This window comes from Lynx rufus, unplaced genomic scaffold (assembly GCF_022079265.1).
Source record: "Lynx rufus isolate CCGP_SWC_20201006 ecotype Redwood Valley unplaced genomic scaffold, mLynRuf1.p SCAF_8, whole genome shotgun sequence".
In the NCBI taxonomy this organism is placed as follows: domain Eukaryota; kingdom Metazoa; phylum Chordata; class Mammalia; order Carnivora; family Felidae; genus Lynx; species Lynx rufus.
In genome coordinates this window covers 96,928,449-97,072,627 of record NW_025814896.1, presented here as the reverse complement: position 1 = coordinate 97,072,627, position 144,179 = coordinate 96,928,449, and positions in this window count along the sequence as shown.

The window sequence follows — 144,179 nt, the reverse complement described above, 5'->3', positions numbered from 1 at the left end:
GATACAAAAGTGTTACATACTTTCTCCTGTTATTCCGTCATTAAGGCAAATGGACAAAAGGAGGAACACTGAAAAGAGGCATGAGTGAGAGAAAAATGTGGGTTTAATGGAAGAGAAGGAATGAAATTAGAAACAACAACAAAATCAGTAATTAGTCGTGACCTGGCCCACTAGAGCAGAACTAATATAAAATATTGGCATGTAACATAATGTGTGTTTTCCAGGTCTGATTTAAATTATTAGTGCCTAAAAGAAAATGAAAATGAACATTAATCTGCTTTGCACAGAAAAGAAGTGTCAATAAATTTACAAATGGTAGCATGTGACATTTATTTTTTTTAATATATGAAATTTATTGTCAACTTGGTTTCCATACAACACCCGGTGCTCATCCCAAAAGATGCCCTCTTCAATGCCCATCACCTACCCTTCCCTCCCCCCCACCCCCCCCCCCATCAACCCTCAGTTTGTTCTCAGTTTTTAAGAGTCTCTTATGCTTTGGCTCTCTCCCACTCTAACCTCATTTTTTTTCCTTCCTCTCCCCCCATGGGTTTCTGTTAAGTTTCTCAGGATCCACATAAGAGTGAAAACATATGGTATCTGTCTTTCTCTGTATGGCTTATTTCACTTAGCATCACACTCTCCAGTTCCATCCACGTTGCTACAAAGGGCCATATTTCATTCTTTCTCATTGCCACGTAGTACTCCATTGTGTATATAAACCAGCATGTGACATGTAAATGAACGTTTGCTTAAAAAGTGTTTCTCAAAAATTTTTTAAAAGCCTTTCTTATGACATATGGTTAAACAGAATGCTTTTAAAATCTAAATCCAGGGGACCTGGCTGACTCAGTCGGTTGAGCGTCCGACTTCGGCTCAGGTCATGATCTGGCGGTTTGTGAGTTTGAGCCCTGCGTCAGGCTCTGTGCTGACAGCTCAGAGCCTGGAGCCTGCTTTGGATTCTGTGTCTCCCTCTCTCTTTGCCCCTCCCACTCATGCTCTGTCTCTCAAAAATAAGTAAATGTTAATTTTTTTAAATCTAAATCCCTCTACCACTACTGCATTGTTTTCTAGTGCAGAAATGACCCGTTATCAGGGAAGTGTGTGTGTGTGCATGTGTGTGTGCATGCACACACACAGATGGGGTGCACAGCACCTGGGGTGCACAGTTTATTGTGGCTAGTTAGTACTATTTAAATTCAGAAGTATCACACACCACTTAATAATTTACAGTCAGTGTGGAAGACAAGCATGTATTATTTATGATAGCAAATGCTCAGGGATATAACAATACATAATATATTTCTCAAGCTCCCATCATTGCCTTTCAGGTCACTTTAGAGTGAAAAGTTCTTGAGCTATCACTTAGGGAAGTCATGGTTCACACCAGCCACTGAAAGAAACATCACTGATTGATTGCAATCTCTAAAATGGGGTAAGGAACAAAAGTACTGGACTTGTGGTGGGGAGAGCCAATCATCTCACTAGCACTACTCTTGAGTTAGTTGTTCACATCTGAAAAATTATCTTCAAGCAGGGCTGAGCGTAAGCCATCAAGGAAAAAAGGTATATGCCTAGAGGCCAAGAAACCACCCTTCCCCTGCCAAAATATTTCCTCCATCTAGTTCACTGAAAATGCAAGGAAAGATCTACAATCTCATCTTCATTCCTTGGTTTAAGCAGTATAATGGATGCTGTGGGGTACCATAGAGATGCCACTTCCCTCTTTAGGACTGAGACACTCATTCCCTCAGTTTCTGGAAATGTTGGCATCATAAAGTTTCAAAAGATACCCTCTCTGGAAATTGTACTCTTTAGAAGATTCTGACTTGCCCAAAGTTAGGCCCTCTTGTTCAGGAGCAGCCTGTATCCAATGACAGGTCATTTGAGGGAATTAAGGGCTTGGCCTCTTTGTTTTAAGTAACAACTCTGTAAGATTCTTCCAATAGGAGAATTCCCCATGGGACCAGCTGTAGGCTTTGTGGTATCCACGTAACAGTTCAGTGCTTCCCTTGCCTTGTCCTGTCTCCTTCACTCTCTTACTTTTTTTGATCCCAGAGGCACTCCTCAGTTAACCTTTTGCTCACAAATCTCAGCTTCGGAATCTTTCCTGGGGAACCTGACCTAAGATAGTTGGTGCCAAGAATGCCTGAGGAAGAGGACTTTGGATCAATTAGCCACCATTCAGCTGGCAAAGAGAACTGACTGGTAGCATGTGGAACATTGTTAGTGCCTTGCATTTTGTTAGCAGTGCAATTGTTGAGACTTTCACTCTGTAAGTACTGAAGGACCATAAGCACTAGTGGGTGGCATATCTCAAGTATTCACGAAATTCTGTGTAACTAATAATCATCACGAGATTAGAATAGAATGGTTCTCACTGATGCAGGCAGGTTGGGTTTGAGGATCCAGAGGAGGTCCCACAGAACCAGCCAAGAGGGTCCTTGCTTTTACACACGATAGAAATCAAACCCAAGTCAGCAGGAAGTGAGAGCAGAGTTTATTGAATATATACAGACAGTGCAGGTACACACAAAAGTGTCTGGGAGACTTGGAAAGGAATAGGAGAATGAATCTCATCTTTGCTTGGAGTCTGGAGATTTTATTGAGGATGTTGGTCTGGTTTACGTGTTCTCTCGGGCATCCAGGAACTGGTTGAATAAGGACAAGTACTCAGATGTCCTCCATATGTCACTTATGCACCAGAGCCAAGGGTCTTGGCACCAATGTGTCTGGAGTCAGTGGTCTTGGAAAACATACATGACAACCTCATCTGGTCACTCCTTAGATGTTATCTATTGTACTGGAAGACTCCAGAGATATCATTAACCCCTTGACCTCTGTAAGGAGGATATACATTAAGGTGTATGTAATGAAGGGGTCCAGGTCCTAGCAGGTACAGAAGCAAGAAAAGGAGCAAAGAAAATAAAAACTTTTTTTCATGGAGTCTCTAATTTCCTTGTCTCATTACTAGGAGCTATTGACACATTGGATAAAAATTAAAAGGTATAGAAAGAGTAATCACCAACTAAAAGCTAAGAGTAAAAGCTAGAGAGCCTCCTTAGTAGCATATACTAAGATTCTCTTTTTCTACAACTAGAGGACAGAAAAAAGCTTATGATAAAGCCCAAGACTTGAGTATAATAATAGCAAAGCTATAGAGAAGTTTAAATTCTCAAATGTGGAATATCTACCTTGCTAAGATCAGGATCCTAATTAAGAAGGAGTGGGATTTAGAAGTATAGAGTTATCTGGATAAATGCAGTCTAAAATATGAATTACTAAAACACTTCTGAAGTCTCAGAGTCCATTTAAGAGACCTACAAGTCCCTGTTAAATGCCAGAGTTCCTCCCTTGCTTGAAATCAATGTAGGTATCACTACCTTGCAAGAAAGCATGCAACCCAGTATAGGATCTATCCACCTCTGCAGTTCACAAGATCAAAAATTAGGATTAAGTTACAACATAACGAAGCTAGGGAAGTCAAGACTACATCCTGAGGCGACTACATCCTGAACTGCCTGCTGGGCTCAGCCAATGTTCAGTTAGGGGTCAGGGGAGTCTTCATAGGATTTGCTTTGGAGGATGCTGGACTAAGGAAAGAACATAAAGTTGAAAGAAGAAAAGTTTATGGATATGGGAGCACCCTCCCATAATAAAGGATTAGACATTCTGGCAAAATACTTGGAAATAGTGCTGACATGCTAAGATTGTTTTTAGAAGCTTGGAGAAGGTGATGGTCCATGCTAAGTGATGTAGAAATACAAACAACATAAGACTGGAAGACTCAACCAGTGGAGGAACTAGAGGATGCTTGGTTTATACAAATGATGAGGTGAACTGGTGATAAGAGCACAAGCATTATTGAGCACCTCAGTGGTTATCTTCTGCGGACCAGTACTAGCAGTAAGAGATGCTCATACATCATGTGCTTGTAAGTGGCAATACAGATAATTAAGATTGTGAAAAAATAGGAAACAGGTAGTGGACAGGAGATGCAGTCATCATCACGGTAAGTAAGGTTATTCTGACAGGTAGCTGGAGAATATCTGATACAATCTAAGGAAGATCAGACAAACCTATCAAGACTTTTAAAAATACTTGGAGGTTATGGGGAAGTGGTTTTCGACCAGGAGTAATTTTGGCTCTCAGGGAACATTTGGCAATGTCCAGGGATATTTTTGGTTGTCTCAAATGGAAGAGCGATGGTACTGGCACCAAGGTTGTAGAGGCCAGACATGCTGCCAAACATTCTACAATGAACAGGACAGTACCCCACAAGAAATAATTACCCAAACCACAAGCAATGTCCATATTTCTGAGATTGAGAAACCCTGCTATAGGAATAAGGCAGATAGAAACAGAATAAACCAAGCATGGATCAAGAGGTCCATGAAGGCAGCCATTTGCAAACAAGCCATAATTCCTGGAGTAGTATACAGACTGAGACCAGTTTTCCAGATCCAGAACCCAGTGACTGAGGGAACATTGCATATCCTAGGGGAAAGATATCACAATGCCACAGGCAATGTATAATGTAATGATTCCCATAGTTCTTCCCCATATAGACCTATACCCATTTACTCAGGTAACTACGTACTGGGAAAGGGAACACACAAACATTTTGAAGATTGCTAGGCCCAAAAATCAAGATGATATTACTATCTACGGATCAAAAGTCATTAGGACCCCTGGTAGAAGCATATGGTGGGCAAGATAATGCATGAATTGTTGGCACATATTGGGGTCTCAGTGTTTCTACTGTCTCCACAGGCCCACCCAGTAATTATCTTCCATGTGCCCAAAGGTACATTTGAAATGATCATATGTAAGAGTTGGTAGAACTCAAAAAATGATTACTTAGCCTACGTAAGAGCTATTATAAATGTGAAAGTCTCATAACTATCTACCTCCATTGCCAGTCAAATAGTAAATCAGAAACAATATCCTGTCGCAGAGACAATGGTAGAAATTATTTTCACCTTTAAACGATAAGGGAGGCTTCTGGCCAAGATGGTGTACCAGCGACTGCTGTATGAAACAAAGAAAAAAATGAGAATATTTATATGAAACAACAATCTTCAAAGAAAATATACTTGAAAGAAAGGTCAGTGTTCTCTGAGATATAAGAAGCAAACAAGGAGAGCCCTAGAATTCTCCAAGCCCACTGTCTTGAGAGACTTTGGGGTCACAAGAAAATGGAACTCAAGAAGAGTCTGGCAAGATCCACAGAATTGAGGATATAGAATTCAGAATCCAGGGAGACTAAAGAAGATGGATTTTGAAGGACAATGCAAGAGAAAATAAAGAGTACTGTAGAGAGATAATTCTGGAAATCTGAGAGAGAAATCCAGAGATGTGCAGAGGGTTCTCTTTGAGAATTCAGGGTAGTTATCACCATATGCATATTAGAAAACTACCTGAGACCAAGAAAAGAGACTTTTGAAAGGATAGAGGAAACAGTATATACTACTCAGAGTAGAAAATATTGCTTATTCCTGCCAGTCAGAATGACAAACCTCATAATCCATGCGGCACAGAGTAGACTAATCAGAAGACTTTGCCTCAGTAATGACCCAGCTCTGACTCCACCTAACATATCTTAGGAGCTAGACCCAAAAAGATTAACCATTTTCCAAATAACACCATCCTAAAACAGACCCCAAGAATATTTTTAGGAGCATAAAAATATCCAGCACCCAAAAAAGGTGAACTTTACATCATATCAAACATTACTGAAAGTAATGAAAGTCAAAGAAGCAGGGAAACATGATACCCATAAACAGTAGAAAACCCATCAATTGACATTGATTTAAAACAGATACACAGGACCTAGAATTAGTGGACACCTAGAGGAAGACCTTGTGAACTTTGTTCTTCTTTGCCCTAAGGTGAAAGAAAGAATGAAAGAGAGAAAGAAGGAGAAAGAAAAAGAATGAAAAAAAGAGAAAGAAACAAAGAAGAAAGAAAGAAAGAGAAAGAAAGAAAGAAAGAAAGAGAAAGAAAGAGAAAGAAAAGGAAGAAAGAAAGAAAGAAAGAAAGAAAGAAAGAAAGAAAAAGAAAGAAGAAGAAAGAAAGAAGAAAGAAAGAAAGAAAGAAAGAAAGAAAGAAAGAAAGAAAGAAAGAAAGAAAAGAAAAGAAAAAGGTCTGAGGAAGTCTAAATAGGACTGTTCCGTCTTATCATCAAGGCAGGTATTAGATGGTCCCATTAGGTCTTTTCATTGGCTCACATATCTGTCCTCATAAAAAGAAGCAAGATCCAGGATTTCAGTTTAGGATTAACCCAGAAGCAAGCAGATCAGGCTTTTGATCTGCTTTTGTTGTGGTCTACTTCGGAATAACTAGTCCAGGAAAAAAGTAATACTGTATAATTTTTCCTAAGTTATCTGTCACTGCTGTCTGTATATTAGCCTTGGATATCTCATAGAGAAGAATTCTTTATTTGTAAAAGTCTTCTAGATTTTTTTAGAATCTGTTATGAAAATACATATTTATTTTATTTTTTTAATTTTTCTAGAAAAATTTATTTATTCATTTTAATATGAAATTTATTGTCAAATTGGTTTCCATACAATACCCAGTGCTCATGCCAACAGGTGCCCACCTCAATGCCCATCACCCACTTTCCCCTCCCTCCCACCCCCCATCAACCCTCAGTTTATTCTCAGTTTTTAAGTGTCTCTTATGATTTGGCTCCCTCCCTCTCTAACTTTATTTTTTTGTCCTTCCCCTCCCCCATGATCTTCTCTTAAGTTTCTCAGGATCCACATAAGAGTGAAAACATGTAGTATCTGTCTTTCTCTGTATGACTTATTTCACTTAGCATAACACTCTCCAGTTCCATCCACGTTGCTACAAAAGGCCATATTTCATTCCTTGTCATTGCCAAGTAGTATTCCATTGTGTATATAAACCACAATTTCTTTATCCATTCATCTGTTGATGGACATTTAGGCTCTCAGAGTGGCTAAAATGAACAAATCAGGAGACTATAGATGCTGGAGAGGATGTGGAGAAACAGGAACCGTCTTGCACTGTTGGTGGGAATGCAAACTGGGCAGCCACTCTGGAAAACAGTGTGGAGGTTCCTCAAAAAATTAAAAATAGATCTACCCTATGACCCAGCAATAGCACTGCTAGGAGTTTACCCAAGGAATACAGGAGTGCTGATGCATAGGGGCACCTGTACCCCAATGTTCATAGCAGCACTTTCAACAGTAGCCAAACTATGGAAAGAGCCTAAATATCCATCAATATGTATTTATTTTAACACGACTGGTAGTCTAATAATATTACTACCTTAAAGTTAGAGTCTGCTTACTAGAAACTTCTGTTCTATCTTGAACTAGACTGAAATTTGTCTCTTTGTCTATTCTAGAGCTATGAGTGGTAACCAGAATAAGACTTGGAGTTGGTTCTAATTACAGAGCCTGAAATTCTGCCTAAAAGTACCTGTATTTGTTGTCTTCTCTAGGTTGGGACAGATATCTAAATAAGAACACAGTTCTTAACAAAAGGAAAATAAATGTAGAAAAATATTGTCAAATAATTTTCTGTGTTTGGAATCAGCTAAATGACCAACATGGCATCTGTACATTTGGACTTTTTTGGATACCATCAGACTATGACATTCTAGATATGACAAGCAACTTTCTAAGAAGAAATGTGAGGTTCTTTAGACGTAAAATACAAAAAAAAAAAAAATGGAGAGTAAAAAAAAGTAAGAGTTTAACACTTTGACTTTCAGACAAACGAAATAACATGACTAAGTTAAAATGTACTCCTAGATAGCAAAGGCTGGACATAAGCAACCATCTGCTTGATCTAGTTTACTTTCATCCTTACCTGTCTGCCCTTACCTGTTGCTTATTCCATCATGGTTCCCAGCTTTCGTTCATGCTATGCAACCTACCTGTAGTACCTTTTCTTTTTTCAGTTAACTATTTGAAGATATTTTAAATATGTAGATACGATATTTTAAATGTTTGTTTATTGATGCAGTATAATGTGGAAATTAAGATTTGGGGCTCTGAGATCAGACACACTAGGTTTGAATGTCTGTTCTACTAATTCTGCGTAGCTTAGAGCAAATAACTTGTAAATTACCTTATTTAAATTTCCCTTGAATGTTTCCCTCTTCTGGGAAAGTCATTCATCATCATTCCAAGCCAGTCCCATAATTGTTCTCTAATTGTGACATCTAGCTCCATCTATTTCCGTATCTGAAGGAGAGCTCTTTGAAGTCAGGCCCAGTGTGTTGTGTTACTGTTACCTCTTTAGCCTTTACCATTTTCAGTTTCTATCTTTATACTGACTCAGTCCCCTGGGTTCCTGAGTATATGACACTTTTCCATCTATTGAACCAATGATATTTTTTTTCTGGGTCTCTTTTTCATTTCTGCCTATTTTTATTTTACTGCTTTCTTTCATCCACCTTAACTATTTAAGATTCTTCTTCCTCCTGTTCTGCCTAAAATGAATTCATTCCTGAATATAAATAATACACAACAATTTGGAATGCTATGTTACTGCATCATAACCCAGCTTTCCAGATTAATGCGAAAGTTATGAACATTTCATTCAGTAATAAGACTGTAGGAGTTGATGTGTATTATAGAGAGCACAGAAGGGTATCTCTAATAACTGTTATTGGAATAAAAAGAATAAGTCAACAGAATTTAACAGACTGTTGTGTTAAAAAAAAAGTCGCTGGCATGTAGATGGGGTAGGATTGGTTAAAGCAGGTCTTTCTCAGTTATTGGAAAAACAGTTCCTTTCAGATGATAATACCTTTCATCTGCTATTTGATGAATGAGAAATCTTAAGCATCAATAGTCAAGTGTATCTTTACAGTTTACTGACCATTGTTGGCATAGTGAAATGTGGATGAAATTGCTTCCATACTTTTTGGGGCAAATGTATGGACAAATTTACCATGAGGGTAGAAATATTAGAGAAACTAAAGAAGAAGTTATTATACTTTGAAATCTTCAAAGCACAGAACAAACCTATTTTTACTCCACTTTCATCTCTAGGACTTCACATACTCTAAGGGAATCTTCAAAGTGATGGTATGGTTTACGCAGTGGATTTATTGTTACCATCTCAGAGGAAGTTACAAATCGTATCTGTAAAACCTAGGTAAGGTATTCTAAATTTTTAATTATTTATTGATGCATTGTAATGTGGAAGTTAAGATTTGGGGTTCTGAGATCAGACATCCTAGGTTTGAATGTCTGTTCTACTATTTCCGTGTAGCTTAGAGCAAGTTACTTGCCCCAAACTCAATTTTCTCAGTTGCAAAATTAGAATTTTAAATGGACCTGGGCCACAGGGCTGTGGTGAACTTTGAATGAGCATGAGAAATATATGGCATTCAAGAAGTGTGCAATAATTGTTTCTCATTATCTATAATTAGATAACTTACCGCCCACTCCCTTGGCTTTCCCTAAGGGGCTTAGATTTAAAGCCTTCAAAATAGAAAATGTCCATGTATTGTCCTAGGGGATTAAGAAAAGTGATAACTAAGAATACTTTTAACTCTGCCACTAGACGTTTTTTGTTTTTTGTTTTTTTTTTTTTTTTCAGAAGCAGAAAGAGGGCTGAAGATGTGATGGTGTGTACCATAAGAAAGTAAGGGAAGCAAACGTTCACTGAGATGAAACAGAACAAGATATTAGGAGCTATGTAAAACTGAGAGAGAGACTTGTGGCATCGTAAGAAGGTCCAGGCAGTAACTGTTGGTAGTCCTAGAGATGCAGTACCATGAGGAATGCGTAAACACTTAAAAAATAGTAAAACTGATGCATGCAGTGAAAACTGAAGCTAAGTGGCCAAGCTGTAGCTTTATTTTTATGCCAAATTAATCTAAATCTTAGGTTTCCTTATTTTAATTAGCACATATTTTAAACTATAGCTGGATAGCCAGGATTAAAACTGCGTCTTCATACTTAAAAAAATGCAAATAACTATCAAATCACACAAAACATACCTAGTTCTAAAGCATTTTTGTCATTTTTCCCCCTTATCAAGCCAAATTTTCAGCCCTACCATGCAATATTTGCGAAAATAATGCTTGCATTTTTATGTTAATATACAGCTGGAAGAGAGTACATAGCAATTATGTGATGACTAAAAGGCTCAAAAGCAAACTAGCGATGTTTTGGAAAATTTAATCCATTAAAAGCTCAGTTAAGCGAATAAAGAAAATACTTTTAACATATGGTTGTAGTAAAGGAAGGACTGGTAAACATTTTAGTATAATGTGATATTTTTGAATAATTTTACCTCTTAAACCAATATTTTCAGAAAATGGAATAAAAGACTTTTTAATCATCAGAACTCTATTTTTTCCAGAACTCTAATTTTTAACATCATTTCATCGCATCTCCTTCATATAATTTCTAAAGTTTTCTGTAGTCTTGCTTCCCCTGACAAGGAGATAGTTATTGTCTCTTGCTCTCTGAAAGCAGTAAAGCAGACTTTCACTGTCTTCCAAATCGAACAGTCTCATCTCTACTTCCCCATCTTTGTCTCAGAATTGCCCTCTGGATGTGTCTTCCAGACTCAAGTTCAGCTTACTCCTGCTGTCCAATACCACAGTCACCCTATCTTGCTACCAGTGCACATTTATTAATTAGTCTGTTGCACATGCCACCTTATCTATGCCTAGCTTTGGACTCATCTCCTTTATCATGACTCATTATGATTTTGTCACGCAATCTCAAAATAATAGCACATTTTACTCTTCCTTTTCTCTTCAACCTGATTCTCTCTCACTCTTTTAAATAGACTGCTTATACTAGCTGTGCCTTTACCTTTCACATTGCCAATCTTTTGGGCATCTTCAACACACATTTCTGATAATCACCACCTTTGACATTTCTTATTCCCTCCACTTTTATGGTTTGCTCTGTTAGTCCTCCTATCTTTCTAACCATTCCTACCTTTCTTGCTGACTGTTCTTTGCGGGTTTTCTTTTTAAACTTGATCCCCCACCTGTGCACACAATTTTTTTTTCAGTTTATTTATTTTGAGAGAGCATGTGTGCACAGGGAAGAGGAGCAGAGAGAGAGGGAGAGAGAGAATCCCAAGCACGCTCTGCACTGTCAGTGCAGAGCCCAACACGGCACTCGATTGCATGAACCATGAGACCATGCCCTAAGCCAAAATCAAGAGTTGGACACTCCACCTGCTGAGCCACACAGGTGCCCCTTGTGTGCACAATTGTTGTGTGTCCTCATATACAGCACCATTTTGATGAAACACGAATACAAATTATTTCTAAACTTATAAATAATTACAGAGTTCTCTCTCTTAATATTTTGCTGCATTTTAAATATCTTCAACTGAATCACTTGCAGGTACCTTCAACACAATGTATTCAACTCATTGTCTTGACCCCAAACATACCTCTCTTTTCTATTCCCTTGATACAGTGAAAGACACCAATACCTGCTGGGTTACGGAGCCAATTTAGGACAGCTAAGGTGGGTCCTCAATTGTTCACTGTTACTTATCTGATATCTTCAGTCTTTACTAAGTTCAGTAAGTTCTACTTCCTTGCTATTTCCCAAAACATTGCACCTTTACCCTTCCCACTGTCACAGCTTAGTTGAGAGTTACTACTTTTCAGTCAAATTACTATCTTCTAATTGTTCTTTTCTGTCTTTAGTTTGGACAATTCCTTTATCATAGCTCCCAGTAATCTTTCTAAAATATGCATCTGCGGTTTTCCTCCACACACCTCCATTAACCACACACCCCCTCCCGCCAGCACTCTTCAGTCCTTATGCCCCAACACCTGAGTACAAAGTTGAACAAATGCAATTGACATTTGAGTAAGAACCAGGTGTTTTTTCACTCCTGCCAATTCCCCTCTTTCAATGGCTTAATAAAACTTTTTATACATCTTATGTGTGGTCATCCAAAACCAATTTAGTTATCAGTACTCTGTGGGAGGAATATTATGTTTTTGTTTGTTTTAGGTAAGTGAATGTGCAAAAGAAAAGAGTGACCATTTTGACTTTGGACCTTGAGATATAACCAAATGACTTTGAATGCATGTTGCTGAATTAGTTGCTAGCTTCTATCTGGGAAGAAAGTTTTCAGTGTTTTGGGTTTTTCTTTTTTCTTTGTTTTTATGATTCTCATGGTACCAGTGGTAGGTAGGACTACTCCTGATATTTACACACGAACAAGTGCATGTTTAGCTGTAAATCATATCCAAGTGTTTGATGGCTGAAAGAGTTTTGGAGTAAGCAGCGGGAGTTGTACCTGAAAAAAAAAAATTCTGTAAATGATAAAAATGAAGTTTGTAGCTGCAGGATGGGGGAGTAAAAAAGAACAAGTCAAAGTGGGATCAGAATGCCAAGGTGATGAAAAAAATATAGTGGCCAATGTGAATTACTTGACATTCTTTTGTTAAGCTCTGTAGCTAATGAGAGAAATTAACAATCAAGCTAGTATTTTCTTTTTACTTGATATAAATTCCTACAAACCCAAATAAAATTGCAGATCTAGGCGTTTTAGAAGCTCATTATTTTGGGGGAACTTTAAATAGCTTGTCAAAATAAATGGGAGCACTGAAACAAAATCAGAAAAGCAAAGCTTTTAAAGTAGACTACTGAAGACTTTCCAAAAATGAATTAAAACTGTAGGCGAGTTTCATATTTCTTCCTTTCTTTATAGAGCATCTTTCCACAGGCATCTTTGTGGGGCAACCCAGTTGGGTGGATGCCCAAGAGAGAACAAAAGAGATAAAAGTTTACTGAATACACTTCAAGGGAGCAGTGGGTAGAACAGCAAAGGAAAGCCTGTCTGGATGAGGTGGTGGTGAGGAGCCAGGAGCCATGTTATAGGGCAGAGTGATGGAGTATGGGGCATATGGAGTTTTCCCTTTTTTGGTCATCTCAGGAACTATACCTAGATTGTAACTGGTCAGTTAGGGCCTATGGCTATTTCAAGGTGGGTTGCTTAATGGGCCTGTTTTCTTGCCCTCAGTGGTCAAAGTGGGCCCTTTGCCTGGCACACGTTTCCATTGCTTCGGCCTGTTGCCTGAAAGTAGCATCTACCATCTTCACCAGCTGAAGTTTCCCATTTTCCAGTGAATCCTACATATATTTCCCAGACTGATTTTCCTTCAGTACATAGCTAATTATTCCTAAAAGGAAAAATAAAGTTCCACTCTGCAACTTGTCCAGTTTTACCTTTCTATAGTCGTTAAAGTTCTATATCTATATATTGATTTTTTTTCTAGGTTTTCTCCATGCATCAGTAAACATATTATGTGCATACTATTTAAACCACGTACTAGTTCCCAGTCAACTTTTATTGATTAAAAAGGACGAAATACTGGAGCACCTGGGTGGCTCAGTTGGCTTAGTGTCCAGCTTCAGCTCAGGTCATGATCTGGCAGTTTCTGGGTTCGAGCTCCGCGTCGGGCTCTGTCCTGACAGCTCGGAGCCTGGAGCCTGCTTCCGATTCTGTGTCTCCCTCTCTCTCTGCCCCTCTCCTACTCATGCTCCATCTCTCCCTCTCTCAAACATAAATAAACATTAAAATTTTTTTTTAAAAAAAAGGACTAAATACAAAAGGAATCATTAATTATAATATATTCTCAAAATAAATGCTTTGAATTTTATTATGAAGATGCATCATATTTAAATAGTCATTTTCTGATTGTACTTTTCAGTCTTTTCTAACTAATTCTTAATTTAAATACTATATCTTTTCCCTTACACATAAATAAGTATATGCATATAAAATATCGATAAACATCGGGGCACCTGGGTGGCTCAGTTGGTTAAGCGTCCGACTTAGGCTCAGGTCATGATTTCACAGTGGGTGAGTTCGAGCCCTGTTTAGGGCTCTGTTCTGACAGCTGGAGCCTGGAGCCCACTTGCAGTTCTGTGTGTCTCTCTCCCTTCCCCTCCTCTGCGCTCTCTCTCTCTCTCTCTCAAAAATAAATAAACATTAAAAAAATTAAATATTGATAAGCATTAACAAATTGCATCAAAAATATTAAGCCAATTTATCTTCTTATCACCACTGTATGGGAGTGCCTGTTTCTCCCCACCATTTTCTAAAAGATAATATTCTGTAATTTTGACTTACATTTTCTTATTTATTAAAAAACTTTGACATATTTTCTTCTGCTAATTTGTCATTCATAGTCATTTATTGTAACGTTTCATTTTCTACTAGGCAAATATTTTCTTGTAGCATTTTTTGTAAAAATTCTGTACATTAAATAACTTAACCCTCTGTTTTATTTGCACTGCATTTTTCATTTTTTAAAAATCTCTGGGGTTTTATTTTTGTAATTTTTTGTTGTAATTAATATTGTTATTTTCAGGGAAGAAATATATGTAATTAATCAGTCTTTTGTGGATTTTTTGCCATCATTTCTCAATTTTAAAAAATCTTTTACACTCTAAAAACTCACACATATTTCTTTTTTTATGTGCAAATTGATTCTTTTTATATTACAGTTATTTTTTCATATAGAATTCATTTTGGATATGGAATGAAACCAGAAACTGGGTTTACCTTCTCTGAATGGATGGACAGGTGGTTTTAAAAAACATTAATGGAGGGGCACCTGGGTGGCTCAGTCGGCTAAGCGTCTGACTTCAGCTCAGGTCACAATCTCAGTTCGTGGGTTCAAGCCCCGCGTCGGGCTCTGTGCTGACAGCTCAGAGCCTGGAGCCTGTTTCAGATTCTGTGTCTCCCTCTCTCTCTGACCCTCCCCCGTTCATGCTCTATCTCTCGCTGTCTCAAAAATAAATAAACGTTAAAAAAAAACATTAATGGAGTAATTCATTTATTTATTTATTCATATTTATTGAGCACTCGTGTCAGTTGCTGACAGAAGATGGTTAAATAGATAGATTGAAGGCAGGAAAGTTTTATCTTTCTGGTATTGATGGGAATGCTTTGCATGTTCACAACTAAGTCCGAATCATTCCTTTATGATTATTTTGCAGGAAATATATGTGTATCCTGACATAAACTACTATTTTTTAAAAATCAGGAATAGGTCTTATATATTCAAACTTTAGTGTATGTTAAGGCAACTGTTTTCAGGTTTGAATTATATTAATAGACTTCATCAGGTTCTATACTTGTTTTGGCAAAATAGACAACACAGTAGGTTATTCTTCTAATGTGTGTTCTCTATCAGATTTTATGTTAATATTCAGTAAATGATAGGTTAAACTTTCCTTTTTGCAGTTACTGTCTTTTTTTTTTTTTACATATGGCATGCTGGTTTACAAAACAGAAAATGTAACTCTTTTTAAGGATGAATGGAATTGAAATTATTAGTTTCTTAATAGCAGACAGTAATTCACCTGTGAATCAGTATGGGCCTGGTGCATATGGAGAAGTCTTATGTTTAGAAAATTGCCTCAAGGATATTTAGTAGATTTGGGTTTTCTACCTCTTTTTTATAATTTGTGTTTTAAGTTTTTTACATTTATTTATTTTTGAGAGACAGAGTGAGACAGAGCATAAGTGGGGTGTGGAGGCAGAGCGAGAGAAAGAGCCACAGAATCGGAAGCAGGCTCCAGGCTCTGAGCAAGCATTCAGCACAGAGCTTGATGTGGGGCTCGAACCCACAAACTATGAGATCATGATCTGAGCTGAAGTTGGTCACTTAACTGACTGAGCCACCCAGGCGCCCAGAGGGAAAGAGAATCCTAAGCAGGCTTGCACCACCAGTGCAGAGCCCATTGTGGGGCTGAGTTCGCCAACCCTGAGATCATGACCTGAGCCGAAACCAAGAGTCAGACGCTCAACCGACTGAGCCACGCAGACACCCTGGGTTTTCTACCTCTTAATGATGCATAATTAATGACTTAATGACAAAGGGAAATTATTTGTATGTCCTTTGAATCTTCAGATGATTTAATCTTAGGAATCTGGTATTTTTCCTTTTCATGATTTCTTAGGCTACTTAGTGGTTGGTTAATTTGTGCATTTTCAAATACCAGCTATTGCATTAGATTGCCAATTTATCACATTCTTTTTAAAAAAAAATTAACATTTATTTATTATTTTGAGAGAGAGAGAGAGCATGAGCAGGGGAGGAGCAGAGAGACAGGGAGACACAGAATCTGAAGCAGGCTCCAGGCTCTGAGCAATCATTCAGCACAGAGCTTGATGTGGGGCTTGAACCCACAAACCATGAGATCATGACCTGAGCCGAAGTCAGACGTTTAAGAAACTGAGCCACCCAGGCACCTCAATTTATCACATTCTTTTCCTGCATTCTTGATATCTCTTGGGAACTTCATTCTTTTGCTTGTCTTCATATTCATTTTATTTTCATTGTCTTTGTTTCTTGAATACAAATGTGGTAAACAAAAATGGTCTCCAGTAGGATTAAGGCAAAGAGTAAAAAAAAAAAAAAAGAAGGAAAACAAGGTAAAAATTTGAAGACATTTTAAAGTTACTTTAAAAGAAGTAAAGGATGTGAAGACTTATGCAGATGATTCTCCAATGGAAGAAACCACATAGCACAAACCTAGGCAGAGATAAAGGTCCCTATGAACCTAAAGTCCATTGCAGAGACACGTGAGAGCTGGCGCTGCCAGCAGCTGGGAGAATTATACCCAATGCCAGCCTTTCTGACATTTGCTCAAAACTCTTTTCTTTTTCTTTACTCAGTTAAGTCCCCTCCCAATACAATCACCCTAGAGGCTATGACTACTTGGTTCTGAGCTCATTAGGAAAACCTAACTTTGTGAAGAATTCCCAAAATGTATTTCAAAACTAGATGAATCAAAAAGCAATATTCCCAGGGCACCTTGGTGGCTCAGTCGGTTAAGTGTCCATCTCTTGTTTTCGGCTCAGTTCTTGATCTCACGAATCAAGATCTCACAGCTCGTGAGTTCAAGCCCTGTGTTGGGCTCTGCACTGACAGTGTGGAGCCTCCTTGGGATTGTCCCTCTCCCTCTTTGCCTCTCCCACATGCTCTCTCTCTCTCTCTCTCTCTCTCTCTCGCTCAAAAATAAATAAATAAATAAACTTAAAAAAAAAAGCAGTATTCCCTGTATAGCATTGTCCAGCAGGCTCAATTTGGTTGGTTTGTATTCTGTGGTTAATTTCCTTAATTATGATTCATTTTAATTGGCATATAAACTGACTAGGTCTACATATTTCAGGCAAAATGACAGAATCTAGTGTTAATTACTATCACTGTAGCAAGTAATTGAACAATTTGCTGTGGAATATGGGATATATAAATTCAAAACCCATTCAACAACCCATTTGCTGGTAAGAAGTAACCATGAATAATTTCACTTCCATTGGTCAGTATGATTTTTCTTCAGTATATTTAATCGTATTTGTTCATTTTAAGCACCATCATGACCTAATGGTTCCCTATAAACTTCACTGATTCTAATGTATGAAAATGTTTTTAAATTTAATGTGTAAATCTTTACTGTTTGGTCTTTCAGGGTAACCTCCTAATAAATATGTGTAGATACATACATACATACATACATACATACATATATTTTAATGTTATCCCAGATGTTTTAAAGTATCTTTTCTTTATTAAAAAAAAAAACATCTCAGGCTTATTTGGAGATTTTTCTGAGTAAATATTGGAATTCATGGACAAAACACATTTTGTTGAGTGGAAGAAGCCAAACTCAAAAGACCACACATTATATAATTTCAGTCATCTAACATTCTAAAGAGACAAAACTGAGCAATGGAAAACAGAGGAATGTTTTCCAGTTGTGGAGGGAAGGATGGATCACTATGAAACGATGCATAGAATAAGTTTTAAGGTAATGGAAGTGTTCTTTTTGGTACTTCAGTAGTAGATACACGGCTTTATGTATTTATCAAAACCCATAGAGCTGTACATCAAAAAGGGTAAGCTTCAATGTATGCAAACTAAAAAAATTATATCAGGTGCCTAGGATCCCAGAATGTAATATAAACTGTGACAAAATGAATATAACTGTATGAAAAATTTTTGACACAACCTTACTACAGGGAGTGGAGATTAAAAGTTGATCTAAGTAATACCAACAAATGGCATTTAGACTGAACACTGTAGAGCTGAAGGACATGACGGTATAGCATGGTGTAACTGTTCTGAATCTGCATTATATGTCTGTTCAGGTTAAACAAGTCAGTGGATGGTGAGTTATTTGGTCAAGTTTGTCACTATTGGGCAGTAAAAATATAGAAAAGCAAGAGAGAATAAATAACCAGCACTTGTTTGGAGTATGAGACATCAGTATGAATTTAACATTTAGTTTAATATAGGTAAATGTGGATAGATACAGAAATAACGATAGGTGTGTGTATATACATATGTTCGTTGTATACGTGCATGTATGCCCTAGATAATTTGCTAAGAAGCAATAACAATTTGTAGAAGCAATAACAATCCAATAGCTAAGAGCACACCCAGCACCTAGTTTTTGGTTTCTAAATGCCATTATTCAATGAAAAGGAAAAGGGCTTGTAGAAATGGCTGTGCTAGGGCTGAGTTAGGTAAGGTGCCTAATGAACCCAGAGCACCTTTTAGTATCAGAAAGCAAATAAGTACTCAAAAAGCTAAGGAGGGGTATGTCAAAAGAAATAAAAGCCAAAGTGGAAGAGCTACTAAGAGTCAAACAAAGCTGGAATAATGTTAACAATAAAATACATGGTGTGGTATTGAGTTAAAAAAAAACAATGTATAAAACAAATATACATGATTCCATACTTATATAAATAAATGATTGAACAAATAAATAAATGGGGAGAAAGGACACATCCTCCTAAGAGAAGAATTATAAATAATATAAGTAAATACTGCCCCCTCCAGGAGATGGGACTGAATTCCATACTTATTGATGTTAAAATTCTTTGAAAACTAGATTAAAAGAAAACCTCCTTAATCTGACTAAGAGTATATCCATAAATCTACAAAGATCATATTTAGTGGTTAATATTAAAATGTTTCTACTTGTGAGTAGGAATGAGACACATAGGAATTCTAGCCAGTGCTATAAGTTTCCAGCAAGAGAAAAAAAAATGTATACACAATGGAAAATAGAGAAAAACATGACTTTTTAAACAGATGACATGATTGTATACATGGAAACTTCAAAATAATCGAATGAATGTTATTATAATTTGGTATTTCAAGGTTTCTGGATTTAAGACCTATATATAAAAACCACTATATTTCTACACATTAGTGACAAAAATAGAATGTGAAACTTACAATGATATAATTTATAACAGTGTTAAAGCATATCCAATGCAGAGAAATAAGTTTTATAAAAGATGTACAACCTTTTTACACAGAGCATTAGTTGGCATTAGAGAAATTAAAGAAAATCTAAATAACTAAAAGGTTCTGTCATTACTGATACTAAAAGAGTCAAAGTTATAAAGACATAATTCTTAAAACAATAAATTCAATGCAATAACAATAAAAACCACTCAGGATCTTGAAAGGTTTGTTGTGGAGTGTGAATTGGTAACTTTATTTGAAAATTTGTATGGGGGTGCCAGGGTGGCTCAGTCAGTTAAACGTCTGACTTTGGCTCAGGTCATGATTTCACAGTTTGTGAGGTCAGGCCCCACATCGGGCTCCGTGCTGACAGCTTGGAGTATGGAGCCTGCTTCAGATTCTATATCTCCCTCTCTCTCTGCCCCTTCCCCACTCATGCTCTCTCTCTCTCTCAAAAATGAAAAGTAAAAACAAACAAACAAAAAGACAAAAGGAAAAACATTAAAAAATTATTAAAAAATAAGAAGAAAAAAATGAAAATTTGTATGGAAGCATATGGGAAAATAGCCAAGACAAACATTGACGGACAATAAAGGTGGAGGCATCTACTGAATACCAGGAGTTATTTTTAAACTTCAAGACAATATACAGTATGTTGGTGCAAGGATATACAAATAGAGCAATGGAGCAGAATAGAGGCTCCAGAACCAAACACAAACATAGTCATTTGGTCAAGGATGATGGTGTCTTTGTAGTGCTGTAGAGAAAAGATGATTGTCAGTAAACTGTTTATCTCTTCCTCTACCCTCTTACCAATAAGCCTTTTATGTTTCACTTAAGTAATTTCACTTATCCATGTTTTTGTATAATACAGTTAATTCAGGGTTTCTGATTTCTAAAAAAAACAGATAGGAGATACTTGACTTCCACTGCTTCACAAAGAACTTTTTATTCTTCTCCTTCCCTAGTGTGCAACTCTTCAGGACACTCTGGCTTTGTGCTTGCCTGCTCATCAGGTCCTGTTAACTGGTGCAAACAAAGATGAGTACAATTTCCTGAGAGTTGATTGCAAACCTGGATTCATTGAAGGCAAACTTTCCAAAGGTATTGTCAGTCACCATGACAAGTTAGTTTCTGCTAGGCTTAACTGCTTACCTATATCAATTTTTGCCTAATAACGTGAGTATTTAAGGTTGTGAATGTTGCTTTCATTATAACTTTAGACATTTCTCCCAGGGTAGGATTTTTAGAGCTTTAAATAATTTGTTTTCTAAATATTCTGTGATGTGAGTTTTACTTTCTTGTTTTACCCATTAGTTAAGAGGGAAATTTTTGTGTGATGAGAGACTTTGCATATGTTTCTGTGTTTTAAAGTATCTTGGTTCCACGGGGCGCCTGGGTGGCGCAGTCGGTTAAGTGTCCGACTTCAGCCAGGTCACGATCTCGCGGTCCGTGAGTTCGAGCCCCGCGTCGGGCTCTGGGCTGATGGCTCAGAGCCTGGAGCCTGTTTCCGATTCTGTGTCTCCCTCTCTCTCTGCCCCTCCCCCACTCATGCTCTGTCTCTCTCTGTCCCAAAAATAAATAAAACGTTGAAAAAAATAAAAAAAGTATCTTGGTTCCAGATTCAGTGATTTGAGTTCTGAGATTTTGGTCTTTAATATTATTCCACTTTAAATTATTGTTTTGCTTATCGTCTTTTTGTCTATTTTCCGTAAATATTCAACTGCTTCAAATTATTATATGCTCTTTTTATTGGAGTTTTTCTTCAAAGCCAAAATTATGCCTTGCCCTAACTCTACTTCTAAATTAGTTCACTGATACTTTAAAAGAATGAAATTTCTGAAACATTACAGTATGGTCTGGTATTTGAGTCTGTCTTGTCACAGTTTTTATCTGAAGAAATTGAACAGTGAGTTCCTTTTTTTTCATGGTATAGATCATTACTGGCCTTCCACATTTTTTCTTGGTTAACTGTTTCCTCAGAGTTTTTTGTTTGTTTGTTTGTTTTTTGTTTTCTTTTTTTACTGAAAAGATGAGAGTGATGGTAGTGTACCGAGGCCATATTCACTACCCATAGTGTATACAGCAGGCTAGTTAATTTTCAGGGTGCAGGAGATTCTGGGTCTCAAAGTGAGAAGACAACATATAGATGAAGTCGTACAAAGAGCCTCTGATGCTGTTACTGTCTGTTTGTGAGACAGTTTGACCTTGCCCTGATGTGCTGGCTGAACAAGTCCACATTAGTTATCACTGATGCAAACTGCTTTCATTGTCTGTGTATTCTGGGGTGTTTTAGAAGGTTCCATGTCAGGTGATATTTTAAAGGGAATAATGTCTTTATTTCAGTTTATTCAATGGAAAGAATCTTTCTGCTTTTTTTTTAATCTTCAGGAATTACTTTTACTTTTTATTTTGAAATATATCACACTCTATGTGGTTTTATGTACTGAAAATCCCTAGGTTAATCACACAGGTCTTGAAGGCCATTTGCAATACTTTTCTTGGATGTAATCTAGTAGTAGATGCCTCCGTATGGATCTGCATTTAGGCTTTTCATGTGCACACAATTCAAACCTGAATCTGCCAGCCTACTCCGCTGAAATCTAAACTTTTAAACTTTTCCCACCTATGCCATCTTTTCAAAACAATAAATAAATAAATAAATAAATAAATAAATAAATAAATAAGAGACAGAGAGAGAGAGAAAGGAATTATCTGCAGGACAGAGGTCTCATCATTCTCGTCAGTCTATTTTGCAGGTATGACTCACCTGGATGTTTTAGTTGTTGTTGTTTTATTTTGTTTTAAGGTTTATTTATTTTTGAGAGAGAGAGAGAGACAAAGCATGAGTGGGAGAGGGGCAGAGAGAGAGGGAGACGACACAGAATCCGAAGCAGGCTCCAGGCTCTGAGATGTCACCACAGAGCCTGACTTGTGGCTCAAACTCACAGACTGTGAGATAATGACCTGAGCTGAAGTCGGATGTTCAACTGACTGAGCCACCCAGGCGCCCCATCACCTGGATGTTTGTTAATTTTACTTTGCCACTGCATCTCAAAGCTAATCTTGAACAGCAGCAAGACTGGATTCTTCTACTGTTTACAAATATGCTAATGAAGACTCATTGTTAATCCTCCCTTAGTAGTCCTAATCTATAAATTTAGGGAAAAAACAATGTGAGCCAGTATTATGGAGGTCCAAATTCAATTGACATATCCCACAATTATAACTTCATCATAAGATCTTCCCATCTTTTACTTATATAAAAAAAATCTGAGAAGTGTTCTCCAAAGAATAAGTTTGCTGAGATTCTAAATCATAAGCAAGGAATTGTCAAAACACGGAAACTAAACTGAGAGGAAGAACTTGGGTAAGGCAGATAGATTAAAGGCTAAGAGCCAGCTATGAGAAATATTTACAAATGGAGAACAGAACCTAGAGATTGAGCAATTTCTGAAGTGACAATGGAGGCATTCTGTAGATTGCTTGTGACCTTAGAAGTGGATAGAAAGGAAGCATTAAAGTAAAGTGAACCCCATATTTCCATAGTTGTGGAAAACTGAAACTGCAAATCCATATTAAACTTTTTTTGAAAAATGTCACTCACTCAAGTCATGAATTCAGTGAGAAATGTGCAGAAAACAAAGCCTTATATCTTTTCACAACTCACCTGAAAAATAAAGCACCATAGAGATTTTTGTCTGACACCTCACAATCAAAAATAAATGATTATAAAGAAGATACCCAGAATCTCAAAGAAACATCCGTATATTGCTTCAGGAGATAACCACAGTTGCTTCCATTGAATGCTGATTCAGGAAAATCTGAATATTATTTACAGAATGTGTGAAAATGAGTTATACTTTCCAGCCATGAAACACCCACTTCCACAATTTATTACCAACTCTTATTAATACTACCTCCTAAATGCCTCTTACTATTACTGTTGTCACCTGAAACTCTGACAAAGGAGCAAAGGCAATAATGGAACAAAGATAGTCTCTTCAACAAATGGAGCTGGAACAGCTGAATACCCACAAGCAAAAAAATTAATCTTAACACAAACCTTTAATCACTTCACAAAAATTAACTCAAAATGGATCACAGACCTAAATATTGCATACAAAACTATAAAACTCCTAGAAGATAATGTTGGAAACAACCTCGATAACCTTGGGTATAGTGATGCCATTTTGGATACAACATCAAAGCCACAACAATCCATGAAAGAAATAATTGATAAGCTGGACTTCATTAAAATTAAAAACTTTCTCTCTGTGAAAAACAATGTCAAGAGAATGAGAAGACAAGCCACACCCTGGGAGAATGTATTTACTAGAGACATATCTGATAAAGGAATATTATTCAAATTATACAAAGAACCCTTAAAGCTCACAATAAGAAAAAAATTTGGTTTAAAAAAGTGGGCTGAAGACCTTAGCATATCTCACTAAAGAAAATATACAGATGACAAATAAGTATATGAAAAGATGTTCCACATATGTCACTGGAGCAAACCAAATTAAAACAACAGTAAGATACACACCTATTAGAATGGCCAAAATCTGAAACATTGACAACACCAAATGCTGGTGAGAATGTAGTAGGAATGTATTTATTGCTGGCAGGAATGCAAAATGGTACAACCACTTTAGAAGACAGGTTTATGGTTTCTTGTAGAACTAAGCATATTCTTACATACAATTCAGTAGTCATGCTCTTTGGTATTTACCCAGAGGAGCTCTAAACTAACATTCACACAAAAACCTGCATAGGGTTGTTTATAACAACTAATTTATTAATAGTTGACAAAACTTAGAAGGAACCAACATGTCCATTAGTAGGGGGATGGATGAATAAAGTATAGTACATCTAGACAATGGAATATTATTCATTCCTACAAAAAAGTGAGCTATCGAGCCATGAAAAAACATGGAGGAAACTTAAATGCCTATTACTAAGTGGAAGAAGCCAGTCTGTAAAGGCTCTATACTGTATGAGTCCAACTATATAATATTCTGGAAAAGACCAAACCATGTAGACAATAAAAAGATTAGTGGTTGCCTGGGAGGTGGGGAAGGGGATTTTGAAGAGATAAAGCACAGTGGATATTAGGGAAGTGAAAATAATTTGTATGGTACTATAATGATGGGTACATATCATTATGCATTTATCCAAATCATAGAATGTACAGTTCCAAGGGTGAATCCTCATATTAACTATGGACTTTGGGTAACTATGATGTGTCAATGTAGGCTCATCCTTGGTAACAAAATGCACCACTGTTGTGAGTAATGTTGATATAGGGTAGGCTATGCATGTGTAGGATCAAGGATATGTGGTAAATCTCTGTACCTTTCTCTCAAACTGTGGCTATGCCACAGCTAATGGGGAGTTTTTGTTTGTTTGTTTGTTTGTTTGTTTGTTTGTTTGTTTAACTTACATCCAAGTTAGTTAGCATATAATGCAACAATGATTTCAGGAGTAGATTCCTTAATGCCCCCTACCCATTTAACCCATCCCCATTCCCACAACCCCTCCAGTAACTCTCTGTTGTTCTCCAAATTTAAGAGTCTCTTATGTTTTGTCCCCCTCCCTGTTTTTATATTATTTTGGCTTTCCTTCCCTTGTATTCATCTGTTCTGTGTCTTAAAGTCCTCATATGAGTGAAGTCATATGATATTTGTACTTGGATGGGGAGTTTTTAATAAGAAAGTGATGTAATGCCATTTGTTATTTGAAGATAATTCAAGTAACACTGTAGAAGACCCTTTAGACTGAGGGATGTTTCAAAGAGACAGGAATGTTGATGAAGTGTCTTCATTCAACTTAAGTCTTGTCAAGGCAAAATTGTGTAAGAGCTACAGATTAGAAGGTTTTGGCCTTTGTTTCACTCTGTGAGAGGGGGTGTAGCATAATCCTTACAGCCTGTTAGGCCTACGTTCAAGTTTTGGCTCTAAAAAATGCCAGCTGTAAGACCTTAGGCCAATTGTTTTAACCTCTTTTGCCCTTCTTTTTCACCCATTAAACAGGGATAATAATAGCAATTTCATAAGTTTTGTGAAGATTATGGGAAATAGTAGATGTTAAGCTCTGAAACTAAGATGACTGACAAAAAATAGACACATAATAATTTATATTTGCTGTAATTATTATGCTTAGGGATAATGTTTTTAATGTTTAATTTCTAAAAATTGCTTAATTCTGTATATAATCAATAAGACACTGTTGGCCCATTTTGCCTAATGACATGCCTGCAATATTTGTCCTCTAATACAACTTCCCGATTGTGTGTCTGGGTTCTTTCTGGCCCTCAAGTATTCTTTACCACAATGAAATGGTGGAGAAAAGAAGTGTAAACCACTCTGAAAGAAATCTGTTTCTACCTGGGATTCAGGATGGAAACTGGCCCTCCTTGGTATGGCATGACACTCCTTGTATGTCACTGGTTGCCATGCTTGAAAGCAGTAACTCACTTTATGCTCAGTACCAAAAAGGTTAGCATAAAATATCACAGTAGCCGTGGTGAAGAGATGATGATATTCTATATCATGACTATGGCTGTGGAATAGATTTGAACATTTATAACGATGTATCAAGGATCTTGCTGGATAGGGAAGATGAAGTGGCAAAGACAAAGGAATTAATTTCAGGCTTTTGGCCTGTTTGGATGAATTTTAATATTACACAACTGAGAAGTCATCATATTTCCCTTTATTCCCTATTTTTCTGGTTCTTTCTGAGCTATATCACTTTCTCCTAACACCCATTTGAACATAATTCAGTATTTCTTAAAATTATCTCTGAAAGATACACCTGCAGAATCATTCTTGGAAAGTATAGGATTTACTGAAGACCAAGGAGAGATATTGAAAAATTTTTAGAAATTCTTTAAAAGTATTTAGCGGGGTGAACCATGTTTCATTTCATTTTTGCCCATGATTCTTACCCCCATAGAATTTCCAGTCTTTAAAAAAAAAGATTTATAGACTTGCCAGAGGCTCTTCTCTTTTCCATATTTCCTCTGTGTGTTTCTAGTCACTCATTGTTCGGTATGAAGTAGTGAATTCATTTCTACTCCCACCTTCCATTTCCAGAGTCACGTATGAAATTCACAAGCTGTACAGGACAAAATCTCCCTCTTCCTGTGGTTCATTTGATATGCTTTACTGAAATACCAGTACAAACAGTACAAGAGTGAGTCATATCCTAAGAAGAATAATAGAAGCTCTGTTTAATCTTTTTATAATATTAACTATGAGAGAGAAAATAGTGTAAAAAATAATAACTGCCAATATGCATGAGAGGTAGGATTTGTGTATGTTCAATTTTAATATGTTTGTAGGCTTTTGTAACATCTAGGTTTGATGCCTAGGACACTGTTAGAAATAGGGTTCTGGAATATGGCAGTGAATGGATCTGCAACAGATTAGGGTTAAGATAGCTGAGTTGGGTAAGAAATGATCAGAATATATAGATTCAAATATAGTAGGGCTGGGATGAAGTGCCAAAAAAGGGAGAAAAATTCTTCCTGAACTTTCATATCAGAATGTTCTTGGGAATGACTATTCAGCCACTGTATTTACTTTCAGGTTACCAATCTTCCAAATCTCTCAATATATTATGAGAAATCAATATATATGTCTTTCATTTACTTAATACATAATAAATAGAAAATTTCTTTTAACTATAAAATTTAGATAAACTTAAAGGCAAATTAAGATTTTTCTTAATGTTCGTATCCCTCATCATGCACTGAATTCCACATGATTCTAACTTAGACTCTGATATTCACAAAGGAAGCCATTATTTTGAATTTTGAATTTTTCTCAAAAAAACCATATTGGGTTTTTATTTCTTACTAATAGGATATTTGTATTAAATATTACGATTTAAATAAAGGTTGTATTTATATAAATTGCCTAATTCTGTGCTTAGAGTATAGTACTAATACTAATAAATAGCAATATTAACTAACATTTATAGATCTGTGAGCAATCCTAAGGGTTTTGTATATGTTAGGGTGTTTAGTCCTATAAATAATTTTAGAAAATAGATAACTTATGAAGTAAATAATAGAATGTATTAACTTCTATTCTTATCCTTATTTCAGAGATGAGGAAAATGAATCAGAGAAGGGTAAGTAACCTGATCAAACTTATACAGCTGGTCACTTTGAACCAATGCAGTTAGGTTTCCAACATTGACACTTTAAAAACTACATAATACTGTAGTCTTGTTTTCTCCCTGCCTTTTGCAACAATGAAATTTCAAAAATTTAAAGTGGCTACTACTTGCCCAAATATACAATTCATAAATGGAATGAATTTTAAAAATTCATGACTTCTAACTATAAGCTAAGGCTTTTGTTTGTTTCTTTATTTGCTTGGTGGTTATTTTTCCTTGCTTTCTTTTTATTTTCTACCCTACTGCCATATAAGCTATGGAAAAATGTAGAAAGAAAAAGTCAGATGGTCATAACAAGTTATTTACTCCACATAAATTAATCAACACTATGCCTGATAACATGCTGGGTATATAGAAATAGACAAAACAAAACAAAATCAAAAAACAAAAGGTTTTGTTACTGAGAGATGGAAAAGGAAAAAAGCCTCACTTCTTTTCCCTGCCACAGTAAAAAATTACAGGACAGTGAAACAAAATTATTAGCAGAGCAAAGTTTTATTAAAGTACATTCCAAGGGAGGAGGGGGGTCAGTCAAGAGAGAGGATGGCCCCAGAAACTCCAGGGTGTGGGCTTATATCATTTTTTTTCCTTAGGACTGGTCCTAGGGTGTCATCATTAGAGTGACAGGCTAGATTCTATAATAATTAGCCAACTACTCATGTCCTTTCCCAAGATGCACTGGAAATGCCTGCCTGGAGTGGGAAACTGCAACATTATTTCTATTCTAAGGACATAGGTCAAATAAGGACGAGCAGCTGCCTTCTGCACAAGTGCAACAAGCAGGACAAACTTAACTCTTCCTCTGCCAGGATGTTATAACCTCAAGCCCACTGCTAGATGGGAGGAATGAGGTGGTCCCTGGGTGGTCCTCTGTTGGGGCTCTCCATCAGGACGTCTAAGGTCCATCCTCCTGTCACTCATGCCTAGTTTCCCACCTAACAGTTTCTGCTCTTTAAATTCAGTAGTGGAGTCAAATAACAAAATGTATAATTCCCATTCTCTTAAGAGTGGGCTGCTGATTGAAACTTAGTGGCTTGCTTTTGAAGGATAAAGGACGAAAATGGAAAAATAGGGGCTTTATATAGGATAAACCTGACAGTCACTACGTTAGCCAAGTGATCATGCCAACATCTCAGGAATAAGCCGTCTTAATTTCGTGTACCTCCTGATATGAAGTAAGGGGGAAATTAATTTCACCTCTGTGGTATTCTTCCTAAAAATCCATAAGCACATCTAATCATGAGAAACATCAGGGGAAAAAAAAGTCTAATTGAAAGACATCAAAATAGGACTATTGTTCTTGAAAACTATCAAAGTTATAAAAAAATAAAGGTAAGGGAAATGTAACAAATTAGAAAATACAAAAGAAACAATAGCTAAATGCAGGGATAGATTTATTCTTTATTGATAGATCCTAGAACCACACACACACATATACAAAAGACATTAGTGGACAAACTACTTGCTGGTGAAATCCAAATAAAGTTTTTTACTTAGTTACCAATGTTCTAATTTAAATGTCCTAGTTTTAATAAATGTACTATGGTTATATGTTAATATAAGGATAAGCTAGGTGAAGGGTATATGGTACTAAACTCTTCTATAAACTTAAAATCACTTAAAAATGAAAATTTGGGGCACCTGGGTTGATCTCAGCTCAGGTCATGATCTCACGGTTTGTGAGTTCAAGCTCCGGATCAGGCTCTGTGCTGACAGTGTGGAGCCTGCTTGGAATTCTCTCTCCTTCTCTTTCTATTCCTGCCCCACTTGTGCACTTGCTTGCTCACCACCTCCCCTCAAAATAATTAATTAATTAATTAAATTTTTAAAACAATTTTCAATTATTACAATATTAGTACATGCTCTTAAGAACACATCTAAAGAAATATCTAGAGTAGGGGGTGGCAAATTATAGTCTCATAGGCAAAATGCTGCCTTGGCCTATTTTGGATGGCCTGAGAGCTAAGAATACTTTTACAATTTAAAGGATTAGAAACAAAACAAAACAACAACAAAGAGTATACGACAGGGACCTGATGTGGTCTGCAAAACTAAAATATTTTCTATTGGCCCTTTGCAGGAAAATGTCGCTGTTCCCAGGTTGAGAGAATCAAGAAATAACACTTGGAAGGAAGATCTTCTAAACTAAAAACTGAAAAGTGGGAAGGCATCAGCCTAAGGAAGCAGCACATGAGTATAATGAAAGGGTAAGGTGCTAAAATGCGAGGCAATGTTCCAGGCCAAAGAGAGACATGTGGGAAGACAGAAGGAATGTGAGATTATGACCCATTTAGAAACTAAGAGTGGAAATAATGGCCACATGGCTAGAGATCTGGATGGCACCGTGCAAGAGGAATTGATGCTGGTGAGTTAAGCAAGGGCTGGAACTTGCATGCATGCCACATGGCTACATTCAGAATTCATGAAAGTGATTGGATAGCTTATAAACTGCTGTATGCCATGATACATTGTGTATTTCTAAAACAGGTCACTCTGGAGAAGGGAGTGGAGGAGGAATAAGACTGGTGACTGACAGACCAGTTAGGCATTTGTACTGTTCCGTTAAAAAAAATAATAATGTTGGGAGCAATTGGGTGGCTCAGTCAGTTAAGCATCTGACCTCAGCTCAGGTCAAGATCTCATGATTCATGGGTTCAAGCCCTGCGTCGGGTTCTGTGCTGACAGCTCAGAGCCTGGAGCCTGCTTCTGATTCTGTCTCTCCCTCTCTCTCTCTGCCTCTCAAAAAATGAATAAACGTTAAAAAATTTAAAAAAAATAATGTTGGCTTGTTCTGAAGTAATGACCATGATGTGAAGAGAACTGAAGATATTCAAATTCATTTTATGGGGTAGAATTGGTAGCATTGGATATACATATAGAGGGAGACAGATGACAAAAATGACAGCACTCATTGGTGTTACCTACCAACACTGTGAATGTATATGTTTGAGCAACTTTTGGAGGAAGTGATGTGACATGATTCTGGAGCATCGACTATATCCCAAGGTTTAGGTTTTTAGTCATATGGGCTTTGATGCCTCAATTGGGAAACTGGCTAATGGTACCCAAACTCACCAAGTCATGAAACCTAAGGATGTCTTGTAACTCTAAAGACTGCGTAGCCAGATATTCTAATCCTTGCTTGAATGTATTCTACAAACTTTTCTACCAGAAAGCCGACCTCCTGATCTGAAATAACTTCCCACCCTTGCCCGGAGTAAACAAAACTCCCTGAAGAGTTGACCTGAAAAATAAAAGTGCAACCTGGTGGAAAATCTAATAAGCAAGGGCTTTCTAATTGCTCTATTGTTCTCAAATTGCTGCAGGCAAGAATTGTTGGAAGTGAGCTGCCTGCTGGCTGTGCCTCTATTCTAACCTTGAAATCTGGCTACTTCAAGTGAGGAGCACTTGAAGGTGAGGTGGCTGCTGCAGGAGGCATACCACTGGGTTTGCTGATCTGCTTTTCCCTGCCTCAGAGTGCTCATCTCAGACATAGGTAATGGCTGTTTCCTGGGATGGCTGTTCCATGGCCCTTCACCCATTACTCACGACAGGCATTCACCTGTAAACTGAAACTGCCAGTCAAGAATGTATTGGAAAGTGGAGGAAAGGTGTCAGTTTAGTTCAACTTTATACTTTATTTATGTTTTTTTGCATCTTTGTAGTGAAATAAGTATATTATACCTAAGAAAAAAATAAGATACATACTGCTTGTAAGGGGTCTTCAGAGGTATTCTTTCAAGTAAGAGTTTGGTATCACTCCAACTAAATTCAAATATTCTTGAACATAAATAATTTTTAAAATTTGTTTTAGACCTCTTTTCTAAACTATTGAGTGTAACATAGTTTATTCTCAGCTAATCAACTGTGAAAAGCCTCACTCTTTGACATTAAAAATCCTGAACAAGTTGCTACCACTCACCTGGTTGACTTTTATCCAGAACAACAAAATCTAATGTCATAAGGGCTCAGTAGGAAGGAAAGAAAATAAGACACTGGTGAGAGCTAGCCTTTCAGCCTCAAATTTAAGAAGAGAAGCCAACACTAAAATTCTTTGCATTTGAAGATTTGCATATGAAGCGATGTTTTTGAAATGTCTTTTACTAAGGGATAAATAGAAAATGTGAAAGGTTAAATAATTTACTGTGGTAATTTAATTTATAAACACAGCTCTGTAGTTGATTCAGTTTCCCTGAACTTTAATGCCTCAAAACAGATTATATGTGTGTGTATCAGCACACCCTAAAGCTCATGTGTATGTAATTATCATATGTAATAATGATGAACTGATGCTTTTTCAAAATTCCTAGAAACACACACACACACACACACACACACACACACACACAAAATGCCTAGGAAATCCAAGTAGCCAGGAAAATAAATTCTCTGAGGTGAGAGGTGACTGCAAAAACAAAAACACAAAAATCTGAAGCAAAAGTCACACAAAAAAACCAAACCAACAAACAAAAACAAATTCAAGCTTTCTTTTACAAAATTTTCCTATATTTTAGGAATATTTCCTACATTTTAGGAAAATTCCTAAAATTTCCTGAAAGTCATGGTAGCAGATCAGTGGCTTCTGTGTACTAAAATCACTTATCAAACTCAGGTCTTCCAAGTTCTCAGTGTCATTATTCTGAACACTAAGGACTTTTACCACACAACTGGAAGTGTAGCAAGAAGGGTTATAAAATATTGGTCTTAGTGGCTTAGAATATCTTTGATCAAATCCCTCAATTTGCATTAGTTTAAATTCAATATTAATGATATTTATCAAACATCTACTCTTTTCTAAATGTTCTGTCACAGAGAAAATATTAGATAGTTTGGAGAGTTTGGGTGATCCCAATGGTTTTTGAAAGTATCATTTTGCTTATATAATACTTTCTGATATATTTAATTACATGGAACTATAAGGGAAAAATAAAATATCAACAAGAATAACATATTCATGATGTAGATGTAACTGGGCCATTTTCAAGCTTATGGTGATAAAGAAATGTTCAGCATGGTTTGATAAGTCTCACAAACTTATGGAAAGCAAAATTTTACATTTAAATTATAACAATGATCCAATGATCAGAAACCCTATAAAGCAATACAACGAAATTAACTGGCACCTAAAAAAATAACATTCTAGTCACATTCCTGCAAATAGCCTACAAGAGAAAATTCAATGAGAACCATATAAGATGCATAGCAAGCAAGCCCAAAGACCTTTTGCGAAATTCTAGATGTTAGTTCTTCCTTCCTTCCTTCCTTCCTTCCTTCCTTCCTTCCTTCCTTGTAAGAGGTAAGAAGAAATATATACAACCAAGGAAGAATATCAGAATGTGATAAAAATATAGAAGAGTCAGGAAGACCTGAACTCAAAATGAGCTGTGGCTTGTGAGAATGTTGAATGTAAGTGGTTCTTCAGTCAGTGTTTGCAGTGGGGGGATAAGCAGAAAGGAAGTCAACCTGCTTAAGGCAGGTGCTATCATTTCAATAAAGTCAAAGACAAAGGAGACTGTCCTATTCTAATTTTTCTTCTATTACCATCATCAAATACAAAGCTCTTCAAACTTCAGAGTGGGATAAATATAGAAAAGAAAGAATTAAATACTTCAATCAGATATTTCAGGCTTTAATTTCTTTAGGCATCAGAAAGACAACATAAGGAGGCATGCGGTATGTAAAATAATTGGGAGAGTGTCAAACTGTAGAGGACTGAAGAGCACATCCTTTATCTACAGAAATTTATACTCCACTATAAAAAATATATTTTTAAATACGTTGTGTAGGGAAAATGGTGCCCAACAACTGCTTTTTTTTTTTTTTTTTTTTTACTATCCTTTGTATCAAAACTAGAAATACTTGTCTGGACTTTTGTTTCTAGTATTGCAGTGTATAAGATGCCCTGGGGGTGGGGATCTCCTAGTACACAATACCCATGAATACTGAATATATTAAATTTGTTTTGTAAATTTGTTTGGTTGGTTGATTTGGCTTCTCTTTATTTTTTTGTTTTGTTTTGTTTTCAGCCACTCCTTAATGCTCAAGAAAATAAAAGAAATCTTAGTGGTCACAGATGAAAAAGGGTACAGATGAAAGAGGTCACAGATGAAACCACTGTGGATTTGAAGTTATTCTGGAACCTATGCAGACACTGATAACTAAGAGAATATTTTAGTGGTTGTTCAGGCAGCAGCAAACATGGTTGTGTCCCCTGCAAAGAAGAAAGTTGGACACTCACCTAAAACTAGAACTCATCCAATGATATTCTCAATGAAATGGGCTATGTGTTCAAAAAAGTATCATTTGAGAATTAAGAAGCATTTACCTGCCCTCACACAGATTTTTGATTTGCATTAATCTTTCTGTCATCACAGATAGCCCCAGAAAAATGTTAACTTAGTGTGGTCCACAGAATAAAAGTGATGCTCAGCTAAACCAATGAACTGAAATAACAAAATAAGGGTCTTAAAAATAGACATTCTGTTTAGGTGTCTGATATTGCAAACCACTGTGAGAAGGATGAACAATAGGCCAGTAAATGCTGCTGGGATGATAATACAATGTGGTTGGATTCTTGCCTCATACCCTGCAGACCATTCAAATACATGTGAATGAGATATGAGCTGTTACAAGGAAACTTGAAACTTTTAGAATAAAACATGCAATACCATATTGTTAATTTCTGAAAAGAGAAGGATTTATTAACACAGAAGACTCAGTTATAATTGAAAGTTGGTAAGTTGACTATATTGAAAAATATTTTGTGTGATGGCAGTTAGAAAAATTAAAATAAAACTATTTCCCCTAAAGAGATAGTTATAATACCTTGAATCAGCTTTAATTAGTATAAATTATATAATATATAAATAAAAATTAAAAACCATTATGTAAACATAAACATTTATAAGAAATATATGCAAAAGAAAATAACAGACAAACCACAAAAGAGGATAGCTGAATTTCCAATAAATGTTTGTAAAGATGATCAGCTTTGCTATTAAACGGTTGTCAGCTAGAAAACATAAAAATATATTCTTTCATACCCATTAAACAAACATATTTTTAAGTTGTAAAAATAACAAGAATTGCCAATAATGTTCAACAATGCAACTGCTATACTATACAAGAAGAAATGTAAATTGCTACAATCAACCTAGTCTACAATTGGGAAGAAACTAGAAAATGTGAAGATTTGTATACCCTAGGACCCAATAATCAGAACATATAACCTAGAGAAAATTTCATATATGTGCACATGCTGACATTTACAAAAAAAATATCTTTAGGATATTAAAAAAAATCAAACAAAAATATCAATCAACAAAACAAAAACTATGGTACACTCATACAGTAGCAATTAACATTGATAAAATAGAAGCACACATGTCAACTTCGTTGCATTATATATATATATATATATATATATATATATATAGAATAGAATATATTTAGAAGAAAATCCCCAAGAATATATGCACTATATTTACTTCGCACAAAGTTTACAAGCATCCCTAAAAGAGTTTGATTTTTTTTAAAGTTATATTTGTCACAAAGTATAAGCCAAAACACAGGAGCAGGTAAGTCATGAATTATGCCAAGCATGTAAGATGTTGGAAAATGCAAACAATGAAGGATATTGAGTTCAGTTAAATTTTAATATTATTAAATTTGGTTTACTATGTGTCACATTTTTTAGTGTCATTTTGTAAATTTGCTTGTAAAATTTTTTGCATTGTTTTTAGATCTAGGTACTTCTTTAGGTTTCTTTTAATAATTTCTATTTATTTTTCCTTTTTAAATTTTAAATAGGCTCCATGCCCAACATGGGGTTTGAACTCATGACCCTGAGATCAGGAGCTAGATGCTCTACTGACTGAGCCATCAGATGCCCCTCCATTTTTTTATATGATGTTCATGTTTTTCTTTAAACATTATATTTGTAATGGATTTTAAGTCTTTTTCTTTTAATTTCATCTAATAAGGCATGGCTGTTTTGGAGATAATACTGAATGCCACAGATGTTTCATGGGATCTTTCCACTCTGGCTGACAACACAATGTCTCTATATCATACTCATCAGACACATATCTATTTTTTAAGTTGTCAGAATAACAAATATTGTCAAAAATATGCAGCAACACAAATGTTAAATCCTCTCAGTGGAAATGTAAATCAGTGAGCTCTAAAACGTCATCAGTTTATAGCTACCTGGTAGTTGTTCTTTCCCCAGTTACTGTTATTTGCCTGGCCCTGAGTAGCTGACCTGAAAGATTACAATTTGAAATTCAACCAAAAACTTATGGGGGACTAACTCTAAACAGACTTCTGAAGCCCTGATAATCTGCATTGTAACTTTATTCAACTTTATTATCTGTCTCCTCAGTTCAGCAAAACCTCCTTTCTTGCTTCTCCATGGTCTTGAAAGAAAGGGCAAGTCAGAAACCAGAGGGATAAAAGGGCTCACTTAATTTGTTTTCCATGTCTCGAGGATCAGAGGCTGTGCTGCCTGGTATACATTGTCTGAAAACAATCATTTCATATATTTTGAGTTGTGGTTTAGAGTAGGAGGACAAGTCTAATACCATTCACTCCATCATGGCTGCTCATTGCTTTTAAAATAAATATCCTGACATCATCTGAACACCTACTGAATAAAAAGAATGCACTCCAAAGAATACAGACATTTTAGAATTGGCTTAGTATTCAATGCAAGATATATATCTATCCCCAATTGCATGGAAAGCAGAAAGTAAGACAGCAAAAACTCCACAAAGGAATTTGTAGGTAATTAGAAAGGATTAGATAATAATAAAGTATATTAAGTACACTATATAATCCCCAAATAGATAAAATTACACTAAATCATATGTGTAAATATGTTTGTTGACCTAGATTTTCTTAATTAAAAAAAGACTGTACTGTCTGCTGCTTCTGAAGCAAATAAATTTGTAAACCTCTTGAGCAAGAGTTTCATTTGATTTTTATCTATGTCAGCTTCACATTTGCCAAAAATCATAATAAACTTCTCATCTTAATGGGATTAAGCTGAAAGAATTCTGATACCTTTGAGAAACCCGTATGATTTTAATAACAATATACATATGAAACCTATTTTTGAGTTTTCTTTAAAAGTTTCAAGAATGGTTACTTTTTTAAAGATCATTTCTAAAATTTCATTAGGAACTCTGGCTATTGATCCTAATTGATACTATTATTTTAACTGGATAAGACTAGTAGACTAGAGATGAGCAAGAAACAGCATAGACTCAAAGTTTGAATCAGGGCACAAAGGTACCTACCATGATGACAATCACAACTAATATTTATTTATTTTTTTTTTAATTTTTTTTCAACATTTTTTATTTATTTTTGGGACAGAGAGAGACAGAGCATGAACAGGGGAGGGGCAGAGAGAGAGGGAGACACAGAATCGGAAACAGGCTCCAGGCTCCGAGCCATCAGCCCAGAGCCTGACGCGGGGCTCGAACTCCCGGACCGCGAGATCGTGACCTGGCTGAAGTCGGACGCTTAACTGACTGCGCCACCCAGGCGCCCCACAACTAATATTTATTAAATGCTTAGAATATCAGGGACTCTTCTGAGTTCTTTTTGAATTTTCTTTAATCCTTGCTCTCCACCTTTGAGGCAATCTCTATTTATATCCCTATTTTATTGGTGAAATAACAGAGACTCAGAAAGGTGAATATTTTTGTCCAAAGATACAAGACAAGGCAAAATTTGGATTCAAACCCTGATGGGCTAATTTCAGATGCCATCTTTTGAATAAACTAGATGTCACCACCCAGTTTGCCACCCACCCCCCCCCAAAAAAAGTCTGGTAACATTTACCATGGTAAATGTAGCTACAGGACTCTGTAACAAAGCAAAGATTGGAGTGAACAGGTTATTTAGTCTTTTGGAAATGAATGTGCAAACTAATTATCATTTTTATGCTTCTTCCCCCTGATTTCAAAGATAAAATCTTCTCCAATGCGGTTGCCTATTTATGAATTTATACCAACTCTCCAGCATACTTGGGATTTTTTTCCATCTATCTTAGAGAAAAGGGATCCATTAAAATATCTTCAACTAATATGGCATTAGAGCATAGTTATTTGACTATATGTACTTTGCTCACACACATAATAATTTGATGATGTAGATTAAGTTTTTAACAAATATATCTATCGTTCCATTTGTAAGCATATTTTAAAGAGACCCTTTGGAAAGAAAATACAATTACTAAACAAAATAAGTGAATTTCAACAATGACAGTGCACATTTAGATGTGTGAAATAATCTCAATTACATTTTCATCTATGTGATAAATATTTGAAATCTTTTAAAATGTTAAAGCTTTCCATACTTATTCTACCTATTATTGGAGATGCTGTGCAGCCATCAAAACCACATTTTTTTTAAAAAAGCTTAGTACTTTTATATTTCTATTTTAATAGATTAGTGTTTGAGGTGGTCATTCAGGGGATAGTGACCACTGGTTGACCCGGGAGCTGGGCGCAGACAATCAGAGGCTCTGTAGCTGCTGCCCTGTCTTTGGAATGTATGTTTAGCCCACCAATCCCACAGCCAGAGTCATTTTTAATGTCGCAGCCTTGAGAAAGCAATATGTTATTGAGACCATATGGATACATACATGACTGAACCCTGTTTAAACCTCTGTATAAACTCTTTTAAGATTCTGGCCACAGGGTATGTGTATCTATTCATCATGTAGCCATCCAAGACAAGCCTCACAGGGGTAAGTTCCCTTGCTTATTAAATCATCCATCTCCCAATCTCAAGTGGCCTTCTTTCTTTGTTCTCTCCCTGCCCTCTGTGTGGGGGCTGGGTTCAGATTTCACCCAGGAAACTTCCAAGTTTGCTAACCAACAATTAGTATTTTAACATTTAGTTATTTTTAGTTTTTTCTTCTTTAATTTTTTGTTAGAAAAAAATGAAGCCATCTGGGTCTAGAATTTTCTTTCTGGGAAGTTGTTTACACATTATTTAATACATATAAGGTGTTCAGGTTATTTGTTTATCATGGAGTGTGCTTTGATATTAGTTCTCTCATTTGTCATGTAGGTATTTTCTCAGTATCACTCTGGTAAGTCTTGCTAGGGTCCTACTGATCTTTTGAGAAAACCAACTTTTGGTTGTTTTGATTTTATTTATTTCCTATGTTTTTGTTTCATTAATTCATAATCTTATGTTCATTTTTAATTTATTCTGTTCATTTTGTGTTTTATTTGCCCTTTTAATCTATTTTTTTAATGTGGGAATTTAGGTAATTAAAGATTTTTCTTATATGTGTCCTTATGTCCATTCATACATACCTTATATGAATGGCTACCCATTTCCCACAAAGTTCTCACAAATTTTGATATGTTTTTGTGTTATTTAGCATTTGGTTCATAACAGATTTTAATTTCTCTTTGGTTTCTGTTTTTGTCTAATTTGTTTTAGAAGTATGTTATTTAGTTTCCAAATATTAAGAGATTTTTCCAGAAATCTTTTTGTTATTACCTTCTCATTTAACTCCATTGTGATGAGAAAAGATTCTGTGTATGGATTTAATCCTTTTGACTAAGGACTGTTTTACCGTTGAGTGTTGTTCATGTCTTCTATACCTTACTTTATTTTTTCTATTTGTATTAATTATTGACAGAAAGATAGAAAATGCTCAAATAAAACTGGATTTGTGTATTTCTTTTCATTTATTTGCTCTAGTAAACTCTGCTTTAGGTATTTATAAGTGCGATTATTAGGTACATAAATATGTAAGATTGTTATCTTTTTGAGTAATTAATTATATTACCAAGAAGAATTATTCCTCTTCATTCCTGGTAATATTTTTAGCTATTAAAATGCATTTGACAAGTAAATAAGTACTCCATCTATTTTTTATGTGTTAACATGGTGTATATTTTCCAATCCTTCTACTTTTATCTAGTTATAATGTTATATCTAAAGTAGATTTTTCTTGGGATGCCTGGGTGGCTCAGTCGGTTAAGCGTCCAACTTCAGCTCAGGTCATGATCTCACAGTCCGTGAGTTCGAGCCCCGCATCAGGCTCTGTGCTGACAGCTCAGAGCCTGGAGCCTGCTTTGGATTCTGTGTCTCCCTCTCTCTCTGCCCCTCCCCTGCTCATCCTCTGTCTCTCTCTGTCTCAAAAATAATAAAAACATTAAAAAAAATTTTAAGTAGATTTTTCTTTGGTGTATTTCTGACATTTAATTAGAGTGTTTGAACTGTTTCAACTGTTTCAAGGTGGCTATTGATTTACTTGGGTTTAAATATACTATATCGGTATTTATTTCTTTTAGTTTTATATCTTCACTTTCCCCCATTTCTTCTTTTCTGCCATGTGTTATATTGTATATATTTTAATAATTCTATTTTATCTCTTTAGTTATTTATTAGCTATAGCTCTCTTTTTCTTTAATGTTTGCTTTAGAGGTTAAGTGTATGTCTATAATTTATCACAGTCAGCCTTAAAGTAATAAGGTTCTACTTCATGAATATATAAACTCACATCAGTGCAATTCCAGTTTTTCCTCCTGGAGAATTTTATAATATTGTAATGCACTTTAATAAACTTTATATTGCATCATTATTGTTTCTGTTTGAAACAGTATCTTTAGAGAGATTTCAAAATCAAGATAAAAACATTCTGCTTTTTATTTACCCACCTTTGGGTACATAGATGTTTGTTTGGTGCTCATAATTTGTTTGGCTAGATGTGGATTTCCAATTGATATCATTTTCATTATTTCTGCAAGAATTGCTCTTGCATTTCCTTAGTACAGCGATGCTGGTGAAGAATTCTTCAGCTTTATTATGTCTGGAAAAGTTTTTATTTGCTTTTGAAAGGTATTTTTGCTAAGTTGACTTTTTTCTAATACTTTAAAGATACTGCATTATTGTCTCCTGACTCCTACTTTTCCAGTGAACTCTACTGTCATTCCTACGTTTCTTTTGCTGTGTGTAAAATATCTTTTGTTTCCCCTCTAGCTGATTCTAAAATATTTACTTTTTCTCTGGTTTTAAGGAGTTCGACATCATGTTCTTCTTCTGTAATTTTTTCTTCAAAAATATGCATAGGATTCTTTGAACTTCTTGGATCTGTGAGTTTATAGTTTTAATAAAATTTCAGAAATTCTTTATTCAATATCATTTTAAATGTTTTATTTGACTACTCCTCCTGCTCTCCCCTAGTGACTCCTATTATACATGTATTATATTCCTTGAGATTATTCAACATTTCATCCATGCTCTCTTCATCCCTTTAATGTCTCTTTTTTTTATTTTTCAGTGTGTTTGGTTTTGTTAGTTCTACTATTGCATTTTCATGTTCACTAATCTTTTCTTCTGTATTATCTGATCTGACATTCATATGGCCAAGCATATTTTTCTATCAGATATTGGGGTTTTTATATGTAGAAGTTCAATTTGAGCCTTGTTTTAAATTCCTTTAATGTCCTACTTTATATGCTTACTCCCCCCCATCCTCTTTAAAAGATGGAATAGAATTACAACTGTTTTAATGTCTTTGTTTTCTAATTATAAAATGTGTGTCATTACTGTGTCATTTTGTAATGATTTATTTATCTTGTGAAAGATCACATTTTCCCGCCTCTTCATTTTTTTTGGTAATATTTTATCATGTTCTAGATATTGTGAATTTTTCTTGTTAGGTCTTAGATATTTTCACATTTCTATAAAAATTATTGAGCTTTGTTTTGGGATGCAGTTAAGTTACTTTAAAACAATATAATTTTTTTCAAGATTTTCTTTTTAAGATTTATTAGGCAAGGCCAGAACTCATGTAATCTAGGACTACCTTTGTTCTACTACTAAGGCAGTTCCCTTCTAATTATTACTCAACCCAGTGCCCAGTGAATTTTAAGACCTTTCCTTTACTTGATGGGAACATGAAAAACTTCCAGCACTGTGTGATCCCTGGGAATTGTTTTATCTGTTCTTTTTGGGTAGGTCTTTTCAGGGCCTGGGTAGTTTCCTAATGTGTATGTGCTGATCAATGTTCAGCTTTAACATCAAGGGGGACCTTATGCAGATCTCCAAAGCCTTCATTCTCTCTTTACTGCACCCTCTTCTTTAGTACTGTGCCCTATAAGCTCTGACTGCTTTGATCTAGTGGGACTCCCAGATCTGTCTTCTTAACTTAGGGAGACTGCCAGACTTCAAGTGTTTTCTTCTTCCTGCACTGCAGTCTAGAAACTTCTTCTAGTCAGTGAACTATAGCAATCAGATGGCTCATTTGTTTCCTCTCTTTCAGTGTTCACTATTATTTGCTGCTTGATGTTCACTGTCTAAAATCTGTTCTTTTGCTTTCTTTTTTCTTTTTATAATTGTTAAGAGCAGGAGAGAAATTTAAGTCCTGTTATTCCATCTCGGTCACAAACAGCAGTTTGTAACTAACTATACTTTTGATTTCTCATAGAAAATACTTTTTCAGAGTCATGTCAAATATGAAGAGTAGCTTTTATACTATCTTGGGCAGCAAGAAGGGTAATTTCTTTCTTATCTCCTTTTAATGTGGAGAGAGTAATTTTAGCATGTGATAATTGGCTCAGTTCTACTTTTCCTTTTACCATGGGGCAAGAACTGATTTCTTTACTCATGTTGGCAGTATATCCATTGCCCCAGATATACTCTAAGGCTATTAGTCCTGTAAGTTAGCCTACTGTAAAGCAGTCTGTTTACCTCTCTGGTTATGGTTGTCTTCTTTATTTTAATACATGGAGATTTTCTTGTCTTTGTTTAAAGTTCATCGACTTAAAAATTGTCTTATTTTATCCAGAATTATATGGGATTGTAGTGGTGGAGAAAGAGGAGTACAAATTAGCTCTGTTATAGAACTAAAATTTTTCACTTCATTTTATTTCATTGCATTACTTTTTATATATGTTAGTTATTTTTACATAACATTTTATTTGAAGGTTAATAACCATAGGCTTGAACCTTAGGCTACATAAAAAATATAAGGCAACAAGACAACTCACAAATTTAAAAATTTGTCGATATGCCTGAGAATTTTTTATATATGGATTAAAAGAACACATTAGAAGAGGTGAGAGCAGTTTCATAGAGTTACTTTTGGGAATATGATATTATTGAAGAACTTGAAGTAGAAGAGAGAAAGTAGACAGTAATCCAGGCACAGTGAAATCAACAGAGAGAGATAGGAATAGGAGTGGTAGTAAACGTGTGACTCTAACAAAACTAAAGTTTTTGTAGTAGAGTAACCACATTAGGTAAAAGTAGGAGATGATGCTTGACATGATTGGTTCTATTTTATGCAGATGTGAGCTAAGAGGCAGAAAACCAAAGACCGTGAAATCAGATTATTCAGATTCTAATTCCTTAAGGATCTGAAACTAGCTTAATTAGTACATTTTAAAGCAATAATAATGTGTCTATCCCAAATGGGAAACAAAGCTTAATGATCTTATTATCTTCCTCTTTTTAGCAAGTTGGGTTTCAGATACTTCAAAATGTCTATGAATCTAAGACAGTTGTTTTTTTCTTTTTAAAGTCAGAGTAATTATAAAATAATTGGGCAAAGATAAATCTTCCAGAAAAAACACATAATTTGATGAAAGAATTTATTAAAAACAGAAAAGAATAGGAAAAAATTAATTGGAGCTTAACAAGAACAAATAAAACCTGTAATTGTGACACATTTCACCTCTAGGTAGACACAGACTTGATAGTTGGTTTACTGTACAAGAACTTCAACATAATTATTTGCACTCCTTCATAAATAGACTTGGAATTTTTACACAGTTAATGTTTTACGTGCACAAAGACAAATGCATTAATGTATAAATATCACATAAAAAGAATTAAATGCATTTGTGTATAAAAAGACTACCTTTTTTGTTTTTACTTTTATAAGTTTAATAATTCAGGTATTTATTTATTCAATATGGTAGGTTGTGAGATATAAAAGATAAGCTTTTTAACTCAAAACAAACACAAGTATGATTGATTCAAGCCTCCAGTAGGTTCATCCTTTCAGTGATTCCCTAATAAAAAAGAATACCTAAAATTTACCTTCAATATATTCTGACCACACTTTACCCATATAACATAATCTCCCCCAATCCCAAAACTAAATCTTTCTCTAATTTAAGCCAATTTTATCTTTATCCTGAAGTTCTTTCTTCACTCACTGCTTGTCTCCCACTCTGCTCCCCATGAAAATAGCATCCATCCTTGAAAGACCAATTTAAATTGTATCTCCCTGCTGAAAGACTCAAACCTTTACATGTATTCTCCTTTTTGCTCAATTCCTCCTATAATGTTAGACCACACAGTGAAACATTTAATATTATTTCCTCTATTTTTATTTTATATTTTAAAAATGTTCAAATCTTCAAATAATTTGTAATTTCTCTGAAATGAATCACCAAGCTCATTCATTTTTTCCCTACTTTCCAACGTGCATAACAGGAATAAACAAAAAGTACCTATCCCAAACATAATAGTTTTTTGATTGATTGATGGATTGATTGCCGATTGTTGGCTGAGATATTATGTACAGTGTCAGTGAACAAGACACTCTTAGGTCTTTCCTAGATAATCCCGTCTCCATTTTCTGCTATTGAGATGGCTGAGGGGATCCATGAATCACATGCCTAATATCTTCAAAGAGTCCTCTGAATGACTGAATAAGTTTTTGATCTTTCAAAGTTCCTGGCAATATTTGTGCTCCATCCTTGGTTTTCTTTCCAGAAAATGCTTTCGTGACAATATATTTCTTAATTTTAGCATCTTTTGCAGTCTTGCTATGCTGGTAATTTCCCAAATCATCAGGTCATGATTTGTATTTACTTAAGTTGTTCCTTCAATTTACTCCATTTTAGTACAAGTATTATAGAAAAAAGACTCTGCTGTCAACATTGCTTGGAAGTCTCTTCAGCTAAATATTCAAGTTCATTGCTTTCAGTTGTGCTGTCCACATAACTATAGGACACATTTTACTAAACTTCTGCATTTAGATAACAAGTATCTTTTTTCCTCTCTTTTTCAATAACATATGCTTCACTTCCTTCTAAATCTTCACAGTGTCTTTAGTGATATTTCTACCAATATTGTCTTTGTGATGATTTAATTATTCTCTAGGACAATATAGAGTTTCTCTATTTTGCTCCTCGTTTTTTCAAATCCTCACTAGCACAGCCATTAACATCCATATTTCTGCTAACAGGCTGTTATATTGCTGTTTAAGACAAACAACACAGTTTCAATCATGCTCCTCAAGATTCTTTCAGCCTTTATCCATTACCCAGTTCAGTGCCATTTTCACATTTTTAGATATGTGTTATAGAAGCATCCCATTTCTAGGTACTAAAATCTGCATTAGCTTCCTAGTATGCCTGTAACAGATTACCATAAAATTAGTAGCTTAAAACACCCCAGATCTGTTATCATACAGTTTTGGAGGTCAGAAGTCCAAAAGGGGTTGGAAAGCCTGTGTCCCATCTGGAAGCTCTAGAGAAAATCCATTTCCTTGCCTTTTCTACCTTCTAGAGAATGTTGGCATTGCTTGGCTCATGGTCCATGTTACTAACTTCTGCTTCTAGCTTCATATTGTCTCTGGCTCTGACCTTACTGCCTCCTTCTTATAAGGACCCTTACATAGAACCCTTTCAAATAATTGAGGATAGAATCCTAATATCAAGATCCTTAATTTAATCACATAAACAAATTTTTTTTTTTTCCCCCATGTAAGGGAACATATTTACAGGTTCCTGGGATCAGGACATGTATGTCAATGGAGAACCACTAATTCATCCCAGCACAGACTTCTAGAAAATATTTAATTTATTATTTATAAAATTGTTTTCAAGAATTAAAATGAATTAATATATCTGAAGCATGTAAAAAACTGCTGACATTTTTATGGGCTAAATAGATTTTAAAAAATGTTTGTAACAATGGAATACTACGTGGCAATGAGAAAAAATGAAATATGGCCCTTTGTAGCAACGTGGATGGAACTGGAGAGTGTGATGCTAAGTGAAATAAGCCATACAGAGAAAGACAGATACCATATGGTTTCACTCTTATGTGGATCCTGAGAAACTTAACAGGAACCCATGGGGGAGGGGAAGGAAAAAAAAAAAAAAAAAAGAGAGGTTAGAGTGGGAGAGAGCCAAAGCATAAGAGACTGTTAAAAACTGAGAACAAACTGAGGGTTGATGGGGGGTGGGAGGGAGGGGAGGGTGGGTGATGGGTATTGAGGAGGGCACCTTTTGGGATGAGCACTGGGTGTTGTATGGAAACCAATCTGTCAATAAATTTCATATATATAAAAAAAAAAAGATAAAAAAAAATAAAAATAAAAAATGTTTGTATAAGCAAGATTTTTGTAGAAAAACTTGAAAAACCAATAAATATATCATAGCATGTATTGTATATATACCTACATATCTGCACTCTTGACTGGAGTGTTGGAAAATGAATGTGCTGCCATGCTGCCTATGGGGTGTAAGATGATTACAATTTTATGGGGTAGGCTAGTGATATAGGGAAATCAATACCTCTAATTATATTTTTTTCTTACATCCATTTCATATTTATGTACTATCTTGAGAAAATGACTGATTTTCACTGAATATGTAATTAATGCTCTGCTTTCGGTTAAATAAGAAAAAAATGGACAACCTCTTTAATTTCTAATGATAATAGATTAAACAAATTAGCATAGGTTCATATGGGTAATTGCTCTGTACTCATTAAATATGTCCTTGAAAAGTATTTAATTATAAGAGGAAATGTTCATGATACATTTTTCAGTGAAAAAACCTAATCATTGAAGAAAATATACAAATGATTTCACATCTACAGGATCTCAAATTTTTTTTCTTTGCATTTTCTAAAATTTTCTAGACAATGCATCTATTATTTGGGGGGAAAGGAGATCATTAAAAAAATCCATGAATGATCCAGAAAGTTTTTTCTATTTTTTAAAAGTATAAATAGAAAAATGAATAAGTGTGAGTTCAGAATATATTCCAAATAAAACAAGTAAGACTTGGGATCTACAGTAATGATTAATAGCATGGGCTTGGGATTCAAGACGCAGATTAAAGCTCAGCTCTGATAATTGAGCTGAGTGAATTGGAGTTGGGTGAATTATGTTGCCTCTCTTTACCATATTTTCCTAATCTTTAAAGTTGGAGTAGCATTAGGTATCTCACAGAATTTTTGTGGCTATTATATGAAATTACCCATGTAAAGTAATTTAGTACTGTTTGTCAAATAATAAAAGCTGAAGAAAGTTTAGTTGTTAACATCATCATCACCAAACAAAACTTATATTTTCCAAATTCCAATTTTAGTAAATGCAAGTAGTCTAAAATCAATACAGGAATCATCCAACAAATATAAGGATCTCTGAAATGAAGTAGGTGAAGTTTTTTCTTATTAACCTACCATATTTCCTACCCTCTCCTTTTGAACTCCAGATTCTCTTTTCCTTGCTTGACTTTTTCTTTTTTCCTATGCACATATTGCCTTTTAAAATAAAAATTTAGTTATTAAGTATGTTTAATGTTTATTACCTGCAGTAAGATTCCCTAGGGCGCTATATTTAGTTTGTTTGCCTCATTACCATGCTCTCAATAAATATTTGCTGAATGAATGAATAAATGAATGGGTTTTATCCTGGTTTACTCCTGCAAAATTTGTATGTGTTAAGTTCTTATACAGCTGTGAACCTCCAAATTCAGACCTTACCAAGGACTGCTTCATGTGATGGATATGTACTTATGGATCAGATTTGTGTAGTGTAAATTACACATATTTTGTGTCTTATTGTTTCAGACCTTAGTTATCTGTGAAATAATTCCGAAGTCCTTTGGAATAAGTTAATGTATTTGTTATGGTGAATGGAGAGGTAATCATTAGCTGTCAGTTTTTTCTCTCTGGATTGAGGCTCAGATTACCTGGACAGAGGTATTCTTGGTGCATTCACTGGCTAGATATGGCTGGGTCTGTGTGCGTGATGTATTACATAAGTGACTAAATGCAGGAAGGAGGGAGTGGGTGTGCGAATGATTTAAATATGCCAGAAAAGATGGAATATAAGTTCTTATATTTTCTTTCTTACCTTCATCACACATATAGCATGATGGTCTTCCACTCTCACCCTTATCCATTTCAATAAAGAAAATATTATTTTCTTCAGATTTGGGCTAAATTTGTTAGGATTCCAGCTGGCACCGTAAGAATATTTCTTTTTGGTTATTAATAACATTTTTATAGTTATTAGCATCCTTATCATCATTCCTTATATATTTTTTTCTTCATTTGTAAACGTGGTTTGTTTTGTGGAAGAATATTTCAAATTTAAAGAGTACTAAAGAGAGTGAAGTGCCCTAAAAACAACTGAGGTTTTATGTTGAAAGCATTTCTCTGAACACCTGTGAACTGTTGAATTTAATTGGGCTACAGCTGGTACAGGCTGTGGAGAGGAGGGAGCAGGCTGGCATTTCTAAGCAAGCATACATTAACATCACCCTGACTTTCCTCTAACAGGAGAGAGGGCAGAGTGGTCACGTATGACTCAGACTACATTAGGACATTCATACTCTCTTCTTTACCCTTTTATCTACATCTGTTTCCAAGATAGGGTCAGGAAAATGTTTAAGTGACTGACAGTGTTTAATAGGTTAACTCTACCAGTGGTATTACCATTTTATTACAACCCCTGCCCTAAACTGAAGTAATGAGAAAGAAATTGTGGAATTCCAGCAAGCAGTGTAGAGTAGTCAGGAAAGTATGATAGATAGTTATAAAATATACTCAGTGCAGATGTCTGAATGCTCAGTAATTATGGGCTATTGTTCTGCATGAGGATGTCCTTTTTTGGAAGAGGTGAATTTTTTCCAGTGTTGGAAAGTAGTGAGAGAAGAAGAACCATTACTTAATCCCATTGAGAGGGTTGGCCAGCCTGGTAGAAAGGGTCATTTCTTGAGGTTTCAAATGTCACAAGCTAGTCTCTGCATCTTATATCCTTCCTCTGCAAATGGGGAATGAAGTTTTCTTCTATTCTTATTTTCTAACAGAGTTTTAAGCATCAAATCAGATTCAGAAACTGAAAACACTTTGTAAAAAGTAAAGCTGTAATATGCAGGTTCTGCAATTATTGAAGAGTGTGGTGTTGAAATTAGACAAAGGATCCATAGCAGTCAGGATTAGTTCTGTCTCACAGAAACCAAAATAGTACTGACATTTTTGCCCATAAAAAAGATGTTCACATTTCTTAAAAAGAAGTAAAACTTTTCAAAGTCATTTTTTCTTATATGGGTTCTTTGCTCCAGTCAAGTTAGTCTTCCTGTATTTTTTAAATGCTTTATTTCTTCCTTCTTTCATATTTTATTCAACCTATTTCTTCTTTTTCTGCACTGTCCATATCCTTTACTTTATGTTAAGCAAAATAGATCACAAAATGAAGGATTTATTCTGGTTTTCTTAAACAGAGATTAATTCCTAATTGTCTAAAAGATATTTGAGTATTTACTACACTCTAATATATATATATATATATATAAAATATGTATTATATATATGAATATATATGAATATTAATTATGAGTAATTGATGGTGCTAATTTTATGGTAAGTAGTCAAAATGTTACTTAGCCAAGTAATTTAAACTTGCTAGCATAGGAGGTAGTATGCAAACAGAAAAATATGCCCTGAAATGTTCTGAAAGATGGCAGTTTTCTTTTTTCTTTTTTTTAAACTTTATTTTGAGAGAGAGAGAGAGGGAACAAGAATGGGGGAGGGGTAGAGGGAGAGGGGAGAGAGATCCCAAGCAGGCTCCACACTGTCAGTGCAAAGACTGATAGGGGGCTCAAAGCCACGCACCACGAGATCATGACCTGAGCCAAAATCAAGAGTCCGATGCTTAACCAACTGAGCCACGCAGGTGCCCCATGAAAGATGGTAGCTTTCTAAGAGCTGATCTTTTAAGGCAGGATTCTCAGATACTGTGCTAAGATCTCCACAAAAATCATTCCAGGTGAGTTACTTACTGCTTAGAACATTATCCCAATCCCATTTAATGATATAGCAATGATATTAACTATAGTATAAAGTCTTTAGAGGACTAAACAAGGGGAGTCATTCTGTGGTAGAACAATGAGTTACAGATGGGATTAGGCCAGATGGACAATGGATGTCTAGGGAGGTGAAACATAAGAGCATTGACCTCATCCCCAGAGCTCTCAAGCTTTCAGTTTTATCTATTACAAGTATGGAGCTTTGAGCCTTCTAACATATGACTCATTCTGTTGAAGATATACAAAGGATTCAGGAGCCAATATTGTCCAAATTATCACTAAGTCGTTGCTGAATGAAAAGGACAGACATTTGCAGTAGGTAATCATGCCAAAAGGTTAACACTTAGGTACAGAGAGCAGCTAAAAAACAACATAAATATGTATGGACAATCATGAAAAGTGGAATTTAATCATGAAAATAAGGGCAATAATTTCAGAAATGTGAAATTAATAAAACAATAACCATTAAAACAAAGAATGTTTTAAGTGAAATATGGTAAATATTTCAGTACTGACTTGAGATTAGTAACTGAAGTTTGATACTTTATGGTAAATAAGGTGTGAAGCATATGTTACATAGTAATAATAAAATTGAAATTCTCTGAAATAATGAAGGAAAGAGATCTGAATTTTGGAAGGATAAAGGTAAAAATTGATATATAAATGGCCAGTAAGACATACTGTGGTTAAGATATTTATCGAAAAAGATGAGAAGTATGTGTCAGGGGTGTCTGTGAAAATAAAGCAACACACAAGTGATATGATTTCACCTGACCTCAGACACCCCATGGCAATATTCAAACTGTATGACAAGTATAGGAACTAATCTCACTGAGGGGAGATAGGGAAAAAGTTGCTTACCTAAGCAATGTGAAAAGTAAGTTTAGACTGTGAGACTAAAGACAATCGGTACTTAAATTTTTTTTTTAACGTTTATTTATTTTTGAGACAGAGAGAGACAGAGCATGAACGGGGGAGGGGCAGAGAGAGAGGGAGACACAGAACTGGAAACAGGCTCCAGGCTCTGAGCCATCAGCCCAGAGCCCGATGCGGGGCTCGAACTCACGGACCGCGAGATCGTGACCTGAGCTGAAGTCGGACGCTTAACCGACTGCGCCACTCAGGTGCCCCAAGACAATCGGTACTTAAATTGGTGTGGGTGTTGCCCAGTAGGGTGTAGGTTAATAAATATGAAGCCACTATACATTTATACTGGAATTGTGTATTAAGCAAATTAATGATGGATGGTAAGATCTAGGTTTTTCATTCTTAGACTCAGCTTACAAATAAACAATGCAGGAAGGCTAGAATGACCCATGTGGTACTGGATTATAGTTATAGACATCAGTCTAAATTGAAGTTTTACATATATCTACAAATATATATATATATATAGTTATGTGTACATATAGAGTTTGGTTTACACAAATACATTTCTTTATCACTTGAAAGATTCAATAATCAATGACACCTCAGGAGTAATGAGAACAAATGGTATCTATTTCTTGATTTTTAATAGTATTCTCCAATAAATGGACCATGGCTTCTTGGAGAGATGGCTGGTTATAGGACTGGGTCAGAGAATATACAAGATGTGTTTATGATACGTTGCAGAACCAGAAAGTAAAGGAGCGCTTAAAGCAAAACAAGACACACATTGATGGAGGTATGTCAAGTCAACTGAAAGAGCTCCCAAGCTACAACAATTTGAGCAACAAATTAAAATAGTATTGTATTAAAACTCAGACATATAAAACAATTTGCATGATTACATACTGATATAAGTAAGAAAATGGAAACAAAAATCTCCCATGTAGTATTCCAAATAATTTATGTAGAAACTTCACTTTTTTTTTTTTTAATTTTTTTTTCCACGTTTATTTATTTTTGGGACAGAGAGAGACAGAGCATGAACGGGCGAGGGGCAGAGAGAGAGGGAGACACAGAATCGGAAACAGGCTCCAGGCTCTGAGCCATCAGCCCAGAGCCCGACGCGGGGCTCGAACTCAGGGACCGTGAGATCGTGACCTGGCTGAAGTCGGACGCTTAACCGACTGCGCCACCCAGGCGCCCCGAAACTTCACTTTTAAAGAGGTAGACTAACTTCCAACTCCTCACTTGAGGGCTGCATATGGTGACTTTCTTTCAAAAGGACCGGTATGGAAATGGAGGGGAAAAACTGTAATTATACAGTGGGGAAACCTGACAAACACTACCTCAGCTATCAAGATTAAAGTAAAAAGGTATATTGACAGTGTCTATCCTTGATATGATGTAATGAAAATGGCACTTGACCTCTGTAGTTTTCCTTCCAGAAACATGTTACCCATTCTCATCATGAGAAAAATAGCCAAATCCCCATCGGCAAAACCATCAACATTGGGTTAAGTTCTTCTCATGCTGCCATCTCTGTAACTTTCTCTTCTGCCTCCCTTTTCCAATTTTAACCATCCCATCATTAGATTGGGCTTATCTGCATACGCCCAAATAATTTTCTATTTTAAGGTCAACTAATTAGCAAACTTTATTTCATCTACTTACTTTCATTCCTTCTTGCCTTGTGAGGTAACATAGTCACAGGTTCCAGGATTTAGGACATGGGTTATCTTTGGGACACCATTCTACTACCTACTATGCAAGGTAGCAGTCAATTCTACTCAAAATTAAAACACATATTAGCTATTTTCTTCAGTATTTTCCTTAAACTTAGAAATAGGATTTATAATACAATATACCCTGAGAAGAAATATTTATCTGAAGTCCATCAATCACTTCAGTTTTTCCTCTATTCTATAAACTTAAATAAAATTAATTTAACATTTTAAACATTCTGTGTTGGTATATTTTTCATTATTTGTATGAGTCACTATATCTATTTATCTTATATGTATCTATCTACCTATCTATCTATATGTGTGTGTATATATATATATATATATATATAAAATAAGACATGACTACAATATGATATGCATGATGAAAAACCCCTGTATAATTTGATTCATGTGATACTGTTTATTTTATTTTTTATTAATTTTTTAGTTTAGGTGCAGTTAATGTAATTAATAAAAATTTATTTTATTGATTTATTTACCTTTTTTATAAGTTGTTTAATTCCAGTATAGTTAACATTCAGTGTTTTATTAGTTTCAGGTGTACAATATAGTGATTCAACACATCTATACATAACTCACTGTTCATCATGATAAGTGCTCTTTTTAATCCCCATCATCTGTTTCACCCATCCTTCCACCCATCTGCCCTCTGGTAACCATCAGTTTGTGCTCCATAGTTAAGACTCTTTTCTTTGGTTGGTCTCTGTCTCTCTCTTATTTTTTCCTCTTTGCTCATTTGTATTGTCTCTTAAATTCCATGTATGAGTGCTATCATATGGTGTTTGTCTTTCTCTGACTTATTCCACTTAGCATTATACTCTCTAGTTTCATCCATGTGTTACAAATGGTAAGATTTCATTATTTTTAATGGCTGAATAATATTCCTGTGTGTGTGTGTGTGTGTGTGTGTGTGTGTGTGTACCATCATCACATCTTCTTTATCCATTCATCTGTCAGTGGACACTTGGGCTACTTCAATAATTTGGCTATTGTAAATAGTGAAATAGACATAGATGTGCATGTGTCCCTTTGAATTCATGCTTTTGCATGTTTTGGGTAAAATACATTTAATTAATGAAATTTTATTTTATTGATTATAATTTTCAAGATTGTATTAGTTTCTGAGAGTGCTTTAAAAAATAATATTCATATAAAATATTTAATTTTTAACCATGAAAAAAATCCTTTAAAAAACTGAATCCAGAACTGTAATTTATTAGAGGCCAAGAGGGATGTAATAGAATATAGTCCTATGGTTGATAGTCAGGGTATGCCTATTAACTTGAATTTGTAGAAGATAAGCCAGGGGATGTTTGACCAAGGGTCTGATCATCTATTTGAATTAAACTATAAAAGTAATTAGAATACAAAATAAAGTTGAGATGATACCTCATCTGTACACAAAATTATTTACTTTTGAATTTCCAAATTGTAGTATTCAGTTTTTTGTTTTAGGGGTAGGTTGTGGGAAAGGATGACATATACACAGGGTGATTCTGACTATTAAGATTTTACAGACTATGCGGATGTAGAGGAGAGGTAGACAGGGACCCAGAGCCTATCCTCTAATATCTACACATTTTCCTATATCTGAAAAACATAACTTGATGGCTTGGCTAAGCAAGGCTAAGCAAGGCATACATTTGGAGGGCAATGTGGACTGATGTCCATTAAAAAATATGTTATCTCTCCATTATTTCTTCTCTAATGTTTCCCCTCCATTATTTCTTCCTTGAAGATCAGGAAATTGATTCAAAAAGAGGAAGTGGCTGGTTGAAATTACCTAGCCTCGTGGTCAAGCTGGGAATAAAGTCAAATCTCTTGACTTTGTATTGTGCATATTTTCCTTGAAGAGTGCTGCTGGAGGTACATTTAAGGTAATGTGCGATTCTCTGCCATTAATGTCTTTTGCCCCAAACCAGGCTTGAGAGAGCTAAAAAAGTAATAATAAGGCAGATATATGACAAATAATGGAAGATTAAAAGAAAAAACATAATAATTAGAGAAAAAAGTACTTGTGTAGAGGGCTTAATGCAGTTTTGCTTAGAAATGCATTTGGGAGCAAGAAGCCTGTAAACAGGGTTCAGGAACTTTTAGAATTTTTTGAAAAGTGATATTATGTGTAAGTATTCACTAGTCAGGAGTGGGGAACCTCTTGAACCAAAGTGATATCATTTTTGTGTTTGTCAGAAAAGAAACATAGAATAAGAAAGCACATGCTCATTTTGCACAGTTTCTTCATGAAAGGCACAGGAAAAAAAAAACAGAGAGACAGAAACAGGGACAGAGAGGAAGGGAAAGAACATCCTATTCACTTCAAGAAGAGAGGCTCCAAGAGACCTAAGAGATGCAGCCACCACAGTGCCTAGCATGTAGAAGACACTCATTCTCACTTCTGAGACAGGATTGAGGAAAAACAATTTAGATTTAAAATGAGTCTGGAACGTAATTGCTACACAAGTATCATCACATCAAATCCGCCATAGAGATCCAGTGCGAGTGTAGTATGATGACCACTATGGGAGAGAAGCCTGGGTCTAACCATTAAAGAGACTAATGCGAAGGTCATGTAACCACTCAGTTTAAGCTCTGATATGGGAACTCCTACTGCTTGCTCCAATAGTATGCCTCTTGTCTAAGCACTGCTGCATGGTGCTGTATGATGGCTCAAGCTAGTCCTGTACTTGGGAAGGTTATCTCTTCTTATTTATTTATTTATTTATTCATCCATCCATCCATCCATTCATTCTTAAGAGAGATAAAGAGAGAGAGAGTGAGAGTGTGAGCAGTAGAGGGGCAGAGAGAGAGGGAGGGAGAGTGAGATTCCCAAGCAGGCTCTGCACTGTCAGTGTAGAGCCCTCATGAACTGTAAGATCATGACCTAAGCCGAAACCAAGAGTCAGACACTTAACCAACCAAGCCACCCAGGCTTAGTAAGGTTATTTCTATGATAAATTATTTAGGAACGACCAGAGACCTTTATAGGTGATTATTGCTAAAATTGAGTATTTTTTGTGTGTTGTCATCTTTTTGAATATTTCACATGTTCAACTTTTTAAGATTCCAAATATAAGTGAGATCATGAAGTATTTGTCTTTCTCTGTCTGGCTTATTTCACTTAGCATAATGTCCTTTATATATATCTATGTTGTTTCAAATGACAGGATCTCCTTTTTTAAGGCTGAATAATATACCATTGTATGTGTATGTACGATAGTCTCTTCATCCATTCATTCATCAGTGGACGCTTAGGTTGTTTCTGAATCTTGGCTATCATGAAAAATGCTTCAGCGCATAAGAGAGCATACATATTTCTTCAAGATACTAATTTCCGGGGCACCTGGGTGGCTAAGTCAGTTAAGTGTCAGACTTCAGCTCAGGTCATGATCTCGCAGTCTATGAATTCGAGTCCTGCATCAGGCTCTGTGCTGACAGCTCACAGCCTGGAGTCTGCTTCAGATTCTGTGTCTCCCTCTCCCTCTGCCCTTCCCCCACTTGCTCTCTCTCTCTCTCTCTCTCTCTCTCAAAAATAAGTAAACATTAAAAAAATAAATAATAAAATATACTGATTTTATTTCCATGGATTATATCCAGAATTTCCATGGATTATTTCCATGGATTATATCCAGTACTATATCATATGGTAATTCTATTTTAATTTTTTGTGGGATTTTCATACTGTTTTCCATAATGGCTATACCAGTTTACAGTCCCACCAACAGTGGATAAGGGTTGCCTAAAAAAGTCAAACTCATAGAAGCAGAAAGTAGAATGGTAGGTGCCAAGGTCTGAATGATGGGGAAAATGGGGTGATGCTGGTCAAAGGGTACAAGGTTTCATTTACAGAGGATGAATAAGTTCGGGAGATCTAATTACAGCATGATGACTAAAGTTAATAATACTCTATCAGATAATTGAAATTTGCTAAAAGCATAGATCTTATGTGTTCTCAACACATAGAAATGTGAGCTGATGGATATGTTAATTAGCTTGATTATGGTAATTGTATAAGGTAATATACATTGGTATACATATATCAAAACTTAACATTGTATACCTTAAATGTATACAATTTTTATTTGTCAATTATACTTCCAGAAATCTGAATTAATTAATTAATGCAAGCAGATCACAGCTCCAAGAAAAACAAAAAAATCACATGTATTAACTTCTTTAATGCTTGCAAAAAGTAAACTAAATGATAATATTGTCTCAGTGTTATACAAAGGTAAATTGAGGCTGATGCATTAAATGTATTGGACATGTTTTCACCTTAGTTAAGGCAGAGCTGGGAGTTGAAGAAGTTGTTTGACTGCAGAACTCATGTTACTAGAATAGCCTGGCCTAGAACTCGAAACTTCTGCAGTACTGATTCCTTTGAGTGATGTCAAGGAAGACCAGTGTTGATAAACCTATTTATCTCACTGGAGAAGTTTTGGTTCTTGCACCATGTCATGGATTCTGTACAAACTCAGTTCTGAGTACCTACTCTGAGCCAGCCTGTGAGTACGCAAGTTTAGCATATACAATTATAGCAATGACAATGCCTTCACTCTAAAGGAGTATACAATCATTAAAGCAAATTTCTTAGGATGGGACACAAGTTAGAAGATTTAAAGAGTGGGGCGCCCGGGTGGCTCAGTTAGTTGAGCATCTGACTTCGACTCAGGTTGAAGGTCTTGCAGTTTGTGAGTTCCAGCCCTGCGTAGGGCTCTGTGCTGACAGCTCAGAGCCTGGAGCCTGCTTCATATTCTGTGTCTCCTCTCTCTGCCCCTCCCATGCTCATGCTCTGTCTCTCTCTGTCTCTCAGTAAGAAATAAACATAAAAAAAAAATTTAAAGAGTCAGGAAGAGAGAAGCTATTATTTAACAAAATAAATGCAAAAATCAGAGGTAATTTGTTGCAGTGTCAGTATAGAATCATAGGCTTTCAGTCTCTCAACCCTTAATACAGTTTTCTACCCCTAAAATCTTCATTCACTAGAAAATTGTGTTGTTATATATTTTGCATTACCTACTCCCTTGAAATATGATTGCAAACAAAAGATTCAAAGCAAATTTCTTTTCCTCAAAAGTAGACAAATATGCAAACTTCCATATAAAATATAAGGATGTTTCCTGACCCCAAGTTAGAGCAAAATATTTAGAGTCAAGTATGGCAAGATGAGCCATTAGTAATAAGAATACATTTGATAATAAAGAAACATCTCTAAAGTCTTAGAAACTGGAATTATCAGCAGTACACCCATTGCCTATTACATACAGTTGGTCAAATTTTATTTAGCACTTATTTACTCCCCAGAGTGAGATTAAGGCTGATGGAACACACAGGAAGAAGAATGTTCTCCCTTCAAGGATGTCACAACATTCTTGGATATATAAGATATATATATCTTAAAAAGTCATAAAATATTTGCTGTAAGAGTGAGAATCTTCATCAGAAAAATTATGCAATCATAAACTTTTAGATCGATCTAAATTTCTCTGTCTTAAAAATAGAGTATCTCTAAGGGCACTCCAACTTACCATTATATGATTATATCAATAGCAGTGAGATGCAGGCAGTATGGAATTCAGAAAAGAAATAGCTTCTGTCCAAAGTTCTAAGTTCCTACACCAGTTTTTCTTTTTCTTTACCTTCTACTTTTGAATCTCTCAGCCTGCAGATCTTTCCTTCTTATCTCTAGAAGTGTGGCTTCTCACAGTGTTCTTCTTTCCTGATGCCTAAAAATTGTACCTGAACAAGGATGCCATTCCTTGTATCTTGAATGAATTGGATCACCAGCAAGGGAGGGGCATCACTTTCAGTGTTCCAATTTAGAAATATGTACTCCATCATCCATGCCACCCCCATTGCCCCTTGGTTCATGCCTGGGCAGCATTCAGAAATCAAATAGTTTGTGGGATGTGCTTGCAGATTTCTAGAGAAAAGTTACTCCTTTTATTACACCCCCTTTGGGAGAGAAAATTGCAGGGCTTGTCTTCCCCCAATAGCAGGACAGAATCACTCTCAGTGTATGGAAATAAACCAAGGTCTTTTAAGTGTCCTTCTCTGAAAATCATTGCACCTCTGGGTTTTCAGAGAACCTTGGGCTCCTGAGGTAGAGAGATGGAGGAGTTAAGAAACAGGACACACACATTGCTCTCTGTGCTCTCAGATGTGGCTTATCTATGGATTTCCCCAAGTTAATTGGACAGCATCAGAAGTAGCTGAACTTGAACCATCTGACTTTAATGTTTTTATTATTAGTTTTGAGAGAGTGAGCTGGGAAGTAGCAGAGAGAGGGGGGCAAATAGAAGATCTGAAGTAGGCTCTGTGCTGACAGCAGAGAGCCCGATGTGGGTCTCAAACTCATGAACCGTGAGATCATGACCTGGGCTGAGCCATCTTACTTTGATTTACCAAGTAAGCCACTCACGGAATGAATAAGACAAGAAGAGAGTTGAGATGTGTATTTTGTTTACCTCTCCAGATACATTTTTTATTCTTCTCTGCTCTAGCATATGACATAATGCATCAAACAGGTTCCCTTATCTTCTGGTATCCAAGCGAGTTCCCCCCCATGAGAGGCATCTGTGGGACATAAGAAGGCGGAAAGAATTAAAATAAGGAAAATTTATCCCCTAGCACCATGCCTGTCACATCTGGTTTGGCAGTGACTGTGTTCTTCTACTTAAACCATAGCTCCTATTAAGAGGTCTCTTCCAGGGACTAAAGCCATAGCCCCTGCCAGATGAATTTCATCTGCACAACTCCAACTCTCACTGAAATTCAGTAACACTGTTTCTTTATTTTGCTCTTCAGGACTGGGGGTGGTAACAGCTTTCAGATCCCTGGGTGCATCAATATCCTTGTTGGCTCCCTGAATCCAGTGCACAGGTGTGTAAATAGTTAATTCATTATACTTTTTCACTACTCCTTTTGAGACTATTCTATGCTGGGAATCTGACTGATACAGATGATAGTGTTTTGGATTGGATTTATCTTTAGAGCACGAACAAAGAGCTGAAATGGAATGGTAACAAACTGGATCCTCAGATCAGAAACCTGGAACATTAGGGTTCTTGAAACAACTCACAAGCATTTGGCCAAACAGACAATATGTTCAGCCATCCATTTTACAAAGGAAGAAATGTGCCCATTCATCTATACCTGTTTCCCTCTTCCCTCTCCTTCCCCAATTACAGAGAGGGTGCATGGGAGACAGAAAAATAGATCAGGAAAGTGAAGAAATTATCCTACCCCACTTCATCCTCACCTCAAGACTCCAAGCAGCTAAAACCACAGACAGATCTTGCCTAAAATACAGGTAGAGGAACAGAAGTATCTTAAATGAAATTTAAAAATGAACAGAACTGGATTTTGAAACTGAAATAAGATGGTTTGAATCAATTGAAGTGACTGGCATTATGGAATTTAGTCACAAGTTATAAAGGAATCAATAGGAAGGGGGTTTATATAGAATTGCCAAGCAGTTATTGGAAAAATAAAATGGTTTCTCATTTAAACCTGTGAAGAGTTGTGAGTCTTCAATAAATCAATTGTACCAAGTGGTATGCTGTGGTCAGCCTGCTTTAGACTTACTGATGCAGTAATAAATATGTAGCCATTACATTTAACCAGCTCAATCTATGGGATATACTTATTAAGGAGTATATTCCTGCTCTCCATTTGAATATAGTCAGAAGCACTAGATTGTCCTCATTCCCTGGATATAAACCAGATAAGATGCTGTGAAATAATAGAAAAAAATATGTATTCGTCTCTATCGCTGGTTCCTGGTAGAGAGCTCCTAAAACTCCAGTAATTTCCTAATAAGACCGTATAAGTTTCTTTTGTTCTAACATTTGGTCTTTAACCCAGGTTCCTTACATGGGTATGGGTGTGTGTGTGTGTGTGTGTGTGTCTGTGTGTGTGTGTGTGTGCGCACGCATTCGCGCGAACGCTCGCCCTAAATCCCTTGGGATTTCCTGGGTGACCAGAATGAATGCCTATTGTACTAATGAGGTGACTCTTCATGGGCTCCTACATGGGGGCTGGTCAACAGGAAGACCAAGTTGTAAAGCAGACACTTGGCACTTTCAGCCCCATCCCTCATCCTCCAGAGAGGGGAGTGGGGCTAGAAATGGAGCTAATGATCCACCATCCCTATGTGATGAAACTTCCATAAAAATCCCCAAAGTGTGGAGTTCAGAAATCTTCTGGGATGGTGAACATATTGAGGTTCTGGGAGAGTCATACACCCAGAGAGGGCATGGAGGCTCCACTCCCTTCCCACATAACTTGTCCCAAACATCCCTTCCATCTGGATGCTCATCTGTATCCTTTATTATGTCCTTGTATAATAACCAGTAAACAGTAAACTGTTTCCCTAAATTCTCTGTGCTGCTCTACCAAAATATTCAAACTGAAGAGGGGATTATGAGAATCTCCAATTTATAGCCAGTTGTTCAGAAGCAACAGGTGACAACCTGGATTTGCAATTGGCATCTGAAGTGGGGGACAGTGCATTGGGGCTAAGCCCTAAACCTGTGGAATCCAATGCTATATCCCACAGGTAGTATCAGCATTGGATAAAATTGTAAGACACCCAGTTGTTATTACAGGATTGCTTGATAGGGAAACACTCCACACACCTGGTATCAGAAGTGCTATGAGTGTGGTAGTCGTGTCAGAGTAAAGGAGACACAGGAGGAAGAGTGAATTTTTTTCCTACTAAGGAGCCATACATTTCTACTTATTCTTAGATAATAAAAGTTTCATAGTCACTTTAAGTACAAATAACAGTCTCAACTCATTAAATAAAATGTCTTCTCAGAATATTCCAAAATCATACCTTGATTTAAAGTTGAAACTTCTCCATTGCCGCAATAACGTCTAATGCTAAAGGTTCAGGTGATTAGCTGAAGGTTCAGTTCAGCAAAAGATCAGGTGATTAGCTTTTTACTTTTCTCACCTAGTACTTCTGTTCCTCCTTCTACATCTTGCTAACTATGGCTGTGACTTCTTCAAGAAAGCAGGAATACTCTTATTTAAGAAAGTTTTTAGGGGTGCTTGGGTGGCTCAGTCGGTTGAGCATCTGACTCTTGATTTTGGCTCAGGTCATGATCCCAGGGCTGTGGGATTGAGCCCTGAGTTAGGCTCCACCCTGAGCATGGAGCCTATTTGATATTCACTCTCTCCTCTCTCTCTCTCCCCCTCTCCCCTACTCATATTCTCTCTCTCAAATGCATATGTGTGTGTGTGTGTGTGTGTGTGTGAGTGTGTGTGTGTATATGTGTGTGTATATATGTGTATATATATATATATATACATGTATATATATACATATATATGTATATATATAAATAATATTTATATATAAATATTAATATTTATTATATATTATATATTTATATTATATTTAATTTATAAATTAATTTAATTTATATTAAATTAATTTAATTTATATTAAATTAATTTAATTATTTTAAATTATAATTATAAATTATAAAATTATAAATTAAAATTTATATTAAATTATTTTAAATAAAATAATTTAATTATATTAAATTAATTTATATTAAATTATTTTAATTTATAAATTAATTTAATTTATAAATTATATTTAATTTATAATATATTTAAAATATATTATATATTTATATTACATATAAATATATAAATAATATTTATATATATATACATATATATGTATATATATACATGTATATATATATACACAATATATATATATATAAAGAAAGTTTTAATAAAATGATTTTAGTTATCTAGGTGTGGAGCACTCTATGGATTTTGTAGACATTTAAACCAGCTCTTTCTCACTCACTCCCAACTTGTGCTTTTGTACATTCTTCAGAAAAATATCCCTTTATATTGCTGCAATTTCCTTGAAATGATCAAATGCATCTCTATACACCATAGTTGTTAAAGCTGTCTTCCTAAGTTTTATTGAAGGGGGCAGGATAAGTTCCCTCCAAATTTTCAAATTTCAAGCATTTGATACTCTCAACCTCAGTATGGATATAGGGGTTGAGAAGGATAAGTTTGTAAATTTTCTTTGTGTTACATTTCAATTGCCTTTGAATCTCAGCAGAAACATAATTTCCATATGAAACTGGTGTGGCTCCGTAGGGATTGCCTTATATTGTTGTAAGTAAACCCTTGTGTTATTAATTGAATATTTATTATCAAATATTATTTAATATTTAAAATAATAATAATAAAATAATAATTATTATTAAAGGTACCCTTTATTATTATAAAACCAGATAGCCTCCCAAACTGAGGACACTCTTAACATGAATGAATTCTATTCAAATTTCTTTCCACTCACAATGTCTATATTAAATTCATACCAGAGATCAGATACTATAATGGAAACCAAGGCTACGAGAGATTAAAAAAATTCAGCGCCTTCTCTCAAACTTTACAGCCTACTTGGTTGCCCAAATATGCAAAATGTTGGGCACACTCTCCAAAACCTTGGAGAAGGGAAAAGTGCATTTTCTGACTCCCCACAGTGGGGCAATTAAATTCTGTGTTCCGTATAGCCCATCGAGAATAGAAACTTACCCTTGTGGAGAAGCAGAGAAACAAGTCTGTCTTTGACACAATGAGTTCGAATGGAGGTTTGGAGACATATCAACTCTCAGGGTGTCTTAGTCTTCTCAGGATGCTAGAAGAAAATACCATAAACTGGGTGAATTAAACAACAGACACTTATTTCTCCCAATTCTGGAGGCTGGGAAGTCCAATATCAAGGTGCCAGTGGTTTCAGGTCTTGATGAGGGCCCTCTTCTAGGCAGGTGGTCACCTTTTCGCAGTATCCTTACATGGGTGGGGGCGTAGAAGGGAGGGAGAGGGAGAGTTAGATGGGGAGGAATGGAGAGGAGGAAGGAGGGGGAGAGGGAGAGGGGGAGGGAGAGGACGATGCTTTGGTCTCTTTTTCTTCTTACAAGGACACAAATCCCATTATGGAGGCTTCACTGTCCATGACCTCATCTAAACCTAGTACTTCTAAATGGCCCCAAATCCAAATACTATCACTTTGAGAATTAGGGCTTCAACATATAATTTTGGATTGACATCCATTTTCTTTTGTCAAAGATAGTTGTCCTCTCACTCATATATGCTCATATATTTCAATGATCCTTGAAGGCTCACCTATATGCAAATGCAGTTAAATAATTAATGCTTATGAATTTTAACTTACTTATGAAGAGATTATGATCAGTGAGATATGCTTTAAGGGGAAAAGTTAGAGGTAATTTTTGGGGGGAAAAGGGTTAAAATAACAAAGTTTTAATTCTTTAGGTTATAGCATAGATTACATGTTATATTTAACCCTTGACAAGTGTTACACACACAGAGGCCCACACTGACCCGGAATTATTAGTGATTGTCTTGGTCAGTTTGGGCTGCTATAACAAAGTACCATAGACTGGGTGGCTTATAATCAACAGAAATTTATTTCTCACAGTTTTTTGAGATGAAGTCATTTATGTGATGTCCTAAAGTCTTTACAAACCAGATACCACAAGATGGGAATCATGATTTACTTGAGTTGTGCCATTTTGAAATATTTAAGAATTTCCTAGAATCCGTTATAATACTGAATGCATTCTGGGAGACTAGCCCAGAAGTTATGACAGACTACTAGGATTTAGATCACATGTCTGCTGTTTATTAGACTGACAACTTTGGTGAGTTACTTAAGCACACTAAGCCTGTTTCCTCATTTATCAATCAGATTATAATATAGGATTGTGGGACATCATAAATGCTTAGCAAATGTTAACTATCTTTTTTTTTCATATATATATGCTGCAGTCAGATCTTCTTAGTACAAAAAAGTTAATATAGTATTTATAGTATGGGACCCATGTAGAAAAAATGAAAGGATATTAATTATATATGTGTTTGACATGATCAATAAGACAGCCATTTGGGTTGGGATGGCCGGGTGGCTCAGTCTGTTAAGTGTCCAACTTCAGCTCAAGTTGTGATCTCATGGCTCATGAGTTTAAGCCCCACGTCCGATCCGTGCTGACACCTCAGAGCCTGGGGCCTGCTTTGGATTCTGTGTTTCCATCTCTCTCTGCCCCTCCCCTGCTCATGCTGTCTCTCTCTCTCTCTCAAAAATAAATAAACATTAAAAAAAATAACACCATTTGAGTTGATTTTCTAGGCCAATTTTGCCCAATAGAATTATAATGCGAGCCATATACATAGTTTTAATTTTTCTAGTAGTCACATTAAAAAAACATTTTAACCTGTAATCACTATAAAAATTGTTAGATATTTTACATGTTTTGAGTACTAGGTCTGAAATCCAGTGAGAATTTTATACACATAGCTTGTCTCAATTTGGACTAGCCATATGACAGGTACTCGATAGCCACATGTGATTAGTGGCTACTCTTTTGGAGAATGCAGTGCTAGAACAGATCACAAATACCTGGGACATATGGTACAATTCTCTTTCTTATGCCCATGGAAGACTTGTCAGCCATTTCTTCTGTGTTTGTCCTTGACCTCAGTCTCTCTCCCAATTCAACTCTCAGTCAGCTACTATCTACAATTGAGAGCATATATGATGAAACTTATTTGTAAACCTGTGTCTATATAAATGTCTATATAGGTTTCTAGCCTAATGCTGAAAATTTTTCTTTGGTCACAAAATTTTCTTCTAACTATGGTGATAGTGAATCATTAATCTGTGAACTGATTCTCAGCATTCGTTTTGGCAAAAAAAAAAAAAAATAGGTAAGGCTAAATAGTTGGTTTATAGAAAAGATGTCTTTAAGAAGTACCTTCCTACATTTCATTGTGTGTTGGAAGGGTAAACATGTATTAAAAGATATTATTTGACAGTTGCCAGAGGGGATGGGATGGGGGGTGGGCAAATGGGGAAAGCAGAATGGGTGGTACAGTCTTCCGGTTATGGAAGGAATAAGTCATAGGAATGAAAGGTACAGCATAGGAAATATAATCAATGGTATTGTAATAGTGTTGTATGGTGACAGATGATAGCTACACTTGTGGTGAGCATACCATAACATATAAACTTGTCAAATCACTGTGTTGTACACCTGATACAAATACACTGTTTTATGTCAACTATACTTCAATTTAAAAAGATATTATTACTTAAGCTTAAATATAAGATGAGTATATTAAAATCCCTAGGTTAACAAAAGCTTGAATTAGTAATTTGATAAAGGGGTGATTCCTTTTTCCTAGACTTTTCCCTGTATCTTCTACTTCCTATTTTTATTTCTATCCTCCCTTCTATTTTTTTTTTTACTTTTTCTCTCGACACCCTTCCTTGTCCCTCTCTCTCACACACTTTCTCTCAGTAATATATCAATAACTCTTTGCAGAACCCTCATACACAAAACCTGAAGGACAATTTCTCCACCATACACCTGCTTCCTGTGCATCATAAATTTATATCAGTAAGCAGAATCTCACCACTTGTGAAGATGCCTTGTATGACATATTTTTCATAACTGTCAGAGAAGGCAGCTTCTACAATGAAATGGAGGATCCTGTCTCAAGACTGTGTTAATTTTTTTCTTAAATTGGTAAATTTGGAAATGCCATGAAGAGAACACCCATTTGCTGAACCGAACAAATCTACTTTTCTCACACTTGTTTTGACACTGACCCTTTTACAGTATAAAAAGCACATATTTTTGTGTTTTCTCTATGCTCCAGTAGTTTCAGGCTTTTTAACTGCACAAGGTATTGTCCTTGAGGAAGAAATTTTACTGAAACCACTGAGCAACTCATTAACTGAGAAATTTGTAGGTGGGTGTGCTCCAGGGCACCAACAGATGGTTTAATTGGGTACAAAATTCCAGAAGGCTATGTGCAGATTGACAGCATTTTAATCCAAAAACCAGAGTTACTCTAGCCTTATTGAAAGAAGAAATGTGGTACCTGAATAAGACACGTGATTACAGGGAAAGTGGCCAGGCCTTGTGTAGCCCCAGTTCCTCCTTGACTTGTTCACTGATGCCTCCACTTGTAACATCATAGATTCACTTCTGTGATGTAAGTCTTATCCCCTGTTGAAATGCAAATTCCCCTGGATGTTTTAGCAAGGTAAATATGAATAACTATTTAAGTCCTTTTCAATTAGCCAAAGTTGTAGCTGGTCTTCCATTGACCACATACTGATAGATCTTTTATTAAAAGCACACTAAAAAAGATGGTTATGGGAAAATAACTAGAGGTTAACACATATTCTAAAATGAAATACTACCTTTTTCTCAACCACGAGGTCAGGACAACTTTCTGGGTTGTTTGTACATTTGTGGTAATGATGGCTTAAGTCTTCTGACTCAACATTTTCTCATTTATGTCCATAAACAAGAGGTGGGATTGAGGGAGACCACATTGACAGACAGGACAGTGCTCTTGCTGCATGCTTCGGTGAGTTTACAGACAGGAATGTTTACATGCAAATTGACCAATACACTTTGTTCATATAGAGAAGTTATGATCTTTTTAAAATGATTCATATATTTTGCCATGACTTAAGTTATACAGGGAATATCTGAGGAGTTTCCAATTCTGACACGTTCAATTCAAAGTCTCAGGGCCAAACCATTGCTGAAATATTATTTATCTCTTTATAATTTATTATTCTTCAGTACCTTCTAATGGGTTTCATTGATTTGTTCATTGTGCTTATCACAAGGCAGGTTGGCCATTTGTCTAAGGGTGTTGACATTCACATTGATTTTGAATAGCCTTCAATGTCTCTCTTCATTTGGGCGGGGTTGATGAGCCCATTCTCGAATAAATAAGTAATTAAGAGAGGATATTTCCTATTTGCACCTAGTGAGTTTAACACACATACATGCATGCACACACATGCTGTATAGAGACGAGTGGCTACAACTGGGGAAGAGGACCTCTTAGGAAGTATGCTAAGCTGGGTCATAATAATAATTAATTACACTTCCGTATTGCTTACTAGATTCTAAACATTATTTTAAATGTTGTAAGTGTATGAGGAAATTGAAACACAGACAAGTTAAATAACTTGCTCAAGGTCATACAGTTTTTCTGCCTTTTTAATCATAAACTGAAGGGTTTAGGAAACACAAAATGAATAAATAATTGAAGACTAAGGAATACTTCCTCTTTTCCATCCAGCTAATTTTGTTGGAGAAAGAAGGTGAAGGAAACCTAATAGAACTTGATTTGATTTTATAAAACATTCATTCAGAAAAATGAAGGGTCTGTGCAACTCTTGATTGGCTGGAGCTGGGGGAGTTGGCATCAAGCAGGAGAGAGGTACAGATTGATCTAAGGAGACGGTATGTGTACCTAAGAGACCGAAGTGATTTCGCTATCATTAGTGGCAGTTAAGCTATGACTACTGAAAATGGAGAGCAAAAAGCAGTGTTGAGCTGAAACAGTAATATCCAAGCAAAAAGAAACATGGTGGAAGATTGAGGCATCTCTGAGGGAGCCCATCGATACAAAGGGTGCCTAAATAATCAGGACACAGTTCTTGCTATACTGATCCCTGAACAAATTCCAAAGCATACGTCTTGAAAATTGACGATGCATGCATGGAATAAATGTATAAAAAAATCACCTCAAGTCACAAATATCAGCATATGTGCTCAGGTTTTGTCTATGTCTTATATTCTTCCCCAAACACTAAAATCTATTGATAATATTTGCCCTTTTAGACTCCTACTCACAAGTTATTGTATTATTGATTCATTCATTTTATGACATGAATATGGTAGGCACTGAAAAGTGAGAGTTACCATTTTTGAATGTTAAGATACTGTAACATGCTTTCATGTAGATTATGTCATCTTTACCATCGCAACAGTTAAAGGAGCTATTATATTCCTGATTTTGTAGATAGAGATTCAGAAGACAACTGAATCTCATGCTTGCTCTCTGCCAGTAACTAAGCAGGTCTTTTACAGCTTTTATCCCTCATAGCAAATTTATTAAGAGTGGGATGTAAGCTCCAAGGACTGAAGCCCAGTGTTTCAGTAATTGCCTAATACACAATAGCTGATCACACAATAGCTGGTGAAATCAGAAAGCATTATAAAAGGGGTTGATTCTAGCTTGCATTCTTAATTACCTTATTCTTAGAAAATTTATATTCCAAGATCAAAAATAAAGTTAGGCTTCTGCTTAATTTATAACAGTTCTCCTGGGAATCAAACACATCAAAAGCATTAACAGCATACATTTCACAGATGTTCCAAATCACTGAGGCAGACATCAGCCAAAATTAACCTTTCCAATCATCAAATATGGTTCAGCTATTTTTCCATTTTTGTACTGAATCTTGAGTTTGCCATATGACATGTGAAAATCCACTTGAGATTTACATAGTCTGTTGATAAATTGGGTAAGATTGTGTCAATGCAATTACAACTACAAGCTATATTGTTTCTTTTCTTACAGGTGCTTTTAGGGTCATATTTAAAATATGTTGCTAAATCTAAAATCATGAAGATTGCCCCTAAGTTTTCTTCTAGAATTTTAGTTTACATACTCAGGTCATTGATCCATTTTGAGTTAACTTTTGTTTATGGTGTGAGGTAAGGATGCATGTGAAACTCTTTTGCATGTGAAAATCCATTTGCACCCACCCATTTGTTGAAGAGACTATATTTTCCCTTTAAATGGATTATCATCCTTGTTTAAATTTAATTGACCATAATAATGTGGGTTTATTTCTGAATTCTCAGTTCTAACCTGAGTATTATGTTAGCTGCAGGTTTTGCATAATGCCTTTATCCTGTTAGGAAACCCCCATTCTATTCTTCATTTTTATCATGAAAGGCTGTTTTTTATCATAAAAGGGTATTCAGTTTGTCAAATAGCATTTCTATATCAATTAAGATGATTATTTTTTCTGTAATATTTTCTATTAATGTGGTGGATTACATTGATTGATTTTCTTTATGTTAAACCACCCTTGCATGCCTGTGATAAATCTCACTTGTTAATCGTATATAATTCTTTCAATATGCTATTGCCTTGGTATTTTGTTGAGTATTACTTAATCTTTATTCATAACGATTCTATATTCTGCAATTCTCTGTATCATAAATGTTCTTTATTCTCTAATTTCTTTTATTGTCTCTACCTCACTTCAGTATCAGGGTACAGCTGGCCTTACAGAAAAAGTTAGGAGGTGTTTCTCCTTCTATTTTTTTGTAACAGTTAGATAAGCATTGTCAATTCTTTTTTTTTTAATGTTTATAAACGTTCATTTATTATTTTTGAGAGAGAGAGAAAGAGAGTGAGCACAAGTGGGGGGAGGGGCAGAGAGAGAGGGAGACAGAATCTGAAGCAGGCTACAGGCTATGAGCTGTCAGCATAGAGCCTGGTGTGGGGCTCAAACCCGTGAACCGTGATATCAGGACCTGAGCCCAAGTCCGACATTAAATGGACTGAGACACCCAGGCACCCTGAGAATTATTAATTCTTCTTTAAATGTTTAGTAGAATACACTAAAGAAGCCATCTGGTTCTGGGCTTTTCTCCTCCAGAAAGTTTTGATTACAGATCGATCTCCTTACTTGTTATAAATTTGTTGAAATTTTCTATTTCTTCTTGAACAATTTTGATAAATTCTATTATTTACAATATCTAATTTTCTGGCATACAATTTTTTTTAAAAAAATCCTGATTTTTTAAAAAAAATCTTTTTTAATGTTTATTTATTTTTGAGACAATGTGAGAGACAGAGTGCAAGCAGCGGAGGGGCAGACAGAGGGAGACACAGAATCTGAAGCAGGCTCCAGGCTCTGAGCTGTCAGCCCAGAGCCCGACATGGGGCTCGAACTCACGAACCATGAGATCATGACCTGAGCCGAAGTCGGACACTTAACCGACTGAGCCATTGAGGCGCCCCTTCACTCCTGATTTTGGTCATTTGTGTCTTCTCTCTCTCTCTCTCTCTCTTTTTTTTTTTTTTTTAGCCTATCAATCTAGCTATTTTTTTTTTTCCAGTTTGGTTCTCTCTCCAAGGAACAAGTTTAGGTATTATGAATTTTATTGTTTTTCTATCCTCTTTTTAGTTCATATCCATTCTGGTCTTTATTATTTTCTTCCTTCTGCTATATTTGGATTTAGTTTGCTCTCTTATAGTAAACTATAGCTTCTCAAGGTGTAAAGTTTGGTTATTAATGAGATTTTTATTTTTGTAATGTAGACATTTATAGCCATAAATGTCATTCTGAGGACTTCTTTCACTGCATCCTATAAGTTTTGGTATGTTGTGTTTTCATTTGCATTTTTGTATGCATTTTTTAATTCCACTTGTAATTTCTTCTTTGACACATTGGTTAATTAAGAGTGTGTTAGTAAGCCACTAAGGGTGGCTTAGTTGGTTGAGTATCTGACTCTTGATTTTGGCTCAGATCATTATCCCACAGCTGTGACATCAAGAGATTCTCAATCTCTCTCTCTCTCTCTCTCTCTCTCTCTCTCTTTCTCTCTCTATCTCTTCCTGCCCCTCCCCTGCTTCTTCTCTCTCTGTCTAAAATAAAATTTAAAAAGAGGATTGTGTTGTTTATTTGCACATATGTGTCACTTTCTAATTTTCCTCTGTTATGCATTTCAAGCTTCATTCCATTGTGGTCAGAGAATGTACTTTGTATCATTTCAAACCTTTTACGTTTATTGAGGCTGATTTCTGAACTAACAAATAATCTATTATGGTAATGATCTATTTTCACTTGAGAAAAATATGATTGTTTTGTGAGGTACGGTGCTCTGTGTAAGTCTTTTATGTCTGTTTGGTTTACGGTGTTTGTGCAACTTCTCTATTTCCTCAAGATCTTCAGCCTAGGTATTCTATCCATTATTCAAAGTGGTATATTGAAGTCTTCAAACTATTAGTATAGAACTATTTATTTCTCCTTTTACTTCTGTCAATTTTTAAACATATTTTGGCTCTGTTTTATGCATATATATTCATAATTAATATATCTTCATGATTTATTGACCCATATGATTCATATTGTCTCATATAACAGTTTTTACATAAAGCCTATGTTTCCTAATATTAGTATAGCTAACCAGATCTCTTTTGGTTACTGTTTGCATAGACTGTCTTTGTTCACCTTTTCACTTTCAAGTTACTTGTGGATTTGGATCTAAAGTGAGTCTCCTTCTTGGCACCTGGGTGACTTAGCGGGTTAAGAGTCTGACTCTTGATTTCAGCCCAGGTCATGATCTCAGGATTTGTGAAATTGAGCCCTGTGTCAGACTCAGCTGTTTCTCTCCCTTCCACTCCCTTCCTACTATCACCTCTTCTCCTTCTGGGACCTCTATAAAAATTATCTTGGTTACCTGATGGTGTCCCACATGATCCTTAGGTCCTGTTCATTTTTCTTTCTTCTCTCTGCTTCTTAGACACAATGATTTCATTTCTTATCTACTTAGTTTGATGACTCTGTCTTCTGCCTGCTTAATATGCTCTTGAACCCCTGTACTGAATTTTTCATGTCAGTTTTTGTTCCTTTCAATCCAGATTTCCAGTTGACTTTGTATAATTTCTATCTCTTTATTGATATACTCCTTTTGTTCATACTTATTTTCCTAATTGCATGTGGGGGTTTTTGCTCATATTTTCCCTTAACTCTTTAAGTCTATTTAAGGCAATTTAAAAAAAATTTTTCCTTGAAGTTTAATGCCTGGGTTTCCTCAGGATAGTTCCTGATAATTTAATTTACTTCTTTAAATGGTCATACTTTCTTCTTTTTTATGGTTTATATTTTTTGGTTGAAAACTAGACATTTAAACAATATATTGTGGAAACTCTGGAAGTCATATTTCCCTTTACCGGGATTTGCTGGGGTTTTTGATTGTTGAGGACAGTAGTAATCCATTTGTTTAGTGAATTTCTTAACTAGTGTAGAAGAGATTGTATGGAAACCACTTTTTAAAGGATATATTTCTTCCTTCTATATTTTAAGTCAAACATATTTATTGAAGACAATTATAAATGCCAAAAAAATAAAGTTTTAAAACATACATAATCTAACATACTCAGGCAAAATAATATTCAGCAGTTTAATGTGGTCCATTATTATGTTTGCCTGTATGTGTATGTGTGCAACAAAGTTTGGATTTGACTGTTTATAGTACCCTCACCTAACTTTATTATGTGAACATAGGCACCATGGTAACAGTTATGATAATTGTGATTTAATTTTTTTAAATTTTTATTTATTTATTTTTTAGAGACAAAGACAAAGAGAGAGCATGTGTATGTGTATGTGCGTGTATGCGAGTCGAGGCAGGTGCAGAGAGAAAGAATCTTCAGTAAGCTGTAACGCTGAACACAAATCCCCACACTGGGCTCGATCTCATGACCCTGAGACCATGACCTGAGCCAAAATCAAGAGTCAGACGCTTAACCAAATGAGCCACCCACGTGCCCCGATAATTGTGAACGTAAATTACTGCATATTTTTCTGTCATATAGACGTGCCATGACTTATTTTTATATGTTTTCATTGTTTCCTCTGATAAGTATAGTTTTCATAAATCTTTTAGTGTAGTCTTGTGATATCTGTAAAATAAATTCTTATTACTAAAATGATGAGGCCAAAAAGGGAAGTATCAAATATTCCTCCATGAAGTTTTTACCAGTGTACATGTTTCCCCAGAAGTATAAATGTGCCTAGAAGCTCATTTTTATATTAGTAGTAATTTGCATTTGTAGAGCACTTTGTAATTTGTAAATTATTATCATGTATTGATCCTCTTATATATGCTAAGAGGTAGCATAAAAGTATCATTATCCTAATTTCACAGTGAAGAAACTGAAAATCATAGGTATTATATGATTTGCACAAATACAGACTATAAATTAGCAGTTTAGTAGTCAAAACCTTCCAAAGTCTAGTTTAAATGTTTTCTGACATATTTTTTTGTTTCTTATGGTGCACAAGTTCTGGATGCTTTAAGCATGGAGAGGATGTAAATGGAGAGCTGAGTAAGAAAGGATGACACATTTAGCAACCTCAGTGTCACGGAACTAAAATATGTGAAAGTGATGGTCCTATTTTAGACAAAGTAGTCACTGATTACAAAGAGCTGAGGTTTCTGAATGCTTTCATCAAAAAAAGAATTAGATGCAAAGCTTTCCCTGTAGTTACATAACACATGAATTCAAAATATTTTTTGAATTGGAAGGAAGTAACTATTTTCATGACTTGCAGAACACCTTTTTACTAAACAGAACACGTGGATTTACTAAAACTCAGGTGTGTCACCATGGGCTGGTGGGCAAAGAGTGTGTTTAGCAAATACTGCTTTAGGATCACAGCCAACTATAGTGATTGTTAGTTGCTCAATAACTGTCCATTATACTCAGTATTTAAAGGAACTCCATTTTTACTGAAAAGTACAAGGTAAATGTGGTAAGATGAATAATGCCCCCACAAAGATGTCCAACTCTGAATCTCAGAAAACCTGTGAATATCCTACTGTATGTGGTAAAGCAACTTTGAAGGTGGAATCAAGTTAATCATATGAAGATGGGGGAAGATGCATCATATGAAGATGGGGAGTATTAAATTGAGTATGCTCAATTTAATAAGGGTCCTTGTCAAAGGGAGGGGCGGGTGATCTTGTTCAGAGCCTGAAAGAGATGATGTAAAGAAGAAAGCAAAGGTCAGAGGGGAAGAAGATGCTATGTTGCTAGCTTTGAAGATGGAGGAAAGGGCCTTAAGCCAAGGAATGCAGGCAGCTTCCAGAACCTGGGAATGATAAGGAAATTAATTCTTCACAAGGAATGCAGGCCACTAAGCCCTTTTTGACATCTATAAGTTAGTTAGACTCATGTTGTTTTAAGCCAATGAGTTGTGATGATTTTTATATCAGCAATAGAAAACTAAAACATGTTTTAATACATTTGTCCAAATTCAACAAAATTGCTTGGGGCACGTGGGTGGCTCAGTTGGTTAAGCGTCCAGCTCCTGATTTCGATTTAGGTCATGATCTCATGGTTCATGTGTTAGAGTCCCATGTTGGTCTCCATGCTGACAGTGTGGAGGATGCTTGGGATCCTCTCTCTCTGCCCCTACCTCATTCACGCTGTCTCTCCCTCTTTCTCAAAATAAATAAATAAACTTAAAAGACTGCTGAATAAGATTTACTTAGATTACTCAATTTTGTACAAAAGCAATTAGACAATATACAAAAAATGTATGTTTTCAAATAATTGCAAATCAACATATTGCAATTGCAATAGGGAAATTCTCAACGAAGTATATAAAAGAACTGTATAGAATAAAATCAAATTGAATCTAAAGTAAACAAAATGCACACCTAAGCAAAACATATAAAGCCTAAATGGGCCAAAAACCTGTATGAAAAAAAGGAACACTATAAGTGGAAAAAATGTTATCTTTTATTAACAATAAACTTTTTTTGAGATAAAACTTACATAAAATACACTCTTTAGATTGGTCAGTTTTAGCAAATGTATACACCTGTGTGACTATCAACATTACCAAAGTTGTGTTCAATATTTCCATCCATCCAAAAATAACTCCCTTGTGCCCTTTCCATTCAATACTTTTCTACTTATGGCCTAAGTCATCATTTGATATGTTTTCTTACACTATTTTTTAGGCTTCTCATTTCTAGAGTTTCATATAAATGAAAATATATAGTGTTTACTCTTTAATATCTACCTTTGCTTCCTCAGAATAATGGTTTTGATATTCATCCATATGCTTTGGAGTGTCAGGATATCACTCATTTTTATTGCTGTACTATTCTGTTGCACAGATATACTAAAATTTGTTTATCCATTCACCTATGCTTTTGGATTTTTTTTAGTTTATGGTAATTTAAAATAAATATTCTGTGGACATTAATGTCCAAGTCTTTGTGTGATTGCTTTTTTATTTATCTTGTTTAAATATATAAAATAGATTTGCTAGATCATCATATAAGTGATATTGTATTTTTTTAACTGAAGTATAATTGATACGCCATATTCTATTAATGTCAGGTGTACATTATAGTAACTGGATATTTTTTTACATTACAAAATGACCCCATGGTAAGTCTAGTTACCTTCTGTCACCATACAGTTATTACAATATTATTGACTGTGTTCTCTCTGCTGTACATTACATCCCCATGGCTTATTTACTTTATAACAGAATTTTTTGCCTCTTAATCCCCTTCATCTATTTTGCTCAGGCCCTGCTCTGGTAATCAACAGTTTTTTGTTGGTTTTTTTTTCCTGTATCTATGAGTATGTTTCTGTTTTGTTTTGTTTGTTCATTCATTTTGCTTTTTATATTGTACATATAAATGAAATCATACAGTATTTGTTTTCCTCTGCCTGATTTATTTCACTTAGCGATACACTTTGAGGCTATCCATGTTGTCACAAATGGCAAGATTTTGTTCTTTTTATGGCTGAGTAATATTCCATTGAATATATACACATCTTCTTTACACATTCATCTACAATGGACACTTGGATTGCTTCCATACCTTGGTTTTGTAAATAATGCTGCATTGAACATAGGGGTACATTTATCTCCCCAAATTGGTGTTTTTGTTCTCTTTAGGCAAACACCCAGAAGTGGAATTGCTAAAGCATATGGTAGTTCTATTTTTAACTTTTTCAGGAAACTCCCTACTGTTTTCCATAGTAACTGCATCAACTTACATTCCAACTAACAGTGTATAAGGGTTCTCTTTTGTCTACATCCTCACCAACACTTGTCATTTTTTGTCTTTTTGATAATAGCCAATCTAACAGGTGTAAGAAGATATTTGCAAATCATACATTTGGTTAGGGATTAATATCCAAAATATATAAAGTACTTATAAAACTTCTATCAAAAAATAAGCAACCTGATTAAAAAGCAGTCAGAGGACTTGAATAAACATTTTTCTGAAGAAGACATGCAAATAGCCAACAGACAACTGAAAAGATCAACACCACTAATCATCAGGGAAAAGCCAGTCAAAACTGCAATGATATCACCTCATATGAGTGCTATTTCATTTTACAATAGAGTGCGAAAATATTTTACAAAGTGATTGTGCCTTCATTAATAGTATTTGGAAATGTAAATCTTTCATTTTAGCCATTCTTGTGAATTGTAGCAATAATACATTACAGACTAATTTCCATTCCTGGAATGAACAACATTTGGTTATGGTGTATTATTATCTCTTATGTTGCTGGATTATATTTCCTAACTTTATTATTTTTTTGAGAAATAAAAATGGCTTTATTGTTGTATATGTACAAAATAGAATTTCATAGATGGGCAAAATATGTGGCTAGGGGCGCCTGGGTGGCTCAGTCGGTCGAGCATCCGACTTCGGCTCAGGTCATGGTCTCGTGGTTTGTGAGTTCCAGCCCCATGCTGGGCTCTGTGCTGACAGCTCAGAGCCTGGACCTTGCTTCAGATTCTGTGTCTCTCCATCTCTCGGCCCCTCCCCTGCTCATACTCTGTCGCCCTGTCTCTCAATAATAAATAAACATAAAAAAAATTAAAAAAAAAAAGAAAGAATTGTGGCTACATGGGGCACCTGCCTGGCTCAGTCAGTGGAGGAAATTATGGCTATGTATGTCAACAGGAAATTTTTTTTTAATTATGTAGAATAAGACAAATTAAAATACTGGTATAAATGGAAGAGCTAGTAACCAGGAAACTGATACATATTTCCTCACTTTACAAAAATTATTTAAAATATATCGTCATGAAGTTTTGTTGGTTTGTTATCTTATGTGTCTACCTGATTTTTCTTGTATTTTCTTTGATTTTGGATTCAGAGAAATGCTGACCTCATAAAATGAATGGAATTTATCTTTGTCCTCCAGTTTCTGAAAAATTTAGTATAAAATTATTTTTTTAATTAATTTTTTAAACACTGGTAGAATTCACCCCTGAAATTGACTCATTCTGAATTTTACTTTGGGTGCTTAAAAAAATAAAATTTCAAATACAATTGTTTTAATGCATATAAGGCATTGCCTATTTTCTATTATCTATTTTTTCTTCATAATATCTATTTATTTTTTAGAAGCTTTGATATTATATTTTTTCAGAAATTCTCCATTTTATATATGTTTATTAAATTTTTCAATATTAAGTTATTAATATTCCTTTATTATCATTGTAGTATTTATAAGACTGGTATCGATGTCTCCTTTCTTTTCTAGTATTGGTGATTTGTGTCTTCTCTTTTTTTTTCTTCGTCAGCTTGGCTAAGGTTTATAAATTGTACTGATATTTTTGAAGAACTAATTCTTGAACCGCTGATTCCCTTTAATGCTTCTGTTTTAACTGATTTCTCTTTTTATCTTTATAACCTCCTTAAATATAATTCCTTCAGTTTTAATTTCATTTCATCTTTCTAGTTTCTTAAGGTACAAATATAAATCACTGTTTGTATTCCTTACATTTTTCCTAATAAAAGCTTTAAAGCTATAAATTTCCCTCTAATCACTACTTTACCTTTATTGCATGAAATAATTATATTTTTCTTTGTTTTAGTTAAATATACTTTTAACTTTATTTGGAATGCTCCCAAGCCTAAAATTTCTTAATGAATTTCCTACCTGATCTTGATTTTTTTGAAGGGGGATTTTCTATAAATATCAATTAGGTTGAGTTGGTGGATATTATTTTTCAAGTATACTTTCCCTAATTAATTTTCGTTGTAATTAAATTAATAAGAAAAATTTTTAATAATTGTAAATATAAATTAACCATCCCTTAAATTACCTTATTAATTTAAATGTGTGTTATTGTAATGTCAGTTACTTAGAAGTAAATATTGAAATGTCCAAATATAATTGGTAATTTGCTTCTTTCCAATTTCTTTTTGGTCAGCACTTATTCCGTGTGTTTTGAAATCTCTATTGGGTGCATATACATTTGGACTATATATTTTTCATAAATTGAATGTTCTATTATTTAATTTGTTTCTCCCTGGTAATATTTATTCTCCTGAAGTCTCCTTTTAATATTAAGATATTGACTTAAGCTTTCTTATGATTAGGCATTTTATAGTAGACCTTTTTGCAATCTTTTACTTCAAATGAGTGGTAGGCTGAATAATGATCCTGAGAAGGTGACTCTGTCCTATTATCTAGAACCTATGAATATGATACCTTACTTTGTGATGGCGCAGATTTAATTAGTTAAGGATCCTGAATTTCAGAGATAATTCTGGATTATTCACATCAGTCAAATGTAATTGAAAGGCTTCTCATAAGAGGGACACAGGGAGCCAATTTCAGAAAAAGAGTTGAAGATGGAAACACATATTGGAGTACTGTGCTTTGTATAAAGAAGGAGCAATGAACAAGAAAATCAGTTAGACTCTAGAAGCTGGAAAAGCTAAGGGTAGAGAAAGACATCTTAAATAAAAACTCAAAATAAAATTTGTAAAGAAAAATAAATGGAAGAGTCTGATGGTATTACCATTAAGTCTTTTATGCAATAGTTTGGTGTTGTTAAAATTGAACACTCATTCAATGAAGTTAACATGTTAAAAACAATTCTAGAGAATATCTGTACATTTCTAAATCTGACAAGGATTTAGATGGAAATACTGTCTGAAAATATAAAGATTTCCTACATATTAAAAAAAGTCAAGACTATCAGTGAAAAAGAAAATCAACAGAAATTGAAAACTGCAGATAGAGAAAAAAACAAAAGGTTAAAGACAGTTATGGTTGGGGTGCCTGGATGGCTCAGTCAGTTAAGCGTCCAACTCTTGATTTTGGCTTAGGTCACAATCTCACAGTCTGAGATCACCCAATGTGGGGCTCCAAGCTGGTGGGGAGTCTTTTTAGGATTCTCTCTCTCCCTCTTCCTCTGCCCCTTGCCTAATCATGCTCTTGTGAACTCTCTCTCTCTCTGTCTATCTCACAGGAAAAAAATGAATAAAGACAGTGATGGTTAATTTTATATATTAACTCCATTGACCCTGGGGTGTCTAGATTTTCTGGGTGTGTCTGTGGGGATATTTCTCAAGGAGATAAGCATTTGAATTGGTGGATTCTGTAAAGTAGACTGCCTTCCCCAATGTGGGTGCGTATTATCCAATCCCTTGAGGGCCTGAATAGAACAAAAGGTGAAGGAAGGAGAAATTCAACAGTTTTTGCTTCCCCTTGCCTGCTTGAATTGAGATACCTCATCTTTTTTTGGCCTTCAGACTAGGATAAACACCAATGGCTCCCTTGGTTCTTGAGACTTTAGACTTGGGACTGAATTATACTGCTGGATTTCCTGGGCCTCCAGCTTGCAGAAGGATTGTGGACCATGTGGGACTTCTCAGTCTTCATTATCATGTGAGCCAATTTTTCACAATAAATATAAATCCAACAAATTACTGATTCTTTTTCTCTGGAGAACCCTGACGAATACAAAAAGCATATGAAAAGAGAGCATAATTAATTAGCAGGGATATTAAACTTAAAATAGAAAAAATTATTATGTCTATTAAGCTTTAGAATTTAGAAACTCAGTATTGTCAACAGGTGATGTAGACTATAGGGAAACTTATGCAGTTAAGGATTATATATTGGCATTGCCATTCTAGAGAGCAGTCTGGTAATAATTAGTCAAATTATGTATTCTATGTCTCCATACGTATTCCAAAGAATTTCTCACAAGGGTCCATAAGTATATATGTACAACAATATGTATACAGTTTGGTTTTTCTGTGAGGATAAGGGATTTTGAATGCATGTATGTTGGACACACATCATGAAATCTTAGTCAATGATCAGAATACTGGAGAGTATGCATGCATTGGAAAATAGATCTCACAAGTATAAGCTGGTGTGTTAAAGTAAGACACAGAATAAGATGCAAAACTTATTTAAATTAAAATATATTCAGACTATATATATGGAGAGAGAGAGAGAGATACAGAAAGATACAAAAATAAAGATATACTAAATGCTTAGAATAGTTGCTATATGGAAGCTGGGAATGTGAATCATTCCCCATTTCCTTTTATTTATATATGACTATGTGACATACTTCCAGCCAGTGGTGAAAGGTATTGGGAAAGCTTCTTAAAAGGAACCATAGTAAACTTCTTTGTATTGTCTGTTGTTCCACATTCTCCTTCTCACTCTTTGGAGATGAAGCACCTGGAATCTTAGAGTGATTTTTTTTAAAAATTTGTTCATGAGAGAATGATAAAATTTTTTTTTCAACGTTTATTTATTTTTGGGACAGAGAGAGACAGAGCATGAATGGGGGAGGGGCAGAGAGAGAGGGAGACACAGTATCGGAAACAGGCTCCAGGCTCCGAGCCATCAGCCCAGAGCCTGACGCGGGGCTCGAACTCACGGACCGCGAGATCGTGACCTGGCTGAAGTCGGACGCTTAACCGACTGCGCCACCCAGGCGCCCCAAGAGAATGATAAAAAAAAATTGCAAAGGCATTTGATATCTTTGTGATTTGATATCTTTGCTTGTTAATTGCAGCAAACATAGTCCTTTCTGAAGCTACAAAAATCTAAGGCAGATTGGGATACTCCTTTTAAAGACTACCCCAGGATCAGCATATAGAAAGAATTGGGATTACTGAGCTCTGCTCATTCCTTACACTGAAATTAAAGTTCAGCAGTGGGAATATTATGAGTTTTAAAGACATAAAGTATGAGTTCAAATCTCATTCTTCTCAATTGCTGTCGGTGTAACCCCAAGAAAATAACATAAACCACTTCTGCTTCAGTGTCTTCATCAATAATTTTTTTTAACATTTATTTATTTTTGAGACAGAGAGAGACAGAGCATGAATGGGGGAGGGTCAGAGAGAGGGAGACACAGAATCTGAAACAGGCTCCGGGCTCTGAGCTGTCAGCTCAGAGCCCGGCGAGGGGCTCGAACTCACAGACTGTGAGATCATGACCCGAGCTGAAGTTGGACGCTCAACCGACTGAGCCACCCAGGCACCCCAGTGTCTTCATTAATAATATAAGAAAAATATTACATCCTTACAGTTTTGAGATTTAATAGAGATAATGCACTTAAGATGATTGGCATTTATTCATTAAAATTTACTTTTCTGTTTAACAAATACCTTTCATTGTTATCAAGGGAATAATTCAAAAAGAGCAAGAAAATTGCCTCTGCACCAGAAAAGGGGCCTCGGGTTAGTTATCTAAGGTAGGATTCAGGCTGACAGTGATGCAATGACCCTTTTCAAATCATGCTGTAGAAGTTAAACCACCATATGTCATCACAGATGGCATATTGGCAGGAGGGAGCTGTGATATTTCAGATGACAAAATAGAGTCAAAAGCACTTTAAAAGGTTAACAAGAGGGTCTAAAATTCTTGAAATGAAATCTAACAGGATTATATATAAAACATTTCAATTTAGATGTTAAAAGCAACTACATAGGATTGAAAAAGGAGGGATTCATTTGAAAAGTTTTGATACAAAAGGCCCACATTTGTATTGACCATGATGTCAGTTGAAACCAATAAAATGATGCATTTGAAGGTAGTGAGTGTAAGGTGGGTAATGAAAGGTGGCTACATGTCTGTTTCTCTTTGCTCTCAGGATCTTATAAAATGACAATAAAAGTAAACACATAAAAACAAATGAGACAAGGGTGGCTGGGTGGTTCAGTAGGTTAAGCATCCGACTTTGGCTCAGGTCATGATCTCGTGGTCCGTAAGTTCGAGCCCTGCGTTGGTCTCTGTGCTGACAGCTCAGAGCCTGGAGTCTGATTTGGATTCTGTGTCTCCCTTCTCCCACCCCTCCTCCACTCATGCTCTGTCTCGCTCTGTCTCTCAAAAATAAATAAATGTTAATTTAAAAAAAAATGAGACAGGAGATAGACTGTCAATTAATGAAAATTTTCTGCCCACACATGAATAGAGTCAATCCAGAAAGCTAGAGACTGGTACTCATAGGTGACAATTGCAGTGGATAGGAGAGCTTCTCTGGATAACCAACAGAAGCACAAGAATGTAGCACAAAGGGAGGAAGTGAGAATGGTAGTTGAAACAGGAGCTTGGTTGAAATGTCGAATATTGAATTGCTCTAATCCCTACATTCTTATCTCACTGCTACCATTACTTTACCCATTCTCCAAGTGGAATAAAAGAGAACCACAATATTTTCACAGCAGACATTATCAAATACCAGCTAGTACTTAAAGAAAGAAAATAAATTCCTAAAGAGGAATTAGGACTGCTAAAGTGGACTTTGGACTCCTAGTGAAATGTACATCCATGCTATAATTCCACCCAGTCTACAGATGAAGTCTCTGTTTTGACTTTGAAATAAATGTTTCCAGCATAAACCTGACACAAATTCCAAGAAAATTCAATAAAATTTCCCACTCATGGGAGTGTCAAGAGAAAAAAAGCATAATTCCACGGACAGAATAGTACAGGTACAAATAAGCAGTTATCCTTAAAAAAAGAAAAAAAAAACAACAAAAAAGTAAAATCAATGCCATTTCAGAAATTTGTTTATATCACTGTGGTCAAAAAATCTAATTTAGTTTTACTGTGACATATAGAAAATATTTATGCTAGTAATTATTATAATAAATGGAAAATATATGAACCCAATACCCATATTTAAAGAAAAACTATGCAAAGCATAGTTCTGTTTCAGGTAATGGCTAGCTTATATCAGACATATCCTCTTACAAATAAAAGTTATATGTCTGAACAAAATGTTAAAGTCAACCATGTGAAGGCACTGGATAGTTGCCAAAACCAGGCAGGAACTGCAAGGAAGTTGATGACTGAATGAAGGGCAGTGACTAGGAGCTGTGTTTTGTGACTTTTATCCAGAAGGAACTCACCACCCAATTGGTTTGTTTGAAGGTGACATGAAGTCATGTGGAAAATTGCTGCCTACGTGCTCATGAACTGAAGAACAGAGTTGGAGCTTCCAGAAGAGATGAAAAGTAAAGAAGATCTCAGAAAGGAAGAAATTGAAGAAGTGTGAATGCCAAAATCTTTGTATAAACTTCACTAAAAAACTTTGGCTGACTTCTGAACTATAGACACATGGAGAAGTTTCCAGAACTTCTTGAGGAATGCAAAATCTAAAAGGATCAAACTACTGAACAACTGCTACATGGTATAAGGGAGAAATATATTTCGGTTAATTCCAGCCAAGTTCTCTGTTTAGTAGAACAAAACTCAACACTCTTCAAAATATCTACATTTCGTCAATTTACAATGTCATGTATATAATAAAAAAAAATTAGACATGAATAAAAACAAAAACATTGACCTATGTTCAAAAGACAAGGGAATCAATTGAAACTGACACATAAATGACATGAATGTTCGAATTAGTAGACAATGACTATAATGTTGCTTTCATAAATATGTTCAAGGACTTACAGAAAATTTGTGTAATAATATAATAAATAGGATATTTCTGCAAAAAAAGAGGCAAATATATTTTAAATTAAAAGGAATTCTGGAATTAAAATTGATAAAATATGATAATAAAGTTTTACTGGATGATTAACTACAGATTAAAGTAAAAAAAAAAGGCCAGTTAAACTGAACATAGACCAATACAATTATCAAAATAATAGAGAAATAAGTATTTTTTAATTAAAAGATTCTCAATGAGCCATGTGATTATATAAACCATTTATGTTGAAATGAAGCCAGAGAAAGAACAAAAAAAAAGATAGAAAAAAATATTTGAAGAAATAATGTCCCCAAACTTCCCAAATTTATTGACTGACATAGATGTTTACATCCAAGAAAGACAACAAACCCCAATCGGTATAAATACAAAATAAATAACTTCTGGGGAGACAGAGTCAAATTTTCAAAATCTAAAAATAAATTATCATTAAAGCATCCAAAAGGAAGTAATATATCATATATAGGGGAACCATAATAAGAAAGGCAGCTGCATTTTTTTTTTACAGAAACAATGTAGAAGATGAAAATAAAACAAATCTTTATAGATTGGGGAAAACAAGAAAAATCTGTTAACTCAAAATTCCAAATCCAGAAAAACTATCCTTCATATGAAGGCAAAATAAAGGCTTCTGTACATAAACAAAGTATGATAAATATGCAGCTAGTGGAACTGCACTGCAAATAACAGTAAATAGGTTATTTAAGATAAAGAGAAATGAAACCAGATGGAACTGTGGATATAGGAAGAAATGAGGAGCACTCAAAATGGCATATACAATGCTGTGTTTTGCGCTTTGTAATATATGTGCATGTATTATACATGAAAACGATACCACAACATATGGGGATTGTATCTGTCTGTGGTAAGGTTCTTTGATTTTATGTCATAGACTAAGGTGCATTTTTTTAATCTCTAGAGAAATAACAAAATATGTAAGAATGCATAGATACGGAGTCAATAGAAGAAATATACTAAAATAGTAAAAACAAAATAAAACACTAAATTAACCCTAATAAAGATAAATATAACTGGATAAATATAAAACAAATCGTAAAATAATAGACGTCAATGCAACAATTTATGTCAATTTTTTAAACTTTTAAGAGTATAAGGGCTTACTATAAAAGGCAGAATTAGAATGGATAAAAAAGCTAGAGAAGTCTATGCTATCTGCAGGATCATACTTTGGATTTACAAATAAAGCAAAGTAATGGAAAATGAAATGTATCCTGTAACATTAGAAAACTGTGTGATTATAAAAACACAGGAAAATATTGGGTATCAAAATAAGGAATATTACCACAAATGAATATATCAGGAAGTTATAAATCCCTAGTAAATTCTCCTAATATCACAACTTTTAAAACAACAATAACAAAAACAACAACAAAAACACAACTTCAAGAACTAAAGGGGATTAGAGTTAATTCCAAAATCATAGTTGGAGATTGTAACAAACACTTTGCTGGGATTAATAAACAGATTAAAAAAAAAAAGCAGCTAGGATATAGAAGAACTAAACACTACCAATCACCCTGACCCAGTTGACTTTTACAAAATACTGCACCAATAATTCCAGAATATACATTATTTTCAAGGACACCTAGAATATTAACTAAGACAATGTAGGTCAGAATAAATCTCAGTAATGTCTAAGATGGAAATATTACAAAGAATATTCTCTGAAAATAGTAGTTTTAAATTAATAATTATAATAACTGTTTTAAAAGGTATTTATTTGGAAAGTTAAATGCAATAGAAAATGGTATTTCAAAAAGTAATCACTTGGGTCATTATGAAATATTTTGAATCAAGTGATAATAAAATTATGACACATTTATTAGTGGATTACAAATAAAGAAGTGATTATATGGAAATTTATAGATATAAATGCTAATAGAAAAGAAAAACTATTTTACCATAAGAAAACAAAAAGAAGCTGACTATTTAAATGTAACATAATTTGAACAAAACAGTAAAAATAAGAGCAAAGAGGGGCATCTGGGTGGTTCAGTTGGTTGAACATCCAACATAGGCTCAGGTCATGATCTCACTCACAGTTTGTGAGTTTGAGCCCTACATCAGGCTTGCTGCTGTCAGCACAGAGCCCGCTTTAGATCTTCTGTTCACCTCTCTTTCTGTCTCTCCCCGGCTCACACTCTCACACTCAAAAATAAATGAAACATTAAAAACTTTTTCAAATATTAAAAAAATAAGAACAAAGAGAAAACAGAACACAAATCTAAAAATAGTTTATTTTTTGGAAAATATATACTAGCAAAACATATTGAGAGAGACAGAGAAACAGAGATAAATTATTAATTCCAGAAATGAAAAATATGTATCAATATTGATCATCCTACAGATCAAAAAAAAAAGGGAGGGGGCTATAGAAAAGATGATCACAACTCTATACCAAAGTGTGATAATTCCTTAAAAAAGTACGATTTAACACACCTGATGTAAGAATAGTCTTAAAAAAATTTTTTTAACGTTTATTTATTTTTGAGACAGGGAGAGACAGAGCATGAACAGGGAAGGGTCAGAGAGAGGGAGACACAGAATCTGAAACAGGCTCCAGGCTCTGAGCTGTCAGCACAAAGCCCTACGCGGGGCTCGAACTCACGGACAGCGAGATCACGACCTGAGCCGAAGTCAGCCGCTTAACCGACTGAGCCACCCAGGTGCCCCAAGAATAGTCTTATATCAGTTAAAGAAATTACTTTTTTTGTTGTTTTATTTATTTTTGAGAGAGAGCGTGAGTGGGGGAGGTGCAGAGAGAGAGAGGGGACAGAGGATCCAAAGCGGGCTATGTGTGACAGCTGAGGACCCAGTGCAGTGTTTGAACTTAGGAACTGTGAGATCATGACCTGAGCTGAAGTGGGAAACTCAACTGACTGAGATACCCAGGCACTCCAAATAAATTACATTTTTTTATCAGAAACATTATTACACAGAAAACTGAGGCTTATATGGCTTCACTGTTGAGTTCTCTTGTTCATGGAAGAAAAAATATCACCTATTTTTCAGAAAATAGAAGAGAAATCTCCATTCATTTTATGAAGCTAGCAAATCCTGATACTAAAGCCAAATCTACACAAGTAAAAAAAAATAAAAAATAAATATATCATGACAGTAGATTTAAAACTTCTGAAAGAAAGAATACCAAAATCCATCCAGCAGTACATACAATATAAAATAACTAACCCCTAAGTGGGATTTGTTCCATGTATGCAAGATTGATTCAAAATCTTTTAAATAACTTAGAATCATTTGTGAATTGAATACAAAGGAGAAAAATTATAGGATCATATCAATATATGCAGAAAATAATTTGGTAAAGTTCTACTTCCATCTATTTAAACATGTCAGCAAACTGAATTAAAGGAAACTTCTGAATAGAATAAAAGATATCCACAAAGCACCTGCAGCTACAACACTGACAGTCATTTTTAAAAGTGAAACATTAAATGCTTCCCCTAAATTCAGTAACAAGGCTCTAATGTCCATCCTCACCATTTCTATATAGCCTTGATTGATTATACTAGCAATAAGGTAAGAAATATAAATAAAATCCATGCAGTTTTGAAAAGGAAAATGTGACACTATTTCCACTCTCAGAAGATATGATTGCTTGTAAAGAAATCTTTAAGACATTAACAAACATTAAGAACCAAGAAACTAATTTACCGAGAACGCAGAATACATGGTCAAAAATAAAATCAATTTTTTTATATAGTAGCAACAAATATTGGCAAATAACATAAAAACTAAACTACCTTTTAAAGTAAAAAGTTAAAAAAAAACAAACTCATTGGATATGAATAAAATTAAAACATGCAAAACTTTTACACTAAAAACTACAAAACTTGAGACAAATTAAAAAAAAAACAAATGGACAGATATATCATGTTCAAAATATGAATGTCTCAATATCATTAGGAAGTCACTTCTCCATTAATTGGTCTACAGATCCCATGCCTTCCAAATCATAATCCCAGTGAGCTACTCATAGAATCTGACAAGCTGATTGTAAATGTATATGGAAATGCAAAATATCTAGAAGAAATAATAATATCGTGTGTGTATGTGTGTGTGGATACACACACCCAGCAAAGAAAGAATGGCAAAAATATTGCATAAAATTTTAACATAAAATTTTATTTTTAATGCATAAAATTTATTAAATTTTTGTTTTCACATTTAGGTTTTTTTTTTTTTTTTTTTTTTTTGAGACACGGAGTGAGACAGAGCATGAGCTGGGGAGGGGCAGACAGAGAGGGGAGACACAGAATCTGAAGCAGGCTCCAGGCTCTGAGCTGTCAGCACAGAGCTAACACAGGACTACAACTCATGGACTGTGAGATCATGACCTGAGTTGAAGTCTGACGCTTAACTGACTAAACCACTCACGCGCCCCACATGCATAAAATTTATTTTAATTGCATAAAATATTAACAATTGTGGAATCTAGGTAAAGGTTATTTTCTGTGTTATTCTTGCCATTTTTCCCTGAGTTTAAAATTGTAACAAAATAAAAATTACTAAAAGAAAAATAAATTCTGAGTCAAACTCCTTTCTCACACATAGTCTCCAGACTTTTTAAACATTCCCTTGATTTTCCTTATGCCAATTTTATAATATGTGTGTACCTTAAACAATAAAACCAATAAGTTATTTAGTTTTGATTGTTTCTAAAACTTAACAAAAGTGGTTTCATATTACACTTTTGTCAACTAACATTATGTTTCTGTTAATGTTGACTTTCCACCTTATTCTCCTTATATTTAAATGGGAAAAAATCAGATTTATTTTCTCCTGTTAAAAATTGACATTTGGGTTCTCCATTCTTTGATTAATTATAAACAACACTGCTATATAACCCTTTTAAAGCATTTCATACTGCACTTTACAATAATTCTATATATAATACTTCAGAAGAATGTTTGTGGATCCTAGAGTATGTACGTTTTCAGGATTACAAAATAATGCAATGCTAATTCCTAAAGTTGTGTTTCCTTTAGACTCCCTTTAATAGAGGTAACAAAGATTCAATTGTGAATTAGTGGGAAATGGCAGGATATTCAATAAAATTTTCTGAGTAACTGGTTTTCCATTTGAAAGTGAATAAAGTTGCATCCTTCTCTTTCCTAGTACCTGAAAGTAACTGTCAAGTGGATTGAATACAATGAGTCTCAACTTTAAATTTTCAGAAGGTATTTCAGAGGCACCTGGGTGGCTCAGTCAGTTAAGCATCCAACTTTGGCTCAGGTCATGAGCTCAGGGTTTCTGGGTTTGAGCCCCCACATCTGGCTCTGTGCTGACAGCTCAGAGCCTGGAGCCTGCTTCAAAATGTGTGTCTCCCTCTCTCTCTGCCCCTCCCCTTCTTGTGCTCTGCCTCTCTAGCTCTCAAGAATAAATAAACATTAGGAAAAAAAATTGAAATAAATAATTTTTTCAGAAGGTAGTTTAGGTACATTAGGTACTTAACATAATGTAATGCAAACATTAGGTAGGTTTTTATAATCTTGGAAGATAAATGAATTTGTTAATAAGATAAAAAAGACACTAAATTTAAGACAGTATTAATAGGTCCATCTAGTTTTAAATTGCAAATTTCTGTTTATCAAAATAAAATATAAAACTGCAAAGACAGAGAAATTAATCCATTACACAAGAGAAAATAATTAATATCAAGAATATATAAAGATTATCTGCAGATCAGTGGCTTAAATAAGGCAGAAGTTTATTTCTTACCACCTAACATTTAGGGATAAATAGGAAGTTGAGGGCCAGTAGAGAGTTTTGTGACATTCATCATTCAAGCACTCTTGTCTTTCGTTGATGCTGTTGTTGCAGTCTTATTACCTTGCATGTTTTCTCACACTGAATCCTCAGTCCTGGCTGGTTCACCAGCATACATGGTAAGTAGGAAACAGCAAAAGAGAAAAGTAAGCAATTCTCTTTCAGGGAAATATAGACGTTGTGCACATCATTTACATTTAAAATTCTTTGAGAAGAACTAAACCATGTGGCCACTTTCTGTTATTCCATAGAGCATCTATCTCCTTTTCTAAATTTATATGATAAATCTTTATTTAAAATAGAAAGGAAAAATGGATACTGGTGGAAAATTACCAGTGTTTGTCATGGTGTTGGGCTTTGTGGTATTGTTATGTTACTCCTGTTTAGTGTAATATATAGCCTTTTCATCAGAGACATGGGTTATGTGATCAAGATAATTTTAATTAAATGTTGTACTTGCTTTATAATAATGTACAAAATCAATAATTATAAATCAACAGTGCAAGCTTGGGAAGACTACATTTTCCAATTATTCATTTCAGGATTTTCTATATGCCTACTATATCAAGTTTATTCCTTTTATTTTTCATATAGATTTTACTAATGTCTAGTATTTTTGATTGATAATCAAGACATCTTCTCTCATGATAATAGCTTTGTCATTTTTTTCTATTAATTTGTACCTTTCTGAATGATTAATATTTTTATCAGGAACTTACAAGTTAAAAATTGTAGTATCTTACTGATGACTAGGATTTGAATGACTTAATTTGTCATTATAGAATAACAACTTTCATCCTAATCCTTCTCATATTAAAGTCTAATATGACTAAAACTACTATATCTACACTAGTTTCATCCTGATTGTATTTTCCTGGAAAATCTTTTTTTTCTATTATTATTTTTATCATTTCCATTATTAGTTTTTATATGTTTCACCTGTAAAAGCTTAGCTGATTTTTATATGAAATTTGAAAAGCTCTTTCCCTTAACTGAGAGATTAAGTGCACTTAATGCCTTGAAAATAATGATGATTTGATGTCATGCATTTTTTCTCCATTGATTTTTTTTCTTTCTGTAATATCATCTTTTGTTTTTTCTAGTACTAATTTTACCTCTATGTCCATTATTTTAATGGGCACTCTAAATTTTTACCATATGTCTGCAACAAAATCTAAAGTTAATCAATATTTAACTCTTCTTACAATTAATATATGGATCTCAGAAGAATGTTTTTATTAACTTCCTCCTGAATTGTTTGCTCTTGTCAAACAAGTCTTATTTTTTAAAATTTATTATAATTTTATTTACCACAAAAATGAGGTTAGATTTATGTCAACATAAACTAGCTAATTTGCTAATATTTCTCACTGCAACTTATTCCTTCTTATTTTACCCTTTATTGGGAATAATTTTCCTTTTTCTTGAAATATATACATTAGAAATTCCTACAATAAATAAATGAAACACATCACCATTTGTCATGAAATATAGTTTTATTTGACAATTTTTTTTTTTTAATCTTTTGAGAGAGAGTAAGAGAGTACAAACAGGGGAGGGGCAGAGGAAGAGGGAGAGAATCTAAAACAGGCTCTGAAGCAGGTTCCACGCCCAGTGCCAAGCCCAACACAGGGCTCAGTCTCACCGTAAGATCATGACCTGGGCTGAAATCAAGAATCAGACACTTAACACACTGAGTCACCCAGGTGCCCCGACACAGAATCTTAAATTGAAATTTTGCTCATATCTTTGATGATACTGTTTTACTTTTTTCTAACTTTCATTGTTGCTGATGTGAAATCTGCTGTCACCACAAATATTAATCCTTAGCGATCCATCATTAATCTTTTTAAAATCTCTTTGTTTTTGGTGTTTTATAGTTTTGATTACATTGTCTTTTTGTGGCTTGTGGCTTACAGTGCATTTATCTTGTTTTATAGATATTTTTTCTGACTATGGATTTATATCATTCATTTCTTCTAAAAATATTTATTCATAAACTCTTAATTAACTCTCTTCATTATAATTCCCAATATATTCTCTGAATCTCTGACTGTATGTGGATACATGTGTGATGAGCAGACTTCCAATATGGTACCCATCTCCTGGTTTTTAAGCCCTGTGTCATACCCCTAATTTAGTACGGGCTGATTCTAACAGCTTGCTTCTAACCAGCAGACTACAGTAAAGTGGTGGGACATCACTTCTGTGACGCAGTTTCAAATGATTGGGGATTTCATCTTGTTCGCTGTCTCTGCTGTTTTCTCAGTTGCACATTTTGATGAAGTGAGCTGCCTTATAGGAGAGGCTTAATGGAAAGAAATTAAAAGAGGCCTCTGACCAATGGCCAGTGAGGAACTGACGCCCTCAGTTTAACAACCTATAGTCCTGCCAACAATTACAAGGGAAATAACTCACAAATTCGAAAACTGTTTAAAAAAAGGAACATACCATTTACCTTGTATTACCAACTGTACTTCATGGTAACTAAATAATAGATCAAGAAACTTTTTAAATTACAGATGTGCATTATCCAGTAAGTAAATAAGGTATGTAAAAATTTTAATAATAGCCTCTTTAGCTTTTAACAATGTAATGGAGTTAAGCAGTAGTCATCAATGGCAGCTACTATTACTGCAGTAATTAGGCATCATTCCAACTAATTGAAAAGACTCACAATGGCCTACCATGGTATACCTAATTAATGCTTTTGTAAAGACAAGGAATTCAATATACCAGGAGAAAGAAAGTCCAGACACACTTTCAGGTGCAGGCTTCAATGTCGTTTTTCAGGTGTACCAGATTCACTTCTTTAGATTACGAACTGTCAAGATATATGTGAGATCTCTTGGTCTCAGGGAAGCTAAGTCATGTATTTAGTGAGGAATCTTCTATACCTTATTGGTCACAGAGCCAAAATCAAACTGTATAACCAGACAAATTAGTCATGATCATCAGTCTCTACCCTTAACAATCATCACTGTGGGTAAACTGGCACAGAGTCCTTCCAGGTGAGTGTTGGGACATTAAATAGTTCAACTGTTTAGCTAGCGAGGGCATTTCCTTCTTATCTTGATCAATAGTCATTAGTATGGCTCCAGACATCCCTGGAGATAAATATAGAGTAAAGCTACTGCAAAGGGCCATATAAGCCAATTGCAATGTAAAGAATCTATCTGGATCCTGAGTCAAACAAGCTGTAAATATACTAAACATTTGAGGTATTTTGAACACTGGTTGGATATGTATTGGTATTGAGGATTGTTATTATTTTGTTGTTGTGCTACTAATCTGCCTGATATTTTCAAGTGTCCTTGTAAAATAGTTACAGATAAAATTATGACATTTAGGATTTAAAAAATAATAATCCAGTAGCAATCTCAGAGCATATGGCATGTTTGCAGGACTAGGGAGACCATATAATTTATCATATAACCCAGTGAAAGTGAAAGGAGGGGCTTTTAGGAATTTTTCTGGGACAGCATGAATAAATCTAGTATGTCTCTGGCCAAACAGAAGGTATAATGGTTCCACGCCCTATATGACATCCACCCATCCATGTGGATGAACTTATATAGAACACCTTGTAAATAAATGAATAAATTCATATTGATTTCGTTTGGATTTAATTAGAACATTTATTACAGGGACAATTTAAGATAAAGTGGAAAAAATTCTGATAACCGCTACACAGAAACCAAAAAATTGAGAGAGAAAAAAATGAAATATTATTTTTACCGATTATTTGATACCCAATATATTCACTTGTGCTTAAAAATAAAAATGAACTCCACGACTACCAAATTAAATATCATTTCATTTTCTTGGAAATTTTGTGGAGTTTCCTCTGGAGATTTCTTTTTTTTTTTAATTTTTTTTTAACGTTTATTTATTTTTGAGACAGAGAGAGACAGAGCATGAACGGGGGAGGGTCAAAGAGAGGGAGACACAGAATCTGAAACAGGCTCCAGGCTCTGAGCGGTCAGCACAGAGCCCGACGCGGGGCTCGAACTCACAGACCGGGAGATCGTGACCTGAGCCAAAGTCGGCCGCTTAACTGACTGAGCCACCCAGGAGCCCCTGGAGATTTCTTTATGAAACAAATAATATTGTTCAGCAGATACACTCCAGCAGAGAATATACCGGAGGCTAATAGTTCAACTCTTTAGAGAGAAGTATGGTTAGTTATGATAAGAAGTTCACGATAGGTGGAGATGCTGTGGGTAAAAATCCATCCATTACTGTTATGTATGTTATTATATTGAATTTTGTTTAAAAGTCACACTGAAATTCTATATCAATATCCTTATATTGAATAAAAATCCTTAAATTTACCAATTTAAAAAATTTAATAAAAGTAACTGACATAAACTAACATGTTTAGGCTACTTTAGACTTTACAAAGTACGTTCACGTGCTGCTGAGTATTCCTGATTATTATTCAGATGAATTTTTAAATTTAACTTTTTTTAATAAGTGAAAACATTTAGAACAAATACATATAAATATTATGATGACTTTATCATAATACCTATTACAGTTTTTAGGGGATGGTTTGTCGTTTTGTTTTTTTTTAACAGTGAAGTTTACTTATTTTCTCTCAGCTTTTGAAGTTGCAAATCAGATGACAGAGTCTTCCTTTGAAAAATAATACCTGATGCAGGCTATCTGGCCAATTATATTTTTCCATCCCACAAGATAAGGTCATTGATGTAGAAAGGTTTATTTAATCTATGAAGGATAAATCACAGTGGTTTTTTTCAGGAATGCCTTTGGACTCTGGGAGAGTAACATTCTTCTGTTGATTTGGATGTGAGCTGAGGAACATGCAAATCATCTTTGTTACCCTATGTAAAGAAATTATCTAAGGATGAAATCTAAAAAAGAAAGGCAATTATTAAATGGTAAATAAGATATTGTTAAATACTGTCAGTTTTACCACTGCAACCTGGTGGACTCCTTAAACTACCTATCAACTTCATTAATTATGTTAATAAACTGTGTTTAACTTGGTTTGGGTTTAATTTCTACAGTCTCTGAGACGTGCCTGATTTATTGGACCAGAAGTTCAGATTATCTGTGAGACAGACTTCTAGGGCACCTGCACATGAACGGAACTATTCTGATCTTGACTTTTTAGAGGTTTTCTCTATCGGTGCTGTCATCCGCTTGATGTAGTTGCCAGTAACATTTTCCACAGCAAAGACTGTTGATGTTGGTTGGTATATCAGGGCTCAAAATTATACTCACCCTCCACCCTCCAGATCTGTCTTTCCAAATCATTACCTAACATTCAAAGCCCATAATTATTCTTTCCTTCTCATCCATCTTTATCCCATGGTGACTTTTCCACTTTCATTTTATAGTGACAGATGGATTCTAAAATGTCCCCCCACCCACCATGATCCCCATGTCCTGGTGTTAATTCCTTTATGTAATCCATAGTCCTTAACTACCTCTGTATCTTACTTCTAACTAATAGAATATATCAAAGGTGATGAGATATCACTCTTGTGATTGCATTACTTTATGTAAGATTCTGTTTTGCTAGCAGACTCATGTTACAGACTCCTTTCTTCCTAACTGAAGTAAGTGTTCATGTTGGAAAAGTCCACATGATATGAAATTTCAGCAGCATCTAAGAGCTGAGGGCAGCCTCAAGCCAACAGCCAAAAAGAAGCTGAGGCCTTCAGTAGTACAGTTGTAAGGAAATGAATCTTGTCAACAAACAAGTGAGCTTGCAGTGGATTCTTCCCAAATTGAGCTTCCAGTTGAGAATGTAGCCCAGCATTACTTTGGAACATTCTGAGAACCTAAGCAGAAGACATGCAGTCCTGACCTGCTGAAAGCATGTGATAAAAGTGCATTGTTTTAAGCTTGTAACTTTGTTGTAATGCTGTTACCTAGCAGTATATAATGTACTCCCCATAAAAATGCCATTTCAACCACATTTTTAGTTAATAATATACTTACAGACATTTGTTGATGCACTAAACTTTCTTATGCCAGCTTTAAATTCTTATCTATTTATCTCTCTTCTCCTAGAAAACAATGTGAATTTTCAAGAACAAGGATTATATGTTTTACTTATTAATTGGTAACAAACTCTAAAATGCTGGAGAGTTTTACATTATAATGAGGTTTTGCATGTTTCTGCCATGACTCATTGTTTCATGTATAATAGCAGATCTTTTTGGCTACTAAAGAAATGAAACAGGTTGATCATAAAAGAAAATCCTACTTTTTTTTTTTTGATTCTTAGTTTAAAAGTAAAATTGCAGATGTTTCATGGGAAACTTTGTAATGCAAAGTTACAACTTGGTTATACAATGCATGTGGTAGCAGAATTCTAAAATGAAACTCAATGACCCACCGCTTGTATAATTCTTCCCAGGGAGTGTGGGGAGTGATACATAAATAGAAAGGGATATCACATCTGTGATTAGGTTATTTTATTTGGCAAAACTGGCTTTTTAAAAGGGAGATTATCCTAGATGGATTGGCTTAATCAAATGATCCCCGTGATAGGCAGAGTTCTAAAGTGACCGCAGCCTGGCAGGAGGGCAGGAGACTGATGGGGATCTCAGAGGAGGGTGGAAACAGGCTGAAACTCAGCTTTGACCACTTCCCAGCGTGCAAACCAAATCTCGCGGGGACTCACAGCATCTGCGGGAAGGGAACAGAGTCAGGTGAGCTGCCCTTGGAAGTCCTGTCTGCAGAAGTCCCATGCACCCCACCACACCCGGACAGGGCATGGGGATTCTGGCTGGGTCAGGCGGAATTGGGTGGTGTGCGGCGCGGAGCAGCAGCAAGCCGAGAGCAGGAGCGCCGAAGCACTGGGCGGTCCATCAGGTGGTGGCTGGCTGAACTGGACTGGCCCTCGCCTTTTGGGGAAGCAGTCGTGCTTGCAAGGCCATTGAGGCTCTCAGAGGCTGTGAGCGAACCTCAACTGACAGCCAGAAAGGAAATGGAGACCAGCTTACAAGCAGCAGGGAGCTAAATTCTGCCGACTACCCCAGTGATCCTAGATTGTTCCTCAGAGCATTCAGGTGAGAACCAACCCAACTAACACGTTATTTCAGCTTTGGAGGTTGTGATCCCACAACCCAGCTGTGCCGTGCCCAGACTTCTGCCCTACCGAACTGTGAAGTAGTGAATGAGTGTTGTTTTAAGTTACTAATTTTGTGGCGATTTGTTACACAACAGTGCAGGAGGGGAAAGTGAAGAGATGCATATTTCCATAGTACGAGTACTGCCTTCAATCAGTGGAGGATAAAACAGAGGAAAAGGGGGAGAGAGAGAGATGGAATGTGAAAGTGCACGCTAAAGAAAAAAAAAAAAGCAACATTGGTTTGATAATGGAAAGTCACTGAGATAAAATTTGACTGAAAATGAGGGAAAAGGTCAGTCAGAAAGAAACACTGATGCACATCCATTATGATGAGAGAAAAAAGATCATTACTCTGAATGCACAGTCGTACATACAGATGGAAATTTATGCAGATTGAAGTGAAAATGGTAACAGTATGGCTAAAATGGTCTGGAATTCTAATTTAATTTTTAAATCATGACTTTCCTCCATTCCCACAAAGACTAAGTTTATCATTGTTTTCCAGAGGACTCTTACCCATCTAGTAGAGATGGATATACGTTCTCCTTCACATCAAAGCCAACCCTTACTATATTTTAACTGGGGAATATACCAATAAATTTTTGCACATTAAAGTGTTAATGACCCATGACTGGTAAATGCATTCAATTCAATGGAGAGATTTTACATTTGCTAGAGCACTATGCCTTAGATTTCAAGTTCTTAATCATGTCTTTTTAATCCTCCTAACAGTCTATTTGGTAAGAATTTTTGTACTATGTGGTTTAAAAGAAAATATTCTATGGGTATCTTATTTCCATGCATTGTTCGCAGAGACATTGGCAACTTTTGCTCTAGGGTATCTTTTCAGGAGTGCTTATATAGTGAGCAGCTTTGGAAGATAGAGATAGTATCTCCTTCCAGCAGAGAGGGTGAGAACTTTTGCTACAGAAAATTATATATATATATATATATATATATATATATATATATATATATATATATATATAATGTCTCCTTCTGTGGAAAAATCTGTGAAAGTTTGCCTAAAGCCAAATATAAAAGATCAGTGCCCTCTAATCTCAGGATTCTTCAGCTCTGAGGCAAAGCCACTGCACTTGAAACTTCTGCCTCATGAGACTTAGGTGCAGAAGGTATCATGGTAAACGTGAAACCCATGTTGGATGGTGTGCTGGGTGTAATAAAGCCTCCTTTTCTCTGTCTCACAAGGCTCATGTCTTTTGCCAGGATCCATGAAAATGTGGAAGGCTAATTAGTTAGCAGCAAACAGGGTAAATTTTCAACCATTTATAATCAGTGACAGAATTATTGACCTGCTTAAAGCTGAAATTACACAAGGTGAGATACTTTGAGATAGAACAGAGCAAACATTTAGAAAACAAAAGCACATAATTTAAGCTGAGAAAGAAGACCAGTAATTTACCAACCACCAGGACTAAAATGCCATATTATGTAACAGTGAGACAATTAATCTGGTTGGGGAACTAAAACCGAAGAAGCTCAACATAATAAAAAAATGTAATTACAATTACAAATTTGCATAAGTGTATCAATTTTTCTCAGGGCCTTTGCTGAATCCCACCATATTTTCTGACAAGCTTAGTTTTTTTTCTTTTTTTTTTTTTTTGGTTTGTTTTTTGTTTTAATAGTGTCTCATTAATCACAGAAGGTAGTGGAAAATGTTATAGTCCCATTGAGTGAGAAAATTAGCTCAAGTCTGTGGATTGCTTTAAGCGCTTAAACCAAAAACTGTCATTCAAATAGATAGGGGTTAGTCTGTAATTTGTTTGTTTTTAATAGATGGGAGAGAATTAATAAAAACAAAACTGATAACTCCATAGCTCCACTTAAGTATCTGAAAGCAATTAGATCAGTTTTGTAAATGAGAAAGCAAAAGGGAAAATGCACCTTAGAAAAATAGTATGTTGAAATGGCAAGTTGAAACAACTCAGCAATTCAACTGATTAAATATCCAGGAAGGCAAAATATACTTCAAACTGGAAGTCCTGCAGTCCTAAACTTTCTAAATTACTGTTCTAAATTTTTTCCTCAGACTGTATGTATATACCATTAACATATCTTATAAAGCCCTATAGCAAGGTCTTAAGTATTGTTTTGCCATTTCTGACAATGTAATTTCTCTTCCCCTGTTATACTCTCTTCAAGTCTGCATACCCTTTAAGTTCCATCTAAACTAGGGAAATCTGGGATAGTTTGGCAGTCCCAGCCAATGATGTGCTTGAACTGGCTTGTAGGAGCTCATAAAAGCTGATTGTGCAACTCTTCCCAGCATTGTTTTATAATTTCATGCTGGTAGCTTTAAAATGGCCATAGTGGGAGTATGTATGCTATGTATATTGGCAGATGTTACCAATAGGAGTTTTTTGTTCCCACCACAAAGAACTGATTGTTAAATATTGTGTCTAGCATATTATTGACTCTATCCTGTAACAATCTTTACTTTTAGACTAAGGGTTGCAAACTCTTCTGCCTTTAGGTGTAAGGCACATAAATGAGTGAAATACTTTAGGTGTAGTTAAAACTAACACTACCAAGTTTATGGATTAGGAAACATGATTCATGATGGTGGTGGAATTTATGTTCATATAAAAAGACTTGCTGCGACTAGAATTCAGATAATTATTGCCCCATGGAAATGCTGGCCATGTATAGCCACAGCTTTGGTTATATGTTTGTTCATTTTTAAATTTATAACATTATGTTTTGATATAGCATCAAACATAAAGAAAGTGCAAAAGTAGTTCAAGGAACCCCATTACTTTTTAACCAAATTTATCAATTGTTTTTATTTGCCTTTCTTTATAAACCTGTCATATTTGTTTGTATATGTATCCTACGTAATTTCAATATATTTTATGTTATATATATGTAAATATTTATTGCAGATATCACCTTATCATATTAGTAGAATGACAATTGATTTTTTTTCTGAATCATTTAAAAGTAAGTTGGAAACACTTGCTCCCTTTACCCCTAAAATTTTCACTGTTATTTCTTAAGAACAATATTGTTATATCATAGAAACAGAGAACAGCTATCAAAATGAAGAAATTTAACATTAATTCAATTTTATTATCAAATCCCAAATCCATACTCTAATTTCATCAATCATGTCGTTTATACTTTATAAAGTATATCCTTTATAGTTATTTTGTTGTTCTTTTTTTTTTTTTTTTTTTTAAGACTGGGGTCCAATCAATGTCAGGCACAACATTTAGTTACATTAATCTAGAAATTAATTTATTAATCCAGGAATATTGATTAGCATTTCTTGTCATCTTCTGGGCTTTGGTTATCTTTAAGAATGCATGCTTTTTGTTTTCAAGAGTGAATCTCAGCTTGTGTTTTTGTTTTGGTTTTTGGTTTGTTTTTTTTTTTTGCCAATTTATGTTTTTTTCATGCCAATTTATGGCATGAAGATTAACATTACTGAGTGATATTGTATATACTTAATCAAGACACTAAATTTATCATTTATTGATGCTTGTGTTGTCTTATATCATTAGTTAGGCCTTTCAATACAATACATATGTACTTTTAGTGGGAAAAAAATCCAATATTTTACTATTAGAAATTTTAGTTATAATTTTTTTTTCTCTTGTTAAATCATATCAGGAGCTTGAAATTGATTGGTATATTTACACCATGGACTTTGGAAATACTACAATATAAGTCTTTATCCTCAACAAACTGACAGTTTGCAACTGATTCCATCCATTAGTTTTTTGAGTTTTTAAAATTATTTTTCCTTGGGCCGCCTGGGTGGCTCAGTCAGTTAAGCCTTCGACTTCAGCTGAGGTCATGATCTCACAGTTTCAGAGTTCCAGCCCTGAGTCGCGCTCTGTGCTGACAGCTCAGAACCTGGAGCCTGTTTAGGATTCTGTGTCTCCCTCTCTGTCTCTGCCCCATGCCCATTCATGCTCTGTCTCTCTCTCTTAAAAATGAACATTATTTTTTTTTAATTTTAAAGAATAAAAAAATATTTTCCTTAACATTTTTTAGGGAAATTTTTAACATTTTATCAAACTTTTTTATTGGCCCAATTCTTTCTCTTTTTTTCGGCCCAATTCTTTCTCTTTTTTTCTTGTTGGAAGTAATAACATGTATGATAGACTATTTTGTATTTCCCCTGGTTCACTGAGATTCTGTTCATTTTCCTCCAATTTTTTTTCGGTGTTTTTCTTCTTATTGTTATTTCTATACTTGTGTTAAAACATCCAGTAATTTTTAATTTTAGATATTTACTTTTTACTTCCAGAATTTCTATTTCAATTTCCTTTGTAGTTTCCATTTCTCTACTCAAACTCATCTGTTCATTTTTTAATAGCATATTTCTTCTGAGTTCTTGATAATTTGTATAATAGCTGTGTTAATGTTATTCTATGGTAATTCTAACATCCTTTTATCTTAGAGTCAGTTTCTATGGACTGCTTATTTTCCTGCTAATGAGTTACATTTTTCTAGTTTCATTGTCTATCTAGTAAATTTTCATTCATAGAGGGCATTGTTTCTTATAGCCTATTATAATTATTTATGGTAAGACAACAAGTTTAGTACTTCACATTTGCATGGCTAAATAAACTATATTCAGATAGAGGTCACATATCAGAGCTTACCAGGTACGGCTCATTGGCACATTTTATTTAGCTGCACAAGGTTGTTGGGTGTGGTGTTTTATTTTTAAAACTTGGCTGTCAGCAGTTAACTCCCAAAAGAATTTACTTAAAAATCCAAATATCTAGATTCTAGGACTGCCTCATTTAAACATGAAAATGTAAAGTACAGAGTAATACTGACACCTCATCACGATGTTGAAATCGTCTTTTATATAGCACAAAGAAAAAAACCCATTACTAATTACTTTCAGATGGTTCTTGAATTTATTTATGATACTCAAATATCAAATATTATGCTGGTAAGGCAAGTACTTAATATTTTCTCATGACAATGATGATAGATATTTTTTGTTCAATTGTCTATTTGTTTCTTTTTTTAAATTTTTTTAGTTTATTTATTTATTTTGAGAGAGAGAGAGAGAAATACAAGTTGGGGAGGAGCAAAGAGAGAGAGAGAGAGAGAGAGAGAGAGAATCCCAAGCAGGCTGTACCCTGTCAGTGCAGAGCTGGATGTGGGGCTCAAACTCACAAACCGTGAGATCATGACCTGAGCTGAAGTCAGACTCTTAACCAGCTGAGCCACCCAGGTGCCCCTCAATTGTCTATTACGATTTGGCAGTTCTTAAAATATATTGGGATTAGAACATTCTTTAAATTTTGGAGTTTTTCTAACACTATATTTGCAGCTCATTCTGCTATTGTAATATGGAACAGACAATACATATTGTTTTGGTGCTCTTCAATTGACAATCTTATAAACGCACCTTTCCCCACATACCCATAAGAAAACACTCAAATGCTCTTGCATTATTCTGATAATTCAGCACTAAGGGCAGGGAAAGATTTCTACAAAAATTATATGAGGAATTACCTCAACTACTTGCTTGTGCCAAGCTTCGCAAGGGTCTGTGTTGGGATTTTAGCTCTCCTTCCTGGTTTCCATCCAGTTAGCACATTGTTAAACCACAGGAAATCTGCCATTGTGGAAATACAGACAGAGTGAAGGTTCAGAAAAGCCCTAGAACCTTTGTTAAAGCAGGGCTTGGTTTAGAATGGCCATATTATAAATTAAAACAAAGCAATGAACTTAAGTTTTAATGATCTATATGCCATTTGTTGGCTAAATTAATTCAAGCACATCAAATATCTTCTCTGAATATTATTTTCCTATTGATAAACTATATGTAATGATACATTCTCTGTTACTCTCGCAGGCTTACCATGAAAATGTCACATAAAAATATTTAAATACTATAAAAAGCAAAACATGAATACAAATAAAAGATGTGTACTTGTTGCTCAGAGGATGAGAAAGAAGGCAGCTGCCTGAGAAGTGTGCTTTCAAGACTGCCAAAAATATCCTCCTTTATATACATGTCAGATGTATTAAATATTTAATCACTTTTCCTGCAAATAAAGTTATATGATTTCATAGAGAAATTAGATTAGGTGTATATATATGTAAAACTCACCTGGGAATGAGATTTAGTGACTGATGTTGACACTTAAATATAAATGATATCAAAAACTCTCCTGTGAGTTACTTTTGTTAGTGGAAAAGTAAAAACAAATCAGTAGAGTGAGCTGAATTGCATGTGGTTTGCCTCTATATTTAGGTTTTTAACTGACTGATTGGTCTGGCCATATGGTCAAGCAGAAGGGCAATGGAAAAGAGGCCTATCAAAGGGATGCTCATATGGGCCACAGCCCTATGAAACTACTTTGAAAATTTAAGGATTGCATTAAAATAGCACTCCAAAGTAGGACATGCCCATGAAGAATCCCTTCCAGGACTGGAAGATGATTGGAACTGGCAAGTAGATAATCCTGATGTGCTCACTTTAGGTGGGCACTTGGGTTCATGAAATTAGGACTCATTAAGAGGATGCAACAATGCAGAGATTGGTTGAAATTAGCTATATTCCTCTTGCACCTCTGAGGCACAAAATGCCAATAAGATCTGTTCTGTCAATCAACTAGAGAGACAGAGACTACAGATAGCTATGGGACAGATGATGCTGAGGGAAGGGGAAGATCCCACACATAGATGGCTAGTTGAACGCATGCTAGTAGCCCTGGGAGACTATAACTGGGAACTGACAGGAATAAACACTCAGGATGAGGCTTTACTTACCCAGGGGTAGATGTTTAGTATGTTATAAAAGAAATGGAACAAAAGATAGCTTACCACTTTGGACAATTGAATGAGATTTTCTCAGAGCAAGGAACACCCTTTTATCTTTAATGAGAGGAGAGAACTAGAATGAACAATTAAAACATTCCTTGTCCAAAACTGGGAAAGACAAAAGTGTGAAAGGCCTGGTTTGCATGCATTTACAAGGGTATGTTTGCATTCTCACCAGATAACTTCCTCCACTCTTCTGGGAGAGCTGGGGATGAGGAGGTAGGGTAGGAGGCTGGTATGACAATAATGTTTTTCTTTTGTTTCCCAGATCACCTCAACCTTCTTTTTTCCTGTGTGATGCAGTGGTCCCAGGACCCAGGCTATACCTGTGTGTGCCAGAGCATGGATAATTCCTAAGCAAGAAACTGTAAATATATCTCTAAATTTTTATATTAGAATTCATAAGGACCAGATAGAGTGAGTTTTACCCTCATTCCATCTGGCAAAATGGCAGTATGCAGTGAATGCAGTCATGTTATCTAACGATCAGTATAGCCCACTATGAAAATCTAAATAATGCTGCCTTATATATGAACCTATCCTATAGTCATGGATTGAGGGAAAGGGACTTGCTAGAGTAGTAGTGCTCCTGACAATCTGAACCAGCATAGTAGCTGACCCTAATGTACCTTCCAAACTTAGAAAATTTTGGATACAGTTGAAGAGAAAGAGGAAATGTAGCTGAAGGTAAAGGCATAAATAAATGGGTTATGCAATTAGAGCAATACAAATTGCAACTGATGCCTCAAAATGGGTTCAGAGTGAGATAGGTTTGTTAGCTCAATTATATATACTAGATTTCTGAAAGGATGAAACCATATCTTTCTGAGACCACTTATGCTTTTGGGATCTGCCAAAATAAAATAGAAGCCTACAAACTTGAGTGGCATCACTCTAGGAGATATTTTAGTGTTATAATACAATGCTGGATTAGACTAATTGCTAATGACTGAGTGGGATTCTAGTATGTGCATATCTTTGACTCATTTTTCAAGTGATGTCTACTGCTGCAGTGATGTCTACCACTGGCATTGTTGGTAAAGTTACAATACTGAGATTGATGGTCAATGCATAGGGAAATTGAGTAAACCCTCCTGATGATGCAATACTGATGCAAAATGGCCTACAGAAGAACAGGATTTAGCTAATAATTTTCATACTAAATACTTCTGTAAAAGTTAATCTTAAGGTATAAATAGTGGGAAATCAGGAAACAAAAATATGAAAATATGTGTAGCAGCTTTATAGTACCGATTTGTTGTTTCTTTAAATCTGTTCCTACCCCACACTGATTCATCCAAATGTTAGGCATATTCATCATACTATAACTGTGTCTGTTATATTCATTATATACTAAATGCTGATGCCCAAATATAATTGTTTTGCTATAAGACAGACTTGGTCTAAGTCCAGAGGGTAGCTTAACCTTGGGGTGTCTGGGTGGCTCAGTCAGTTAAGTGCCCAACTCTTGGTTTCAGCTCAGGTCGTGGTCTTGAGGCTGTGAGATCGAACCCCGTGCCGGGCTGCATGCTTAGCATGGAGCCTGCTTGGGATTCTCTGTCTCCCTCTTCTCGTGGCCTTCTCCTTCACTCATGTTCTCTCTCTCAAAATAAATAAACATTTAAAAAAAAGAATTTAATCTTGCACAAAGAGGTCTAGCCTTTATTCTCATCTGAGAGGTAATCTTCATTTGCCTTGGGTTCTTGGTCTAGCCCGATAGGAACAATATGAGATTGAGTGGGAGCAGGCTGTGCCAGAAAGATAAAAAATGTGATGTAGGGTGAAGGTTTTGGATCAACCTAGAGTCAGTCAACCTGGAGACTGAGATCAATTATATTAAAATCAGTCAATTATGTCTATACAATGGGGCCCATAAAATCTCTCAATACAAAGATACCTAGGCTCAGGTAAGCTTCCCAGGTTGGTGATACTCCATGCATATTGTCATACATAAATGATGGAAGAGGACAGTAGAAATTCTGCATTTGGACCCTTACTATGAGCTTCTTCTCTTGGCTGATTTTAATCTGTGTCTTTTTCCTGTGATCAGTCATAAGTACAAATGTAATAGTCTTCAGTGAATTCTGTGAGTCATTCTAGCAAATTATCAAACCTGAGGTAGTTTTGTCCAGTTCTTCCGCCTAACCCAAAACTTGCAGTTGCACCAAAGTGAATGTGGTTTTTGATCTGCAGTTTGCCTAACCTCATCTGAATGTGCCATCAAAGAATAATTTAGAGTTGGTTGAGTAAAAAAGAAAAAGAACAATCTACGATCCCAGAAAGTATAAATATAGCCCAGCTACCAAGCATGGTAAAAAATCACATAAAAATTCGCTATAGTATGCCCACAAATGCATTGCCACTAATACTGAAAAGGATAGTAGGACAGATTAGCACAGATCTATGGAAATAATACACAGACATGATTTGACAGCAAACATAGAAGATAATGGCTATCAAACAGTGAGCCTTGATATTCTATGAAATAACAGTCAACACTATCAAATTCATGAAAAGTAATGGGCCATTCCCAAGTATCTATTTGAAAAATGAAATACATATAATAGAAATTAAAATAGATAAAGGTAATATACTCAAATATGAAATAGTCTAAATCTTAAGAAACAATAAAAAGTTAAGGCATGTGTGTTACATTGAAGATGTGATCAATTTTACTGTCTTGACTAGGAAGTCGTTTGTGTCAATGTACTATATAAAGACCTAAATTTATCTCTGCAAGTCTTAAAGTTTTCATTTTCTGGGATTCCTAAATGAAATGTAGGTAAATAGTAATGTAGATAAAAAGTATTGAATCAAAAGGAAAAGAAAACACAAAGAATTAGAGAGTTTTATAAAGTGTATTAAAAACTTACATGGTAAGTTCAGCCAAATTTTACATATTTAAGAAAAGTTAGGACAAATATAATACATTTGAATATTAAAGTTTTTACTGGAGAATGATATATAAAAGTATAATTTCAGGTTTTAAAGTGAGAGAAACAACGTATACAAACTAAGGATATAACAATATTAACAATGTCAAGCTCACCCTTACCATGATTCAGACCACCAGCTCTCCTGATAAAGAACTGGAACTTACAACCTTAAAGTTCATCACATACTTAGAATGTAATTAACATTTTATTTGTTTTTTTTTTTCATTATACAGAGGGAAAGGCACATGTTTTAATTCACTTTTATTTTTGAAGACCCATTTCCCTGATCTTTCCTTTTTGAAGACCATTATTAAAAGGGAGATCACGTTACATATCATATTTTACATATAGGTTAGCTGAGATCTTTTGAAATATCACAGCAGATTTTTGCCCTTGACTCTTTTTTTTATGTTTATTTGTTTTGAGAGACAGAGGAGTGTGTGCACATGAATGGGGGAGAGGTAGAGAGAGAGAGAGAAAGAGAGGGAATATCCCAAGTAGGCTCCTTGTTGTCAGCATGAAGCCTGACACAGGGCTCAATCACACAAATCATGAGATCATTACCTGAGCCGAAATTAAGAGTTGGAAACTCAACTGACTGAGCCACCCAGGCACCCTGCCCTTAACTATTAACTACAAAATTTTAAATACTCCTTTGCCTTTATTATTATTATTTTTAGTAAGCTCTGTGCCCAGTGTGAGGCTTGAATTCATAACCCTGAGATCAAGAGTTGCATGCTGTACCGGTGGAGCCAGCCAGGCCCCTTAATTACTAATTTTTAAATTTTATTTATTTTTTCCTAAACCTACCAAACCTATATTCTTTTCCACTCTTTCAACAAATAATAATCTTTTCTATTAGATAATTTTGTACAAGGAGTTCTCCAGTTTTTCAGGTGTAATAGATTAGAACTAGAATTTTGAAACTCAATCTGTCAATTGAAATTATCCAATTAAAATAAAAAAGACACTGCTAGGTTTGATTCATTTTGACTTCAGGGAAATAGAGTTGAAGGAGGGAAAAGAAATAAAGCTTGAAAATGAATTTGATTCTTGAAAGCACAATTTCCCAGGCAAATTGAGAGAATCTTGTTTGCAATCAAGGTCAGATCAAAGTCTAAACTTGATTTCATTCACATTGATTTGATTTGAACCTAAAAGTTCAGCTGAGTTCCACCTGGTACAGACTTTCAGATTAATAACATTTAGCTCAGTATACTGCATGGAATTGAATGTGGAAACTATCATGTATTCATTTAAATAATAGACTAAAATAGGAAAGATTCCATTTTGTACAGAATAAAATGCAAATTATTGACCTTATTGAGAGTCTTTCCATCGGCATTATTGCCAGGTCTTACACTAGCTTATAAAATGTAAAATCCACATTATCTCTCCGAGTCACAGGATATACACACTTCCAGAGAGGAAGAGAGACATGGAGGGTGAAGGATAGGAAGGAGAAAAGAAAATATTTGAAGGAGATCAATGTTTATCAAATAGCTTTTAGAAGTGTATGACATTTTGGGGCACCTCGGTGACTCAGTTGGTTAAGTGTCCAACTTCAGCTCAGGTCATGATCTCACAGTTTGTGAATTTGAGCCCCATGTCGGGCTGTGTGTTGATGACTCAGAGCCTGCAGCCTGCTTCAGATTCTGTGTCTCCCTCTCTCTCTGCCCCTCCCCCACTCACACTCTGTCTTTCTCTCTCTCTCAAAAATAAATATTTAAAACAATGTAAGAAGTGTATGGCATTTTTATAAACAGATGACCCCCACATTCAAAGACAAAAAACTCAAAGTGCCTTAGAGGCATCATTCTTTGATCCATGTTAGTGAGTCAGTAGCTCTCAACAGGGATCCAAGTGACATAAGTTATAAGGTGTTCTGATGTCTCCAAAGATGCAGAAACGGAAATATCCCTCCCAGATAGTGAAGGATGAGCTCCTGAAGTAGGCTTTAGTTCAGATGTCAAGAGGCAGTTAACTAGTATTAAAAACTCATCTCCTCCCAAGGTAAATAGCAATGGTCTGCAATAGTTTGTATGTTGGGACTTTGTTTGTTAGTGAGGAATTAAAGACTAAAAAGGAACTACCCCAGAATAACTGGGTCATGGCAATGTTTTCTCTACTTGCCTGAAGATACAAATCACCTGGGAACTTTTGATGAAACACAGCATACATGCCCGTCCTCTAAATGTTCTCAAAGGCAGGAGTTGGGATTGCCATTATTTATTCCAGGTGATGTTTATTGTCAGGGAATTTGGAAAACTAAGGAGTAAGGGATTCTATAAAGTTGGAAAACAGGCTCACAAATAACAAATGTTTTATGGCTGTTAAAATAGTGGACTCTGGAATCAGACTGGTTTTGAATCACAATGTGGCTCATTTACCAGTTATTTGAATTTGGGGCTAATTTAAAAAGATTATTTTACTTAAGGCTTAAAAATAATGCCTGGGATAGAGAAAAATCTCAATAAATGTTAATACCATATTTTGTGGAACCTAAGCCAGGTACACAATTTTTTTAACTTACCACTAAAACTCTGCCTATTAAATTATGACCCAATGGTAAGATTGCATCAACTGTAAAACTCATCTCAATCTAAGAAATGTGAAGACATGAAAAAAGAACGGTGTTTCCTGGAAGATATAAATGCACAAGTAGAGAGGCCCAGAAAGTAATGTAAATGAGTAAAATAGCATAAATGAGAACATTAGGGTACAGAATTCCTATTGAGGCCCAATCTTTTTCCTGAAAGAACGACTGCAGTAAATTCTTCCGTAGAAAGAGAAGTTAATGAGGATAAGGAGAGGTGGGAGAGTTTCCTACAGAGAGTAGGAAACCGTGTGTTTAAATGATAAGTGCCTTCACAATATTTTCTGAAATACATACACACATACAAACATACGCACATAATCACAAGTAAATAGTGTTTTAGAAATAGTAGATGTATTATTCCAGAGAGCAATTACAGGGATGAGAGTATTGTACAAGTGATACAATAAAAACTTACTAAGAAATTTTCACTACATTAGAATGTCATGTATGTTGTCAATTCAGTGTAAGCAAAGACATATAAAATAATTTATAACTTTCAGACCAAAAAAAAAAAAAAGAAGAAAAGAAAAGAAAAAAAGAAAAGGGTAACAGAGAAATGTTGACACAAATAGCAGGACTTCCAGGGGTGTCTGGTGGCTCAGTCAGTTAAGTGGCTGACTTCAGCCCAGGTCATGATCTCATGGCCCATGAGTTTGAGCCTGCATTGGGCTCTGCTGAAGGCTCGGAGCCTGGAGCCTGCTTTGGATTCTGTGTCTCCCTCTCTCTCTGCTCCTCCCCTGCTTGTGCTCTATCTCTCTCTGTCTCTCAAAAATAAGTAAATAGTAAAAAAAAAAAAAAAAAAAAAAAAAAAAAAATTTAAATAGGAGGATTTCCTTTTTTTAATAGCTGAATAATATTCCATCACATTGTACACCTTAAATTTACACCATGTTAGGGGGATTCTGGGAAGATGGCGGCGTAGGAGGACGCTGGGCTCACCGCGCCTCCTGCTGATCACTTAGATTCCACCTACACCTGCCTAAATAACCCAGAAAACCACCAGAGGATTAGCAGAACGGAGTCACCAGACCCAAGTGCAGACGAGAGGCCCACGGAAGAGGGTAGGAAGGGCGGCGAGGCGGTGCGCGCTCCAAGGACTGGCGGGAGGGAGCCGGGGCGGAGGGGCGGCTCGCCAGCCAAGCAGAGCCCCCGAGTCTGGCTTGCAAAAGCGGAGGGGCCTGACGGACTGTGTTCCGACAGCAAGCGCGACTTAGCCTCTGGGAGGTCATAAGTTAACAGCTCTGCTCGGAAAGCGGGAAGGCTGGAGGACAAAGGGAGGGTGAGCTGCGGAGCCCCCGGACGACAGAGCTCAGTTTGGCGGGGAACAAAGGCGCTAGCCAGCGCCATCTCCCCCGCCCATCCCCCAGCCAAAATCCCAAAGGGAACCGGCTCCGGCCAGGGAAATTGCTCGCTCCGCGCGAACACCCAACTCTGTGCTTCTGCGGAGCCAAACCTCCGGCAGCGATCTGACTCCCTCCGGCTGCCACAGGGCCCCTCCTGAAGTGGATCACCTAAGGAGAAGCGAGCTAAGCCTGCCCCCCCTGCCGCCGTGCACCTTGCCTTCCCACCCCAGCTAATACGCCAGATCCCCAGCATCACAAGCCTGGCAGTGTGCAAGTAGCCCAGACGGGCCACGCCACCCCACAGTGAATCCCGCCCCTAGGAGAGGGGAAGAGAAGGCACACACCAGTCTGACTGTGGCCCCAGCGGTGGGCTGGGGGCAGACATCAGGTCGGACTGCGGCCCCGCCCACCAACTCCAGTTATACACCACAGCACAGGGGAAGGGCCCTGCAGGCCCTCACCACACCAGGGACTATCCAAAATGACCAAGCGGAAGAATTCCCCTCAGAAGAATCTCCAGGAAATAACAACAGCTAATGAGCTGATCAAAAAGGATTTAAATAATATAACAGAAAGTGAATTTAGAATAATAGTCATAAAATTAATCGCTGGGCTGGAAAACAGCATACAGGACAGCAGAGAATCTCTTGCTACAGAGATCAAGGGACTAAGGAACAGTCACGAGGAGCTGAAAAACGCTTTAAAGGAAATGGAAAACAAAATGCAAACCACCACGGCTCGGATGGAAGAGGCAGAGGAGAGAATAGGTGAACTAGAAGATAAAGTTATGGAAAAAGAGGAAGCTGAGAAAAAGAGAGATAAAAAAATCCAGGAGTATGAGGGGAAAATTAGAGAACTAAGTGATACACTAAAAAGAAATAATATACGCATAATTGGTATCCCAGAGGAGGAAGAGAGAGGGAAAGGTGCTGAAGGGGTACTTGAAGAAATAATAGCTGAGAACTTCCCTGAACTGGGGAAGGAAAAAGGCATTGAAATCCAAGAGGCACAGAGAACTCCCTTCAGACGTAACTTGAATCGATCTTCTGCACGACATATCATAGTGAAACTGGCAAAATACAAATTTACACCATGTTATGTCAATTATATCTCAGTAAAGCTGAAAAAAAAAGAAATGCTGAAAAATATTTTTCAGTTTTACAAAATATATGAAATAATATGAAAAAAACCCACTTGGTTAATGTAAAACAAAGATCACTTAAAAATGTATTAGTAGCAACAGTACATTAATAATTAAATTTACTGAGCCCATAGTAAAGCTAAAACCGAATTTAAATTAAGTACAGTTTTGTTGTCTTAAAAGTGGTATACCAAAAATAAAAGTGACAGAACATCTGAAATAAGTGAATGAAAAAGTTATGGTAAAAAATAGTAAGATAGCAATATGTAATGTAATGCAGAAAGGACACGTCATGAAAATAAGAGGAATAAACCATCGTACAGATATAGAAATTTATAAACTTTTATTCATCTAACAACATAGTCTCCAAATATATATAAATACATGTTTATAAATATAAATTTCTAAATTTATGTAATTAACAAAGTAATAAAAATAAATTGACATATAATATTGGTTATATATTTTATACATTTTCCATATGGTTACAGACCAACTAGATAAAAATAAATAATTCTATATAAAACTTAGAAAATTACACTTATATTTGATTAAATATAGACTTCATTTTAGGAACACATGAATATTGTCAAATATTCACTAAATACTATGCTACAAACTATAACCCCCAGATTTTAAATAATATAATCTACATTCTCTGACCACAAATTGACTTAGAAACAATAATAAATTTTAGAAATGACAATTTGTTTTGAAAGACAAAAAAAATTAATCAAATGCTTGGAAACTCAAATTATAAATAACTCATAAGGATGATGCTAACTTGGTACTTAGATGAAAATGAATCATCTTAAATGTTTTATTATAAGACTAATGTACATACACATATATACATTATATATACATCATACATATATATAAAAATATATAACTCTAGATTTTCTTATCAATGAATATACCATATTTCTCTATTGATTTATGTGTTTTTTTGATATCTTTTCACAACATTCTATAAATAATAATGAAGACTAACACCATTTCTATAGAAGAAATAACCTCAATTATTTTATAAGTATTAGGTAGTATAAAACACCTTTTTAAAATTTTATTTGATTTTTGTTTTTGATGTTTAGAAGTGCAAAGACTTTTATATAGTGATTTTTTTGTTTACAAAATGCTAAAACGCTTCTTTAATTCTTACATTTATTATTATGTAGTATGTTACTCCTACTTTTTAACTTCTCAAAATATAAATTAATTACTGGACTATTATGTAATTGGTATTTGTTTAACATATCTACAAATTTTGCAATGCCTTTGCTCACATTTCTTTATGTATCTCAGAATTCTTTCATAATAGTTTTTGTCTTGTAACAGTATGTCTTCTGACATTTCCTTAGTGAGGTTGTATTATTGTTGGTAAGGTCATTCATTGTACTAGTTTCTGAAAATAAAACATTTCACCTTTGTGTTTCAGTGGAAGTTTAGCTAAGTATGCAATTCTAGACTGACTGTTATGTTATCTCATCAATTTGAAGCTATCAATCCACAATCTTTCTGCTTCCTTTTTTGTTGTTGAGAAGGTTTTTCTTTTCTTTTCTTAATTATCCTTACTTGATCTGTAGTCTGGGTTTTACTAGACAATGTTAGACTATTCTTTTTGCCTCTAATGAACTTTATCCTTTTGTTGAGGGGAGATTCTCTGTCTTATTAACTGTGAAGATTCATATCCTCTTTATTATGAATTCTAGATATTTTACTTTTTATTTTTCTCTCTTCTATCTCTTTGTCCATCAGATGCCTTTGGATTAATTACTTTAAATTTATCTTCCATTAAACTTTTTTTTTCTTGTGTTGTATATAAAGCCTTTAAAAAATGTCTACTTGGCATGCCTAGATGGCACAGTCGGTTAGGTGTCTGACTCTTGATCTTGGCTCAGGTCATGAGCTCACTGTTTGGTTTGTGGGATCAAGTCAACACAGAGCCCACTTGGAATTCTCTCTCTCGCTCTCTCTCTGCCCCTCCCCAATTTGTGTGCATGTGCACACATGCTTTCTCTCTCTTTCCAAATAAATAAACTTAAAAAAAAAATCTACTTATCTGGTGTTTTCAGTGGTTGTGAATTCAACTTCTTTTTTTAAAATATTTTTTAATATTTATTTATTTTTGAGAGAAAAAGAGTGTAAGCGGGGAAGGGGCAGAGTGAGGAGAGACACAGAATTCGAAGCAGGCTCCAGGCTCTGAGCTGTCAGCACAGAGCTTGATGCCAGGCTTGAACTCATGAACTGTGACATCATGACCTGAGCCAAAGTCAGATTCTTAACCGAGTGAGCCACTCAGGTGCCCCTGTGGATTCTCCTTCTTAAAGTTCTGTTTCAAATCTTCTTATGTTGTTTATACTTTCTTACTAATCATTCAGATTACTCATTAATATTTATTTTTTTAAGCTTATTTATTTATTTTGAAAGAAAGAAAGCACCAGAGGGTAGGAGCAGAGAGAGAGGAGAGAGAGAATCCCAGGCAGGCTCCTCACTGTCAGCGTGGAGCCAAGTGCAGGGCTCAAACTCATGAACTATGAGATCATGACCCGAGCTAAGTCAGACACTCAACTGAGCCACCCAGGTGCCCCAGTTTATTTCTACCATTTTTTATTCTGCATCCTCAAGACCACCATCAAGTTTGATAATTTTCTAAGAATATGCACAGGGCTCAGCATATAGTTATATTTATGACTATGAATTATTACAGTGAAAGGATATAAATCAAAATCAGCAAAAGCAGAACATTGCATGGGGTGAAGACTGGAGAAAACCAGGAGAATGCTCCAAGTGTCTTTTCACAGTTTAGTCACACAGGATATGCTTACTTTCTCTAGCAACATGTGACAATACAGGTGAAATATATAAAAAAACAAACAAACAAAAAAACATATGTAGATGCCCAAATGTCCATCAGTAGATATTTAAAAAAATAACACAATGGAATTCTATGGAGCAATTAATGTGAAAAAGCTACATTTATAACAAGTTTGAACTTTGAAACATTAGTCTTAGTAAGTTATAAAACACACAAGTGTTATGTTTTTAGTGATATATATATATATATATATATATATACACACACACACACATATCTATCTATCTATACATATACATACATATATATCTACTAGAGAAGCTCATTAGAGACTCACTGTCTAAAATTAGATTAGGGGCTGGTCATGTAGGTTCTCTTTTTATCACACATACAAAATTCCCAGAGTCCGGGAGGAAAGTAGGTGTTAAACCACATTGTTTGCACAAACAATTTAAGCACAATGAGCTGTTTTTATTAGGGAGTGATGGAAAGGAACCCTTTGAAATCAAGGTTTCTAGTCAGCCAAGGATCTATCTTACATGCATGCCTTAGTTATGTTAACTCATTTCTGCACAATCTCCTATGAGATCATTTCAGTATCTGACTTCTTGTGGGTTTACTTTTGTTACTTACTGTTTCTGCTGGTACTTTTTCATGGTTGCTTGTTTTGTCCTATGTCTTATGGTTTACAGTTTGTCTGATCTTAATCATGGAAGTCCTGGGGCTTCTAGGTTGAGGATGCTTTTCTTCAAAAGAATTTGGATGTATTTCTTCTAGGAATTTGAGGGTTCTACTAAATTTGGCATTTGTAGAATATACAGATGGTGTAAAACAGAAACATAAATTCAGATGAGAATCAAAATACAGTTAAAATTTCTAAAGACATACATTTTTTTCCAGAGTCATTCTGGAGACAAATATTTCCCCTGTTTTCGTTATTTATTAGCCATTATACTTTTTGGCCCATCCTCTTTAACATGGCTTCAAAGTTCTGGCTTTGTGGAAGAGAGACAAGTTCCTCACTTTGCAAAGCTCAAGGCCTTTAACTTTGCTTACATTCACTCTAAGACACAGTGCTCTGCAGTTTTGATAATAGTAGATGCTCCAAGGAAGACTAGTTTAATGATTCCAGTCACCAGTCTTATTTCCCTTCTTTATTAGTGTTTGGACCTTTTGAGGTTTCACATGTTTTCTGACCATTTATTCAAGTAGGATTTTTTTTAATAAAAACTTTCTAGAAAATCTGATTCCCATACATTGTATAAAGCATTAATGTTGGATTTATTTTTCAATTCAATTGCTTCTTCTCTTTTTTATTTCATAAGATTCTGTCCTGTTTTCCATAACGTTCTCAGATTCCTTTGGATTTAAAAATTGTTTTCTTTGATAAAATTTATTTTTTTCTTAGTATTATGTTAATGCATTTGTTTTCACTGTTTCATATTTAGTAATAAATACACTTATAAATTTTATTTTGAATGGTCGTTGGCAACATACCAAATTTTGATGGTCAGTGTACTAGATATGACTTTTCCCATACTCTTTCCAATTTCTTCTTCTTTCCCTAAAAGAGAAAGACAGACAGAGAGGGTGAGAAGGGAAGGAAGGAGAGAAAACTGGAAGAAGGAATGAAGAATACCTCTATATCTGTCTTCAGAGAATCATCTCATACATCCTATACTCAGTGTATAATGGGGAAATATGGGGAGAATCCCTGACTATGTTAAATTCTCTACTATGTGTCTTATTTGCACCTTATATTACTACTTCAGAATACTTCAGGATACTGTAATTTTACATTTTTGTTTGTGTTTGTTTAAATAATATTTGTTGTCTATGAAATGGCAACTCATGAATTCTCAAAATTGCACTTCCATAGAAAGCGTTCAATAAATATTTTGAATGACTGCCTGATAAAGAAATGAAAGAATACATGAATGGTTTAGTTTTCCAGAAATCATTCTATTAGAGAAAGGTGGAAAAAGTTTTTATTTCAGAAATGTTAATGAAATGTTATTTTCCTCTGTATTTGTAGAACTTTTGTAATGACCTCAATTTAAAACTGTACCCAGTCATAAATATGTTTGCTCAGACCCAAGTCTAGTAGACCAGCTATACATAATTATAGAAGAGACTTGTTAAAATTTAGAGCTTAGGGGATTCTGGGAAGATGGCGGCATAGGAGGACGCTGGGCTCACCGCGCCTCCTGCTGATCACTTAGATTCCACCTACACCTGCCTAAATAACCCAGAAAACCACCAGAGGATTAGCAGAACGGAGTCACCAGACCCAAGTGCAGACGAGAGGCCCACGGAAGAGGGTAGGAAGGGCGGCGAGGCGGTGCGCGCTCCAAGGACTGGCCGGAGGGAGCCGGGGCGGAGGGGCGGCTCGCCAGCCAAGCAGAGCCCCCGAGTCTGGCTTGCAAAAGCGGAGGGGCCTGACGGACTGTGTTCCGACAGCAAGCACGACTTAGCCTCTGGGAGGTCATAAGTTAACAGCTCTGCTCGGAAAGCGGGAAGGCTGGAGGACAAAGGGAGGGTGAGCTGCGGAGCCCCCGGACGACAGAGCTCAGTTTGGTGGGGAACAAAGGCGCTCGCCAGCGCCATCTCCCCCGCCCATCCCCCAGCCAAAATCCCAAAGGGAACCGGTTCCGGCCAGGGAAATTGCTCGCTCCGCGCAAACACCCAACTCTGTGCTTCTGCGGAGCCAAACCTCCAGCAGCGGATCTGACTCCCTCCGGCTGCCACAGGGCCCCTCCTGAAGTGGATCACCTAAGGAGAAGCGAGCTAAGCCTGCCCCCCCTGCCACCGTGCACCTTGCCTTCCCACCCCAGCTAATACGCCAGATCCCCAGCACCACAAGCCTGGCAGTGTGCAAGTAGCCCAGACGGGCCACGCCACCCCACAGTGAATCCCGCCCCTAGGAGAGGGGAAGAGAAGGCACACACCAGTCTGACTGTGGCCCCAGCGGTGGGCTGGGGGCAGACATCAGGACTGACTGCGGCCCTGCCCACCAACTCCAGTTATACACCACAGCACAGGGGAAGTGCCCTGCAGGCCCTCACCACACCAGGGACTATCCAAAATGACCAAGCGGAAGAATTCCCCTCAGAAGAATCTCCAGGAAATAACAACAGCTAATGAGCTGATCAAAAAGGATTTAAATAATATAACAGAAAGTGAATTTAGAATAATAGTCATAAAATTAATCGCTGGGCTGGAAAACAGCATACAGGACAGCAGAGAATCTCTTGCTACAGACATCAGGGGACTAATGAACAGTCACGAGGAGCTGAAAAACGCTTTAAAGGAAATGGAAAACAAAATGCAAACCACCACAGCTCGGATGGAAGAGGCAGAGGAGAGAATAGGTGAACTAGAAGATAAAGTTATGGAAAAAGAGGAAGCTGAGAAAACGAGAGATAAAAAAATCCAGGAGTATGAGGGGAAAATTAGAGAACTAAGTGATACACTAAAAAGAAATAATATACGCATAATTGGTATCCCAGAGGAGGAAGAGAGAGGGAAAGGTGCTGAAGGGGTACTTGAAGAAATAATAGCTGAGAACTTCCCTGAACTGGGGAAGGAAAAAGGCATTGAAATCCAAGAGGCACAGAGAACTCCCTTCAGACGTAACTTGAATCGATCTTCAGCACGACATATCATAGTGAAACTGGCAAAATACAAGGATAAAGAGAAAATTCTGAAAGCAGCAAGGGGTAAACGTGCCCTCACATATAAAGGGAGACCCATAAGACTTGTGACTGATCTCTCTTTTGAAACTTGGCAGGCCAGAAAGAATTGGCACGAGATTTTCAGGGTGCTAGACAGAAAAAATATGCAGCCGAGAATCCTTTATCCAGCAAGTCTGTCATTTAGAATAGAAGGAGAGATAAAGGTCTTCCCAAACAAACAAAAACTGAAGGAATTTGTCACCACTAAACCAGCCCTACAAGAGATCCTAAGGGGGACCCTGTGAGACAAAGTACCAGAGACATCACTACAAGCATAAAACAGACAGACATCACAATGACTCTAAACCCGTATCTTTCTATAATAACACTGAATGTAAATGGATTAAATGCGCCAACCAAAAGACATAGGGTATCAGAATGGATAAAAAAACAAGACCATCTATTTGCTGTCTACAAGAGACTCATTTTAGACCTGAGGACACCTTTAGATTCAGAGTGAGGGGATGGAGAACTATTTATCATGCTACTGGAGGCCAAAAGAAAGCTGGAGTAGCCATACTTATATCAGACAAACTAGACTTTAAATTAAAGGCTGTAACAAGAGATGAAGAAGGACATTATATAATAGTTACAGGGTCTATCCATCAGGAAGAGCTAACAATTATAAATGTCTATGCACCGAATACCGGAGCCCCCAAATATATAAAACAATTACTCATAAACAGAAGCAACCTTATTGATAAGAATGTGGTAATTGCTGGGGACTTTAACACCCCACTTACAGAAATGGATAGATCATCTAGACACACGGTCAATAAAGAAACAAGGGCCCTGAATGAGACACTGGATCAGATGGACTTGACAGATATATTTAGAACTCTGCATCCCAAAGCAACAGAATATACTTTCTTCTCGAGTACACATGGAACATTCTCCAAGATAGATCACATACTGGGTCACAAAACAGCCCTTCATAAGTTTACAAGAATTGAAATTATACCATGCATACTTTCAGACCACAATGCTATGAAGCTTGAAATCAACCACAGGAAAAAGTCTGGAAAACCTCCAAAAGCATGGAGGTTAAAGAACACCCTACTAACGAATGAGTGGGTCAACCAGGCAATTAGAGAAGAAATCAAAAAATATATGGAAACAAACGAAAATGAAAATACAACAATCCAAACGCTTTGGGACGCAGCGAAGGCAGTCCTGAGAGGAAAATACATTGCAATCCAGGCCTATCTCAAGAAACAAGAAAAATCCCAAATACAAAATCTAACAGCACACCTAAAGGAAATAGAAGCAGAACAGCAAAGGCAGCCTAAACCCAGCAGAAGAAGAGAAATAATAAAGATCAGAGCAGAAATAAACACTATAGAATCTAAAAAAACTGTAGAGCAGATCAACGAAACCAAGAGTTGGTTTTTTGAAAAAATAAACAAAATTGACAAACCGCTAGCCAGGCTTCTCAAAAAGAAAAGGGAGATGACCCAAATAGATAAAATCATGAATGAAAATGGAATTATTACAACCAATCCCTCAGAGATACAAACAATTATCAGGGAATACTATGAAAAATTATATGCCAACAAATTGGATAACCTGGAAGAAATGGACAAATTCCTGAACACCCACACTCTTCCAAAACTCAATCAGGAGGAAATAGAAAGCTTGAACAGACCCATAACCAGCGAAGAAATTGAATCGGTTATCAAAAATCTCCCAACAAATAAGAGTCCAGGACCAGATGGCTTCCCAGGGGAGTTCTACCAGACGTTTAAAGCAGAGATAATACCTATCCTTCTCAAGCTATTCCAAGAAATAGAAAGGGAAGGAAAACTTCCAGACTCATTCTATGAAGTCAGTATGACTTTGATTCCTAAACCAGACAGAGACCCAGTAAAAAAAGAGAACTACAGGCCAATATCCCTGATGAATATGGATGCCAAAATTCTCAATAAGATACTAGCAAATCGAATTCAACAGCATATAAAAAGAATTATTCACCATGATCAAGTGGGATTCATTCCTGGGATGCAGGGCTGGTTCAACATTCGCAAATCAATCAACGTGATACATCACATTAATAAAAGAAAAGATAAGAACCATATGATCCTGTCAATCGATGCAGAAAAGGCCTTTGACAAAATCCAGCACCCTTTCTTAATAAAAACCCTTGAGAAAGTCGGGATAGAAGGAACATACTTAAAGATCATAAAAGCCATTTATGAAAAGCCCACAGCTAACATCATCCTCAACGGGGAAAAACGGAGAGCTTTTTCCCTGAGATCAGGAACACGACAGGGATGCCCACTCTCACCGTTGTTGTTTAACATAGTGCTGGAAGTTCTAGCATCAGCAATCAGACAACAAAAGGAAATCAAAGGCATCAAAATTGGCAAAGATGAAATCAAGCTTTCGCTTTTTGCAGATGACATGATATTATACATGGAAAATCTGATAGACTCCACCAAAAGTCTGCTAGAACTGATACATGAATTCAGCAAAGTTGCAGGATACAAAATCAATGTACAGAAATCAGTTGCATTCTTATACACTAACAATGAAGCCACAGAAAGACAAATAAAGAAACTGATCCCATTCACAATTGCACCAAGAAGCATAAAATACCTAGGAATAAATCTAACCAAAGATGTAAAGGATCTGTATGCTGAAAACTATAGAAAGCTTATGAAGGTAATTGAAGAAGATTTAAAGAAATGGAAAGACATTCCCTGCTCATGGATTGGAAAAATAAATATTGTCAAAATGTCAATACTACCCAAAGCTATCTACACATTCAATGCAATCCCAATCAAAATTGCACGAGCATTCTTCTGGAAACTAGAACAAGCAATCCTAAAATTCATATGGAACCACAAAAGGCCCCGAATAGCCAAAGGAATTTTAAAGAAGAAGACCAAAGCTGGAGGCATCACAATCCCAGACTTTAGCCTCTACTACAAAGCTGTCATCATCAAGACAGCATGGTATTGGCACAAAAACAGACACACAGACCAATGGAATAGAATAGAAACCCCAGAACTAGACCCACAAACGTATGGCCAACTCATCTTTGACAAAGCAGGAAAGAACATCCAATGGAAAAAAGACAGCCTCTTTAACAAATGGTGCTGGGAGAACTGGACAGCAACATGCAGAAGGTTGAAACTAGACCACTTTCTCACACCATTTACAAAAATAAACTCAAAATGGATAAAGGACCTAAATGTGAGACAGGAAACCATCAGAACCTTAGAGGAGAAAGCAGGAAAAGACCTCTCTGACCTCAGCCGTAGCAATCTCTTACTTGACACATCCCCAAAGGCAAGGGAATTAAAAGCAAAAGTGAATTACTGGGACCTTATGAAGATAAAAAGCTTCTGCACAGCAAAGGAAACAACCAATAAAACTAAAAGGCAACCAACAGAATGGGAAAAGATATTTGCAAATGACATATCGGACAAAGGGCTAGTATCTAAAATCTATAAAGAGCTCACCAAACTCCACACACGAAAAACAAATAACCTAGTGAAGAAATGGGCAGAAAACATGAATAGACACTTCTCTAAAGAAGACATCCAGATGGCCAACAGGCACATGAAAAGATGTTCAGCGTCGCTCCTTATCAGGGAAATACAAATCAAAACCACACTCACGTATCACCTCACGCCAGTCAGAGTGGCCAAAATGAACAAATCAGGAGACTATAGATGCTGGAGAGGATGTGGAGGAACGGGAACCCTTTTGCACTGTTGGTGGGAATGCAAATTGGTGCAGCCGCTCTGGAAAGCAGTGTGGAGGTTCCTCAGAAAATTAAAAATAGACCTACCCTATGACCCAGCAATAGCACTGCTAGGAATTTACCCAAGGGATACAGGAGTACTGATGCATAGGGGCACTTGTACCCCAATGTTCATAGCAGCACTCTCAACAATAGCCAAATTATGGAAAGAGCCTAAATGTCCATCAACTGATGAATGGATAAAGAAATTGTGGTTTATATACACAATGGAGTACTACGTGGCAATGAGAAAGAATGAAATATGGCCCTTTGTAGCAACATGGATGGAACTGGAGAGTGTGATGCTAAGTGAAATAAGCCATACAGAGAAAGACAGATACCATATGGTTTTACTCTAATGTGGATCCTGAGAAACTTAACAGGAACCCATGGGGGAGGGGAAGGAAAAAAAAAAAAAAAAAAAAAGACGTTAGAGTGGGAGAGAGCCAAAGCATAAGAGACTGTTAAAAACTGAGAACAAACTGAGGGTTGATGGGGGGTGGGAGGGAGGGGAGGGTGGGTGATGGGTATTGAGGAGGGCACCTTTTGGGATGAGCACTGGGTGTTATACGGAAACCAATTTGTCAATAAATTTCATATAAAAAAAATTTAGAGCTTAAATGATGCACCAGCATAGACTTATGTTTGTTTTTTGTTTTTACTTTTTGTCTCAAAAACAAAAGGTAATGTGAAGAAAACTTAAATGGCAAAACAAAAATCGGAGAGCTAGAAATTTATATCTATTAATCATATACCTTTTGGTAAAGAGTGAGAGAAAGATCCTAAAAGCCCATATAATATATAACATGAGTTTCAAGTAACAGAACATACCAATTTTATATGCAGGTAACATGCATGGTGTCTATGCATGGATTCATGACAGGTGAAAGGAGGGCCCAGTAATAGGTAAAAAAGGAGTTTGATAGGCACGTTTTTATATCGAATGTAGGGGTTAATACTTAATACCATCTTTTAGGAGCTAATGTGCACCAAAGACAAAGAACTAAATGTACATGAGTATAAATACTCTTAAAAAAATGTGATCGGGGCGCCTGGGTGGCTCAGTCAGTTAGCATCCGACTTTGGATCAGGTCATGATCTTGTGGTTTGTGAGTTTGAACCCCGCTGTTGGGCTCTGTGCTTACATCTCAAAGCCTGGAGTCTGCTTCAAATTCTGTGTCTCCCTCTCTCTCTGCCCCTCCCCTGCTCATGCTCTGTCTCTGTCTCTCAAAAATAAATAAACATTAAAAAATAAACAAAAATCTATAAGCAGTTGTCAGTTTTACAAAACTTGCAAATCTATACCATGAATAGAATTTTCTGTTATTGTCATATTAAACAACATGAAACCAAGGTATAGGTCATGAATTATATAAGGGCATGAATCTTCCCTTTCCCCAGTGTTTAGTAAGGTTTTATGGATAGAGTTAGTCTTTTATCCAGGTAAATACATGGTGTGAAGTTTCTTAGAGTGGTTTTAGAGCTTGTTAATGTTTGTTGACACATAGTAGTAAATGCAAATTATATGAAGTTGGGGGAAATCTGCTTCTTGTATATTCTTGAAAACACTACTAAATTATAAAGTACATCAGATTATAAATGCCTGGACTAGAGAAATACAGAAACTGTGTTCAAATTCTAACTCAAATTCTAGCCATTTAATAGATTTTTGACCTTGACAACTCATTGAACTTCACTAAGCTTCAGTTTCCCCATGTGGAAAACTCATTGTATAGCAATAAGAATGAATTTAAATTAAATATAAAATATTACTTTAACACTTTATTTCAGGTCTTTTCAGTTATTTAGAAATATTCATTTTTTTGTTTAACATTTTACAAAGCACTTTCATAAGAGTCAGTTATCATTCCCATCTTAGAGATAACGTTCAAGAGACCAACTGTTCAACATGATTTGTTTAATTATAACAATTTAAACAAGTAGTGGAGCCAACAATTTCCTATGGATATTCTGACTCTAACTCCCATAGTTTATAAAGATAATTATTGGAATTTTAGACTTTTCCACATTATACCATGGCAATAATTGAGTAAAAGATAAAGAGGGTTGTAATCCATCTGATGTTTATTAGACATTTTATTTTATTGTTTTCTTTCTCTTTCTGGCAACAAATATTCCATTTTTTTAAACTCAGTCCCTTTTTCTAAACTGTTCTCTAAAAGAGGATAGTCCTTTATGCTTTAGTCTCTTTTAGTACTGAAAATGGAACAAGTTTTGTTTTCCTCTGCTTTTTTTTTGTCCCCACATTTTGCTGAATTTTAGACTCCTTTGATATGTTGAAAAATATTCAGATTATGGTTCCTCAAACCATAGTCACTACCTCACAACTTAGAGAGTGTTGTTTGTGTAATTTGTTTATTTAAAAAGCTCCCAAGTGAATGTGATGATCCATTAGTTTATAAAACACTGGTAATTTCAATCTTTCTATTTAAACTACATGTCTTAAAATGGAACTGCATGATCTCTAAGATTGTTTTCGAATAAAAAGTTTTGAAATCACGAAGTGTCAGAACTAAAGAGAAACTTGAGCTCTTTGTCCAGTGGTTTACAAATATGTGTATCAGGGAAATAGTAGTCTGGGGCAGTGACATAGGGTTCACCACTATGCGTGGTTTTGAAGCTAAGTTGCCAAGGCGCTAAATTACTTAATTGGAATAACTCTACTTTTATCTGTTTATATGTAAAAATTCTACAAAAGATATTGGTCAGGTTGTAACAGAACCAAAAAGTCTTCTGTGTCCTTTCTTCCTTTACCTTAGCCTTTTTCTTTTCTGAAAATTTTTTTAATGTTTGTTTATTTTTGAGGGAGAGACAGTGTGAGCGGGGAAGGAGCAGAGAGAGGGAGACACAGAATCCGAAGCAGGCTCCAGGCACTAAGCCTGATGCAAGGCTCGGACTCCCAAACTGTGAGATCATGACATGAACCAAAGTCAGATGCTTAACTGACTGAGCCACCCAGGCACCCCTGCCTTTTTCTTTTCTAAAACACAATACCAAGAATAATTGAGAAGATAGTAGTCTACCTGAAATCTTTGAAAATGTCATATTGTTTATCTGTTTGTTTATACAAAAGTTCTGTCTCATGCATGTCTTTTGAGATCTGATTCTTTCTTCTTTTGAAGCAATTTTAGGATTCTGGAAGTGAAAATGCAAAGGCAGATTTCTTCTCCCTCGGGAATTGAACAGAACATCATTGAAATATTGGCCAGAGGTCAAAAGCCAATTATCTATAAGAATTGGTTGTAGGCCTGAATTAAATGAATCTGAGGTATCCTCATAGCAAATAGTAACTGAGTCAGTCTCAAAGAGTTGGAGGTGTGGGTATACTGCTCAAGCAAATATCCTTCTTGAATTTTGCATTGCTATAAAGAGACTCATACAAATGTCCCTGTCACTTTATGCCTCTTATTTGCAACCAGTTTTTCATTTATCACTGCCTGGAAGTAAATTGCATGGTCTCCTATCATGCCATCACAGATCATTTCAGTTGTTGTTTTTTTTTTTTAACATGAAGGTTGCCAGATGTTTGTAGACTAATTTTCAAGTATGTACAAATCCTAGTAAATTAATTGTTGGTGTGTTTTATTCTGTGGGATAATTCTGATTAATTAACTAGTGCAACTTGCAACAATGCATGTCTTATTAAATTATTAAAATACTTGCTTAGAGTCTGGTGGAGGGGCTACATTTATCCTATTCATTTTGTCACTGTGATAAGAAGCTTGCAAGTATTATTTAATCTTCATAAAAACTTAATAACAGAGTTATTATGACTGTTATATGCACATCGTCACCATCATTCCCATTTGCCAGGCAAGGATGGTGAAGCATACAGAAGTTGACTAGCCCATAGACCTATATCTGCTGATTTTGCAAAGACAGTATTTAAACACAGTACCCATTACCATTACATACCTAACCGTAAACATACCTAGTGTTAGCTCATGACAGTCACCAATTTAAATTTTCACGCTGCATTTATTCTTTCAATAAATGAAGAATAAATAATGATCAGAGAGACTTATAATATAACCTCATAATTTTATCTAGCCATAAAATCTATTAACAAGTTTAGTTAGAGACAGACACAGTGAACAACAATTACTACAGTGGAGATAAAAATTTTAAAGTTCAGGTTCTTACCCATGCTGTATGACAGGATGCACTCAGAAGAGAAGTAGTTTCTGTGATCTCTCATGTTTGTGAGTCTGATATCCCCTGAATCTCAGTTTGCAGATTCAGAGACCTCAGACTGTTTTTATAAACTATCTTCTTATTTTAACTGAAATAATTTTGCTTATAATGGCAGAAGGCTAAAAAGGCAGTTAGCTCTACTGCACTGAATAGTGAGGAATAGCCAAACTTCCATTGGAGTAACAGTGAGCTATCTGGTCTGACGCAATTGGCTTAGGTATATATTTTTTGTCATGGTGGTGTGATTTACATATATACATTTTGATTAGTCATTGACATGGAGATATTTTTCTCCATTAACCTATTTCCCAAATTGGTTAGGAAGATTTCGGAATTAAGAGTAGCATTTTACTAATTCATCAGTAATTAAACTCTTGAAATTTACAAGAGTTTTCTTGAAATTTTGTGTCCTGATACCTTAATGGTTTACTGACCATTTTCAAGAGAATACTTCTACTCCAAAAGAGCAATATTGATTTTACTATATATCCTTTTAAAGACTTCATTTTTTGTTGTTTTATGCTGGATTTAAATTTTACCCTGGTTTATACAATGTAATCTATTTTAATGGTTTAAAGGCATTACATTAAGATAATTCGCTTTGTGCTGAATATTTTTTCACTCATTTTAAATTGCTGTATCACTAACACAATATGTTGTACTCAGTTCCTAGTAAAAATATCTGTACATTTTAGTAATTCATTTACATTTTTAATTATTGGAAAGTCATTTTCTTATATTTTACACTCCCACACACAACTGTATTAGAGTATCTCTGTAGATTAACCACTCAGTATGCATTCAAATTTTAAAGATAAGTTACAGAATTAGTGGTGCTTAATTTTGTAAGAGATGAATAAGAAATTGTTTGTTTATAAATATTTGTTTTTGAGAGAAACAGAGCATGAGCAGGGGACGGGCAGACAGAATCTGAAGCAGGCTCCAGGCTCTGAGCTGTCAGCACAGAGCCTGACCTGAGGCTTGAACTCACAAACCGTGAGATCATGACCTGAGCCAAAGTCGGACACTCAACTGACTAAACCACCCAGGTGACCCGAACAGGAAATTATTTAAATGAAACATCCATAATGTAGAATGATTTGTGTTTTTACCTCTTTCTAAACACATCAGGATATGTACTACCATGCAAAGTTGTAAAGTCAGTAAATTTAGGCATTGACCCTCTATCTGCATCTTTGCCAAATACAAATGTGATGATAAGTCATGGTCGGATCTCATTTTCTTGCTTCACACATAATCAAATTCCTATTTTTGTTATCACTATTTTATTTGACAGTGATATGCTAAGCAAATGAGTTAATAATATAAATGTCCAAAGGAGGCACATTCACCTTAAAGAATTGGAGCAGGGCACACAAATATAGGCAGCTTCGATAGTTAAAAGAGGCAAATTAGCAAATAACAGCCTTGTACCACCTCAGACTGTACATGCAAGCAAGGATAGGGTTTTGCCAATGTGTTCCTTTAAGGAAAGGACAAGAAGCAAAATCAGGATAGTTGAATACCATAGTCAAGGAGAAATTGTGGTTACTAGAAAGTCATGTGGTCTGGAATTGATGGCCTTAGTTTTAGTTTCATGATCTTAAACAGGTTATTTTACTTCTCCAGGCCTCAGTTTTTATTACTAAGAAAATATAGCATACAATTACCATATTTTACACACACACAATTTTCATGTATTTAATTATCTGATAAGGGTTAATGATATGAAAAAATGTTTCCCTACCTCATAGTTTTCAAGTAATTTTATTGGTCATTAGATTTTTTGGCAGTACCAAGAGTGCAGTCTAGACCCAGCATCAAACCCATTTTGGAAACACAAATCTTTGCAGTGTTTTGTGTTTGTTTTGTTTTGTTTGGTGAGTAACAGCTTTCTCAAGGTATAATTCACATACAGGAAGGTTTATTTTTTAAATGTGTAAAATCCAGTGGTTTTTAATATATTCACAAAGTTTTGTGTTGATCATCATTATGTAGTCCTGGAACACTTTAATCTCCCACAAAGAGACTATATAACCACAAAGAGACCCTATAATCCACATCAACAATGACTCCATTAGCGGCCAGTGTTCTCCCTGGTGCCAAACCTTGGTAATCACTAATCTATTTTCTGTCTCTACGGATGTGTCTAATCTTGACATTTCATATAAGTAGAATCATACCTTAAGTGGCTTCCTGTGACTTCTTTCATATTTTCAAGGTTTATCCAGGTTGTAGCATATCTCAATACTTCATTCCTTATTTTGTTGTTTGTTTTGTTGTCACTTTTTCTTTTTAATATATTTTTTTGTTTTTTAGAACAGTTTTGGATTTACAGAAAATTGGAGAGGAAAGTTCTCAAACATCCCACACCCAGTCTCCTCTATCATTAACATGTTAGAGTACAATGTTTCTTACAATTAATGAACAAATATTGATACATTATTGTTAAATAGTATCAATAGTTTATTTATATTTCCTTTGTTTTTATCTAATGTCCCTTTTTCCGTTTCAGCATCCCATCTAGAATACCATATTACATTTAGTTGTCATGTTTCCTGAGAATGTCTTTTAATGTTTATTTATTTATTTTTGAGAGAAAGAGAGAGAGAGAGAGAGAGAGAGAGAGAGAGACAGAGAGAGACAGAGAGTGGGGGAGGGGCAGAGAGAGAGACACACAGAATCTAAAACAAGCTCCAGGCTCTAAGCTGTCAGCACAAAGCCTGACACGGTGCTAAATTCATGAACCATTAGATCATAACCTGAGCCAAAGTTGCATGCCCAACGAACTGAGCCGCCCAGGTATCCCTGGCCTTAGCAGTTTTAAGGACAGTTCATCAGGTGTTTTGTAGATTGCCCCGCTATTGGAATTCGTCTGATGTTCTTTCATGGTAAGACTGGTGTTAAGGGTTATTGGGAAGATCACAGAAACACAGTGTAACTTCATCAAGTATATGTACTATCAATGTGAGTTCTGACTATTGAATTTCACCTTGATCACCATGGCTGAGACCTCTCCAATGTAAAGTTATTCCCCACCCCCCCCTTCCATATTGTACCCTCTGTAAGGGAATCTCTATGTCCAGCCCATACCTAAAGCATGGGATTATATTCTTCCTTGAGAGTTGAGTATCTATGTAGATTATTTTGAATTTTTCTGCATAGGAGATTTATCTCTTATTTATTAATTTATTCAATAAATTATTTATACAGGTATCAACTGAGGAGTATTTATTTTTTGCTTTGGGCTATAATTCAATACTATTCATTTTATTGGTTAGATTTTTATAGTGTTGGCTGTTGGAAGCTTTTTCACTTAATTCCCATATATCTTTAACATAATCTCAACAAAGTGGTTGTTTTGGTTTTTTGAACACTTCCTTATGTTCTGGAACTGTAAGATGCTCCTGGCTCATCTTATAAGTTTCCTACCCCCCTCCTGGAATTAGCAATTTCTCCAAGGAGTCCTTGTTTCTATTATTGGGGAATGGTATCAGAAACCAATATCTAGACACTCGGCATGCTCATTGCTACAAGGTTGTCTTTTATTATAGGCTTTCTTAGGAAACCAAAGACTGTTTGTGTATGTAGACATATCCATTAATATTCCTGTATGTAACAATCTGTATCTGTAATAAACTAAATATAAGTCCATACTGATGTATCCAACTCTAATTGATTTCCATGGATCATTCTTGTTTCCTATCCTTGTTTATCTTTAAACTTCAACTCCAAAAACGTGACACCTGGCTGCCACCTTCTGCCATCCATTTATTTAATTGAATAGCAGCATCAGAACTGTTAATCCAGGCGTGCCTGGGTGGCTCAGTCAGTAAGCGTCCCACTTCGGCTCAGGTCATAATCTTGTGGTTCACAAGTTCAAGCCCCATGTCGGGCTGTGTGCTGACAGCTTAGAGCCTGGAGCCTGCTTCTTGGATTCTGTGTCTCCCTCTCTCTCTCTTTGCCCTTCCTCGCTCGTACTCGGTCTCTCTCTCATTCTCTCAAAAATAAGTAAAACATTAAAAAAAAAAAAGAATTGTTAATCCATAACCCCCTGGGAAACAACTTTATCAAGTGAAGTATAGTTCTTTTGCCTTGCATCTTACAGAGTCCAATATTCCAATATTACTTAGGTCAGCACCTTTTCCCACATTCCCTTCAGTGAGATTGTTTCATACATGTGTAATACAGTTAGGTGCTCTTATCACAGTCTGCACTTCTTCCTGGGATTTCTAGACTCCTAAATATTTATTTTAATTTTTTTTAGTCTTTATTTAGTTTTGAGAGAGATACAGAGTGTAAGCAGGGGAGGAACAGAGAGAGAGGGGGACACAGAATCCGAAGCAGGCTCCAGGCTCCGAGCTGTCAGCACAGAGCCTGACACGGGGTTGAAACTCACAAACCATGAGATCACGACCCCAGCCAAAGTCGGATGCTCAACCAACTGAACCACCCAGGTACTCCATAAATATATATTTTAAATTTGTATACAGTAAGGTTCATTCATTGTGCTGTAAAATTCTGTGGGTTTTGACAAGTGCATAGTATCATATATTCTTCCTCAAATTCTTTAATAGATAATAGCTCTATTCAGATGATCCATTTCTCCTTGTGTTAAGTTTTAGGAATTTGTGTCTTTTAAGGAATTGATCCATTTCAGCTCAATTATTTGTGCACATAGACTGTTCATACTATACCTTTATTACCGTTTTGAGGACTGTGGGATCAGTAGTGAATATCTTTCCAGTAGTGATAATTTTTATTTTCTCTCTTTTTTTTTTCTTGTTTAGCCCAGATACAGACTTGTCAATTATACTCACCTTTTCAAAAAACCAGATTTTTGTTTTGGTTTGTTGACTTTCTGTGTTGATTGCTTATCTCAATTTCATTAATTTATGCTCTAATTTTTATGAATTTTATCTAGCTTTAAGTTTAAAACACTTCTAGTTTTATGAAGGTTTGGATTATTGATTTTAGAACTGTCTTCTTTTCTATTTATCCATTTAATGCTCTAAACTTCCTTCTAAGCACTGTTTGCATTGCATCTAACAAATTTTAAGTTTTATTTTCATTTATTTGAAAATATTTTAAAATTCCTCTCAAGACTTCCCCTTTGGCTCATGTTTGATTTAGTAGTATGTGGTTTAATTTCCAAATATTTTGGGTTTACCACCTACCTTTTTATTGACTTCTAGTGTAATACTACTATGGTCTATCATATCTTTTATGTGATTTCTATTCTTTTGAATTTATTTTCTATTCTTTTGAATTTATTTGTTTCATGGCCCTGAATGTGTTCTATCTTAATGTTATATATGAACTTGAGAATTATGTGTATTCTAATGTCATTGGGTTAGATATCCTGTAAATGTCAAATCAAGTTGATTGATGATACTGTACAAGGCAACTATTTCCTTAATGATTATCTGTCTGCTTCATCTGCCAATAATAAAGAGAACTGTTAAAGTCTCCAACTCTAAGAATAGATTTATGTATTTCTCTTTGCATTTTTATGAGATTTTGCCTCACATATTTTGATGTTCTCATTATAGGACCATATATGTTAAGGATTGTTATGTATTCTTACAGAATTGACTCTTTGTCACTCATTATGTAATGCCTCTCTTTATCCCTGAGTATTTTCCTTCTTTTGAAATCTCCTTTGTCTGTAATTAATAGGCTACTACACTTTCCTTTTGATTAATGATATCATAGTACATATCTCTCCAGATATGTTAACATATACTGTTAACATACCTATGTATTTTAAAGTGGGTTTCTTATAGACAACATATATTTGGATCTTTTTTTAAAAAATCAACTCTGATAGTCTCTGTATTTTAATTTGTGTGTTTAGACCATTCACATATAAGTGATTTCAATATAGTTGGTTTAATATCTCCCATTTTTGTAATCATTTTCTATTCATTATACTAGTCATTTCTTTTTTTTTTTCTTTCTTATTATGCCTTCCCCAGTTTTAGTTGTGCATTTTATATGATTCGATTTTCTTTCCTATTAGCGTATTAATTATACTTCTCTTTTTTAATATTTATTTACTTTTGAGAGAAAGTGTAAGTGCAGGAGGGGCGGGGGCGGGGGGCAGAGGATACAAAGTGGGCTCTGCACGGACAGCAGCAAGCCAGATGTGGGGCTCAAACTGTGAGATCATGGCCTGAACTGAGATGCTCAAGTGATGGAGACACTCAGGGGCCCACTTTAAAAAAAAAAAATTTCAGCGGTTGCCTTAGATTTTGCAATATACGTTTACAACCATACAATAAGCATTTACCACATATACAAATTAAATGTTTGTTTCCATTAGTGTGTACTTATAAGATATAATTATAAATAAGTGTATTTATAAAATACATATTTATATAATATGTTATATATGCAGTATATAATATTTAACAATATACTTTATAGAATATACAAATTAAGTGTTTATTTATAACATACATTACAATTTTACTAACTCCACTCTCAAATAATAGTATAGATCACTTCCACGGATGCAAACAGACTTTAAGCTCTGTGTTTCCAATCCATCCTTTCTTTCCCTTATAACATTACTGTCATTTATTTTGCTTATTTATAGGCTGTATTCATTCAGTATTTTGTTACTAATACATCTCTGTCCTGATTTTTGTGATTTGAACCTTTGTTACTGCAATATTGACATTATTGATATATTCCCCCTCAGTTGTATCAATTTTCAAAAACTTGCTATACCTCATTTCCAATTCTGTCCTTACAGAGCTTCTTCTCTCCTGATAATCTTGTTTCTTGACTCTGGAATTTCTTTGTATCTCCAGCAACTACAGCCTCTTCATCTCTCCATTTATGGGCCTCAAGTCTCAGCCATCTCTTTTTCCCATGTTCTAAACCTTATGACACAATGCCACTGCCACCCATGAGGGCCCAGGGAATAATCAAGATAAAATGTTTGATAGCATACCTAATGATACTAAATGCATGCAGACATTAAAAAATACTATTGAGGGGCGCCTGGGTGGCGCAGTCGGTTAAGCGTCCGACTTCAGCCAGGTCATGATCTCGCCGTCCGTGAGTTCGAGCCCCGCGTCAGGCTCTGGGCTGATGGCTCAGAGCCTGGAGCCTGTTTCCGATTCTGTGTCTCCCTGTCTCTCTGCCCCTCCCCCGTTCATGCTCTGTCTCTCTCTGTCCCAAAAATAAATAAACGTTGAAAAAAAAAATTTTTTTTTTAAAAATACTATTGAGGTGAAATTTAATCATAAGGTAAACAAGTACTTCAGGTCTTTATGTATTTCCCTTTGCAACTTATGGGAAATGCTGAATCAAATAGAATAATATCCATGTACCCAGATAGTCTAGACTAGTGTATTCTAATCTGCTCAGTAACTCAATGCTGCATTATCCCTCTTGAAATCAAGAAGATGTTTGTGAACCCATTCATACTTGTTCTCCAGCTTACTACAACCTGTGGCTACACAATCCAAAAATAATACAAGCATACGTTGTTGAAATTATTGGTTTTCTATGCTCTCAATTTCATTCTTAAAACACGGCCTTTTATATCTTTTAAAATGTGCCGTAGTGTTAGGAGATAAACTGTAGAAAAAGGTTTACATAGTATTATTTGCCTAGGTAGATTTTTTTTTCTTCCCAGTCTCTCTTTCATATGTGGTCAGGAATCTGTTCATGTCCGTGACCCTATAGACATTTTCATACTTCTGCAACATTGTACTATAATAACATTTGTCAACTTTTCCCTCTTTATATCCATTGGTAGGAATGAGGACTGAGAGTGTCATGGCCTATGTACAGTTTTTATTTTCTGAGAGCTTTGAATAGCACCACAGTTTTTAGGTGTGAAAAGGTCACCTATAGAATTTTGCACCTTTGTGAAAAAGTCACCCAGAAAATTATTACTAAAAAAGAAGAGGAAACTGGCATATTAGTTAGATAAAATGTTGACAACACTAAACATGGTAGAGGATATTTTGAGAATGATGCATTTTCTCTGAATTGAGATTGGACAATACACACAAAAAACCTGGTTAACTATGTTCATAAATTTGCCCACTTTGCTGATTCTAACCAAAAGAACCTTCTCACTATAAGATTCATAACACTAAAAACAGTAAAAACTGCAGTTTCTGTGATGATATCAATTAAGTGATTGTGATTTTTCTGTGTGTTGAGAAACCACAGAAGTCCATTGAAAAGATAAGTATTGTTTATGTTCAACGTCTGGTTAGTGTAATTTGTTAAATAAGACAAATTTGCATTAGGTTCTTTCCTTGGCCTTTGCAAAGTATCTTTTTTTTTTCCCCTTTATCTCTCTCTTTCTCTCTCTCTCTCATTTTTGACATTCTTTCTATCTTATTTCCTTATGCCCAGAATCTGCTGCACACAAACATGTATTATATAGAAATTCATAAAATAAGGGGCAGTTCATGGGAACCATTTGGGTGTAGATCAAAAGAGAAAGACACAAAACTGGTTTTGTAGGTTTACAAAAGAAATACCAGATGGAAAATTAGAGCAATAATTAATTAGTATAGATTTAAAATAATAATAGTGATTCACACAGAAAAAGTATCTGTTTTATTTGTTCTTTTGTTTATTTATAAGGATACTCCAGCTATCTGAATATCTGGTAGAGTCCCATGATACAAAAACAAATCTCTATTTGTCGACATATAATTAATATTCCATCTTACTGAACACAGGATAATTATGAATAAGGGGAACTAAAGTTACCAAGAAATAATTTTAATGGCAAAATGTGAAAAAGTAAGATTAGATAAAATGACTTTAAGGCCTTTTAAGGCTAGGTTGCAGTGTCACCAGGAGAATGTGTTAGCTTTCTTTCCATGAGGTTATTTCCACAGTGCAGCTCTCTCCAGCTGCTTTCTCTATTAATGAAAGAAAGGCCATGATGGAATTTATCCTGAATAGGGCAGTTAAAATTAGGTTAGATGCCTTCGTGCTGCTTAATTCTTTTAATTTGTCTGCATAGGTTCTGGGTCTCATTTTTGAATGTGAGAGCTTTTTATTTTGGTATTATTATTATTTTAGTCAAATGTTGGTTTTAAGTTCCTAGTGTTATTATGGAATGAATTGGGAGGCTTTTCATCTTTTACTATGAAATGAAATACTAAAAATGACTTTCCACCTCTCTCTTTAAAAGTCGAATGGAGTTCACCTGTGATTTCATGTGATTCTGGTATCTTTTAATTGGTGTATTTTAACCTCCTTTTCAATATATCCTACAGCAAGAGAATATTAAGTAAACTAATGATAATAGATATGAGAACATAGAAAATGAATCTTCTGACCAAAATATCAGCTTTCCATTTTCAGCATCCATAAGTACCAACTGAGGAGCTTTAAAAAAGCTGGCCTCCATTCCCAGATATCCTGATTTAATAGATCTGTGGTAGGGTCTAAATATTGGTATTTTTTTTCTAAATTCTATGCAGTGATCATAATGAGTATTCAGGGTTAAGAATGTTAAGTTTATATTTTTAAAGAAATATAATTCTTAATGTCTTCTATACTGATACTTATGTCTTATATTTCATTTCTTCTTTTAGAAAAGTTTTTATTGAGGCATAGTTGACATACAACATTATTGATTTTATGTGCACAACATAATGATCCAGTATATGTATACATTGTGAAGCTGCCACCACAATAAATCTAGTTATCATCCATAAACAAAGTTAACTTTTAGGATTTATTCTCTTGACAACTTTCCAGTATGCACTACAATATTATTCACTGCAGTCACCATGTTGTTCATTACATCCCCCATGAGTGATTTATTTCATCATTGGAAGTGTGTACCTCTTGATCCCGTATATTCATTTCACTCACTTGCAAACCTCCACCCCCTGCACTCTAGCAACCACCTTTCTGTCTCTGTATGTATGGTTTATGGTTTGTATGTCTTTTTTTTTTGATTTCCATATATAAGTGTAAGACATGAAATATTTGTCTTTGTTTAACTTATTTTGCTTATGTTCATCCATGTTGTTACAAATGGCAAGATTATATATATTTTTAATGACTGAATAGTATTCCGTGTGTGTGTGTGTGTGTGTGTGTGTGTGTGCACGCAAGTGAGTATGTTTATGCCACATCTTTATCGTCTATTAGTCGGCCCTTAGGATGTTTCCATATCTTGACGGTTGTAAATTGCAATTGACATATGGGTCATATATATTTTTGAATTACTTTTTGAATTCATTTTTTTTCAATTAAATATGCAGAATTGGAATTACTAAATCATGTTGTGATTCAATTTTTAATTTTGTGAGGGACCTCCACCCTGCTGTCCATAGGGCTGCATCAGTTTACATTCCCACCAGTAGTACACTAGGGTTCCTTTTTCTGCACATCCTTGACAACACTTGTTATTTCTTGTCTTTTGATGATAGCCATTTGAACAAGTGTGAGGTGATAGCTCATTGTGGTTTTGATTTGTATTTTCCTGATGAATAGTGATGTTGAGCATCTTTTAATGTGCCTGTTGGAGATCTGTATTTCTTTGGGAAAATGTCTGTTTAGCACCTCTGCCCATTTTTTTTAAATTGAATTGTTTGTTTTTTTGCTATTGAGTTATATGAGTTCTTTATATATTTTGGGTATTAACCCTTTATGTGGTGTACAAACATTTTCTCACATTCAGTAGATTGCCTTTTCATTTTGTAAATGTTCCTTAGCTGTTACTTTGATGAAGTACCACTTATTTATTTTTATTTTTGTTGACTTTGCTTTTTGAATTAGATCCAAGAATTTATCATCAAGACTCATGTCAAGTAGCTTACTGCTTATGTTTTATTCTAGGAGTTTTATTTTAGGTATTACATTCAAGTCTTTCATCCATTTTGAGTTAATTTGTGTTTGTGGTATAAAATAGTAGTTTAGTATCATTCTTTTGCATGTGATCATCTGGTTTACCCAGAACCAATTTTTGAAGACACTATCCTTCCCCCATTGTATCTGGTGCCTTCTTTATTGTAAATTAATTGACTTTATGTGTGGTTTTATATTTGGGTTCTTTATTATGTTTCATTGACTTACATATCTGGTTTTGTGTGAATACCATGCTATTTTAATTGCCATATATTTGTAATACAGTTCAAAATTAAGGAACATGATGTCTCCAGATTTGTTATTCTTTTTCAAGATTGCTTTGGCTATTTGGAATGTTCTTTAGTTTCACATAAATTTTAGGATTGTTTGTCCTATGTGAAAAATGCTGTTGGAATTTTGATACAGATTGCATTGAATTTGTATATTTCTTTGGGTAATATGGACATTTTAACAATATTCTTCCAATTCATGAGCATGGAATATCTTTCCATTTATTTATGCCTTCTTCCATTTCTTTTGTCATTGTCTTATAGTTTTCAGAATACAGGTCTTTCACCCTCTTGATTAAGGTCTTATTTTTGATGCAGCTATGAATGGGATTGTTTTCTTAATCTTTCTAATAGTTTGTTGTTAGTGTATAGAAACACAACTGATTTTTGTGTATTGATTTCGTGTCATGAGATTTTACTGAATTTGTTCCACCAGTTTTTTAGAGGAATCTTTAGGTTTTTCTGTATACAAAATCATGTAGTTGCAACTACTGATAGTTGTATTTTAATTTTCCAATTTTGAAGCCTTTTATTTCTTTCTTTTGCATTATTTCTCTGGCTAGGTCTTCCAATAATATGTTGAATAAAAGTGGCAAGAGTGGACATCCTTATCTTATTCCTGATCTTATTAGGAAAGCATTCAAGTTTTCACTTTTGAGTATGATGTTAGCTCTGGGCTTGTCATATATTTTATGTTGAGGCATAGTTTTTATACCCACACTTTTGAGATTTATTATCATTAATGTATGTTGAATTTTGTCAAATGTTTCTGCATATATCAAAATGATGCAGATGATTTTTATCCTTCATTTTGTTGATGTCCTGTATCAAGATGATTGATGTATTGATGTTGAACTATCCTTGCATCCTTGGAATAAATTCTACTTGATCATGGCCCTTGATCCTTTTAATGTATTATTGAATTTAGTTTGCTAATATTTGTTGAGGATTTTTGCATCCATGTTCATCAGGGATATCAGCTTATAATTTTCTTTTCTTTTTTTTTTTTTTTTTTTTTTGCAGAGTATAAGAAGGACAGGTATTAAACCTTCTTTGAATATTTGCTTGAATTTACCAGTTAAGCCGGCTGGTCCTGGATTGGTTTGTTAGAAGGTTTTTGATTACTGATTCAATCTCCTTACAAGTAACTGGTCTATTCAGATTTTCCAATTTATCATGATTCAGTTTTGAAAAATTTTTTTTGTTTGTTGCTAGGAATTTATTTATTTCATCTGGGTTGCCCAGTTTGTTGGCCTGAAATTATTCATCCCAGTTTCTTATGATACTTTGTATTTCTGTAATACCAATTGTAACTTCTCCTTTGTCTCTGATTTTATTTATTTGGACACTTTCTCATTTTTTTCTTGGTGAATCTAGCTAAAGGTGTGTCAATTTTGTTTATCTTTTTAAAGAACCAGTTTTAGTTTTATTGATCTTTCCTACTGCCCTTTTAGTCTCCATTTCATTTATTTCCTTTCTGATAATTATTATTTCCTTCCTTCCAAATTTGGACTTTGTATTCTTTTTTTTAATGGTTCCTTTGGGTGTAAAGTTAGTTCATTTATTCGAGAGTTTTCTTGTTTATTGAGGTCTGCCTGTATTGCTATGAACTTCCCTCTTAGAATCACTGAGATTTAATTTCTCCTTTGATTTTATTGACCCAGTGTTTGTTCAGTAGCATGTTGTTTTATTTTCACATTTTTTCCAGTTTTGTTCTTATAATTAATTTCTAGTGTCATACCATTTTGGTCAGAAAAGATGTTTGATATGATTTCAGTATTCTTAAATCTGTTGAGACTGGTTCTGTGTCCTACCATGTAAACTGTCCTGGAGAATGTCTCCTGTGCACTTGACAAGACTGTGTGTTCTGATACTTTTGGATGAAGTGTTCTGTATATATTGGTTGAGTCTATATAATCTAATGTGTTGTTTAGTGGTAATGGTTCCTCATTGATTTTCTCTTTGGATGATCTATCCATTGACATAAGTACCATTGACATAAGTAGGATATTACAATCCTCTGCTATCATTGTATTGCTGACAATTTCTCCTTTTAGGTCTCTTTCAACGTTTATTTATTTTTTTGGGACAGAGAGAGACAGAGCATGAACGGGGGAGGGGCAGAGAGAGAGGGAGACACAGAATCGGAAACAGGCTCCAGGCTCTGAGCCGTCAGCCCAGAGCCCGACGCCGGGCTCGAACTCACGGACCGCGAGATCGTGACCTGGCTGAAGTCGGACGCTTAACCGACTGCGCCACCCAGGCGCCCCTCCTTTTAGGTCTCTTAATATTTGCTTTATGTATTTTGGTGCTTCTATGCTAGGCGCATTTATATTTACAGATGTTATATCTTCTAGTTGGACTAATCCCTTTATAAATATGGAATGTACTTCTTTGACTTTATTACCGTGTTTATTTTATTTTATTTTTATTTTTTAAATTTTCTTGAGAGAGACAGAGACAGAGAGAGAGAGAGAGTGAGCAAGCAGGGGAGGGGCAGAAAGAAGGAGAGACAGAATCCCAAGCAGGTTCTGTGCCATCAGCACACAGCCTGATATGGGACTAGAACTCATGAACTGTGAGATCATGACCTGAACTGAGATCAAGAGTCTGACACTTAATTGTGCCAGCCAGGCACCCCTATGACAGTCTTTATTTTAAAGTCTATTTTGGTAACAACTTTAGGTGTAAAGTTAGTTTATTTGAGAGTTTTCTTGTTTCTTGAGATCTACCTGTATTGCTATGAACTTCCCTCATACTTCCCTCAACTTTTTTTTTTTAATTTCCATTTGCATGGCATACTTTTTTTTCTATCCTGTCACTTTCAGTCTATGTGTCTGTGTGCCCTTACATTTGAAGGGAATGTCTCCTTGGGATGCTTGGGTGGCTCGGTAGGTTGAGTGTCTGACTTTAGCTCAGGTCATGATCTCACAGTTCATGAGTTGAGCCCCATGTTGGTCTCTGTGCTGACGGCTCAGAGCCTAGAGCCTGCTTCAGACTCTCTGCCTCCCTCTCTCTCTGTCCCTCCCCCACTCACATTCTTTCTCTCTCTCAAAAATGAATAAACATTAATTTTTTTTTAAATGAAGTAATTGTCCTCTACATAGTACAAAGCTGAGTCTTGCTTTTAATCCATTAGGCCGCTTTCTGTCTTTTGATTGCAAAGTCTCATCCACTTACATTTAAAGTGATTATTATAGATCTGTACTTATTTGCCATTTTGCTCATTGTTTTCAGGCTGCTTTTGTAATTCCTCTTTCCTTGTTTTTCTTTTCTTGCTCTCTTTTCATGTGGTTTGATGACTTTTCATAGTATTATGTTTATATTATCTTTTCATTATCTTTTGTGTATCTATTATAGGTTTTGCTTTGTGATTGCTATGAGGTTCAAATATAGCATCCTATATTTATAAGTCTATTTAAAGTTGATAGCTAATTAAGTTTGAATCCATTTTAAAACTACATTTTTATCCCTCCCACCACATTTTGTTATTGATGTCTCATTTTATATCTTTTCATTTTGTGTATCTCTTAACCAGTATAGTTATAGACAATTTTTCTACTCTTGTCTTTAACCTTTATACTAACTTTATAAAGTGATCCATTATCTTTACTATATATTTAGCTTTATCATGACTTTTACTTTCATATGTTTTCTTGTTACTAATTAGTGAATTTTCTTTTTTGCTTATAGAAGGCCCTAAGACATTTCTTGTAAGGCTAGTTTAGTGGTGATGGACTCCTTTAGTTTTTGCTTGTCTATAAAATTATCTCTCCTTCAATCTGAATGGTGACCTCGCTGGATAGAGTATTCTTGCTTGGAAGTTTTGTTTTTGTTTTTGTTTTTTTCCTTTACCATTTTGAATGTATCTTGCCACTCCCTTCTGCTCAATCTCATGGACCGTGAGAGTATGACCTGAGCCAAAATCAAGTACCAGAAGCTTAACTGACTGAGCCACCCAGATGCCCTATAATCTTCTAACTTCCCATATTTTAATTATATTGTGTGGTGTGGATCTTTGTGGGTTTATTTTATTCAGAACTGTCTGGGCTTCATGGATCTCATTGTTTCATTCTGGGGTTAGGGAAATTTAGTTATTATTTTTTCAAGTAAGTTTTGCACCCTATCTTTTCTCTTTTGGTATCCATATAATGTGAGTGTTATTTTACTTTGTATTTTCCAATAGATCCTTTAAGCTATGCTTACTTAATTTCTTTTTTTTTTTTTCTTTATGCTACTGTGTTTGGGTGAGTTCCACTGCTTGCTTGCTTGCTTTATTTATTTATTTGTTTGTTTGTTTGTTTTGAGAGACAGAGAGAGACGGAGGGAGAGAGGGAATCCCAATCAGGCTCCACACTGGCAATGCAGAGCCAGATATGGGGCTCAAAGCCACGAACCATGAGATTGGAACCTGAGCCAAAACCAAGAGTCAGATGCTTAACTGACTAAGCTACCCAGGTGCTCCATCCACTGCTCTTTTAGATCATTGACCTGTCTCTCTGCTTCATCTAGTCTTCTTTTGAACTCATCTTTCCTTATGTTTCAGTTTAGTTACCTTATTCTTTATTTCTGTGATTTCTGTTTGTTATTTTCCTATATATTCCCTTCTCTTTAGATTATCACTGTGTTCATCCAATCTTCTCCCTAGTTTGGTGAGAATCTTAACAATAGTTACTTTGAATTATTTATCAGGTAGATTACTTATCTCTGTTTTATTTAAATATTTTTCTGCGCTTGTATCTTGTTCATTGGTTTGGAACATGTTCCCCTGTTTCCTCATTTTGCTTGACTCTTTCTGTGTTGTTTTTGTTTGTAATTAATTAATTAATTATTTTTAGTGTATTAGGCTAAAAAGCCCTCTCAGTCTTGAGGGAATGGTTTTGTGTAGGTGATGAAACTTATTTTTCAACTTTGCCCTAGCTCTTGGTTGTTTCTCAATCTTTGTGGTTGTCCTGGCAGCCCATTTTATTCTTGATAGGTTCCTGTTGTTGAGGATGGACAAAGTTCTGTCAGTGTTCCAACGAGAGAGATTTCACACAGCACCCAGTTTCAAGAGAATTGGAAGCCAGGCCCTCAAGGCAGCAGCTCTGAAAGTCTGCAACTCTGTACAGTCCTGTGGGGCTGTAATAATAAACCCTGCTGTCCTCCAGATGAGGAGATCTGAAGATGTCCTCTGGGTGACTGTTTCAGGGGGCTCCAGAAGGATATATAAGCTCCTTTCTGGGGGGCTGCTGTTGAGCTGTAGTGAGGCCAGGGGAAAACACAAGAATAGTGTTCTCTGGTTTTGCTCAGGAATTACTCCATAGTCTCTAGATGTGTGGCAAATCTGAAGCCTGTCCTTCTGATGAAGCTGCAAGACACATAAATAGGCCTTTTTCATAGGAAGACCGGAGTGTGTTTCAGTCTACAGTCTGCATGGTGCCTTGTGGGTAGTTACGTACCAGGAACTAGCTGTCTTTCTCATTGTCACAGTCCTTGTGGACCCTAGGCACTCAAACCCGAAGGCTGCCTGGGCCAGATGATCAACAGGCATCATTGCACGTGCCTGCCAGTATTAGCAATGTAGCTGGAGAGCAAAGGTGGCAGGCTCTTCCCACTGGCTTTATCAAGGCAGCAAGAAAATACTTTGTGTGTCTGCTGGATTTAGTGATGAAGCTGCAGAGGGCAGGAAGCAGGCATGCCACCAGCTCTAGCAAGGGAGCAGGAGAATACTTTGGCCGCATGTGCCCTCAAGCCTCAGTGAAGCAGCAGGAAAGTGCCTACTCTGCAGTGCGCACCCATTAGCTCCAACGAGGCAGCAGGGGAATGTTGTGACCTCTCATACTCTCTTGCCCTAGGAAGGCAGTGTGGGTGTGGTACGATGGTGCGGGCCACCAGATTCAGCAAGGCAACAGGAAAATGAGATGAATGCTTGCCTCTGCCAGCTTTAGCAAGGGAGGAGCGGAGTGACATGTCCATGTGCACCAGTGTACCCAAGTAGGATAGAGGGAGAGTGCTAAAGTGATGCACCTGGGTGCCTCCATCTCCAGAGAAAGTCTCAACTGTTCCCTGTCCCTTCAGAAGATGCTTTAAGATTAAGAAATGAATCTTTTTCATAGATAGTCTAGCTGCTTTTCAAACAGCTGCTTTTGCACTGGGTCCTGGGTCAGGTGAAACCACTTGTAAGTCCTTTGAAAGGAGTATCTCAGTTCCCCACAGCCCTTTGGGTCTCTTGGTCAGCCCTACTGGTTTTCTAAGACATTACAGGCTCATTTTTCTGGTATAGGCCCCAAGGGTTGGGGCTTATATGGGGCACAAACCCTTCTCTTCTCTGGGAGAATATATGGACTTGTGAGATCCTTCCCTATTTAGGGTCACCATGCCAGGGGTGGGCTTTTTCTCCAGACAGTGTCCCTGGCTCCCCTGCCCATCCTGTCTTTTCATCCTTTGTTGTGGAGGAACAATTCAGCTAGTTTTCAGTTCTTTTTCATAAGGGATTGTTCCATATGTAGCTATATGTTTGGTGTGTCTGCGGTAGGTGGTAAGTCCAAGGTCTTCCAACAATTTCATCTTGGAATGCTCTACCTTCATGTCTGCTCTTTTCTACCCTCTTTTTCTTCAGTCACACTCATAAAGGACTAATTGATGCTACTGTTTTCTTTGTTTTTTCAGAAAAGTCACTTTGAACACATGTATCTTTTCTACTTAAAACAACCTTTTTCATTAATTTCATCTTGTATTTTAATTATTCTTCCTGTATCTTTTATTTCATTATGTTATTTTCTTTTTACTCGCATTAGGTATGTTCCAAGTTCCTATGGCTTTAGTGTTTCCTTCTGTGATAAAGGCATTTAAGTTTATAAACGTATTTAGAGTTTAGCTGTTGTACTTTTGCATACATTTCATGTTAATGTGTTTAGTCTACTTTCTAGTTAATTTGCTGTTTTAAAGTTTATTTATTTATTTTGAGAGAGAATCTGCATGCAAGTAGGTTAGGGGCAGAGAGAAGGACAGAGAGAGAATCCCAGGCATGAACCATGAGATCATGACTGAGCTGAAGTCAGACACTTAATTGACTGAGCCACCCAGGCACCCCTAATTTGCCATTTTAGTTTTAATTTATTTTATATTTCACTTATATTTTTGCAAATGTTTGTTTCCAAATAAATATTTTTATAAGGCTTCAAAATTAACT